This window comes from Oryctolagus cuniculus, chromosome 10, assembly GCF_051225735.1.
Source record: "Oryctolagus cuniculus isolate XC-2025 breed Fujian yellow rabbit chromosome 10, ASM5122573v1, whole genome shotgun sequence".
NCBI lineage: Eukaryota > Metazoa > Chordata > Mammalia > Lagomorpha > Leporidae > Oryctolagus > Oryctolagus cuniculus.
The window spans coordinates 16,098,125-16,219,220 of record NC_142876.1 but is presented as its reverse complement, the minus strand read 5'-3'; the positions used below and the strand labels follow the sequence as shown (position 1 = coordinate 16,219,220).

Below are 121,096 nucleotides of genomic sequence, written 5' to 3'. Positions count from 1 at the left end.
CACCAGATTTCACAGCACATACAAAAATTAACTGAAAATGGATCAAAGATCTAAATCTAGAAGCAATAACTATAAAATTCTCAGAAGGAAATATAGAGTAACTCTTCATGACCTCAGATTTGGCAATGAATTCTTAAAAAGGATAAGTGCAAGCAACAAAAGAAAAAATAAATTGAACACAAAAAGCTAAAACTTTTTTTTTTAAAGATTGATTTATTTATTTGAAAGGTGGCGTTACAGAGAAGCAAAGGCAAAGGCAAAGAGAGAGAGAAGTCTTCTATCCACAGGTTCACTCCCCAAATGGCCACAATGGCCTGTGCTGGGCCAGGCTGAAGCCAGGAGCCAGGAACTTCATTTAGGTCTCCCACATGGGTTCAGGGGCCCAAGGTCTTGGGCCATCTTCTGCTGCTTTCCCAGGCACATTAGCAGGGAGTTGGATTGGAAGCAGAGCAGGTGGGACTTGAACTGGTGCCCATATGGGATGCCAGTGTCACAGGCAGCGGCTTTACCTGCTACGCCACAATGCTGGCCCCAAGTTTAAAACTTTTGTACACGAAAGGACATTGTCAGGAAGGTGAAAAGACACCTAACACAATGGGAGGAAATACTGTAAATCATATATCTGATAAGGTAGTTGTAACTGGAATATACAAAGAACTCAATGACAAAAAGGCAATTAAGTTCAAAATATAGGCAAAGGACTTGAATGGACATTTTCCCAAAGATCCCTAAATGACCAACAAGAATATGAAAAAAAAAAAAAAACCTCAGTACTGTTAGCCATTAGGGAAATGCAAATCAAAACCACAATAAAATATACTTCACATCCATTAAGATGACAACAATTTGGGGGAGGGGTGGAAAATGACAAATGATGTTAGGGATATGTAGAAAACTGGAACTCTTAGACATTGGGGGGTCGGGGGTGGGGTGTAAAATGATGCAGCCACTATGCAAAACCATGTGGTGCTTCCTTAAGAAGGTAAATATAGAACGAGCACATGATCCAGCATGCAAGGATGCAGAAAGGAACTGAAAACAAGTCCCTGAGCTGTACTGAATGGTTAGGAACAACCCACGCGTCCATCAGCGTCACTGGGTAGACACGAGGCGGTGCGGGCACGCAATGGAACACAAGCCGGCCACGCTCCAGGGCCTGTGGCTTTGTTTTGCAAGGAGTAGGGAGCTCAAAGGCAGCAGGCTAAGTGCAAGAGCCGGGGCGGGCGGAAGACGTCACTTCCTGTAGGAGTCCCTTTATAGGCTACATCCAGAATAGGTAAAACCCAAGAGACCCGGGATGGGGTGGGGGCGGGGAGCATGGGGGTGGCTGCTGAATGGGCCCAGGGTTTTCTTTCTAACAAGGTCACATCATTGATGAAAAGTTTTGAGTAGGAATATCACTTAGGAAAACTTGCAACATGCATTTGCTTCACTTTCGGTAAAAACTGGCTCCTAGACCTGCCGGGTCTCCGTTAAGATCAGGACTTTTAAAACATCTGCCTAACTTTCAGTTTCATTTCATTTTCTCTCACTTTAGTTTCAGTTCTGTTTCTCACGGCATTCTCTTTCCCTTTTTAGTGATATTATCTGCCCCTGTTTGTTATCATTGTTCTTTTCTTTAACCTGATTAAAAATAAACCAGTTATTCTAAGGCAGATGTTCCCAAACAGGAATTTTAAAGAGCTTTAAAGCTTTAGACCTTGCTGATTTATTCCAGCACTGAGCAAAATGCAGCTACTTTATTAGATCATAAATTTTCCTAACAGCTGCCTTGGTACCTATGTGTCCACAGCTGGATTTACCTCCTCAATTATTCCTTGACACGAGAAGGCTGGCTCTCTGATCAGCCTACCTTGAGGACCCCAACTCATGTCTTTGCCTGAAGAAAGGTTACATTCAAACAGCCCTGTGCTAACCCCTCCTGTGCTCTGGCCATGTGGTGGGGGAAGGCAGCCAGTCCACCTCTTCTTCCTCTTTATTCACAGCTGCTTTTCAGCACTGTGGAGGCACCACTACCCCAGAGCTTCACAGGACAGCACAAACCAGGAAGTCCCTGGACAGGACTCCAGCAGGGCCTGAGTGGTTAGACCACACCTCAGCCTTGACAACCCTTGGAGGACAGTGACTGCACTAGTTAGACAATGATACACACTCCCCTCAGCAAGTCACTGAGACATTTAAATGCCAGACGTTTCTGCCTGAAACTTAAATCTTTGGTGCCCCCATATTCAAAATGACATTGGTTTCCATTCCAAAATCAACAATACTCAATTTTTATGATTTGGGAAACAGAAAAAGGTAGAAAGAAAAAGAAAAAAACTTTAAATGGCAACCTTGCCATTAAAAGATAATTTATCAGGGCTGGTACTGTGGCGTGGTGGGTAAAGCTGCCACTTGCTAGTGCTGGCATCCCACATGGGCGCTGGTTTGAGTCCCAGTTGCTCCACTTCCAATACAGGTCTCTGCTGTGGCCTGGGAAAGTAGGAGAGGATGACCCAAGTTCTTGGGCCCCTGCACCCATGTGGGAGACCCAGAGGAAGCTCCTGGCTCCTGGCTTTGGTTTGGCCCAGCTCCAATCATTGCGACTGTTTGGGGAGTGAACCAGAGAATGGAAGGAAGACTTCTCTCTCTGCCTCTGCCTCTCTGTAACTCTGCCTTTCAAATTAATAAAAAATATTTTTTTCTTTTTTAAAAAAGGTATCTTAGCCTTTTGATATAGGGACTTTCTTTTACCTTTTCTATTCATATGTGTATATGAATATATATAAATATTTTTGGCCCCAGATTCTGCCTTTCTCACAAGCTCCATGGATGTGCAGCTGGTTTATAGAATGCACTTTGAGTAGCAAGGATTTTCACTGTTTGTTTTTTTTTTTTTTAAAGATTTATTAAAGGTAGAGCAATAGACAGACAGGGAGAGACACAAAGAGAGAGATTCTATCTGCTGGTTCACTCCCCAAATGGCTGCAATAGCCAGAGCTGGGTCAGGTCAAAGCCAGGTGCCTAGAACTCCATTGCAGTCTCCCATGTAGGTGACAGAAGACCAAGCACTTGGGCCATTTTCTGTTGCTTTCCCAGGCTCAGCTGGATTGGCAGCAGAACAACTGGGATTTGAGCCAGTTTTCTGATACGGGATGCCAGCATTGCTAACCCAGTACACTGTCCATAAACTTTTCAAAATACCTTTGTATAATTTATTTGCCCATTCACTTATTTTTGAACACTAATGCTATAAATTCTCCTGTTATGAATACATTTGCATATAAAGTTTTCTTTTTTCTTTTTCTGATTTAGGATTGTTTCCTTAGGACACATTCTCAGGAGAAGATGTACTAAAATGTACAAAAACTTGCAATATTCTTGGTACTGATTGTCTTTTCTTAACTAAATGGCTTCAGTAGTTCACACTCTAAAGCAGCCTGTTTACCATGACTGTTCCTGATAAAAATCGGCTGCTTACAGTTGTCTGAAGCAAAGCTTGTGTTAGAGGCAGTTGTACTTGTCTCATTTGTACAAAAAGGCCCTGTATTTTGCTGATGCCTCTGGGAATTTTTTAACAATGTACTAATGTGACCATGTTTCAATTTAAAAATTGAGCTTTGATCAGTGTATTTATTTGACACAGAGCCATAAAGAGATGTATACATTAGTGATCTGTGTCCCATAGTATTGACAAGATTCAGACACAGAAATAATTGGGGCAAAATTAGGGTCATGGGCCTGGGCTGTAAATGCTACAGCAGTTCAGAGTGGAGTGAGACCCACATGGACTAGGATGGTTGGGGGAGACTGGTTGTTTCCTCTGGAAGTGGTGGGACCTGGCATTGAAGAACGGCAGGACTCAGATAAATATAGAAGAATCCCAGCCCTTCTAGCATGCACAGAGATTGTTCATACTGATATTGGAAGAGAAGGAGACCCAGGCTAAAACTTGCATGTGATTTAGACTGTACTTATGCACTAAATTCCACTGTGCCATTTCCTGATTTGTATTCAAAGGAATCAGTTTACATAAACTCATATAATCTTAGAGCTATGAGAGACCTCAGCCACCACTCAGCACAATACCTCCCATATCCTACGTTTTGCATACTTGGCATTTTGTAAAGGAGGAAGTGGGCATTAATGAAAGATTAGAAGTTTTGTGACCTTATTTCTAGGACAATGTTCTTCCTCTTGGTCCCTTAATATTAATACTATACACTCTGATACCTCCTATGGGAAGATTATCTAATACTTTCTCTGGTGGTATTTTTATATGTTTCCCCCTCACTTTCTCCCCCCACAACAAACATATGCATACACAATACACGGAATTGTTACAAAGCCAGGGAAAATAATGGGGGTGGGTGATGCCAAGTAGGAATGATCATGTCGATTTGAAGAAGTATCTGAGTTTTGAATAGCTTGAAAGTTTAGTTCCATGCCTCTATTAGGTTACTTTATGACAATGATTAAATAATCTAACAAACTATTGGAAGTATTTATGGTCTTTATACTTCAGTATATTTAAAGAAAATTGACAAATGTAATCATCATAAAATTAAACTTTTCCTGGAGCCTTTACTCCATGGAAACCATCCTGCTAAACATTATAAAGTGTGCAACAAAAAGTGAGCTGGAGGACATGCCACCACGTAACTGACAATGGAAAAGATGAAGTAAGATACAGAAGCACATATCTACAAGTGCAAAATATTTGCAGGTATGCAGACACCTTCTGCATACCTTCTATTACCTGATCAGTGTCTTACAAAGAATGGGCACTCGGTACACATTCGCTAAATGAGGAAAGGAAAGAAAGATGAAAAGACCACTTCCAGGTAAAATAGCCCAGCAGAGTCCCTAAAAGAAGGGCTTCTTGATACAGGCCCCGAGGATGGGTAAGATTTAGGAGACTTGGGAGGAGATGAGAAACATCCCAGACAGGAAGTAAAACCAGAGCCTGGAGAGCCCACAGTGCACAAGTGTGTAGCTTTCCACAACAGATGAGTGTGGCATAACCAGGCACACAGCATATTAACATACACACACAACATAAAATTAACAATAGGTTTCCCTTACCAAAAGATAATTTTAGAGCAAGAGAAAAAAAATCCCAAGAAATAGCATTGAAAAGTTATTTATCCACCAAAAAGCTAGACAAAACTAAACAAGAACCACAACCTGAAAACTTCCCCCAACTATATTACTGAAGACAAAAACAGCCAGAGATGGAAAATAGAGCATTTCCTGACATTTCCAGGAGGTGTTCATGACTACTGATCACACAGTTGCAAAATATTGCTGGGGCCGCGTCTGTCCCTGTGTGAAAGGAATGTAAGTTCTGTCCTGTGTGACCGCACAGTGGCCAAGGTGTTGCAAGCACTCACTGATCACTCAATCTGCACACAACACCTTTGTCCCAAACCCTTTAGACAGTGAAAGAATGAGAGCCATTAGTCCAGGTACTAGTCCCTAAAATACAAAAGCTTTCTTTTCTGTTTTAAGGATTTTAAACTATAAGAAAAGTCATGTACTAGTCACATATGCAAAACACATGTGAATATTTTTTGTTATAATTTTCTTACCCTTTAAAAGCATTTCTGTTTTTTAAAATAAAAAGTCTTGCTGTTTAATCCAAACCCTGATATTTGTAAATGTATATAGATATATGATAACTATAGCATAAAGAGCAAGAGGTGGGGGAGTGTTTATCATGAACAAGTTTTCTACTTTTTTATGAAGACACGACCTTAACTAAGTAGACTATGAAACGAGGATGCATACTAGTTCCCTACAGAAAATATTTTTTAAAAGATGACAACAGAAGTAAAATAGCAGAAAATTATCCAAAACTACCATTTCAATACTCTGTAAACTGTGGCAAACCGAGAAGAAACCGAATGAACTTCAATAAGCTCCGTGGGAGTCTCTGGTGTTTTTGCCCCGAGCTGCTCTCTTGTCCCTCTTCCCCCAGGTCTCTGGTGAGGCAGTTCCACCAGGGCAGAGCAGGTCAGGAGAGGTAGCTGAGCTGCCAGAGGGGACAGATTTCATTTGGAGCAGAACTTGAAAAAAAAAAAAAAAAAACACTATGCCCAGAGGCATTGTCAAAAATTGGGGATCTCAGTGGCCCACAATCAAGGAAATCCAGCATTGCAGCCAGGCTGAGGTTTGCAACACTGGTTGGAGCAAGCAACACCAGCAGACCGGCCAAAAATTTAAGTGTGACCTGGAAATGGAGTCGGCCCCAGCACGCCCTTACACTCCCACAGATCCCTAGGGGACTGGAAGGCTGCCGGAATCTGATGGTTGCACCCAGATTCAGAGGACAGCAGAGAGAACTTAGCTGTGTGGCTTGCTGGCTGAATGTGAAGCTTTGTGACACAGTTAGGGCAAAGGTTGACGAGCAAACTCCTCGCATGCTGCATGTGATCTTCAACTGAGACACAATTCCAGCAATCGAGAGTGGAAGCTTTGTTAGACCAAGGTAGTTAAGCATAACTTCAGATCTGACACTGAACTACGCCTACCCAGAGACAACCCCTAGGAAATGAGGCTTAAAGTTACAACAAGAAAAACAGCGACAACAATAATAAGAAATATGAGCAGAAACATCAGCAGCTGCATGTTGCAAGGAAGTCACTCTCCAGTTGGTCCAGGGAAGTCATTCATCCAGTGAGCAACATGGTAACAGTAACCGCCTTCATTGAGGGGTTTTAGAATCCGCAGTTGCTATAATATACTATCTAAAATGTTCAGTTTCAACAAAAAGTTATGAGCAGCACAAACAACACTAAGTGTGTCCTGTGTAGAGGGAGTGAAAGCAAAAGAAACTACCTTGGAGAGGACTCAGATTTTGAATGTAGCAAAAACTAAATATGTTCAAAGAATAAAAGGAAACAATGCCCAAAGAATTAAAAGGATGACAACATATCTCACTGAATACAGAATATTCATAAAGGCAGAAGTTATTGAAAAGAGCCAAATTAAATTTTAAAATTGAAAAGTACAATGATTGAAATGAAAAATTCATTGGCCAGGTGGGGTGGGGGGCTTAATAGCTGATTTGAGATGGCTGAGAAAGAATCAGTGGATTTGAGGATACTGCAAAAGAGATTATTCAATCTGAAGAACAGAAGAAAGAATAACAAAAAAATGAACAGAGTTTCAGTCAAATTGTTGAAAGCCAAAAAGCAGGGCTGGCTTTGTTGTTACCATGTTGAAATTCTTGAAAATATTAACAAACAACTCATCAGGATGGAGGCCAGACATATTCAAAGAAATGCAGGAAAAACCAACCTGTTGATCCATAATTCCATATTCAGTAAGCTATCTGGAAATAGAAGCAAAATAAAAACATTCCCTAAAAAATAAAGTCTTAGGGAATTTGTTGCTACCTGACCTGGCTTACAAGAAACAGAGGAATGTGTGGGGACAAAAGGAAAGTATAGCTGGGACTGGAGTCCTGGCATGGGGTGGGTGAAGCCACTGCCTGCAATGCTGGCATTTCAAAGGGCCACTGGTTCAAGTCCCAGCTGCTCCACTGACAATTCATCTCCCTGCTAATGCATCTGGAAGAGCAGCAGAAGATGATCCAAGTGCTTGGGCCCCTGTACTCACTTGAGAGACCCGGACAAAACTCCTGGCCCAGCCCTGGCCATTGCAGCCATTTGAGGAGTGAATCAGCACATGGAAGAGCTCTTTCTCTCTCTCTGTCTCTCCCCCTCTTCTCTCTAACTCTGCCTTTCAAATAAGTAAATATTTAAAAAAGAAGAGGAAATGGCAGCAAATGGTCATGCTAACCCACACAAAGAAACAGAATACCTCCAAAGGTAGTCTATGTTAATATAAAAGAAATGTAAATCTAAAAGACAACATAACTACATTTTTAAATTTTCTTAATAAGAAATACAATTGTATAAAGCAATAATTAGGAAACTGAGTTGTTGGGCTTATGAATGATAAAGACGTCAAGATAGAGAACATCGTAAAAGATGTAGAGACAGTGTAAAAGAGCAGGGAGGAGATGAAAGCTACTGGAGCAAGGAAATGTTCCAAGCAATAACTAACCCACAGGAAGAAATGAAGAGCACCAAAGATGGTAAGTAGTAAGGATTTAAATCCCTCACTCTCAACACAGCAAGGACAACGAAGAGTTGAGCAATACTATCAGCCAGCTTGGTCTCAGTGATAAGTATAGAACACTCTGTCCAACAGCAGCAGAATTCTTTTCAAGCACATGTAGACCGTTTTACAGGATAGGCCATATGGTAGACGACAAAGTAAATCTCAATGAATTTTTAAAAGTAAAGGATTGAGGCCATGAACCTATTATTGCTAAAATACACTGGGTAAGCTGAAAGATCAAATAGCCTTCTTCCATTGCAACTCACACCTTACCTCCCTTCATGCTCAGAATCTTAAAACACTACTCATCAAAATTTCCTCAAGGCCGTCGCCGTGGCTCAATAGGCTAATCCTCTGCCTGCGGCACAGGCACCCAGGGTTCTAGTCCTGGTCGGGGCACCGGATCCTGTCCCGGTTGCCCCTCTTCCAGGCCAGCTCTCTGCTGTGGCCTGGGAGTACAGTGGAGGATGGCCCAAGTCCTTGGGCCCTGCACCCCATGGGAGACCAGGAGAAGTACCTGGCTCCTGGCTTCGGATCTCCGCGGTGGCCATTGGAGGGTGAACCAACGGTAAAGGAAGACCTTTCTGTCTCTCTCTCTCTCTCTCTCTCTCTCTCTCACTGTCCACTCTGCCTGTCCAAAAAAAAAAAAAAAAATAGGATTGAAATATTATAAAAATGTTTTGTGACCACATGCAATTAAATTAGAAATTAAAAAACCAAAGGAAATTTGGGAACTGTATAAGTACTTGGAAATTAAATACCACAGTTTAAAATAACCCAGTTGGTCAAAGAAGAAAGCACAAGGAAAAATGTTTAATATTTTGAACGGAATGAAGAAAAAAGGATCATTATCTAGGATGCAGCTAATGCTATACATATAGGAAAACTTATACCTTTAAACATATCTACAATACAAAAGAATAATAATCTCAAATCAATAACTTAAACTTCTACTTTAATGAACTAGAAAACTAAATAAACTAGAAAAAAGTAAATTAAACTCATGGCAACTAGAAAAAAGAAAATAAAATCAATACCATAAGAAAAAAGAAGGGGCCGGCGCTGTGGCACAGTAGGTTAACGCCATTGGCCTGTAGCGCTGGCATCCCATATGGGCGCCTGTACAAGACCTGGCTGCTCCACTTCTGATCCAGCTCCCTGCTGTGGCCTGGGAAAGCGGTGGAGGATGGTCCAAGACCTTGGGCCCCCACACCCGCGTGGGAGACCTGGAGGAAGCTCCTGGCACCTGGCTTTGGATCAGTACAACTCTGGCCATTGCGGCCAATTGGGGAGTGAACCACTGGATGGAAAAATCTCTCTCTCTCTCTCTCTCCCCCTCTCTCCCTCTCCCTCTCCTTCTCCTTTCTCTGTGTAACTCTTTTAAATAAATAAAGGGAAAAAAGCAAAAAAAAAAAAAAAGGGCAGGAGAGAACCAGTTAAACAGATGATTCTTTGAAAAGATCAAAATATTAGCACAGCTTTAGCTATACTGATGAAGAAAAAAATTGAGACGACATAAATTACCACAAGCAAGAAAAATAAAAGGGACATCACTATGAACTTACAGTAATTAAAAGGATCGTAAGGGAATACTATGGAGAACATTATACTAACATAGATAAAATGGATAAATCAGTAGAAAAATTAAAATCAGCAATACTATTTATAGTTAAATAGGAAATCTGAATAGATGTATAACAAATAAAGAACTTAAATTTATCATTTTAAATCTTCCCACAATTAAAATGCCAGGACCAGTTATTTTTCACTGGCAGATTGTATGAGTCACATAGAGACTTTTCTTCCAGAAAAGAGGCAGAAGGGCATTGTTTGGACTCATTCTATGAGACCAGCATTAACCTGATACTAAAACTAAAGACACCAAAAGAAAACTGTAGACTAACATCTCGCATGAAAATAGATACAAAAATACGAAGCAAAATATTCGTAAACTGAATCCAGCAACATGTAAAAAGGATTCTACATTATAACATGGGATTATTCCAAGAATGCAAGTTTGGTTTGACATCTGAATATTGTTTTAATATAATATACCTTATAATACAATAAGGCACAAAAAGCCCATGGTGATTTCAACACACCCAGAAAAGGCATTGGACAAAATCTAGCACTCATTTATGATTTAAAAACGCCTTTCAGCAAACTATGTACAGAATAAAACTTCCACAATCTAATAATGAACACCTATGAAATATGTACTGCTAACATCATTCTTAGTGTTGAAATACTGAATTGTTTTTCCTACCAATACTGGGAATAAAGAAAAGATGTCAGCTCTTACCACTCATGTTTGATATTGTTCTAAAACTTCTTGTCAGCACAATCAGGGAGGAAGAAGAAAAGACATGCTAATCAGAAAGCAAAAAAACCTGTCTTTATATAAAACTTCATGATCCTGTATGTAGAACACCTTAAAGAATAAATGTGTATTCACATACACACACACACACACCAGTATTAGAACCAATAACTGAGCTATTAATGTTGCAGGATAAAAGCTCAACATGTAAGAACCAGTTATTTAAAAATCAATCGTATGTGTATACATATATACACAAATTATATATATATAAATAATGAAATAATCCAAAAATAAAATTAAGAAATATATTAATTGAAAAATGTAGCACTTTCCAAAAAGATAGTGTAATATACATTCTACAAAATACACACACTTCAAATCACAGGGAAATATTAGAAATGAATTGTACAGTAGTTACCCATATAGGCAGCAGAATTAGGGTTAACTTAAAACTTTTCTTTATTAGCCAAATTTCTAAGAGTGAACATGTGTGATTTTTATTGTTAGGAAACAAATTGCCAATTCTTTGGGTCCTTTAATTGAAGGTATTTCACAATATCTAGCTGGCGTATTGGTTGCAACACGGCTTTGTGGTGGCCAAGAAGAGTTTGAATCATATCCCAGTTATATTCTGGTAACAGAACTTGGGGAAATGCCTCAATCTCTCAATCTGAGTTTCCTCATCTATACAATGTTATATATATATATATATATATATATGAAAAAATGTTATGAACATTAAAGGAAATGGTGCATGAGATGCTTAGTACAATGGCAGCACACAACTGAGTATTCAACAAATGGTGATTGATACCGTTGCTGTTGCAGTTTAGGGAGACTCATGCTTTGCTATGGGGAAATGATTCTTTTCTCTGGGCCATCACTTCCTTCCTGTGACTTCTTCAAGTCTTCAGTGTAGGAAGGCCTGGCCATTGAGGATTAGGTGGACATGGAGATAGCATCATGACAGCCACTCTGCGTTGGAGCCACAGATCACTGCCTGGGATCACCTCTGAGAATCACTGCTCCAGCTCACAGGCAGGGCATGCTGGAGGTGAGCTCTGATGCAGCCATCACAGAGCTGTCTCAACTAGGGATCAGAGGCCAGGAGGGTCCCACAGAATGATTTCCCTTCTTGCCGTTTGACAAAATATGCAAACTTACAGCCAGAGGTGTAGGTGTGTAAGAAAGGGTGCTGGGGGAGGGGAAACTGATGATTCACCTGAGTGTTAATTTGGCATTGTACATTCAACCTCTCCTGCCTGCCCAAGTCACCGAATGAAGCCCAGATTCTTCAGAGGCAGGTAGCAACAGTCTAGTCAAATTTCTCTGGTCACTTCTAAACCTTGTAGCATAATCACTCAAAACCTTCTGAGAAAACTAAATGGTTCGTCAGGGCATCCAAATCTGAGTAGCAACACTGACATATACCACAAGCTCCCTAATCTTACCCCAGCACTGTGATATCTGTATATCTTTGTAAAGAAAAAAAATTTTTTTGCTTTACCTACTTGAAAGCCAGAGCGCACACGTGTACACACACAGATTGATCTTCCATCTGCTGGTATATTCCCACATGCCCTCAATAGCCAGGGCTAGGCCATGTCAAAGCCAGGAGCCTGGACCTCAATCCAGGTCTCCCATGTGGGTAACAGGGACCCAAGTACTTGAGCCATCACCTGCTGCTTCCCAGTGCGGGCATTAGCAGGAAGCTGGATAGGAATGGCAGCTGGAACTTGGAATACAGGCACTCCTATTTGGGGAGCAGGTGTCCTAAGTGGCAATGAAAATCCTTTAAAAATTGTGCATGCTGATGGACATTTTAAATACAAAGATTGCATGCATGACAAATAAATTTTGACTTGAGGTTTAGTAGCAGAATACTTTTTTAATATTCCAAGAATCATTAGGCTATAAGAACCAATGTTCTGATGTGTGGGTGAGCTCTGAGAGAAACCTGTCCATGGTTTAATTTAGATTATATTTGCTTTATTGGTATCAGAATAGCTCCATCATAATCAGCTGTAAAAGTGAAGAAGTAAAATATATTTCTATATAATAAACAAATTGAATAGTTCTTAAACTGAGTAAAGAAATTCACCATTTATGTTAGCATAATTTAACCATCATTTTTGTTTTAAATGTACATGTTGAGAAAGCAATCTGTTGCCTATGGGGCCTAAGTAAGAGTCTTAGCTGGTATTCCCCTCCTCACATAAAGGTTTTTAACCAGCCTCCTAAAGGTAATAAATGACCTCTAAAACTGTAGAGTTTATTTTTCTTTAATTCTTCCAAGTGGATTTTTTTTACAAGAAAGAATTTTTTTAATAGATTTATTTATTTGAGAGGCAGAGTTACAGACAGAGAAAGGGAGAGACACAAAGAGAGGTCTTCCATCTGCTGATTCACTCCCCAAATGGCTGCAATGGCCAGAGCTGAGCTGATCCAAGGCCAGGAGCCAGAAGCTTCTTCCGGGTCTTCCACGTGGGTGCAGGAGCACAAGCACTTGGACCATCTTCTATTGCTTTCCCAGGCTGTATCAGAGAACTGGATTGGAAGAGGAGCAGCCGGGACACGAACCAGTGCCCATATGGGATGCTGGCACCCTGGTTAGAGGCTTAACCTACTACGCCACAGTGCTGGCCCCAAGAATATTATTCTTAAAATGGTATTGCTTGGGATCTAAATAGTGTTTTATCCAATGTGTCAATTAAAATCATGGCCAGGAGCAAGAACAATAGGCTGTTCAAGTCACCATCCATAGGGGATCTGGTTTATCCCAAAGTGACGACCAGGGGGGAGGAGTGTGGCCCCCTTACTAAAATGAAGATGGGACTAGTAATCCAGCCACTTATTTACTCTGTGGGGGTGTCCTTTTCTTGGGAGTGGGTTGCATAGCCCCATTCCCCAGCATTCCTCAGTCTTAGGGAAACTGAGTTGATAATCAAAGGGTTGTGAGGTTTTCAATAAGAACCACAGTGTGGAAATTTGGTGGTTCCGGACATTTTTCATGAGGATGAGAGGAAAGCCCAGGAAACTAGTTCCTCTGCAGGACAGAGGAGGTCATTTTTCTGATGGAAAAGTCATGTCCACCAGACACCATAGCTGGGCCGTGCTGAAAAACACTGCGTCAGCCTTGACGGAGGCAGACGGTATCTCTACCACCTCAGATAAGCAGCCTCCTTAAATCTCTTTTGAAAGAAGGCAGGTAATAAATACAATTATTTAATTAAGAGAACTTAATTAGAATGTACTCCGACAAGATTTGATGTCATTCCCTTCCGGTATGATTATTCTGCAGCCTTCTTTAGCAAAGCTTCTGAGGATGAACTGGTTTGGACTTGGCCATGTCTTCTGTCCTTCTTAACACATTGATGAACTGACTCTTGGAACACCTTTCGACTCTGCAAGCCGTTACAAGTCGATTCTAACCAGGGTCATGCTCTTGTTTTTAAAAAATTCTGATATACTGAGGTAACAGTCAAAAGCCACTTCTCCATCACTCTTTTGCGTTCCCTTTATAAACCTTACTATTCTATTGGAGATAAAGTTTTAAGGGGGATTCAGTGCATATTTTGTCCTATTTACAAAATCAACTAAGCACCTTTAAATGTGTTAAGCTGCACTCACATATTTAATGCAGTCATGCACTGCTTAACCCCAGGGACATGTTCTGCGGACCGTGTCGCTGGGTGTTTTTGTTGTGTGAGTATCGCAGAGTGCACTCACACAACCGTGAGTGTGGCAGCCACTCAATGCAGCCTCTCGTTACAGGCAAGGGACGTGATCAACATAAGATGTAGGAGATGGCTGCTGGTGTCATAGCGCACACTGCTTCACAGTAAGCTTGTTTAAATGAAGGACATTCAAAAAATAACAATATACAGTACAGTAAATGCAAAACCTAGTATCAGTCATTTGTTATCACTGTCAAGCATTCTTATGCACACAATTGTATGGTGATACTTTCACATGACTGGCAGCACAGCAGGCATCAGCCCAGACATGTGAGGAATATGTTGGGCTACAATGTTATGATGTCACTGGACAACAGGGATTTTCCAGTCCCATTACAGTCTAATGGGGCCACTGTGGTAAATGTTTTGTGCATGACTGCCTATTGTTGTTTTTAATCATCCCCTGGTTATGTATCTGGCATCTTCATTTTTTACATTTTATTTGGGAAAAAAAAATCAAGGGCCAGCGTTACAGCATAGCAGGTTAAGTTGGCACCTACAGCACTGGCATCCCATATGCGTACTGGTTCGAGTCTTGGCTGAACCACGTCCCATCTCCTGCTAATGTGCCTGGGGAGGCAGTAGGGGATGGCTCGAGTCTGGGCCCCTGATACACATGTGGCAGACCCGGATGAAGTTCCTGGCTCTGGCCTGGCCCAGTCCTGGCCTTATGACCATTTGGGGAGTGAAACCAGCAGATGGAAAATATCTTTCTTTCTAGGTATATCCTTCTCTCTGTAACTCTGCCTTTAAGATAAATAAACCTCAAAACAAACAAAAAATCACACCTACAAAAAGGCAAAATAATGCAATGTCTGTCTAGATTCATTTATTAATATTTTGCAACATTTGCCTTTTTTTTTTTGAGCTATGTGTCAATGAGTTGTAGATCCCAGGACATTTCCACTGTCAATGCTTCAGCATGTACCTCTTGGAAAGTCCGTCTTCGTGTACAACCATAACATCATTACCTCACTCAAAAAAGTTAGCAGATATAGTGAGTATGCACTAAGAAGTAAATATTCAAATTCACTACTTATTTCCAAAGTGTCTTCTAGAAAATGTTTTAAATCCAAGATCCAATCAGGTCATAAATTGCATTTGGTTGTGATGTTTCTAGTTTTTTCTTTTTTTTAAAAATATTTATTTATTTTACTTGAAAGTCAGGTTTACACAGAGAGAAGGAGAGGCAGAGAGAGAGAGAGAGAGAGAGAGAGAGAGATCTTCCATCCGCTGATTCACTCCCCAGTTGGCTGCAGTAGCTGGAGCTGTGCCTATCTGAAGCCAGGAGCCTCTTCCAGGTCTCCCATGTGGGTGCAGGGGCCTAAGGGCTTAGGCCATCTTCCACTGCTTTCCCACGCCACAGCAGAGAGCTAGATAGGAAGTGGAGCAGCCAGGACTCGAACCGGTGCCAATATGGGATACCGGCACTGCAGGCGGCAGCTTTACCCACTACGCCATAGCGCCGTCCCCTCTAGTTTTCTTTAACCTAGAACAGTCTGTACTTGCTTTCATGACAATGTCTCATATAATGTCCCACAATCCAGACTGGTCTTCTTTCCTCAGGATTCAATTTAAATATTTTGGAAACAATACTACAAATAGCGTGTACTTCCAAAGGCATCCATGACATGGGGCAGAATGCAATATTAAACTGTCCCATTATTGGTGACATGGTTAGCACATGTATTCATCTATTTCCCACGGCTGGGTACTTTCTAAAGAAAATTGGTTTGTTTAGTTCACAGTTTTAGAGGACAAGTCCATGGGGCTCTTGGAAAGCCTCAAGGTGAATGCCATGGTAGGACCATGGGTGACAAGAAGCACAGGAGGCTAGAGAGCAACTCCAGGGTCAAGGTCACTTTTTTAGAACAACACTGTTGAGAACTAAACACGGTCCCATGAAAATCAGACCAATTCCTTCCTAGGGCAGAGCCCTCCATGCCCGAATCACTTCCCACTAGGCATTACCACTTAGTAGTTCCACACTGAGGATCAAGCTCCTGCCACATAAACCTCTGGAGGGCACACTTCAGCTGTATCCAAACCACAGGAATTATTCTCACATTCATCCATGTACAAGTGTCTTTTCTCCTTTTGAATTAGAGAGGTGATACTTTGAGAACATGTCACTGTTTGTTTTCCCAACTATTTTTGTGCCCAATGGTAAAAATGCCTGAATCAATTATTACTATTTGGACATTTCAAAATGAAACTTCCCTTCTGCATTTTCTAGCTGGAGTCCCGTTAAAGAAGGGCTGTCCCAGTACCCGCCTCCACGCCTTTTTCTCCTAGAATCCTTATGTACTTGCAGTAGTACTATCTAATCAAACTGTGCCAGATCTGGCCAGTGGGAGGCCCCCCAGGCTGGCTCACGTGACCCACCTGGAAACAACTGGCAAAGAGTATGGGGCTTCCTGACTGGTTTACTGATCAAGATCTACCTGGGGCATTGGCAGAGGTATCCCCCGAGCCACATAGGGTCTGGGTAGGGGGGGAGGCTGGACACTTGAGCAAAATCACCCTTTCTTCATGAAAGCCAAAGGGGAAGAGAAGGTGGGTTGAGGCTGAGTTGACGATCAACAGCTCATCAATAATTTGACTTAACAGTGTCTTTCAAGAAGTACATGAATCCAGTAGATTCCATTCCTGAGAGTGATATGCTGGAAATATCAATGGTTATTTTCCTATCTAGCAAGCTAGCCTTCAGGAAATTCAACTCTACCTCTGCCCAGGGCCCTCCAAGTGAGTGCTGACCTCTAGGGGTGATGGCCCTTGCCTTTTTAAACAGTTGGGTAAGAGACCTGTTTGCAGAAGTCCCGCCCAGAAAGGGTATGAGTTAGGGACCTCTGTCCAGGCAAGTGGCTAACCTTATCCAGTTCAGGAATCTAACACAGCCACCCATGACAGCTTAAATGATCAAAATCACAAGATAAACGTGGTTCAGAGGAAGCTGACTCCGAGTCTCTGACCTCAGAGGCTCATCAGGAAGGGGCATGTAACCCTCACCCATTCAGCTGGAGTGAATCTCAGGGCTGGCAATGCTGGGACACACGTCTTCTCTCTTCTAGCACGAACAAGGACTCCTAACTTCTGGCCTTTGCTTCTGGCTTCTGGGGCATTATTCATTCATTTATTATTAAACAAACATTTATGAACATCTACTGTGTGCCAGATGGGAGAATATGAAATTAACTAAGACACGGTGGCTGACATTGAGATTTTTATATTCTAAAGGGGGAAGCAGACAGGGAGGTATAATGGTAGAGAGAGAAACTTGCCAACGTTCACAAAGACTAACCGAACGAATTCTTGGGATAGCATGGGTTGCGGCCTCAGGATATCACCTGAGGTAGAATCCAATGATCTGAGTATCCCTTTTATGGAGCTGGTATTATCAGTCTGTCCTGAACCATCGAATTATCTGTGGTTTGAGTGAAATTTCTTGCCATAACTCAGTTGCCAAAGAGCAGGCTGCACTAGTCACTGGCTAATGTGGTAATCCAAAGGAAAACTTTAACTTGAAACCAGTGTTCTGGTTATATTTTACATATGTAGACAGTTGTATCAATACCATCTTTCATTAAATAAAATTTCATTTTTAATTAAAACAGTATATTGAATGTGCATTAAATACCATCCAGGGACAAAGATGTTTTTCACACTATCCACACACTCACAATTACCACAGTTTAACCCTTTGAGGCTCGTCTGATTTGATCACACAGGGAATACCTCAATACAGGGGATCTGAAGAAGGCATTCTCAACAGATAGGCTGGAGGAGAATACCTGTCTAGGCAGTCTTAATTGGAATTATGAGGGGCAGCTATTTGGGATCATGGTTAAGATATTGTAAGGACACCTACATCCCAGCTGCTCTCTCAATCTCAGCTTCCTGTGAATGCATGCCTTGGGAAGCACCACATGGGGTCCCTGCCACCCATGTGGAAGACCTGGACTGAGTTCCTGGCTCCTGCATTTGGTCTGACCCGACCCAGCCCAGCTGTTGTGGGCGTTTGGGGGAGTGAACCAGTGGATGGCAGCTCTCTCTCTCTCTCTTGACTCTCAAGAAAAAGTTAATAAAATATAAAAAGGTAAATGACTAAGAAGAAGTATCAGGGCAGTTTTTCTAACACATACACCTCACCCTGGAATTTCCAATGGCCCTTGTCTTAGGCAGAAATGCATCACTCTCACTTTTGATAGGGCGGAAGAAACACTGAAGCCTGGTTAAAGAGCTGCCTCGAAGACAGAAAGTCCTGAAACAACCCACGGAGGGGATAGAGAGCAAACTGCCCAACTGATGAGAACCCGAATCATTAAACCACTGTACATATTATTTATGTGTACAAGTTTTTATTATTGCATTTAAAATTTATTTTTGTTTGAAAGATGGAGAGAGAGAGAGAGATCCTCCCTCTACTGGTTGCTTCCCCAAAAGCCAAAGCCAAGAGCCGAAACCCAGTCTCAAGTGGGTGGCAGGGACCCAACTACTTGAGCAGCCATCTGCTGCCTCCCAGGGTGCACACCGGCAGGAAGCTGGAACCAGGAGCGCAGCTAGGACTTGAGCTCAGGCATTCCAGCATGGCCCGCAGGCCTTTGAACTGGTGTGCCAAGTGCCTGCTGCAATCACTGCATTTTGAATGTTGGCCAAAGTTAAAAGGACAAAAGTCATCATTATTGATTGCAAATCTGCTTTTGATATAAAATTCATGGGTTGAGTATTGTGGAATGTTCATACCAAATGGCTTCTTGTTGCCAAGGAAAATGGGGAAAAAGAAAGAGAGGTAAAGCATTGGCTCCACAAAACAAAGCACCCCTGTGTAGACAGGCGGCTACCTGGACCTGTGCACACCGAGCATGGTAGGTGTGCTTACTGGTTGCCCAAAGTAGTCCACCTAAAGCTTTAGAAATGTAGAAATGGGAAGACCACAGCAAAAGAGTTTAGGGCCGTGGAGGTTGACAGCAGGAAGGGGCAGCATCATGAGTAAGTCTTCCAATGCCTTCTCAATGGTAAATTACACCCAAAGAATACAGGGGAGTGACCAGTCACATGCAACATGGCATTCGTGTATTTTACCAAACCAAAATGTGAACAGAATTCTCCATCTGCCCTTTTTATTGCTGATACGGATTTAGGATTCACTTCAGGTTTTTTTTTTTTTTCCGAATTATAATTCTCTGCGGGCATCAAATTGTGAGATACATAGAAGGTTCAGCACGTGCTGAACACATGTCTGAACACCCTGGGAAAGAGTCCTGTTTTCCTATGCACTCCCACTCTATTACTGTAGGACTTAACTTACATTAATTTTTAAAAACCCACCTTTTCTGTTAACCTTCAAAAAACCCCGCTTTGTTTTAAAAAAAAAAAAATATATATATAAAAAGCAACAGTGCAAGAGCCAGACATTTTTTGGGGGGTCTTTAAACAACTTAAAAAAAAAAAGTTTGAAGCCTGTCAAGGTGGTAGCTTATTAAACCTGAAGTAACAGGCAATTTGCAACCGGAACAAGGATTCCAAACGTTCGTTATTTCGCAGAGATGATCCCCCAAAGATGAAGGCGTTAGGGGGGCTTTTCCCGAAACACTCGCGGGTAGTTTTCAAAGAGCGAACCGTTAGGCCGGGACCCGCCGTCCGCGCGTTCTCGCCGCACCTGCGGGCCGCGTGCCCACCTGCGCCCCCACAGCCGCGACCGCTGCCCCGGGCGCGCGCTCCTCCGGGCGACCTTCCGAAGTTTTACCGGGTAGGAGCCGCCTGGCGGACCTCCGGAAGGCCCACCCGCGGCGCGGGACCTGAAGGAGCGCAGCCCGAGGTCAGGGCCCGCACTTCGGCGACGTCGCCGCTCCCCGACACCGTCGCGCAGGCGGCCAGGACGGCGCGGGCCCAGGTGCGGCGGCCCACGCCACGACCGGCAGAGCAGAGGAGGCCAGCAGTCAGAGCCCAGCCGGCGCCCGGCGAAAGGCCACCTCGCCGGCTTCCCGCCTCTCCCCGGGGGCCCGCTCACCTCGCCGCCGCCACCCCACGAGCCCAGCCCGCGCGTCCTCCCAGCTCGTGAGGGAGCCCAGACCTCTAGGACCGCGAGGAAGCCCCACAGAGGGAGGCGGCCGGGCAGCAGTTGGGCGTGGCCTCCCTGCGAGAGGCGGTCCCTGGGGGCGGGGAGGGCTACGTAACCGTCAGCTCCGGGCGCTGATAGGCTGAGGCGCGGTGCGCGGAACCGCCAGCCTCTCCGCCCCGCCGGGCCGCTCCTCCTCCTCCTCTCGCAGCCGCTCGGTCCTCACCGGCTCGTGAGGAAACCGCTCAGGAGCCGCCGCCCCAGCCCGGTGCGGACGACTGAGAGAGGGAGGCGGAAGGAGGACTCGCTCGCTCACTCGCTCTCACCCGCACCCGAGCTCCCGGAGCCGGCGCGGAGCCCAGGGGGAGGAGCCGCCGCGGGCACGCCCCGCCTCCGGCCCGGGAAGACGACGCCAGCGACCCCGCCGGCCGGCCGCCGCCCCCCTCGCCGGCCGAGACCCACCCCCGGCCCCGGCCCCGGCCCTCCCCCGGCGGCATGGAGGGGCCCCGCTCCTGACGGCCGCGCCGCCGCCTCGGCCCCTCCCGCCCGCCCCCGCTCGCATGTCCGCGCCGCCCTAGCCGAGGATGCTGAGGATGAAGCTGCCGCTGAAGCCGACGCACCCAACGGAGCCGCCGCCCGGGGCGGAGGAGCCTGAGGCGGACGCGCGGCCGGGCGCGAAGGCACCGCCGCGCCGCCGCCGCGACTGCCGCCCGCCGCCGCCGCCGCCTGCCGCGGGCCCACCGCGGGGCCCCCCGCCGCCGCCACCGCCGCCGCCGCCACCGCCACCGCCGCCGCCGCCGCCGCCCCGGGGGCTCGGGCCGCCTGTTGCTGGCGGCTCGGCGGTGGCGGGGACGGGCATGCCGGGCGGCGGCGGGGGGCCGGCGGCGGCGCTGCGCGAGCAGGAGCGGGTGTACGAGTGGTTCGGGCTGGTGCTGGGCTCGGCGCAGCGCCTGGAGTTCATGTGCGGGCTGCTGGACCTGTGCAACCCGCTGGAGCTGCGCTTCCTCGGCTCGTGCCTGGAGGACCTGGCGCGCAAGGACTACCACTACCTGCGCGACTCGGAGGCCAAGGCCAACGGCCTCTCGGACCCGGGGCCGCTGGCCGACTTCCGAGAGCCCGCCGTGCGCTCGCGCCTCATCGTCTACCTGGCGCTGCTGGGCTCGGAGAACCGGGAGGCCGCCGGCCGTCTGCACCGCCTGCTGCCCCAAGTGGACTCGGTGCTCAAGAGCCTGCGCACCGCCCGGGGCGAGGGCTCGCGGGGCGGCGCGGAGGACGAGCCCCGCGGGGCGGACGGCGACGGGGAGCAGGACGCCGACAAGGACGGCTCTGGCCCGGAAGGCGGCGGCGGCGCCGAGTCCCGGTCCGGTGGCGGGCTCGGCCTCAGGGCCCAGGAGGAACTGCTGCTGCTCTTTACCATGGCTTCGCTGCACCCGGCTTTCTCCTTCCACCAGCGGGTCACCCTGCGGGAGCACCTGGAGAGACTCCGCACCGCGCTCCGCGGCGGCCCGGACGAGGCGGAGGTGGAGCCGTGCAACTTTGCCGGCTCCAGGACCCAGGTAAGCGCGCTCCGGGCCGGGCGGCGGGCTCGGCCCGGCTTCGGGGCCCTGGACGACCCGTGCTGCTCTTCACCATGGCTTCGCCTCCGCCGCCTTGCTGGTTTCCCCAGCGACTCGTGGTGCGGGCCGTGCCTCGGCGGCCTCGCTCTCGGACGCCCCCGGGCCGAGCTGCAGCCCCGCACAGGTGGCTCGGAATCCCTGGCCCCGGAGTACTCCTCTCGGGTTTGCTGGGCCACCCAGTTCTCCCCCCCCCCCCCCCCCGCCCCGGCGGTGCACACACCGCCACCCGCCATCACAGAAGGCTCTAGAAGTCTTCCGGGCCGGAGTTGCCATGGAGGACTGGGGGCTCCCAGCTCGGGGCCCCCTCTCGGAGGAAGGGTCTCGGGACGTGCTGGGCTCTGAGCATCTCTTGGCACCAGGTGCGGACGCCCAGGAGGCTCTGGGCAAGGCGCAGCCTCGCCCCGGCAGAGCCTTGGCCTTGCGGCGCACCGGCTCTGCCTCGCCCTGGTCCCCCACGTGTGCCGAGCCGAGGGGGTCGTGTTCGGAGAACTTGTGCTCCCTGGAGAAATCTGCCGTGCAGACCCGGGAATCGAGTTGAGGGGAGTGGTGAAGCGGGCAGTCTGGGTGAGGAAAGCCCTTCAGGGCGGCCTGGTCGCGCCCTCCTGCGCTGGCTGTGGGGTTTGGTGTATGCCTGCAGATGGGGGTGGGGGTGTCTGTTGGGCCCTGCTGCTGTAGGCAGTGATGCTCTCTCCAAGGGCTTCGGACACCCCGGAACGCGGTAGAATCCAGACGAGCCACTTGTCGCAGACATTAAATAGAGGCGATGAATTTTTATAGTCACGAAAGCAAACGAGTAATAAATGGCCGAGGCCCTGAAGGCCCTTGGGAGGCGACAGCTGAGCGGAGAAGCGGGCAGCCTGTTTGAGCGGGTTCCTTGTCGTGGCCCGGTGGTGTTGAAAGGTGCCGATTCGGATGCCTCGCTTTCCACCTAGGTGATGCCGGGATGCTGCAGTGGGAGAGGGATTCTCCCCTTCCTCGTGCGGCGCCTCTTCGTCTGCAGTACGCGAGAACGGACGTTGAGCCGTGCGTGTCACTAACGGCTGTGTGGGCTCAAAACCCATGGGGTCGGTGTGTTCGGGGGCTGGGATAATACAGACGGAGCCCCTGGGTGCGGGATGACGCGTCAGCGGAGTGAGTGAGGTGTTTGAGGACGTATTTTATCAGACTCAGGTGCAGTCACTGAGGGTTTTCTTGGAGAGATTGAAAGATTTGTCTCAGGGCCCGTTTACTACTGGCATACACACGTGTGTCATGCAGCTAAAAGCCTAGCCTACTCACTAAAACACATCCAAAAAGATACGTGCCGCACACCATTACATTCAGAGGAGAAGCATGGCTGGGGGACAGTGCTTCAGTAGTTTAAGTTTTTCCTTGCAGTGGCGTGTGCCTGGCAAAGCTAGCCTTCGGTTGTAGGGCTGAGGAGTGCCCCACCGTGGCACAGCTTGTGTGGCCCACGCGCACCACTCCTGCAAGCATACCCCACTATTTCCGATTTCTTTCCCTGTAGATTTCGATGTTAATGCCGGCGCTGTGAGGCGGCTAGATGAAGGGGAGACGTGCGTGCGAGCCAGAGTAATGAGGTTTTTATCTGGACTGCAGTGCGTGGCCTTTACTGGCGGCCACTGAGTGCCAGGAGGAGTGGACGAGGCGAGGCCAGGCCTCCTGCCATTCATTCCAGCACATCTTAACTTCCCAGGACGTGGCCTGTGCTGCGGCCCTGGCCCTGGCCCTGCGCTGAGGTGGGGGTGCAGCCGTGGGGGCACGCCTACTGCAGGTGCGGCCGAGGCTGCTTCTGGACTCTAGGGCAGCTCGGGGTTCCGCAGCGGACCGTCTGTGTCTCCTTAGATCGTTCCGGCCCATTGTTTTTTTCTCTTATTAGAGTGGCCTCCGAGTTCCCCGGCTGTGGCTCGCGCTGGCCTGAAAGGCATTTTAGCGGACCTTGTTGCTCCCGGCCTGTCACTCCAGATGCGGGTGGGCTGATTGAAATCCCGACTGGCCGCAGCCCAGCCCAGCCATTGCCGGGCTTCCGCCGCCGAGGCGCACCCGGGGCGGGGGGCCCACCTCTGCGCCTGCAGGGAGGAGTCCCGGGCTCTCGCGTCCCCCGCGTGACCGCCGTCGCGAGAGGCAGACGGCGACCTGAGCCAGTCCGCGGGCATCTTCCTCCCCCGCCCTGCAAAATGGCGGCCGCAGCGCGGCCCACGTGACTGGCGCCCGGCCCCGCCCCCGGGTGGGCGGGCTGAGCGGCCGGGCCCCCGGGAGCCCTCGAGAGTCCCCGGGCAGTGCGGCCGGAGGCCGGGTTGCGGGCCGTCGCGGACGGTAACCGGACCAGAGCCGAGAGTGCCGTGCTCTGGGGCCGCTGGCAGTGATAGCGACCCCGGGAGTGGGAAACGCGTGTGGCGGCGATTTATTGCCCCGGAAGTAACCTTTCAGGCGCAAGTATGCGCCTTTATTTATTGCCTGCAAGTCATTCATTTTCGTCATGCTGAGTGAAGGTCTTTGGTGCTCCAAACAGCGTGCCTTTTTCTCTACCAATTGGATAATGCAAAACTAATTTTCTCTTTAAATTTTAAGTAAAACAGCCTGGAATAGTGTTCCTTGCTCCCCCGGGGTTTGTATCAGTAAGTAATATGAGTCAGCCTTTCTTAAAAAAAGAAAAAAGGAATATGAATAGGTAGAATGTATGCTTTGGAGTTGCTCAGGGCCAGCACCTGGTTAGTGACTTGTCATAATTTCAGTGTTGATAGTTGAGTGACAAGTCCACAGATCACCACTGTAATACTGGTATGGAATGTGAAAACGGAGGCAGATTGAACAAATATGTTTTGGCTTTGAAAAATTAGGTTTCAAGAGTTTTCCTGTGTGATGTGGGTTATTTTGTGTCGTTACCTTAGACTACAGCTTAAATGTTGGCATTCCTCTTAGGAGAACTGTAAGTGAGCTTCATGTTCTTCAGAGCTGCCACGCACTGCTAGTAACTTGCTTGAGATTCAACAAATAGGTCCCGAGCACTGGGGAGAACATTCATCAGCAGTGTGTTTGGAAACATGGATGGTTGATGTGGGTCTGTGTTATACAGTTACGGGCTGCATGTAGTGCATAGCTGAAAACATTGGTTTTATAAATTGCTATTTACTTTATTAGAGAAGCACGGGTCAGAGGGATCCCATCTGTGGTTAAATGCTAGTAGCTGAGGCAGGGCCATGCTGACACTATGAAGCTGGAACTCAGTCCATATAGCCCACTTGGTTGGCAGGAGCCCAGTTAGCCATCACACTGCTTCCCAGGGTCTGTGTCAGCAGGAAGCTGGAATTTGTAGTGCAGCTGGGACTTGAATCCTGGCACTCTAATATGGGTGGTGAGCATCCCAACCAGCAGCAGCTTAACCACCAGACCAAACACTCACCCTTACCCCTCACCCCTGCAATCTTTTTAAAAAATTTATTTATTTGCTAGAGCAACAGAGAGGGGAACACTCACACACAGAGACACACAGATCAATCAATTGATCCATCTTCCATTTGTTGGTTCACTTCTCAAATGCTGCAACAGCTATTCTGGGCCAGGCTGAAGCCAGAAGCCAGGAACTCCATTGTGGTCTCCCACATGGATGACAGAGGTCCTAGTATTTGGGCTATCTTCCATCGCCTTCCCAGGTGCATTAGCAGGAAACTGGATGGAAGCAGAGCAGCAGGGACTCAAACCTTTGCTGTGATGTGGAACTGGCATTGTGGATGGTGGCTAACCCCTGTACCACAACACCAGCCCAACACTGGTTGTCAGGAAGCCAAACTAATGTGTGTTAGGAACACACACACACACACAAAAGGAGAAATATTTTAAAAGATGCTAGTTTTGTTGAAAAGACATGAAACAAGACATGATAGCTTTCTGTTTTGCTTCTTAAAGGTACTTTTTTTCATCATGAAGATTAATGTTCCAATTTTGTGCATCTGTCCCCCAACTAGCAACACAAAAATGTAAGAAAGATGAAATGTGTACACTGTTATAGTCATGATTAGTGGTTAATACAATTGGAATGGCTGTTCTCGAGATTGTGTTTCAGGATCTTCACAGCTCAATTGCTTGGCTTAGCAAGTCTCTCCATTTTTTTTAAACTTTTATTTAATGAATATAAATTTCCAAAGTACGACTTATGGATTACAATGGCTTCCCCCCCATAACGTCCCTCCCACCCACAACCCTCCCCTTTCCCACTCCCTCTCCCCTTCCATTCACATCAAGATTCATTTTTGATTCTCTTTATATACAGAAGATCAGGTTAGCATACATTAAGTAAAGATTTCAACAGTTTGCACCCACATAGAAACACAAAGTGAAAAATACTGTTTGAGTACTAGTTATAGCATTAAATCTCAATGTACAGCACACTAAGGACAGAGATCCTACATGAGGAGTAAGTGCACAGTGACTCCTGTTGTTGACTTTACAAATTGACACTCTTGTTTATGGCATCAGTAATCACCCTAGGCTCTTGTTATGAGCTGCCAAGGCTATGGAAGCCCCCTGAGTTCACCGACTCTGATCATATTTAGACAAGGCCATGGTCAAAGTGGAAGTTTTCTCCTCCCTTCAGAGAAAGGTACCTCCTTTGATGACCCGTTCTTTCCACTGGGATCTCACTCGCGGAGATCTTTCATTTAGTTTTTTTTTTTTTTCCCCCAGAGTGTCTTGGCTTTGCATGCCTGAAATACTCTCATGGGCTTTTCAGCCAGATCCGCATGCCTTAAGGGCTGATTATGAGGCCAGAGTGCTGTTTAGGACATCTGCCATTCTATGGGTCTGCTGTGTATCTCACTTCCCATGTTGGATCGTTCTCTCCCTTTTTGATTCTATCAGCTAGTATTTGCAGACACTATTCTTGTTTCTGTGATCCCTTTGGTTCTTAGTCCTATCATTATGATCAATTGTGAACAGAAATTGATCACTGGGACTAGTGAGATGGCATTGGTACATGCCACCTTGATGGGATTGAATTGGAATCCCCTGGTATGTTTCTAACTCTACCATTTGAGGTAAGTCAGCTTGAGCATGTCCCGAATTGCACATCTCTTCCCTCTCTTATTCCCACTCTTATATTTAACAGTGATCACTTTTCAGTTAAGTTTCAGCACTTAAGAAGAATTGTGTATTGATTACAGTATTCAACCAAAAGTATTAAGTAGAACAAACAAAAAAAAAATACTAAGAGGGATAACATATTAAGTTGCTCATCAACAGTCAGGGTGAGGGCTGATCAAGTCACCATTTCTCATAGTGCTCATTTCACTTTAACAGGTTTCCTTTTTGGTCCTCAATTAGTTGTCACCTATCAGGGAGAACAAGTGGTATTTGTCCCTTTGGGATTGGCTTATTTCACTCAGCATAATGTTTTCCAAATTCCTAACAGGGATCACTTTTCATTTAAAATTTAAACACCTAAGAATAATTGTGTGTTAATTATAGAGTTCAACCAATGGTACTAGAACAAAAAAAAAATACTAAAAAGGATAAAGTATTACATTGTACATCAACTGTCAGGACAAGAGCTGATCAAGTCACTGTTTCTCATAGTGTCCATTCACTTCAGCGACAACTAACTGAGCACCAAAGGGGAATCTTGTTGAAGTGAAAAGTCTCTCCATTTTTTAAAAACTCCCATTTTGGGCCGGCGCCGCGGCTCACTAGGCTAATCCTCCGCCTAGCGGCGCTGGCACACCGGGTTCTAGTCCTGGTCGGGGCGCCGGATTCTGTCCCGGTTGCCCCTCTTCCAGGCCAGCTCTCTGCTGTGGCCAGGGAGTGCAGTGGAGGATGGCCCAGGTGCTTGGGCCCTGCACCCCATGGGAGACCAGGAAAAGCACCTGGCTCCTGGCTCCTGCCATCGGATCAGCGTGGTGTGCCGGCTGCAGCGCGCCGGCCGCGGTGGCCATTGGAGGGTGAACCAACGGCAAAAGGAAGACCTTTCTCTCTGTCTCTCTCTCTCACTGTCCACTCTGCCTGTCAAAAAAAAAAAAAAACAAACAAACAAACAAAAAACTCCCATTTCGTATTTTCTCCGTGGGGAGGGGACAGGAAGTGTGTTGCAGAGGCTATCCAAAAGCCTTGAGAGGAACATCCATGTTTAGTAGAGAACTAGAATCAAGGTTTAAATTCCAGCTCTGCCACTAATTTTGTGACATTAACCAGGCTGCTGATCTCTAAAATGGAAGATAAGCTTCTTTTGAGGTCCTAGTGATTTAGTGAGATAGGCTGCAAAATAATTCATAGACTGTCTTGAATAGGAATTGACTACTGAAATGAGTGCTCAGTGGTATTTCTTATCCACTAAGACACAATCTCCAGATTGTTTTCAGGAATGTGTGTGTTTTTTCTTTTTAAGATTTATTTGTTTATTTGGAAAGCAGAGATACAGAGAGAGAAGGAGAAAGATCCTACATCTGCTGGTTTACTCCCCAAATGACCACAGCCAAGAGCCAGGAGCTTCTTCCATGTCTCTCATGTGGTTTCCGGGGCCCAGGTACTTGGGCCATCTGCTGCAGCTGCTTTCCCAGGCGCATTTAGCAGGGAGATGGATTGGACTCGGAGCAGCCAGGACTAGAACCAGTCCCCATATGGGATGCTGGCATTGCAAGGGGAGGCTTAGTATTTTACACCACAGCACCGGCCACAGTGTTTCTCTTTTTCCACTTAACAATAGTCTGTACGCTGGAGTACTTTGTATATTATTTATTATTACTTTCCCTCTGAATAGACTGATGTTCAGGAAGACAGGTAATTGAAAAGATGGTGTTTGAGACACATTTAGTTGGGGCAGTTATTTTTGTTAGTCTTTTTGTTGTAAGGTGCTGGGATGCCACAGATGAGCTGAGAGTAAGCAGTTCTCTAAGTCACAAATCAAGATATGCTCTCCCCATATTGGATTTGGGGATGGGAATGGAGAAAATAGGTGATTTAGATTGGGTTATCAGTTTCCGTCCAACTGTCATCATCTTAAATCTATCCAGTTTTTAAAAATAACCAGGAAACTGTTTTATAATTTAAACCTGTTTTAGCTAAGTTACATATTTCTTTGTTCTGAGTACACAGTGGAATTCATGGATAATTAAGGAAGATTTTAATGCCATTTTTACAGAAGTTATTAAATTGGTTATTTTTAAGCTTATTTAATATCTTTGTCTTTCCTTGAGAAATGTTTATTTAAATAGTTATTTAAACGAGAAGCAAATCTTTCGCTGTTGTCAAAATAGACAAATTCAATTTTACTGACTTCATTTTTCACTGTGGAGTACTGTGTGTACCAGAGCTTTTTGGTCCTGTCTGTATACACAGCCGACCTGGAAGGGAAGGGCTTTGTGGTGTTTTAAGTTACAGGTGGTGGAGGCAGACCCAGTCCATTTCCTTGTGTTTTTCCTGTACTTCAGAGTGCATTTGGCCTTTACCTCCCTTCTAAATGTCTGAGCCCTTTAGAATTGACGCTCATTCGAGGTTTAGTTTATTTGAGGTCAGATTTCAGTTTTGAAAAGGCCGCTTTGACAAGTTATTGAGTCTTTCCAACCGTCAGGGAGATCATCTCTTACGAAGGTGTATGTGATGATACATGTGAAAATGCTGGGTAGACAGAGTGAGATAACCTCATCAGCAGGGGTTGGTGGCAGGGGATGCACAGAAATGTAGAGCTGAGGAGACAGTAGGGCTTGGGTTACAGGGGGCTTGGAGGTGGGATGAAAAAAAATGGGTGGCAGACAGGTCGTGTGACAGCTGCGAGCATTTGTGTGTGCCAGTGCCTGTGCTGTGTCAGCTGTCAGTTTAAACTTCTAATATATAAAAAATACATCATTGACTTAAAAGATCTTCCAGACACATGCAGTTATTTAGGGTGCCTTCTCACTTCCAGTCACCCTGACTTGCTCAGTAACCTCGCAGCTTAATCTCCCCGGGGATCCGAATGTGCCCTTTCCTCGTTTTTGCCGACAGTCTTGTGGTAGACTTTGCCTGGACTTTGACAGCCTCCTTACTGGGTTCCCCTGCTTTCTGTGTTTCTGCCTGTTTATCTTTTGGGTTCTGTCACCAGCTGTATCTTTCTGAAGCAGTACATTAAATCCTGTTACATTTTTCTTTCAGTGCCTGATGGACCCTGCCTCTAATAAGTCCTGGGACTCAAAAATCCCTCTGTCCCGTAGGTCTGACGTGTGCTTTTCACTAGCTGTCACCTCTTGCATGATGTTCTCTGGAATAATCACGGGGACAATCCAGTAAAATTCCTGCTGCCTTTTAACTTTGGTAGCACATATATTCTGGTAGAATTTGGGTATTTCTATGATTCTTTGTATTATTTTCAATGAATAAAATTGACCCTTGGGCATCATATCTTATTTCTCATCAGCATCGCATATGTCATAAGTGCTCAGCCATAATTTGTTATGCTTAGGCTTCTCACAGGTAGCTCCAAAAAATACCCATGTGGTAAATTGCTTTAAGACGAAGTGTATCAGGGAGGAATCCTTTCTTTTTGTTTTTTTCTTATTTTGAATTATACTTAGCAAATTGTTTTGAAATAATAAAGGAATTATTTCTTAGAAAGCATAAAACTATAAATTTAAACTGAATCTGCAGTGGGGTGAGTACTGAGTAGTTGTGCTTATTAACTGCTCTTTCAAAGTGAAACCATTTGCAGTGCCTGAATTCACTAAATTTTTGTATATGAGGCACATAAATTGGTGCAAACCTGGTGGTGGTACATTTTGATAGGGTGGACAAGTCATAAATCATTGCCTTCTCATTGTTTGGACAGTGACTGTCGGGAGCCTCTAGTGTTTGCTGTGCAGTTTATGATCTGTTTGAGGGGTGATGGGAGTTAGATTCAGACAGTAAGTACCTCACCCATGATTAGAAAGTCAGAAGCTAAGCCGGCGCCGCGGCTCACTAGGCTAATCCTCCGCCTTGCGGCGCTGGCACACCGGGTTCTAGTCCCTGTCGGGGCGCCGGATTCTGTCCCGGTTGCCCCTCATCCAGGCTAGCTCTCTGCTGTGGCCAGGGAGTGCAGTGGAGGATGGCCCAAGTGCTTGGGCCCTGCACCCCATGGGAGACCAGGAGAAGTACCAGGCTTCTGCTATTGGATCAGCGCGGTGCGCCGGCCACAGCGCACCGGCCGTGGCGGCCATTGGAGGGTGAATCAACGGCAAAGGAAGACCTTTCTCTTTGTCTCTCTCTCTCACTGTCCACTCTGCCTGTCAGAAAAAAAAAAAAAAAAAAAAAAAAAAAAGTCAGAAACTAACTTTGGCTACTGAAGTGAGCACTTTATAATGAAAATGTTGTGGAATTTTTATGTTTCTTGTTAGGAATGTTTAAGTTGGAATATTTTTCTGCAGTATAATTGGTTTTTGTTTGGGTATCAAATAATTGAAATTCACTAGCCATCCTAGGGGGAGGGACAGCTTGGTCGCGTGTGACATAAATACTACAGTGTTTGAGAGTACTTGCTTCTTTAGAAAGAGGTTTTCATGAAGAGGTTGCCTAATGGCATTGAGTTTTGAGGTTTTTTTTTTTTTTAATTTGGGGAAAATGCCTATTCGAACAGGTGGCATTAAACACAAATTCTATGCTGTGTTTCCCAGCACTGTATTTACCAACTTTCAAGTCATTTGTTGCCAAAGATCCTTCTTCAACTCTGTAAGCTTACCTTCACGCGTGGTTCCAAGAGTGTTCTTGCTCCAAGGCCAAGCGCTGTGGCTCTCCTGCTCTGGCCGGGGCTCACTTCCTGCCTGAGGATCCCTTGCTCTGCCTTGCTGTCTTCTCCAGTGGGTAAGGTTGTAAAGGTGAAGGTAGCAACAGTCAGAGATAGGCTGGAGAGGAGAAAAGCCCGTTGACCTCTCTAGCTTCTGACACACTGGAAGTATCCTGGGGCAGCAGTTCCTGGTTCAGCCTCCAGGTTCCCAGGGTGAAAGAAGAGATGCTTTCCCTTTTGTACTGAGAGCAGAAAGAGACACAGATGCTGGAGCTGAAGAGGCCTCCCCACCCCCATCCCCAACACTGGTCACACTGGAAAGCCATTCCTCTATCCTTGTCTGGATCCCATACCTTTGTTGTTTTGTGATCCAAAGCAGGGTTGGTAATATTCCCCAGTCCACCTATCAGCTAACAGGTGGCATTGTCTGAAATAGCAGAAGGACGAAGGAAGCTTTACCAGGTAAACAACAAGGCCAATTCTTGGGCAAAAACTGCTGCCTTTACTTTTATTTTCTGCTTTGCTCCTCTCCAGTAGGCTTTTGTGTTGGCATTCTTTTGCCACATCTTCCCAAACGATGCAACCTACAAGTTAAGGTGTCTGAAAAAAAAGGACAATGGCATCAACAATTTAAATTTCCAGTTTGTAATAAATGCGTGGTGTTCCCCAGAAATATATAGAGAAGGATGGGGAGGAGTTTCCCTGCCTAGCTTGTTCAGCTCACCCCGCATTCTTGTTGTGCTCCACTCACTTTGCACAGGCAGCCACGATTAGTTCACAAATGTATTAAGAGAAGAACTTGCACAGCCGCTGCTGGAGCAGCCAGGTCTGTTTTGTGGGCTGTGACTGCAAAAAGTGTACATGGGTTCAGTAAGTCGTGACTCCTACCTGGTACCCCGCTGCGGCTCAGTAGCTGGTATACATTGCTCAGGGTTAAGATAGCTAATTCGGTTGCATTTTTCCTGCTGAATCACCTTATGCCCAGATTCCTAATTCAGCCAAACAATAGGTGAGTTACATGGAGCATGAGCCTGTGATTGTGTAGAAACCCCTGTGATGCTGTTTCTGAGCCGTTGGTGGATTGGTCTTGTGGTGGATTGGTCTTGCACCTCTCAGCACAGCTGTATCACTTCACCCCAGAGCTTGCTTTCCATCGGGTGCTATAGGTGATTCAGGGCATTTCTGTGAGTTGGGTTTGCCATTTCATTGAGTAACGAAACTTTTACCTCTTTTATAGCTTTGCAGTTAGAGGCAGGTGATAAGTTAATTCTTAAATTCTTGTTTTCCTTGGTCGTCTTCCACAAAAACAGATTAAATTTGACATATCAACAATGTTTCTAATAATCATTTTGTAACATTCAAAGTAAGATTTTCTATGAATCTTGGTTATATAATGGCATATGCTTTGGTTGTAACTTTGGTTATTTAAAGAGAATTTAAGATGCATAATGTAACAAATAACCCCAAAACTTAATGACTTAAAGCACAGTATTTGGAGCAAACATCGTGATGCAGTGTCAAGCCATTGCTTGGGATGCTTGCATCTCGCATTGGTGTGCCTGGGATCAAGTCCCAGTTCTACTCCCCATTCCAGCTTCCTGCTGAGGCGCAGCCTGGGAGGCCGTAGGTGTTAGTTCAAGTACGTGGGTCCCTGCCACCCACGTGAGAGACCCAGATGGAGTTCTGGGGTCCTGGCTTTAGCCTGGCCCAGCCCCAGTGTTTGTGGGCATTTGGGGAGTGAACTAGCACACAGATGGAGGATTTCTCTCTCCGTTTTCCCTCTATTACTCTACTTTTCAGTTAAACAAAAATAGTGAAAATTTTAGAAGACAAGTATATTATTACCATCTCTTAACAGTTTTATGGGTCGTGAATTTAGATCAGTAACTAACATCAGGGGCATGTCTGTGCTCTGCGTGTCTGGAGATGGAGTTGGCGCCTGGATGGTGTCTCTTGTCCTCTCTCTTCATTCACCCAAAGGTTCAAGAATCCAAGAGGCTGTGAGTACCTCAGCTTATCCAAATGTTGCTGCCATTGCAGTCTGTTTGCCACACAAGTCTAACCCAACCCAGAGCCACTGGATGGGGAACTAGTTCCCACCTTTCACTGGGAGGATGTTCAAACAATTTTTGGCTATCTTTTATCTGCCACAGAAGATTAATAGAACATTGTTATATGCCAGTGTTAACTTTTTTTTTTGAAGATTTATTTATTTGAGAGGCAGAGTTAGAGAGGGGGACAGAGAGAGCGTGCTTCCAACCACTGGTTTACTCCCCAAACAGCTGCAACAGCAAGGGCTAGGCCAGGTCCTAGCCAGGATCCAGGAGCTTCATCCAGGTCTCCTACATGGGTGGCAGGGGCCCAGGCACTTGGGCCATCCTCCACTGCTTTCCCAGGTAGATTAGGGATGTGGATTAGAGTGGAGCAGCAGGGGCAGGTGGCTGCTTCACTCCCTGCACCACAACATCAGCCCCACATATGATAATGTTAACTTTCTAAGTTTGTTTGCTGAGTGCGAAAAGTTCAGATGATAGCAAATTTAGTTTAGTTTTTTTTTTTCAAAGATTTATTTATTTATTTATTTGACAGGTAGAGTTACAGACAGTGAGAGAAAGAGACAGAGAGAAAGGTCTTCCTTCCATTGGTTCACCCCCCAAATGGCCGCTGCGGCCTGCACTGCACCGATCCAAAGCCAGGAGCCAGGCGCTCCCTCCTGTTCTTCCATGTGGGTGCAGGGCCCAAGCACTTGGGCCATCCTCCACTGCCCTCCCGGGCCATAGCAGAGAGCTGGACTGGAAGAGAAACAACCGGGACTGGAACCTGGTACCCATATGGGATGCCAGCACCGCAGGCGGAGGATTAGCCAAGTAAGCCAAAGCTTTTTTTTTGTTTGTTTTTAACAACTAAAAAAAATATTTCTGCTTTAGTTTTAGTTTAGTTTTTTTTTTTAATATTTTATTTATTTGAAAAGCAGAGATATTGAGAGAGAAGGAAAGAGATCTTCCATCCGCTGGTTCACTCCCAGCTCCAACTCCAGCTCTGCAACAGCTGGAGCTGAGTTGATCCAAAGCCAGGAGCCAGGAGCTTCCTCCAGGTCTCCCACTTGGGTGCAGGGCCCTGGCCTTTGGGCCCTCCTCTGCTTTTCCAGGCTCACTAGCAGGGAGCTGGATTGGAAGTGGAGCAACCAGGACTTAACTGGCCCCCATATGGGGCCACTGCTGGCGGAGGCTTAGCACATGCCACAGCGCTGGCCCTTCTGCTTGTTGTTTTTTGGTGTTGGACACGTGTTGGTACTTTAAATATTTATATTCCACATGAAAGTACTACATGTAGAATATCGATAGATGAGCTAATATAAATTCTGGATACAGTTTGGCCTTTGCTAACAAAATGAGGCAAGTGTAACTTTCATTCTAATTGTGTGTTTTCAGAGAAGAGCTTTTGTTTTTGTTTTTAGGGTCATTTAGCCGCATTTAAGAAATTTCAAGTGTGCAATTGTGATGACTGTAGCTGTGTAAAAGTTAGATCTGAGTGATGTGACACTTCCCCCGAGTCACATGACGTGTGGCTCATTGGTACTACCCCGTGCTGTGCTGCTGGAGGAGGCCTGCTGTGGTGCAGGAACTGCCACCCTTGGGCGAAGAAGGGAGAACACCACACGTGCTAGGGGCTTTGTGTGACACTGCATGCTTTGGCAGGCTTAGAATTTTAAAACTCTGACTTCTTAATCCAAGCAGAGAAAAATACCATGGTCCTGACACTTCGACCTAGTCTTTGTAAAATGCTGTTCCTGGTGTATCATCCATATTGAGTGTTCAGGCGACTGAATTTACTAGGCAAAGTGGGTGTGATTCCTTTCTGTACAGTTAATGCCCCACCCCCCACTGAAAGGGGAGGCCTGTGTGACAAGTGACAGGTAGACAGCCAGTAGCTGCTGGGGCCAGTGAACGCCGCAGCTGTGATCTCTGTGTCTCGGGAGACCAGGTCTGTGTGGATTTGATAAAGCTTCTGAACCATCCTAGGTGGTTTTGTAGTATTGATTCATGCTGAGAGTGGAAGGAAAAACAATTAGTAGATTTTTCCTGGGATGGTGAACTTAAGTCTTCGAATAGAAACTCAAACTCTCTTTTTCTTACCAGGTTATTAAACAGGAGGCCTTTCCTTGTTTAGTAAATTGTGGGGTTTTTTAAAACATTTTTTAGATTCATTTGTTTATTTGAAAGAATTACAGAAAGGAAGAGACACAAAGAGTTGATCTTCCATCCACTGGTTCACTCCCCAGAGGGCCACAACAGCAAAGGCTGGGTTGGGCTGGGGCCAGGAGTTTCATCCCTGGTCTCCTACACGGGTGGCGGGAGCCCAAACACTCAGGCCATATTCCGCCATTTTCCCCAGCACATTAGCAGGGAGCTGGATCAGAATTGGAGCAGCCAGGACATGAACCAGCACCCATATGGGATGCAAGTGGTGGCTTCACCTGCTATGCCACAATGCTGGTACCAATTTGTTTTTTTTTTTTTTTTTAGATTTTATTTAATTACTTTAGAGTCAGAGTTATATATAGAGAGGTCTTTTTGTTTTTGTTTTGTTTTGACAGGCAGAGTGGACAGTGAGAGAGAGACAGAGAGAAAGGTCTTCCTTTTGCCGTTGGTTCACCCTCCAATGGCTGCTGCGGCCGGCACACTGCGGCCGGCGCACTGCACTGATCCGAAGCCAGGAGCCAGGTGCTTCTCCTGGTCTCCCATGGGGTGCAGGGCCCAAGGACTTGGGCCATCCTCCACTGCACTCCTGGGTCACAGCAGACAGCTGGATTGGAAGAGGAGCAACTGGGACAGAAGCCAGTGCCCTGACTGGGACTAGAACCTGGGGTGCTGGCGCCACAGGTGGAGGATTAGCCTATTGAATCGTGGCGTGGCGCTGGCCAGAGAGAGAGGTCTTACATTCACTGGGTCACTCCTCAAGTGCCTGCAACGGCCAGAACTGGGCCAGTTTGAATCCAGGAGCCAGGAGCTTCTTCCGAGTCTCCCACACAGGTGCAGAGACCCAAGCACTTGGGCCATCTTCTACTGCTTTCTCAGGCCATAAGCAAAGAGTTGGATCAGAAGAGGAGCAGCTGGTACATGAACTGGTACCACAGGCAGAGGCGTAGACTACTGTGCCATAGCACTGGCCTCCGCAAGTTGTATTCTCAAAGTTAACTTCAAACTCTGAAAATATGATTTTGATTGTGAAGCAAAGTACTTTTTCATGGTTGCTTCAATATAATGTTTGTGGAGGCAGCATAAATACTTTGATTTTTTTTAATGTATAATATCCAAAGAAACTTAAGTTTTTGATAGTAGAATGAAAATATGTCTATTTTGGTACAAAATTTTTTTCAAAATGCATGAGTAATTTTTTCATAATACTCATTTTTATTTTTTATTTATTTTAAAAGATTTTATTTATTTATTTGAAAGTTGGAGTTACACAGAGAAAGAAGGAAAGGCAGACAGAGAGAGGTCTTCCATCCGCTGGTTCACTCCTCAGTTGGCCGTAACAGCTGGAGCCACGCCGATCACAGCAAGGAGCCAGGAACTTCTTCTGGGTCTCTCACGTGGGTGCAGGGACCCAAGGACTTGGGCCATCTTTTTTTTTTTTTTTTTTAACAGGCAGAGTGGACAGTGAGAGAGACAGAGAGAAAGGTCTTCCTTTTGCCGTTGGTTTACCCTCCAATGGCCGCCGCGGCCAGCACGCTGCAGCCGGCGCACCGCGCCTATCCGAAGGCAGGAGCCAGGCGCCAGGTGCTTCTCCTGGTCTCCCATGGGGTGCAGGGCCCATGCACTTGGGCCATCCTCCACTGCACTCCCAGGCCACAGCAGAGAGCTGGCCTGAAAGAGGGGCAACCGGGACAGAATCCAGTGCCCCGACCGGGACTAGAACCCAGTGTGCCGGCGCCACTAGGTGGAGGATTAGCCTATTGAGCCGCGGTGCCGGCCATTGGGCCATCTTGTACTGCTTTCCCAGGCCGTAGCAGAGAGCTGGATCAGAAGTGGAGCAGCTGGGACTCAAACCGGCGACCACATGGGATGCTGGCACTGTAGGCCATGGCTTTACTGCAATGCAACAGTGCTGCCCTCAATAATACTCATTTTCCATGATCTTTTTGAAGACTTATACTCGTGGAGTTTAAAAATTTTTTGTAAAGATTTGTTTACTTGAAAGGCAGAGTTACAGAGATAGATCTTCTGTTCTCACATGGCTGCAATGGCCAGTGCTGGGCAAGGCTGAAGCCAGGAGCCAGGAGCTTCGTCTGGGTCTCCCACATGGGTGGTAAGGGTCCAGGTATTTGGGCCATCTTCTGCTGCTTTCCCAGGCGTGTTAGCAGGGAGCTGGATCACAAGTGGAGCAGCGAGGACTTAACTGGCATCCGTATGTGATCCTGGCTCTGTAGGTGGTGGTTTAACCTGCTGTGCCACACCTCTGGCCCTCAAAATATTTTTTGCGCCAATATAAACTTATCTTTTCATTGAATTTTCCATAAACTTTTTGAAGTCCTCTTGTACACAACAAAGGTTGCTATTTTATCCCTCTTGCATGTATAATTTGGTGGTGTCAGACACACTCATGCTATTGTGTAGCTATCACCATGTCCATCTCTGGAACTTGTCATTCCAAACAGAAACTCCGCAATCACTAAATACTTCCCTTTCCCCCTCTCCCTGCAGCCCTCGATGGGCACTGTTTTACTTTCTTTATGAATTTGATTCAGTAGCTCACCAAAGTTGAGTTGTATAATATTTCTTTTGTTGTGTCTGGCTTTCTGCACTTAGCATACTGTCTTCAAAATTCATTCATGTCAGAGCAAGTATCAGAATTTGATTCCTTTGTATTGCCTAATACAGTCATATATATATATATTCGTATGTATATCACATGTATTGATTTGTTGATGGACGTTTGAGGTGTTTCCACCATGTGACTGTTTTAAATAATCCTATGAGTGAACTTGGCTGCACAAAGTATGTGTCAGTCTCTGCTTTCAGTTCTTTGGGATATATGCCTAGAAGTAGAATTGCTGGATCATGTGGTAATTCTATGTTTAAAATTTTAGGGGAAAAATTAAAAACTTTTAGGGAACCATCAGACTTTCTCATAGTAGTTGCTCCATTATGCATTCTCTTTGTTAGCACACAAAGGCTGTAGTGTCTCCACATCCTCACAGGTACTTTCTGTTTTTTTTTTTTTTTATTAATAGACATATTAATGGATATAAAGTGGTATCTACATGTAGTTCTGATTTGCATTTCCCTGTCAAAACTATTGTAATGAAAGATTATATGGTCTGAATATATATAATTTATTATTTTGTTAAAGAATTCACATCCATGTTTTTAAAAAACAGTGCTGTGAAGGTTGGGAAATGGCCAGCCTAAGTGATTGAGAAGGTGGCTATGGGTTGCAGAGGCTGTTCCCTCCTGCTCAGGCAGTGCTACGCTGTGCTTCCCAGGCAGCTAGAGGACATGGCCCCTGAGCCTGGAGCCTAGTGCCCGAGAGGATCTGATCTGGGGCTTTATTCCCAGACACAGAGCTGGTGGCTGGCAACCCCCACCCATTGGAGGCCAGGATGCATGACAGACAGCAGGACAAGACATTTCAAGTTGAGATTCTTGGGGAAGCTTTGGGACTTTTATTTTGCTTCATTTCCTTTACACAATAAAGAAAAAAATCAGTGTATGTTTTACACTGCTGATTTTTTTTTAACTTTTATTTAATAAATATAAATTTCCAAAGTACAGCTTATGGATTACATGGTTCCCCCTCCCCCATAACTTCCCTCCCACCCACAACCCTCCCATCTCCCGATCCCTCCCATTCCATTTGCATCAAGATTCATTTTCAATTATCTTTATATACAGAAGATCAACTTAGTATATATTAAGATTTCAACAGTTTGCACCCACCCAGAAACATAGTGTAAAATACTGTTTGAGTACTAGTTATAGCATTAATTCACATTGAGCAACACATTAAGGACAGAGATCCTACATGAAGAGTAAGTGCACAGTGACTCCTGTTGTTGACTTAACAAATTGACACTCTTGTTTATGGCGTCATTAATCTCCCTAGGCTCTTGTCATGAGTTGCCAAGGCTATGGGAGCCTTTTGAGTTTGCCGACTCCGATCTTATTTAGATAAGGTCATAGTCAAAGTGGAAGTTCTCGCCTCCCTTCAGAGAAAGATACCTCCTTCTTTGGTGGCCCGTTCTTTCCACTGGAATCTCACTCACAGAGATCTTTCATTTAGTTTTTATTGATTGATTGATTGATTGATTGATTGCCAGAGTGTCTTGGCTTTCCATGCCTGTAATACTCTCATGGGCTCTTCAGCCAGATCCGAATGCCTTAAGGGCTGATTCTGAGGCCAGAGTGCTGTTTAGGACATCTGCCATTCTATGTACACTGCAGATTTATAAAGGTGTAATTGGTTCTTGAAACTTGAGGAGTTTTTTTTTGTTTTTTTTTGTTTTGTTTTGTTTTGTTTTTTTTTTTTGACAGGCAGAATGGACAGTGAGAGAGAGAGACAGAGAGAAAGGTCTTCCTTTGCCGTTGGTTCACCCTCCAATGGCCACCGCCGCCAGTGCGCTGCAGCCGGCGCACTGCACTTATCCGAAGCCAGGAGCCAGGTGCTTCTCCTGGTCTCCCATGGGGTGCAGGGCCCAAGGACTTGGGCCATCCTCCACTGCCTTCCTGGGCAATAGCAGAGAGTTGGCCTGGAAGAGGGGCAACCGGGACAGAATCTGGCACCCCGACTGGGACTAGAACCCCGTGTGCTGGCACCGCAGGCAGAGGATTAGCCTATTGAGCCACGGCGCTGGCCTTGAGGAGATTTTGATGAGTAGTGTTTTAAGATTCTGAGCATGAAAGGAGGTAAGGTGTGAGTTGTGATGGAAGACGGCTATTTGATCTTTTGGCTTACCCAGTGTATTTTAGCAATAATAGGTTCATGGCAGTGCTTGAGCTCTGGAGAGCTGTGTGTAAGGTTGCCATGCTTTTTATTTCTCCCAGCCCAGATCTCCTGGGAGGAAAATTTAGTTCAGTTACTAATGTTTGAGCAAACTCAGGGATAGAACAGCTAGCTGCTGTTAGTTGACGTCCCTTTAATGGTAAACTCACTGTCCATACATATTCTTGTTGAGAAAGATTTAGCCTATATTGTTGATACCTTTTATACAATTTTTTCCTAACAGAGCATCTTGTTAGACAGGCACTAAAACCAAGCAATGCACTAAAATTGTATAATGATGATACAAGAAGAACAGCGCCCTTATGTAAGGGAGGCTTGTGTCAAGGGTAACTTCTGCTATGAGTACTCCTTTGAATCTGATTCACTGTAGAAGAGAGTTGACATCACTGGCAGCTCTGGATAGTCATATGCAATTTTGCTTGTTTTCTCTTAGCAATATGCAATTTTTTATGTCCCAAGATAGTGGGGGTAGTAAAAAATTCATAAACTATTGCAGCTAAATGAAGGTTAACACTGTGATACTCCTTTTACTTGTTGCTCCGACACTTTGCCTTTCTGCTAGTAGCTTGTAATCACCCACTTGATCTCTAAAAACTACTATTAACATGGTTATTAAAGTCCTGAACTCGACTCTGGTTTACTTTTAGGGCACTTGCTATTACTCTTAGGTCTGTGATATGGATTAAAATGTCCCCCTCTTTCTCATTTAGAACGACTCTGCTCGTGGTGATTACATGCAAAGTAATGAGACCAATTTAATAGAACAAGCCCCAGTACCTCAGGATGGACTTCCCATGGCGCCTCACAGAGCTCAGCGAGAAGGTATGCTGTAGCTTTTGCAAACTTCAAGCCCCCACTGTGGGAAGATTGCAGGGTGCTGTTGATGCTGATCAGCTCTTAACTCCTCAGTCTCCTTTGGAGCAGAGAGGTCCTGCCACTGCTAAGTGTCGCTCTAAAGCCAGTCCTCCCACTTCTGTCTGCATCCTGGGCTCCTCGTGCTCCATAGCCCTTGGCTTGTCCTAGCACACGGTGACTTCTTCTGCTCAGTTGTCTTTTTGGCTGTATCTTAAAACCTGTGTACTTCTAGAGGACAAGGACTTTATCATTTTCCCAAAGTATTCAGTGTGGTAGTTTATCTGTAGAATGTGCTCAGTGTCTGCTGAGAAAAAAAAATAAGTTTTACAGAAGTGAAGAAATGTCCTATGAATCTATTCTTCCTGCAATAATGCATCTGGGATGGAGGAGTGAGAGGACATTGCCTTCTAAAAAGACACAAATTCAGATATTCTCTGTGCATTTGGAGAGTCCATTAACATGTACTTGGAGAAAAATGGAAATGGAAGATGTTGCTTGTTATCTGAGCTTTGGAAGAGCCAAGGAGATGCAGTGAACATTACACCCAGTTACAACAATTTTGGATTTACATCAGTATGTCTCCTTTTTGTCCCAGTAATAATCTTTTCTGTAGAATTCGTTTTTTCTCACATAGGCAAAATAGGGCTGGAAGTTTAATGTTAAAAGCCATGGACTTAATTACCACTTCCACTCAAGACGATCATAGTACCCCCATCTCTCCAGGTAAACTGTTTGAATCATAGACTACTCCATCTAAGCCCGTTGAATGCACGAGTAACCTAAAGCAGAATCTGGTTTTACAGTGAAGGTTGTCCTTATTTTTAAATACATAGATTTTAGAAAAACATAAAGATTATATAAAAATGCTAGCAATACTGTAAGGTGGTATTTTCTTATATTGTAAATTAAAAAAAAAATGTGTGGAGGCTCTCATTATCAACCATTCCTCACCATTCCTCTCCTGTCTTGGCTTACCTTCATTCTGATAGATAACAGCAAGTGTAGCTTGAAATTGAGGCTGGAGCTATTGCCTGATTTCCATATCATGTAATGTCATAGTGACTTCTTTGCTAAGTCTGAGATCTGACCAAAAAAACCTCAAGGTCCCCCATCCTAAGCCTAGTGGTTTACACACAGGTCAGAGCCAGGAGCCTGGAATGCAATCCAGGCCTCCCTCACGTGGTGTCAGGGATTCAAGCCACCATGTGCTCCCTCCTAGGGTGTTCATTACAGGAAAGTGGATCAGAAACGTAGGAGCTGGGACAAACCAGGCACTCCAGTATAGGCTGCAGGCATCCCAAGCCGTAACTCCAATCATTATGCCAAAAGTGGGCCCCAGAAGCCCCACTTTTCAGTACTTAATTTACCTGCAGTAGCTTTTGGAACCAGCAGAGCCTCCCACCTGCGCTGTGGCCTTTGTAACATTGCACAGGTCTGAGGAGAGACGGGCTTTTCACCTGACTTTTTAAGATTTTCTTTTGTCTGCACCCTCAACATTTCTGGCCCACAAAGGGAACTTGTCCCAGAAAGCCACACCACACACTCTGTTTGGAGAGCTGCCCCACAGAATACTAGTAGTGATGCCTCCTTTGTTTATATGAGCAGCTGCTTCTCTGCATCTTCCTGTGTCTTGTGCGTACTGCCTTCTCATTGCCCACCTCCCATGGCCTATGACGATCTTATTTCCTCCTCTGTACTTCTGTCACTCTATATAATGTACTTCATCCATTGGAGTTTCTTCTCAACTCAGGCAGAACTACAGCTTCTCCTCTTTCTCATCTCCTGCTCGCCTGAGCCCCACTGCAGTAATTTTCCTTCCTTCTTCCCTGCGGCCTTTATCATTTTCATTATCATCAGCCTCTGATCTGACTCCGCCTGGTATCCAGCAAGGACTGTTTCCTCTGTTACACCCTGAGCAGCGATCTTTTTTCTTAGGTCCTTGTAGTGTATTCAGTAGGTTGGCTTTTTTAACGTGATTTATTTCCTAATATGTAGCACTTTTACTAAAATACTTTTACTAAAGAAGATATAACAGAAGTGGTTGGAGCGTTTGTCCCTTTGCTTACTTTACGGTTATCTAGTTCAAGTTACACTAACTGCTTTTAAGTTTAATGTCATTCATGTCCACTATTTGATCTCTAAAATTGCAAAAAATTTTGCTACGATAATCCTGCACAGTTCATTATATTGTTCAGGTTTTATTATAACTTATCATTATATGATTTTAAGGGCCATGTTTGAGAAAAGCATTTTAATTAGGCAGAAATTGTCAGCTTGTTATATTACTTCTAATACTTTAATTAAAAATAAAACTAGGTATTTTCTACTTTATACTTATTAAGTATAAGTAATTGAACCATGAATAAAGTACTTTATTCGTGGTAATATGAATAAGTGTTTAAGATTATCATTTAGAAAACTATCTCCAGGCATCTTTATTCTTTGTGTCTTTTTATCATTGGTGTCAGCAGACTTAGGGGTGAGTGGAATTAGAACACATTACTTCGTGGAGGGACGGGACCACTGCTATGCTTCTGTTGTTCATTTTAAGACTTAAGGCCAGTAGTAAAGAAGAAAGTGACTTGTTAAGCACCTGTCAAATTATAGGGTTATTTAGGTAACTGAAATGTTTATCAGGTCTCTGTAGAACCAGTCAGCGTATTTTTTTTTTTTCTTTCAGCTGTACACATTGAGAAGATAATGTTGAAAGGAGTCCAGAGAAAAAGGGCTGACAAATATTGGGAGTACACTTTCAAAGTAAGCTAAATCACTTGGAAAAGATACTCCATTACCATGTTAAATAACCTTTGGAAAAACTTATGGCAGGTTTGCTAATTCAAGGAGAAAAATTGTGTATTTATTTGTTTTTAATTAGGGAAATGTATTGTTTAGTAGATACTGCATGATTTGCCAAGTCTTTCTTTTTAAAATTGTATCACATTAAAATTACTCTGGCAATTTATTTAAAAAGAAATAAACCTTAGATTTAGGGAGACAGTTAAGTGGTAAGATGTGTCTTTAAAAAGTAAACATTTTCACCATTATTTTAAAAATACAGGTCGTGGGTGTTGTCTTCCCTTTTTCTCCTTCTCTCCTTTCTCCTGGACATTTTCACTCTTGGTTTGTTGCCTTAACTGTCATTGCTGTCTGTCGTCCGTCCCTCAGTCAGTCAGGGTCTGACTCACCGCCCAGCTCCGCTCAGCCCTCGTGCTGTTACTCCCAGGATAAGACTCTGCAGGTCTCCTCTTAGCCTGCCAGCTGGATTCTTTGTTCACATCTTCCTTGTTGCTCTGTGCTGGGGCTTCACTGACGAGCCTTTCTCCTGAGTTTGGAGGGCATGCACCCTGGAGCCACGTGGATGCCACCGTGTCCCTGCTTCCTCAGTGCTGTTCCTCCCCAGAGGCATTGCTACCACGGGGTAGCTGCATCTCTCTCTCCTGGAGTCCCTCCCTTCCTCCTTCATCTCAGGATAGCACCCTCATGGCTCTCACAGGTCTTCCGGCGGCGATCACCTGGCGAAGAGCAGGAGTCTTCATCCTCTGCCATCTCGTGTCCGACCTGCTCAGTACAGTTGTTGGGTGCACTTCAGAACTCTGCCTTCTGCTCCGAGGGGAACATGTCCTCAGAGTGTAGACTTGGAGACCTCATCTGCACGTGCCTCCCTTGCTGCGCGTGTTCGCTGTGCTCTCTGTACTCAGCCTTGCCCGCTCTCCCTGTGTCGCTGGAGCTCACAGCGGGTTCCCTCCCTGGCTTCGCAGTCCCTCACAAGAGATGCTCTTCCCCTAGAGGGAGGCGCAGCTGGCATCCTGCTCAGACGCTGCCTCCTCTGAGGGCCTTCTTGGCACCTCCGTTACTCCGCCTCTGCCCTCCTCTTGTACCGTGCCCTGTTCATTTTCTCAGGAGCAGTGATCGCTGATGGAAACTCTTAAATGTCTGTTGCTTTATCTGTCTCCTGAACTAGGCTGAACTCAACCAGTGGAGGTTTCAGCTGTCTTGTCCGTTCCTGTGTCCCCTGACATGAGAGTCAGAAGAGGGCCTGGCACAGGTAGCTGTGCAGGGAGTGAGGGCTTTGAAGATCATTTTAAGCAGTGAGTCAGTTAGTGAGAGCTTTGCCTGAGGGTTGCTAGATCAAACTTGCTGTGCATTTTCAGGTGTCTGATTCTTTATATGATTAGTTGGCAAGGCCTCAGTATTAGCATAACCCAAATACTCACCTAGCTCAAATAATTATAGGATAGAAATTGCTAGAGGGCCGCACTTGAGTGCCTTGCACTGCATGATAAACGTCAGTTCCAGCTCCTGTGCTTGCTTAGGGCCACACCTCAGGAAGCTGAACCCTTTTGAGCTTTAGTTTCTGTTCCTGGAAAATGAAGGGAACAATAACTGCCTTGTAGACTCTTAATTAGATTGTAAAGATCTGGGGTAAAGATGGAACGTCTATCCCATACAGATGTGAAGCCATGTGACCAAAGAGGGGTGGTAAACTCTGTTACTTTTGTTACATTTAACCTGTGTCAGAAGACAGAGCTGTTATCTTTTGGGGGACATAGACCTGTGCAGGTAGAATTCTACATTCTATAATGTCACAAAAAGACGTGTTAGACATTTTCCTTTCTGAAAAATTACTGAAATATAATCACATTGTAAGAGAGCTTAAGAAACATGCAATTTGAAAGGCGTTATTAGAAAATTTCTTTAGTAAAATATGGCAATGTACAGTTATTTTTAAAAATTTTGGAGAAATTATGACAATGTCAGATTAACTATATTTTTGATTATTAATCTTAATAAAATTTAGGTAAGGCCATTTGTTTGACACCAGACTTTTTTCTAGCTAGATCCTGCCTAAGGAATAACCATATAATATGTGTGTTTTTTCTTAAATCAGGTAAATTGGTCTGATCTTTCAGTCACAACAGTAACAAAAACCCATCAAGAACTGCAGGAATTTCTACTGAAGGTAAAAGTATAGATTTTATTGTTAAAATGATTTTTACATAATATACAGAATCCAACACCTTAGTGTCCAAATGAACATGAGTTATGAAGCTTAGGTCCCAGCTGGTTCAGAACTCAGCAAACCTGAGTCTGAAGAAAACATCATATCGTCTAAACCAAGTCTTCTTATCTTGTGATAGCAGTGGAGGAAATGGTGAAGGGGTTTCCACGTACTCAGACCCTGCAGCTCTTCAGCTCCCCTTAAATATTTCTCCATTCCTTCCTCTTGAGTTCCAGCTTCCTCCACCCCCACCCCATCCCTGCCATGAATTAGGCTGTCTAAAATATTGGGACTAAGAAGAGAATGGGAACATCTTACACGCACTTGCAGAGGTGAGAGGTATCTTAGATCATTTTGTTTTGATCCTCGCCTGCTTTTTTGTTTTGTTTTTAAAGATTTATTTTTTTATTTGAAAGGCAGAGTTGGAGAGAGGGAGAACCCTCATTTGCTAGTTCATTTCCAGAATGGCCTCAACGGTGTCAAAACCAGGAGGCAGGTCTCCCACATGGGTGGCAGAGGCCCTGTCACTTGGGCCATCACCTGCTGCTTTCCCAGGCACATGAGCAGGGAGCTGGATCAGAAGTGGAGCATCTGGGACTCAAAGCAGCACATCTGTTGAGAGGCTGGTGTTGCAAGCTTAACCTGCTGTGCTGCAACGCTGGCCTCTCTCTTGCTGCTTATATCCCAGTTTGATTTTATTGAAAAAGTATGTGGGTGAAATGTGAAAAGGAAAGAATAGTTTTAAATGATCAATGACTGTTTCTCAGCAGATATTTTAAAATTTATCATTAATTGAGAGACAAACAAAAATCCCCAGAAATAGGAAACATCCCCAACTCAGTTACTGAGTTGGGACAAATTAATTATTGAACCTGTAGCATCTGAAATTTTCAGGTCAGGTCTGGTTTTTGAGTTGTCTTTTCATCATGTGTGGTTCTGTCTTTTCTTGGAGCTCAGAGCTGGTTTCTGCTCGGCTAGCAGAGTTTTGAGTGGTGTGAATGATGCTGCTTCTCAATGACCAAGTGTTGGTTCCGCTGGATTTCCCTCTGGATGAGGTGACTCCCAGGGATGAGTTGGGTGGTCCCATTTTCCTGGGCCCTATTTTCAACCAGGTTCTCTCTGTAAAGGGCTGGTATTCCTTCACTTAATCAAGTTGGTAACATGCATGCTTTTGAATATGGGAGTAGGTTGGCTGTTGGTGGTGTTCATTTTCGGTCACTGCAGGCCACGTCCCTTTGCCCTGTCAGCTCTGGACGGTGGGTGAGGAGGAAATGGTGGACAGTGAGTTTGTGCACACCAGCTCCCCTCTGCTCTGCTCAGTCATGGCCCCAGTCAGAAATGCCAGAGTGGCAGCATCCCTGCTGATGAAAGTGAACTCCTGGCTGGCATGTTGGGGGGATTAGGCAAGACTGCCCCCCCTTCTCACACACACACACACACACACTCAATACTCACACGCTCACACTCACTCGCCCCTCCACAAACACTGTTCCTGTCTCTTGAAAGAATACTTTATCAAAAGGTGCGGCAAGTCAGCATGACTGGGCTTAACTTGGGTTTGGGAGCAGCCTGCATTCATGTCGCTTCCTCCCTCTGCTGTCCTTTCTGTGACAAGACTCCTGGAGACATTGCAGGGGTGCAGATCTGAAGCTGAGGAGTCTCGCAGGGGGATCTAGTGCAGCTGCCTTCCCAGGCCAAGTTGCTGGATGCTGATTTGTGGGGCAGGGTGTGTGCCAGTTGCCTGTCCCTCACCCTAGGAGCACTGATAACAGCATCTCCTTCTTACCCTGGATTTCTTGCATTAAGCTGAAGCCGTTGTGTGTCTTGACAGAGTTCATTTTTTCAGTCACAATTTTCCAAAAGCTTAAGTGCCCCCCCAAAAAAATTCCCCAAATAAGTTCACACTTCAGAATCGTGGTATTTATTGACCTCCCTGTTTGGCCAGTGATAGATTATAGTATTTTTCTAAAATGTTAGTTACATGAACCAGTGGGCGACATTGTGTTCTTGGAGCAGTGAACTACCTGTGGTAAGACACCCTTTGAAGTGTACTGTCCTCCTAAAGCCATTTACACACTCAAGAGCTGCCTGTACCTACCCTTGACAGCACTGGTGCTGCGTGTGGAGCTGTGTTCTTGCGGGCTGTGCTGTGCAAAACGAGTTCCAGGCAGGGTCCCTTTTCTGTTTAAGAACCTGGCCCCCCTACCTGCTTTGTCGTCTTAAAGTGTCAGCTCCTCGCAGTGGGTTGGAGCTGCTTCCCTTGCTGCCGTGTCCTAGAGCCTAAACTGGTGCCCAGGACAAGGTAGATGTTGGAATGCTTACGTACTGAGAGATTGAGTAAGTGAGCAGTGCTTGGAAAATTCAGCAGTAGTGAGTTTTATGGGTTGCTGTCCACTGGGCCTAGTTCCTACAGACAGGTTTGTGGTAGCCAGGTGCAGAAGCATTTCCTTACTCTGAGCTTGTGCTAAGGCTGAGCCAGACTCTGTCAATGTTGACAGGAACCGTTGGTGATTGAGTAGTTGAAAGTAACTTCTCCACTGAAGCTGGTTTTCTTTGGCTGTGTACAGATATTTAGTAGAAGTCATGTTTTAATAAATTGGTAATATCACACATGTCTACTGTCAGGAATCTATTGAAATGTTAATATCAAAGCATAAATATTGGAAAGAATGGGATTTCTTTGTTTGGAGAATGTTCTTCCTGTTAGTGGTCAGAGGACATGATCCCTGTGTGGAATGCCAGCAGAGCTGTCCGTCCTAACCAGGCTGAGCAGAGTCCCAGCAGGAGCCCTGTTCCGACACATGGCACAGTCTGCTGTGCCTGACATCAGGGAGTCCACTATGCCTTTGTTAACTTTTCCATTTCTGAAGCACAGACTCAGAATGCTTATTTTTTCAAAAGAAAAAATTACTTTGGATTTCTCAAATTGGAGCTCAATATGTAAAACAACAATCTATATTTGTTTTTACATTTCTGTGGCTCCTTAGACACTGCGTTGCTTCCTTAATTTTAGTGAAAGTGCCAATAATTCAGGAGTTAGTAGGAAAGATTAGTTATCAAAAGTCAGATTTAAGATTGAATTCTTGAAAGAAAGACATGGAACATTTATTTTACAAAGAATAAGTTTACTGCGGATCTTTTAAAGTTAAGGTAGCTAACTAAAATGAAATGATTTCTCATGGTCTCCAGCCCGTTGTGCTGCAAACACTTCTGTTGCACTGAGGAAAAGGTTACAAACCTCTAACTTGTGTTTCTAGTGCGGGAAAATTGAGAGCTTTCTCCTTGCGTTTGTGCTCAGTTCTTTATTTAGTACATAGCATTCGTTGGTAGTCTGACACTACCTGAGATTAAAATGTAAAGCAGAAGGCGTAAAAAGTGGTAACTCTAACGACAAAGGTAACGCTTTCAGAATACTGTTCCAGGATAAAAATAACATTAATTGTGCTGTGCAAAGTGTCGATTTTCACTAGAGAAGCCCAGTGTGGGTGTCACTCCAGGGTGGCCTGAGTGTGTCTGGATGCACATTGATGCCGTGGCTCATGGTGTGCCGTGGCGAGCCCCAAGGTGTGCACAGGAGAGTTGAGTGGGAAGCTCTGTGGTGCTTCAGGGTGGGCTCCTGTGTCCTGAAGATTTGGAAAAGGTTCCTGGTTTTGTGTATCTGATCTGTAATATATTTGCCAGAAATGAGAAACTTAACACTGGACATGATTTTCTTTTCTAGCTTCCAAAGGAATTATCTTCAGAGACTTTTGATAAGACCATCTTAAGAGCCCTGAATCAGGGTTCCTTGAAAAGGGAAGAGCGGCGACACCCTGACCTGGAGCCCATCCTAAGGTGAGCGTTACTGATGAGGTAACCAGCTGCTTGGAGTGACTTGTTAGAGACACCACAGAGATGCTTCCTAAAATGCACATTTTATCATAAGCTATTCAGGCCTACGCTCATGATGAACGATACTCAACTAATTTTATTATTGTACTCTTACAGTTCTTTCGTTTCATAAAATTCAGTTGTTTCTAAAGTTGGTAATTACTGGTAAAACTGCTTGTTTTCTCCTTAAAATGTTAATTGAAAGAGGCCTTTGTCCAAGAGTGTGACTTTGAGATAGGTTCTCTTTTAAGACCCCGGTTCTTCTGGAGCCCAGTGCTATCATCAAGGCCTTTGTCACTGTCAGGTTGTTGGGCCTTTGGAAAAACAGGTATAGATGAGAAGAGCATTAAGTATACTGTCAGAGACACAGATACTAACTATATCTCAGGTTAACTCCCAGAGCCTCCTTTGTGTCTGCAGAGAGAGGAAGAAATTGAAGATACAGGGGAGAGGGTAGCTGGTGGCATGAGGTCCCTGCAAAGGCAGGATTTATGTGAATTATAGGTAAATTTACATGTTTTGTGATGAGAAGTTGAAGGATCTTTTGCATGTAATGGCTTAGGTTCTCTCTAAAGAAGAGTTTTACTTAGGAAGGAGGTGGGAGCAGGCTTTAGCCTGGTGCTTGTAAGATACCAGCACCCAACATGGGAGTACCTGGGTTCAATTCTCAGCTCCAGCTGCCCACCAGTTGCCCTGGGAGGGAGCAGGTGATGACTCAAGTAGTTGGGTCACTGCTACCATGTGGGAGACCTGGATTGAGTTGCCTGCTCCCTGGTGCAGCTGTGCCTGCTGAGCACACCATGGGGATGAAGCAGCAGGTGGCAACTCACTGTCTGCCTCTTAGTGAGTTAAGTAGAAGCAGTGCTGGGCCCTGTGTGGTTTAGCGAGGCTTCAGTGAGACTTTAAATGAGACTTGCTCTTGCCCTGTGACCGAAGGGGCCCCAGTTTTGGAAGCAGACGCCCCGAATGAGAGAGTGCAGAGGTGTGTGTCTTTCGCTGTACTAGTGCCCTCTACCCCGGAAGGGAACTGGGCCCAGTGAGTATTCTCAGGATGGCTGGAGCCACGAAGGAGGGTGAAAATCTGCCTCTTAGTGCAGATGAGTAGAAATCTGAGGGGAGGGTATTCTTGTTGTATGGCGAGATCCAGGGCACGACTGTGGGAGTAAATGACTAGGATAAGACAGCCAGAGAAGGTCATTGGGGAAGCAAAGAGCCTGCAGTGTCGGATGGATCACCCACATGGTCATGAAGGCCAGCAGTGGGATAGAGGATTTGGAGTGGAGGAGACAGACCGATGCCAACGTTGAATAGGAATGTGGGAGATTGACCTAGGTTGGCACATGTCATGTACTCGGTGAAACTGGAAGAGAGTGGCTGGATTCGGGTTCAGGCAGTGCGCGCAGATGCATGCTGGGAGGGTGTGGGGACTTGCGCCTTCCACCTGCACGGCTGCTGGGAGAGCTAGAGCTTGTTTTCTGGTTGGTATAAGGAAGTACAAGCTACGTTTTCTGAAGGTCTAAATATGTGGGGAATCTCAGGGGACATAGTGCGAGGGTTCAGAGAAGGAGGAAGAGAAATGGCGGTAGCAGAGCACATGCTGGGAGGCCACAGAGGCCATGTTGCGTAGTAAGGCCAGCAGCTGGCAAGCACTCAGGTCGTCATACAGAGAAGCAGCTCAGGAGGAAGTGCTGCTGCTGCAGTGCCGGCTGGGAGTCCAGCAGCGGGACGCCGTGCACCACACTGGGCGGGAAGTAATGAGGGCTCCAAGTGGCAGCCTCTGGTGTGTGTCCAGCAGCAGAATGTGACTCTTGGGGCCAGCCTGTTGATGCTCATTGTCACCCTGTCCATGCTGGCTTCAGTGTGTGCTTTGATCCCAGCTGGGTCCTGTGTACTACTAGGCTTCAGGGTCAGATGAACATCATGAACTTGACTGAGGTCACATGGCTCTACTGATTGTTCCAATTGAGAGTGATAAGATATAACACACTTTATTTACTATGTGTTTGTACACAGGGCTTGGTACAGAACCATTCAGTTTATTTTGAATAGCTTGGGGGCTTTCTTGGTAAATCTAACAGAAGCTCAATAAAGAATATTGGGGGAAAACAGAAAAGTACTTTTGACAATTATCCAAATAACTATTATTGACACTTTTATTTTTTTTCCTTTTATTATTTTTTTTGCCTCTAGCACTTGATTTTGTAGTTTTATATTCTGCTTTTCCCCTCAAATGATAAGCATTTTCTATTTAATTCTTCAGAAGCATTTTGAATAGCCACAAACTATATCCCACCTGGCTCTGTAGTCCTTTGACTATCTCCCTGTTGTTGGGAATATTCATAATTTTCTGTTTGTTTTGCTTTGATTAAAAATAAATCTGATCAATTTTGTGCCCCAAAACATTTTCTAGATTTATGATTACCTACTGAGGAGAGGTTCTTTGAAATCAGTCTGTTGGAAAAAAAAGATCCTGTGAGGATCCTGACAGGTTGTTCTCATGAGAAGTCACGGAAGGAGCGGCACACACTCGGGTTTGAATTTAGCTGCTCACCACAGCTTGGCTAGCTCCGAGTATCATCATTAAGAACATTTGTTAGTTTGATGGGTGAATGGTTATCCCATTGGCTTAATCAGTGAAACTCAAGATCTTTTTGTAAGTTTAGCCGGTAGTGTATTTTGTGGGATCAACTGTCCTTTATCAGTTTATCTTTTTGGATCTTTATGGTTTTGGTAGAGTTCTTTTGCAATGTGTATTAATAGGTCTTTCATGTTACAGTATTCTTCAGTCAGCTATGATTGTTAAAATTTGAAATGCATGATTTCTCAGGCTTTGTTTTGGTGTTCACGTTAATCTTTCTCAAGATTAGAAAGTCATTCCCAGGTTGTTGTGAAATATTAGGTACATCTGAGTAGCCAGGTAGAAAAAATTTAAGTTACAGCCATGTGTCATTCTTCACATAAAAATTATGACGACTCAGGTAAACCAAGAAAGAAAACATGAAACTTAGATATGTGTGTGGTAGATTTTTCTAAGTGTCACACACAACACTAGAAACTGTTAAAGAGAATCAGATTCAAATTCTGAAAAATCAGATTTCTGCACTCTAAAACAAAGTGAAGACATCTAAAATTTAGTGCAATGTTTCTTTTGCAGCAATTCCTCTCATATAAAAATGAACTCGTAAGAATCGGTAAGATATTAGAAACTAATAGTCTGAATGAAGCAGTGGGCGGGGGAATGGGAGAGTTATGAACAGACAGCATAGAGCAGCTGAAATTGTAAGTGGCATTTAAACATGAAAAGATGCTCATAATCTGAAACTAAAAGAGAACCCTGAGTTTTTGTTTAACCTATGGAATATGCAAAGATCAGGAAGTTTGCAAGTGCTTTTTGGTGATGAGGAACATAAATTGCTGTTATTTGACAATAGAAAATTTAAATATGAATAACCAGGGCAGCAGGTGAAGTGGCTGCCTGCACCTATACCAGACACCAGCATCTCATATTGGCATCCTTTCCTGTCCTGGCTGCTCCATTTCTGATCCAGCTCCCTGGGACTGCACCTGGGAAAGCAGCAAAAGATGGCCCAAATGATAGGGCCCCTGCCACCCACATGGGAGACCTGGAAGAAGCTCTTGGCTCCTGGCTTCAGCCTGGCCCAGCCATGGCCCTTGTAGCCCTCTGGGGAGTGAGCCAGCGGATGGAAGATTGATTCTCTCTCTCTCTCTCTTTCCCTAACTCTGACTTTGAAATGAATAAATAAATCCTTTTTAAGAAAAGAATGACCTTTGAATACTAAACATTTCTAGTTATTAATCTCACGGATTCATTCCCTCTTACATGCAAAGATGAATGTGCAGGGATGTTTATTGTAGTGTTTTTGACTAAAAAAGACAAAATAAATTACGATGTTGACTTGGTTACCATAAAGTAGGGAGAGCTTGTTTCAGGAAAATAAAAGCGTTTATTTTATACGGTAATATACTAAAAGGGGTTGTATGTAGGGGAAAAGAATGGCCTGAGAATAGGAGTAAGACTGACTTTTGGCCATATATATTTGCACACCATGTAGTTGAAAAGTTGTTTCTTATTTATTTGAGAATGCGGAGACACAGAGAGTTCTCATCTTTTGGTTGGCTCCCAAGATGCCTGTAACAGCGAAGGCTGGGCGCTGAGTCCAGGGCTGCCATGTGCGTGTCAGGGACTTGACTCTTGGGCCATCACTGCTGCTTCCCAGAGTGCACTTTAGCAGGAAGCTAGAATGGGGAGCGGGGCTGGGATTCGACCCCAGCCTTCCTGTATGGACTCTAGGCTTTTTTAATTTTTATTTTTTAAGATTGATTAGGTGAAAGAGTTACACAGAATGAGAGAGAAAGAGAGAGAGATCCTCCATCCACTGGTTCACTTCCCAAATGGCTGCAATGGCCAAGGGTGCACCAGGCCAAAGCTAGGAGCTTCTTCCGGGTCTCCTATGTGGGTACAGGGGACCAAGGTCTTGGGCCAATCTCTGCTGCTTTCTCAGGTGCATTAGCAGGGAGCTGGATCAGAAGTGGAGCAGCCAGGATTCCAACCTGCATACCTATAGGATGCCCGTGCTAAAGCTGCTTAAGCTACTGCACCACAGGACCGGCCCCAGGAATCCAGGCGTCTTAACTGCTGAGCTTAACGCCCTCCCCTGTATTATTAAGAAAGCTTTTAAAGCTGTCTCTCTTTAGAAACTCAGTTTACTTTCTGTGTGATAATTTACTGTTTTCTTTAATAATTTTGGAATTCATTGTGTTAACACCAAATAAAGCCATATGTAAACTGACTTCTCTTTCCAAACACTGAATGAATTCTTTATTAGTGCTACCTTACACGAGAGGGCTTCAGAAAGTCCATGGAAAACATGTTATAAAAAACCAAATGTATGGATTTCAGTGTTTCACACTAAAATTTACCTTTTCATTCCATTTTTTCACGAATGCTTTAAAGCCCCTTCACAGGGCTCCTGGTTATAGGTTCCTAGATACGTTAACATCACCTCTTATTTTTGTTCTTGGATCACATTTCCATGATTTGTACTTTATTAACAGCTGGTAGATCTGGTTTTTCCTGCCCCTTAAAATACTCATTCTTAGATGTTTAATCTGTAGCTTAGCTATTTTAAAACTTGATGTATGCATGTTCTAGGAGATGAGTTGAACCATGAGGTTCAAGTCTTAGTAATACTTATCATTTGTATTTATTATGTTAAAATTGATTTATTCACTTGAAGGCAGAATGAGAGAGACAGAGAGAGACTGACACCTATCCATGGGGTCACTCTCCAGTGGCCAAGGCTGGGTCAGGCCAAAGCCAAGAGCCAAAAACTCCATCCAGGTCTCCTATGTGGGCAGTAGGGTCTCCACCAAGTACCTAGGCTGTCATCTGGTGCTTCCCAGGCACATTAGCAGGGAGCTGGATCGGAAGCAAAGCAGCCAAGATTCAAACCGGTGCTCTGATATGGGATGCGAGGCATCACAAATGTTGGCTTAATCCTCTGTACCACAACACTGGCCCCATACTTGCAATTTGTAAAAAGTCGTTGTTGATTCCTATCTTCTTTAACCCCTCTCCCTGCTGATAATTATGTCCTAAAGTCAGTCCATGGGACAGAGTAAGGTAGACACCAGCATCAGCTTGGGGCGGGGGAGCTCACAGGCTGGAGAAAGCACCTAGGTGGAGTGAGGAAGCCCTTCTCTCCTTTGGGGAAGGCTTGACGCATGTCAGAGCCCAGCTTGGGGCAGGAGGGCAGACTCGTGCAGATCCCGTGCAGCCCAGCACTGGAGCCAGACCTCTGCACACTGCATAGTTTTTTCTTTTTCTTTTAAAGATTTATTTATTTGAAAGAGTTATACAGAGAGAGAAGGAGAGGCAGAGAGAAAGAAAGAGAGAGAGAGGTCTTCCATCTGCTGGTTCACTCCCCAATTGGCCGCAATGGCTGGAGCTGTGCTGATCCAAAGAGCCAGGAGTCAGGAGCTTCTGCTGGGTCTCCCACGTGGGTGCAGAGGCCCAAGGACTTGGGCCATCTTCTGCTGCTTTCCCAGGCCACAGCAGAGAGCCGAATTGGAAGTGGAGCAGCCAGGACTTGACTGGCACCCATATGGAATGCCAGCACTGCAGGTGGCGGCTTTACCTGCTACACCACCGCCCCGGCTCCAAGGAAAGTTTTTTTTATAACACATGTGGTCCACAAGCTTTTATACGACCCCTTGTATATATTTTTCCCAAATGAAAATATCGTATATATACCTCCTGGTCATTTGCTCTTTCATTATGTGTCTGAGAACTTGGGAACTCATCAGTACCTGTGAAGAGATTGTTGCTATGTTTTTGGTTTGCTATGTAGTGTTCCATTTTTAGCTGAACCATAATTCAATTAATTGACATTATTGCCACTGTAGTTGTTTGTAAATATTTTCAAACCACAATACTATAGTGTCTAGGTATATGGTAATATATTTGAGTACATTAGATAAATTTATACAGTTTTATGCTTATTTTTATTTGACTGTGGTCTGTACAGACTCAGTTCCATGCCTTGATCTCTTGGATGCTCTAAATGTGTATCTCAGTGCTCCTGTAAGTGGGTATTCTCTTGGTGTTTGAGTCATGTCTGGGCTGTAGGTAGGCTAGGGCCCCAAGTTGAAGGTATGCCTGTGCTTTTGACCAGCTGTTTTGTGTATGTAACTGGGGAGGGATTCCACCACTGCCTTTGGATTTTATTTATTATCAAGATGTGTTGATTTGAAAAGGCAGAGTGACAGAGGGAAAGAGAGCTTCCATCCTCTAGTTCACTTCCCAAATGCCTGCAATAACCATGTCTGGGCCAGCCCAAAGCTGGAAATCCAACTGGGTCTCCCACATGGGTGGCAGGACTTCAGGCACTTGGGCCATCTTCCTGGCTTTTCCCAGGTGCATTAGCAAGGAGCTGGATTGGAGGTGGAGCAGCCTTGTGATGAGATGCCAGCATCACAGTGGCAGCTTAACCCGCTGCGTCTCAGCAATCATCTCTGCCTTGGATTTTTTTTTTAAATTTAGACCAGTGTAGTTTTAAAAAAGACTTATTTAAAGGCAGAGTTAGAGAGAGAAAGAGAGGTCTTCCAGCTGCTGGTTCACTCCACAAATGGCTGCAATGGCCAGAGCTGGGCCAATCCAAAGCCAGGGGCTTCTTCTGGGTCTTCCACGCAGGTGCAGGAGCCCAAGGACTTGGGCCAACTTCTGCTTTCCCAGGCCATGGCAGAGAGTGGAGCAGCCAGGAATTGAACTGGCTCCCATATGGGATGCTGGCACCGCAGGCAATGGCTTTACCTGCTAAGCCTTTACCTGCTGGCCCCTGCCTTTGGATTTTAATCCCAGCCGTAATATGTTCAACCTGGAAACTTAGATTCACCCATATTTCAAGATCGTGGTTTTTCTACTCTCAACTTCAGTTCCCCCTTGTTGCCCACTTACTTCACGTTAGTGTATCATGAAGCAGCTGCACCTGTAGACAAGGCAGCTTTGGTCCATCAGAGGCATCTCTTGTTGGTGTGGTACTTAATTATCATGTGATTAATCTGATAGGTGAGAACCTTTTGGGGAAATTAGGAACAAACACTTAAAATGGGTATTAAAATGTTCAGGAGAGAGAGAAGGGATGTGTGCCATGAGCTCCTATGTGGTAAGTAGGGCGACAGTTTCTTTGTGCTGACGAGGTCTCATGGCCATAGGGACCTGGTAGAATTCCCTGGGAGGAAGTGCAAGCTGAAAGGCTCAGTAACTTGCTTGGGGTGACAGAGCTTGTGAGTGGTGGAACTGGTGTTTAGCTCCAGAGTTAACACTGAGCAAATGCGCAGCACTCTTTTCACAGGTGCCACTTACCAAAGACTACCGGTTGGGATCTTTTATCACATTAGTAAGGGAAGAGGAAAGCTGGCTTTCAGGTAGCTTAGAATCCTGGTGTGGCACGCACGTGCGTCAGCACTTAGCCAAGCCTCAGAATGTGGCAGCAGCGTGTGCGGTTTGCCGCGGGGCTCGCTGTGATGCTCTCCAGCAGTCTTGGCATCCCACCCTTCCTGCCTCGTGTGTCCTGAGTGGGGGAAGCCCCTGCAGTTGTGTATCAGACGATTAAAAGCTACACACCTTTGAGGAGGAATAAAGCAGAAAGGCAGTGGTGCCACTTAGGCAAAAGGCCGAAATAATACGTTTGTTTGCCAAAATTTAAACCTAACCACTAGAGAGTGTAAAATTTTACGTCTAAAAATTAAAATTCTGCTTTGTAGATTCTTAAATCTTGTTGAATTTTACTTCACTTTCTCCTACAGGAAACACATTACAAATACTCCTAAAAAAGAAAAAAAATACCTTTCTATGCCTGAACTAAACAGCCACGGAAGTGCGTGTCATGATCTAAGCAGATTCTTGTGGGCGTGTACCCCTGAAGCTAACGATCTCTTCTTTGCACGTGCAGGCAGCTGTTGTCGACTTCGTCACAAGCTTTTCTGCAGAGTCAGAAAGTGCGCAGCTTTTTCCAGTCCCTGTCGCCAGACTCCCGGCCCAGCCTCAGTAAGCAGCTTGTCTCCTCCAAACCGACTGTGTTTGCTGCTTGGTTTCTGGTTTTGCTATGTCACCTTGTATGAGTTTGTCACTGTAGTCAAAGTTAAGGAATAGTGATGTAAAATTAAGAAATAATTCTCTTTTTAAACTCATTTGAAAGAGTTACGGAGAGAGAGGTCTTCCATCCGCTGGCTCACTCCTCAGATGGCTGCAATGGCCAGAGCTGCGCTTGTCTGAAGCCAGGAGCGAGGAGCTTCTTCCGGGTCTCCCACGTGGGTGCAGGGGCCCGAGGACTTAGGCCATCTTCTGCTGCTTTTCCCAGGCCATAGCAGAGAGCTGGATCAGAAGAGGAGCAGCCAGGACTAGAACCAGCACCCGTATGGGATGCCAGCGCTTCAGGCCAGGGCGTTAACCCACTGCGCCACAGCGCAGGCCCCAGTTGTCTCTTATTAAAAGGCGTTTGGGCGTATTTATTTGAAAGGCAGAGAGACAGGACAGAGAGAGATCTCCCATCCACTGGTTCATTCACCAAGTATCTACATAGCCAGTGTTGGGCCAAAGCCAGGAGCCTAGAACTCAGTCTGGGTCTCCTGCGTGGGTGGCAGAGGTTCAAGTACTTGAGCTGTCACTTGCTGCCTCCCAGTGTATTCATGAGCAGGAATCTGGAATCGGAAGCACAGCTGGAACCCAAACCCAGGCACTCCAGTATGGGATGCAGGTGTCCCAAACACTGTCTCACTGCTACCAAACAACCATTTGGTATTTTTAAATAAATTTTGCACTGCAATTTAAAAGAACGTAATGTATTGAAAAGCTGCTGTGGGGTGGGCACTTGGCCTGGTGGTTAAGATGGCAATTAGAGTGTCTGGGTTCTGTTCCAGCTCCACTCATCCTTCCAGCTTTCTGCTACTGGGGGCCTTCGGAGGCAGCAATGATCACGCAAGTAGTTGGGTCTCTGACAACCACAGGGGAGATCCAGTTTGTGGTTCTAGCTCCTGGCTCTGACCTGGCCCAGCCCTGGCTGTAGTGGACTTTTGGGGAATGAACCAGTGCATTAAGGGTATGTTTGTGCACGTGCACTCTTACTTGCTCTCCCTCTGCCTCAAATAAGTGAAATAAAATTTTTTTAAAGTTTGTAGGGGCAGGTGTTTGGCATAGCAATTAACGCACTGCGTGGAGGCACCTACATCTGTATCAGAGTGCCTGGATTCAAGTCCCAACTCTGCTTCAAATCCTGCTTCCTACTAATGTACACCGGGGGAGGCAGCAGGTGATGGCGCAAGTACTTGTGCCACCCACAAGGAAGGCCCAAATGATTTCCAGCTCCTGATTGTGGCCTGGCCTAGCCCAGGCTGTTCTGGGCATTTGGGGAGTGAATTAGCCAAAGGAAGTTCTTTGCCTCTCTTTGCCTTTCAAATAAAATGAAAATTAAAAAGGGAAAAAAAGATGTGTAGAATATGGAATGGAAAGATATATTTAAATATTTGTTGCTACTGTAACAAAACAGACTGAGTCCAAGTGAAGGTGGAAGATCTTTAAGGCTCTGGGACATGGTCAGTCCCCCAGGCCCTTGGCAGAGCTGGCCTGCAGTCTTCAGAGCTGTGATGATGCTGGTGCGTGACGTTCAGCGTGTAGTTGTCCTTCCTCCTTGTCCCCTGTTTCCATAGTGACCTTCCCAGCTTGCTCATAGAAAGCACGAGCTTGGGTCTTCTCACTTTCCCTCCTGTGCTTCAGTCACTTAAAGGCCAGCCCATGTAGACAGGGATGTCTTCCTGTTTGGCCCTGGTAACTATCCCATTGTTTTCTTCAATCAGGTCTGTCTTTCACACATAGGGAATTTACCAGGAAAGCCTTGCTCCTCTCTCACTATCTGGTTCTTACAGTAATATATTCCAGGATTTTCACAAGGACACTTTTTTTTTTTTTTTCCCACTTTGCTTGAAAGGCAGGGGTTGAGAGATTGATTCCAGCCATCGGTTCATTCTCCAAATGCCTGCAGCAGCTGAGACTGGATCAGGTCAAAGCCGGGAGCTCACAACTTAGTGCAGCTCTCCCACGCCATGCAGTCGCAGGGCTCTCAGGATGGACATTAGCGAGACGCTGGGTTACACATGGAGCACGGACTAAAATCCGGCTCTCTGATATAGGACCTGGGTATCCAAAGTGGTGTCTTTTTTAAGATTTATTTTATTTATTTGAAAGGCAGAGTTACAGAGAGAGAGGGAAGGAGAAACAGAGACAGAGGTCTTCCATCCACTGGTTTACTTTCCCAGGCAGCCACAACAACTGGGGCTGGGCCAGGCTGAAGCCAGGAGCCATCTTGGGCTGTCTTCCCCTGCTTTCCTGCTGCAATAGCAGGGAGCTGGATCAGAAGCAGAGCAGCCAGGACTCAAACCAGCAGCCGTATGGGATGCCTGGGATGCCGTCACTGCATGCAGAGGTTTAACCCACTACGCCACAGTTCCGGTCCCAGCCGAAGCAGTGTCTTAACCGCTGAGCCAAATGCTTGCTCACCTCCGAAGGATAAATTTGAGTATTAATCCCCTACTAAAGTTTCACAACTTTGATGTGAGGTTCAGGCCCCTCCGTGCGTGTGCTCTCCGGTCTCTTGAGCTCCAGCTGCTCCCAGGCTCCGTGTTTCTCAGTCCCTCCTGCCATTTCCTGCCCCACTGTCTTCATGAAATCACTGCTTAATTTACACTCTGACCTCAGCCTGCCTTTTCAGCGTATTTGCCAGTAGCATTTATGTGTGCTTTGAAAAACTTCTGCTAACTTCAAGCAAAGCCACTATAACAAGGAACAGGGTTTTTTGTTTGTTTGTTTTCTTAAAATGTTTCCTGTACCTAAAGGAGAAGGGAAATATATAATTCCTCAATTTGAGGTGAGAGGAAAGGAGGAGAAAAAAGTAATGTGATTGGGTGTTATAACACTCAGGCTAACTTATGAAGTATCTCTAAATGTTCATTCATTTATGCCTCAAATATTTTAAAATTAATTATAACTAAAAATTAAGGTTTTTAAAATTTTGTGAGAGGGGCCAGCATTGTGTGCTGCTGCCTGAGACGCCCGCATCCCATATGGACACCAGTTCTAGTCCCGGCTGTTCCACTTCCCATCCAGCTCCCTGCTAGCATGCCTGGGAAAGCAGGAGAGGATAGCCCAAGTGCTTGGGTCCCTGCACCTGGTGAAGCTCCTGGATCCTGGCTTTGACCTGGCCCAGCCCTGGCTCTTGTGGTCATTTGTGGGAGTGAACCAGCAGCTCCCCCCACCCCTTCCTCTCCTTCTCTCTGTAACTCTGCCTTTCATTTCTTTTTTTAAAGGTTATTTATTTAATTTGAAAGTCTGAAAGAGAAGGAAAGGCAGAGAGAGAGAGGGAGGGAGAGAGAGAGAGAGGGAGGGAGGTCTTCTATCCACTCGTCCACTCCCCAGTTGGCCACAACAGCCAGAGCTGGGCCGATCCGAAGCCAGGAGCCAGGAGATTCTTTGGCAATTTCATGTGGGTGCAGGGGCCCAAGGACTTGGGCCATCTTCCACTGCCTTCCCAGGCCATAGCAGAGAGCTGGATTGGAAGTGGGGCAACTGGGATTCGAACTGGTGCCCATATGGGCTGCCGGCACTGCAAATGTCAGCTTCACCCACCATGCCACAGCGCCGGCCCCTCAGATAAATAAATGTGCACCCTGGGAGGCAGTATGCAAGTATTTGCGTTCCTGCCACCCACCTGGGAGGCTTGGAATAAGTTTCTGCCTCCTGGCTTCAGCCTGTCCCAGTCTGGCTGTTGCAGACATCTGGAGAGTAAACCAGTTGATAGGAGCTAGCTTGCTTGCTCTCACTACCTTTCAAATAAGGAAGTAACTTAAAAAGTTTTTAAAATTCCTTACCACACCGTGGATGTTTCAGGAGCGCCCCTGGTGTATTTCCCGTGTTGCTCATCAGCACACTGAGGCTGACGAGGTGGAGCAGCTTGCCCAGGGGAACCTGACTCCATGATTCAGGGCCCCTCACAGTGCAGTGCCTTGTTCTCTGCACCGCTAGCCCGCCACTCTCCTCTTCCTGGGAGTAAAGTAATCACTGTTTTCTTTCTTTCTTTAATTTTGCTGGAGAGCTAACAGTATTGAATACTTCCTGCAGATAATTTACAGTCCTCTCTGAAGACTTCTAAGATACTAGAACACTTGAAGGAAGACAGCTCAGAAGCTTCAAGTCAAGAAGAAGGTAAATGTTGATTCTGTAGAGTAAGTCATTCCGCCCGATGCTGCCCGGGGGTAGAACAGACTGGGGAGTTGGGAAGCAGACGTATAGGAACTGGAATGTGACAGAGTTAAGTGGCTTTCCATATAAAAATGTCTAATTAGACCTGCACTTAGGAGTTGCAAGTGAATAACAACTTCATGCAACATTGAAACTTCTAAATGTCCATCTGGGAAAATACCAAGAATGTTAGCTCAACAGAAATATGGGCAAAATCCATGAATAGGAGATCCATGAGGGAAGAGACTTGAGCAGCCATCCAGCAGTGTGTGGCCTCACTGGTAGTCTGGGAAACAGTGAGATAATCATCTCACATTAATCAGATTGGCAGAATATTTTCAAGTCAGACATTATTAAGGATATGAAGCAGTAGGAACTGACACAGCCGTGTTGGGCAAAAATTTGGCACTGTGTTGTAGAGTTAGAGATGATTTTATGCTGCTGTTCAGTGATTCTGTACCTGTGAAAGTTACACATGTGCCCAAGGGCATGTAGACAGGTACTCACAGCATCATTGTATAACAAATACCAGTAAATTGTCTGAGTGTTTCAGAGGTAACCAAAGTTATAAATTGTGGTATAATTGAACCAGGTAGCAGTTAAAATAAGGGATATTTGTAATATGTTCAAACATGCAACACCACTTTGTTTATGAGCCCATATAGTTGGAGTTAAAATAAAAACTTGCACTTGAGTGTTTCAGCAAGTTAGAAGTAGTTAGCTTCTCTAAGGATGGCAGGTGAATGGAATGGAGAGAGACTTTCAGGTCCTGTCATATATGGTTTCTCAACAAAAATGAGGCAAATATAGAGAAGTCTGGGAGGTGGATGTACATGGCTGTTTATTATACTGATGGATGCTTTATTTTTTAATGGTTAAAAAGGAGTTCTACCTGAAATTCAACATTGTAATTTTGCAGTGGCTTGCTCATATTAGACACTCATGGTTTTGGCCAAGACTGACTTGCTTTCAGGTGGAACACGTTGGAGAGGAGATTTAAGGTAATTTGGTAGCTTGTTATGTGTTTAAGATATTTTCTGTGCTGAGAAATGCTTAGAGCTTGCTCCAGCAGTCTGTCAACATGGATAGGATCTCATAAATTGGTAACATTATCCTTTTGATTTTTTGCTGCAGCATTTAGTAAAATATGTTTTCCTCTACTCTAGATGTGTTACAGCACACCCTAATCCACAAGAAACATACCGGGAAAAGTCCCATTGTGAAGTAGGTATCTCACTTCTAAAACATAGATGGTTTTGTACCTCTCTAAGTGGGTATAGCAGGGGCTGGCACTGTGGCACAGCGGGTTAAAGCCCCATTCTACAGCACTGGCATCCCATATGAATGCTGGTTCTAGTCTCAGAGGCTCCACTCCTGATCTAGCTGCCTGTGAGAGCGGTGGAGGATGGCCCAAGTGCTTGAGCTCCTGCACCTGCCTGGGAGACTCAGAGGAGGCTCCTGGTTCCTGGCTTTGGATCGGCCCAGCTCTGGCCATTGCGACCATTTGGGGAGTGAACCAGTGGATGGAAGTCTCTCTTCTCTCTAACACACATTTTCTAACTCTTTCAAATAAATAAAATAAATGGGAATAACATTTAATTACTGATGCACTTGACTATAATTTTGCCATTATGCAATTTGCTTTTTATTTGTCCCAACTTTTCTGTGTTTCCTTTTCTCCTTTCTTGCCTTCTTTTGTGTGTTTTTGTTCTGTTTTTCTCTTCTGTGGCCTTGATAGTTATGCAGTATTTGGTGGTGGTGGTGGTGTTTTTAAATTCTTCCTGTGGATGATACTGTACATCTTTGACTTACTGAAGTTTGGTGTCAATTGTGCTTGTCCTTGTTCCCTAATAATCTGAGGGCTTCAGATCACTGTACCTCCTTTATCTTTTCCTTAGAACATATATTTTAATTCTCTCAGGTTTTAAACACCTGAAAGTTCTTTTCAGTATTCATTTAGATTTCACCCTTCTGTTGCTCTTTGTGTCCTGTGTCTAATCATCCACCTATGATCATTTTCCTTCTAACTGAAGAACTCTGTGAATGTTTCCTATGGTCACATATGTCAATGGTGAATGCATGTGGCTTTTAATCTGAAAAAGTTTTATTTTGCCTTCATTTTTGAAAGATCTGTTGCTGGACCTGGAACTGTGGGCCGGCAGGTCTTCTCTGCTGGCTCTTGGAAAGCATAGCCTCACTGTCTTCTCGCCTCGGGCCCTTGCTCCCTTGTGTCACATCTTGTCTGCCCACTTCAGATTTCTCCTGAACTCATGGAATCACGTGTCGGGTTTCAGACTGGGCACTTTGTGTCCAGAGCCTTTGCCGAGTCTGTGGCTGCCTGCTTCTGTTTGGAGGCAGGCAGTTTGGGGAGGTCCCAGCAGCTTTGAATCCCTGATTGTGTCTCATGGCACACTCAGTAATGGATCCTTCATTGGGTCTTTGGCTGTTTCTCTCTCTCTTCCCTTACTTCTGCTCTCTGGGATCACCTCTGTAATAAACTGCATCACTCCAAATTCTGCTTTTGAGAGAGCTCGCAGTTTAGATATCTGGCATCCATCATTTCTGTCAACGTTGGTGTTGCTCTCTGGAAGGTAATGTGCTGTTTTCTTCTGATTGCTTTGAAGTTCTCACAATCTGGCTTCAGTTTTCCTACCATGGCATTTTGTAGCATTCTTTGCATGGTTTCTGCTTCTTTAATCTATAGTTCAAACCCTTGAGTTTAGAAAACTTCTAGCTCTTATTCTCCAAATGCTGCTTCTGCCCTGTTCTCTTGCTCCACCTTGTAAAACTCTTTGAGTTCTTGTATTGGACTTTTTACCCTTTTAAACATTTTTGTTGGTTTTCATAATTTTTTCCTTTCAGCATTTCAGTGTATTTTTCTCACACCAAGTTTCCTCTTTACTGTTTTTTTTCATCTATTTCCCAACTTTGAGTTCTTAATATAACTGTGTTTTATAGTTCTAAATCTTAAATTTCTTTTTTTTTTTTTTTATATTTCCCAGTAATCTTCCAAAATTCTTAAAGCCCACAGGCAACAACTTCTTTACCTGGATTCTCTTTGCACCTGTTTCTGTTGCCTGCCCTTTCATAATTCCAGCTATACGTGGTACTTATGTTGAGATATGTGGTTACATGAGCCTCTCTCTTCCCAGCTGTGAGTGCTGCAAGATAGCCACCATTGCTTGGAGTCTCAATGGCAGGCTATGCATGTGTTACTGCTATATTTAGTGGCCAGTATTAATGATAAAATAGATGTGTACTATAATATTTCTCATTGTATAATTTTTCCCTTAGAGTTCTCACTAGGCACTGTTTAAAATATTAATATACTGAGGAAGGGGTCACTGTAGCATCTTCACTGAAATGTTATAGAGCAGGGTAGTTTACTGAGGACATTTTCACACTTTCATAAACTTTTCTCTTGACAGCAACATTGGTACGAATTGTTCTCCATTGGATGGGCTTACCATGCAATATTCTGAACAGAATGGAATCGTGGACTGGAGGAAGCAAAGCTGCACCACCATTCAGCACCCAGAGCACTGTGGGACCTTAGCTGACCAAGTATGTGAGGCTCTGGTGTTGGTGCCATGTAGTTAAAGCATTGCTACCCTGTAGGGTTCTGTAAACATGGAGTCAGATAGTCAGTCTGGCAAAAAGAGAGAGAATGTTGACGTGTTACACTTCATGCTTAACTGTACTTCATGTAATCTAAGCTCTTGTGAGACCCGAAAAAACACTTGAATAATTTCTGTTGCTCATGTAAAATTGCTACACTTTAAATATGATGCCTAAAATGCTTATTCCAACTAGGAGTATATTGTTCTGCTAAGACTTTCTGGCCTTAAAAGAAGTCTTCACATCTCAATCACTGTCTTGCTATTGGTAATACACAGTTTCAGACTGACTGTTGTGCGTAGTGGGGCCAGTTTCTGATGGCCCCGAGGAATGTGGTTAAGGAGCACATGCTTTCTTAGGGACTGGGAGTGATGAGAGCGTGGAGCACTCTCAGCATGTGATACAGGCCTGCAGGGTGGGGAAGGACACGTGGCACAAGTGTGGCATAACCTTCTCTCCAGAAATGTGATTCCTTCACCTGGTTTTAGTCCCAGCCAACACTTAGATCCAAATATTAACTCTTTTGGATAGTGTTTTCATCAGCTGAAGCACTAACACCTGTTTTGAGAAACTGTCAGTTGATTATAATCCCTCCACTGCAATACCTACACCTTCTCAGAGTTGACAAAATTGTGTTGTTCAATTTTATCAAACTGAACTTAAGAGAATACTAAAATAATTATAATAAAAATTCTAATAAGAATATTAATAAACACCAGTTACAGTGTTTTATCTTACAGTTTGATAAGAGGTACTATTTTTAACTTAATCTTTCTCATGATTAAATTTGTCACAGAATATATAAATCTTAGTGGTTCAGGTAAGTGACTTTAAAAATAGGAATGAAAATGTGTTAGAATATGCAGTTGGGCAGGAGTAATTTGATCTAGCAGTGAAGACGCTGGTTGGGACACGCGCATTCCATATCACGGTGTCTGAGTCCTTCCACTTGCAGACCCGGGGAGGCAGCGGTGACAGCTCAAACAGCTGGGTCTCACCCACTCATGTGAGGGACCCGGATGGAGTTTCTGGCCCCCCCCCAGCTTTGGCTTAGCCCAGTCCCAACCATTGCAGACGTCTGGGGAGTGGACCAGCAGATGGGAGCTCTGTCCTGCGTGTCTCTGTCTTGCTCCCAAATAATTGTTTTTTAAAAAGGACGTACAACTGGAAATAGTCATTTTAACGTTTGATAGCAGAATAAACGGTACCTGCATCAGTATGATTTACCTTTTATCTTTTGTGTTTTTAATTCTTTCTACTAGCATTCTGCTGAAAAACGGAGCTTATCTTCAATAAATAAGAAGAAAGGAAAGCCACAAGCAGACAAGTAGGTTCCAGTTAATGCTTCCAGTCATAGAGTTGGTTAGGAAGGACAGCATGCAGCATGTGATTGTGAGCATGTTGATAGAACACAGAGGGTTTTCCTTTTCTTAAAAATTTTAGTTTTGGGCTTAATTTTTTTAGTTCAAAATATCAACATAGGTAGGTGATAAAAATAAAGCTGTAGCCAAATACTTTATTTGGTGTGGAGAGGCAAAACTCTCAAAGCTGTGCACCAAAGGGGAAATCTTAGTTGTATTTAGTTTTTTCCTTTCTACAAGTTATAGTTTAAAAAAAGCTTGAGGGAGATTTTCAGTAATACTGTACTGAAGATGTTTGGTAGAAAGCTTTATAGAGAATGGTAATGCCTGTGTTTGGTTTAGGGAGAAAATGAAGAAAAGTGACAGCAGATTGAATAGCAGGATAAATGGGATTAGACTCTCCACTCCTCAGAATGCCCATGGTGGGACTGTGAAAGGTAAGTTTCTCTTTGGAATACTCATCACCTGCATATACTCAGCATGATGCTTACTATCTAAGTGTTACGTTATCACGTCAGATCCGGATATTGACGCATATGGCAGTTTGCAAAGTAAGCAATTGTTAAGTCAGCTGAGGGAGTGTGCGTCTGCCACAGGGGGTCAGCGTTGCATTGCCTCAGCTCTACCCACCCTCCCTCCTGCAGCTCCCAGCTTTCCTTCTCAAGTGAGTCCCTGCTCCAGGGCAGAGGGATGGCTCACGTCAGGTCATGGCTTCGCAGTCACTGTCATCGAAGTCTGGACATGTTCTTATGTAAAGTTAGTTTCTAGAATGTTGTTGACCTTTTCATGATTTAATAAATGCCTTTATGGGGCTTTAGGAGGATTCCAAGCCTGAAATTTTTGTTATACTAGATTAGTGTGGCTTTCATCTAACCACCATTATTTTAAAGTCCTTTTACTTTAAAAAAAAAAAAAAAAAGATTTATTTGAAATACAGAATTAGAGAGATAGAGGTCTTCCATCTGCTGGTTCACTCCCCAGATGGCCACAATGGCTGGAGCTGAGCTGATCTGAAGTCAAGAGCCAGGAGCTTCTTCTGGGTCTCCCATGTGGGTGTAGGGGCCCAAGGATTTGGGCCATTTTCTACTGCTTTCCCAGGCCATAGCAGAGAGCTGGATCGGAAGAAGAGCAATTGGGACTAGAACCGGCGCCCATATGGAATACTGGCACTCAGACTGGGGCTTTAACCTGCTGTGCCACAGTGCCGGCCCCAGTCCTTTTACTTTTAACTGCCAGGTTCCTTTCATTGAGAAGGGCCTCTTAAGCTCCGACTTTTTGGTTTTTACATTTAGCATCAGTAGTAAAGGTTGTTTTAATAAATACAGAATTGCTCACAGGTCTCTAGGAGAGTGTTTTGTCCTCATGTGAACCTGTCATTACTGACATCCCACAAATAAGGTTTTTTATTTAAATTGTATTACCATTAGTGCATTGTAATGTAATGTAAATAACCATGTATCCTTCTTAAATGGAGTATATTTTTAACTAGTGTGTGTGGAGAAGCAGAATAGCAATGGGAGAGAAATTGTGTTTTGTTTTTTTTTTTTTTAAGATTTGAGAGACAGAGACAAAGGTCCCGCATCTGCTGGTTCACTCCCCAAAAGGCCACAATGGCCAGAGCTGAGCAGATCCAAAGCCAGGAGTTTCCTCTGGGTCTCCTACGGCATCCTCCACTGCCTACTCAGGCCATCCGCAGAGAGCTGGATTGGAAGAGCAGCAGCCAGGACACAAACCAGCATCCACATGGGATGCGGGCGCCCCAGGCAGAGGCTTAGACCACTGTGCCTCAGCGCTAGTCCAGTAGTCTCCTTAAATTTAAGGTGGTCTGGCCAGCTGATTGAGTCACCTGAAGAGGGGTTTGAGGAGCAGGAGGATGACCTGGGAAAACCCCGTCTTGTTTGTATGGAGACTTCGTTCTAGGTGAGCACTGTGACACCACTGAGATTTCCCATGGTGATGGCAGCTGAAAAGATAAGGGAAAGGCCAGCGAGGAAAACCAAAGGTCTATGTTGGTGGAAGGTCACAGGTGGCCTGTGCCGGGTCCTCCTGGTTCATTTTCCCCGAGGGCTGCCTACTGCTGCTCCTAAGGTACATTCTTAGTTGGGGTGTTCTCCTGATGAACCCCCCGCAGGTGTGTACCACCCTCCGCAAGGTCACTGTCTGGTTTCACAGCATTTGAGAACCACTGTGTGCCAGAGAAGGCGGAGTTCCCTTCCCTTCCGTTCCACGCTCCACAGCAGAAGCACAGGGACTGTGGTCAGACACACTGTGGGCCTGCATCTTTCTTCACGGTGTGTATCTACCCATCTGCCCCACCAGAGAATTAAATGTAATAACATGTGAAAAGCATTTAGCTAGTACCATGCACCTGCTGTTCAATTATTTAGTTCCTTTTCCCTGTTCTAAAAAGTTAGACAGAAAGCAAACTTCACAACAATATCCCAAGCTCTAATTCTTTTTTCCCCCTTGATGTCTTAAATTTTCAAGTATTATACAAAAAGGAATCTCAGGAATTTTTGATTAAAATAGAGTAAGATTTAGCTTATTCTTTGTTTACATTTACATTTATGGATTATAACAATGAATAAGGCATACTCTAGATAGCTTGTATCATTGATGCCAAGTGAGGGTCAGCTGTATGCTAACTCCAACTTTAAAAATGCCTCTGTTAGTTTCCCTTTGAAATATTAAGGCACTAAGGAGGCACTGCCTTTAAGCATTCAGTAAACTCAAGATACATTTTAAGGTAGAACAGTAGCGTGTAAAATGTAGATACTGTACTGAAGCTGAAAATATTAGGTCCCTCTGATTAGTAGCTTGTTAAGATATTCAAACACTGTAATCTAGCTTAAGATCTGAACATTTTAAAATTTCTGTTTCAAGAAATAGTACGTTCATTTGGCTCAGAAGTACAAAAGGGAGTAAAATAAAGACCCCTCACTTTCCTCGTCCAAGAATGCAGTCCACACTCTTGGCACTGTTCCGCGAAGTCCAGACCTCGTGTCTCTCCCCAGCCTCATGGAGACCACCAGAAACCCCCCTGCTCTGGCCCTCTCCACGGTCTTTCTCCCACCCCTCTCTTCTGTTGCTGGTTGAGACCTCAGAAAGACTGGGGAAGGTGAGGTGGTTGACTTCTCCATTATGTTTAAAGAGTGGCAAATCATCCAGAAGTCTAACCCAGATATGAAGTGTAGTTCTGTCACTTGTGATTTGTCTGCTAGTTCTTCACTCTAACCAACTTCTGCTGTTCATAATTACCAGTAACCAAAATGCTTACTGTTAGAATAGTGACTTATGCTGTAAGGTTTTCACTTTTTGTCAGCTTAATCATGTGTAAGATGTTATTTGGGACATGACAAAAATTTATAGAAAGCTGGGGCCGGTGCTGTGGCGTAGTAGGCTAAGCTTCCACCTATGTTGCTGGCATCCCATATGGTTGCCAGTTCCAGTGCCGGCTGCCCCACTTCCGATCCAGCTCTCTGCTATGGCCTGGGAAAGCAGTACAAGATGGCGCAAGTCCTTGGGCCCCTGTACCCAGGTGGGAGACCTGGAGGAAGCTCCTGGCTTCGGATCAGCCCAGGTCCAGCTGTGGTGGACTTTTGGGGAGTGAACCAGCAGATGGAAGACTCCCCTCCTCAACCCCCCGCCATAGCTCTACCTCTCAAATAAATAAAATCTTAAAAAAAAATTTAAAAAGCTTATATCTGTTTAAAATAAGGGGAATTTATGGTGTCTTTTTTGCCATAATTGTTTCTTTCACACCTTTTAAAATGTCTAGATGATCACATAATTTGTTACAAGGCTCTACATAATTCTGAAACACTTTTGAATTATTAAAGAGAAAATTACATTTAGTGTAGACTTATATATAGTTCTTTAAAATGCAATTTAGTATGTTAATTTGATTAGAATACCCAATAGCACAATGTAAAAATTGTCCTGTAGTTCATAACATTTGGAAAAAGAGCTTTTGTTTTTTGTTTTTAAGATTTATTTATTTGAAAGGCAGAGTGACAGAGAGGGAGAGCCGGAGACCAAAAGAGGTCTTCCATCCACTGGTTCATTCCCCAGTGGCAACAATGGCAAAGGGCTAGGCCAGCCCAGGCCAAAGCCAGGATCCCAGAACTCCATCCAGTTCTCCCATGTGAGTAGCAGGGGCCCAGGCACTGGGACCCTCTTCTGATTTTCCAGGCGCATTAGCAGGGAGCTGGATCAGAAATGAAACATCCAGGACTCAGACCAGCATTCTAACATGGATGTGGCCCAACCTGCTGTGCCCCAGAGCTGCTTTTAAGGGAAAAACAAACAAACAAACAAACCTGACACTTGTTCTTTAATGTTTCAAAGACTCCGCTATAGTTTTACTATCTTGATTTTATGTAAATGCTACTCTGATACAGTCCCCTTTTAGTCCATCATTTCTAGTTTGGAAATATCTGATTATCTTAATCCCTGGCTTTTCATTTTGTCATATGTTGGTTGAAATATCAGTATTATTAGTGTGTATAATTTGTTTCATTTTTATTATTCCAATTCAGTGCCAGGTTATTTAGCTACCAGGGCACATTAGATTGTCTTCAAAAAGCCCTTGGTGTTGACTTGAATCCTTTTCCTTCGTCCCACGATGCTGGCAATCACAAGCCTATTACTGTGTATAAGTACACACCAGGTTACTTCTCTGTGAAAATACTTGCCCACATACTCTGCTACTGCTTTCCTTCTAACCACATTAGATTGTGTGTTTTCCCTGGGCAGCTGGGCATCTGATTGATTGCCAAAAGGAATCATTCTTAATGAACTTTTTCTTCAACTTGATCCAGTGTTTGGTTGGACTAGGGTAGGTTTTTAACAATCTTAATACCTACAAATTTATCCACTTCATAAAATAAAGTGTAGTCAACTAAATTGCTCATTATACAAATCATGTCTTTTCTCTGGCATAATATTTTACCCAGGTAAACCTTTTGTTGGTTCTGCCAGGTTGCCATGGAAACAATCCACTTAACTATCGTTCTTAAGAACCCTCTAGAATGCCTTAGATGGGGCTGTCTACACTAAACATGTGTTAGATGTTCGCTGCATGGTAGAAGTTAGGCTGGCTGCTGGGGCTTACAGAAAGGGCAGGACAGCTCCCCAAGTCTGGGCCGCTGTAGGGACGTCCAGTACTAGGTACGCCAGGAATTTCCTCCTGGCTGGTCACAGCAGGTATTGCACTCCACCCCCTTCCCACCTCAGTGTGGGCTTGGCTTTGGGCAGAACTCAGAGGGCTTCTTAGTCTACAAGACAGAAAGCTAGATTTCACTTTTAGTTTAAGTACTCTGACCTAGTAGTTTTAACTGAGTAGGCATTTGGACAGTTCTTCTGTTGAGTTTTTCTTGAAGAATGGATTTTCCAACAATCTCTGAAGTTAAAATATCTAAACTTAGAAAGCGGCTCAAGTGATATTATCAGACAGACCCTGCAAAGAGTCTTAACTCTAGTTGTATTTTTTGAAGTCAGAAAGACTGGCCTGTTCTGTGCCTTTAAGAATTATTTAGGAGCTAGTGCTGTGGTGTGTAGATGCCACCGCAGCCTGCGGTGCTGGCATCCCATGTGAGCGCTGGTTTGAGTCCTGGCTGCCCCACTTCCAATCCAGCTCTCTGCTATGGCCTGGGAAAGCAGTGGAAGGTGGCCCAAGTCCTTGGGTCCCTGCACCCAAGATCTAGAAGATGATCTAGAAGATCTGGGAGATCTAGAAGGAGCTCCTGGCTCTGGATGGGTGCAGCTCCGGCCATTTGGGGAGTGAACGAATGGATGGAAGGCTTCTCTCTGCCTCTGCCTCTCTGTAACTGCCTTTCAATAAATAATTTTTTTAAAAAGGAATATCAGTTATTTTCAATTAAAATTATTAACTTAATGAATTTTCACCTGTATGAAGACAAACTTTTTAGGTGGATTGTAGGAAAACAGAAAAAATTTCTACAGTTAATTTCCTAATGGTTAAATTTGCAAATTAATTCGACTACTTAGCATGGGTCTTTAAACTAGAGTTGTTATTTTTAGATGTGAATTTGGATATTGGATCTGGACACGACACATGTGGAGAGACATCTTCAGAGAGTTACAGTTCTCCGTCTAGTCCACGACGTGATGGAAGAGAAAGTTTTGAAAGTGAAGAAGAAAAAGACAGAGGTTTGCTTTGGCCAAGGAAGGGGGCAGGGTAGGGAGAGGTAGGGCTGGGGTGAAGGGAAAGATGGGTTCTCTCTCAAAGTCAAAGAATTTTCTGTTTCTTTAAGTGCTGTTGCTGGGTTTAAATCTAACTGTTACAGAGGGTATCTCAGAGACTGTTGGATTACCTAGGTTGGTCCTCTAAGCGCATTTCACTGTATGTGAAGTTAAATAGGAAAGAATCATAACAAAGCAAAAGATCAAAACCAGGTGTGCTGAAAGGTGCACATGTTTGTACTTTGTTTTCCTGGCTGGCTCTTTGTCATCGGAAGACGTCCTTCTTTGTCTCTGCTAACAGTTCTTGTCTTAAAGTCTACCTTACCCGATAGTAAAGCCACTCCAGCTCTCTTCTGGGTCCTTCCTGTGCGTACTTGCATTCTTTCCTTTTACTTTAAACCCTATTTGTGTCTTTAAAGTGTATGTCTTATAGACAGCATATTGCTAGATCATGCTTTTTTAAAAACCTATTTTGCCAGTCTGCCATTTTTTTCCTGAGTGTTTGGTTCATTTACACTTAAATGTAATTATTGGTAAGGTAGGATTTACATCTGCCCTCATGAATTTGTTTTTTGTATGTATTAATCCTTCAGTTCCTCCTTGGTGTCAGCCAGCAGTGCGAGGCTAGGTGTAGGCAGGAGCGTAGCCTTCTAGATTGCCAGAAATATTTCAAAACCTTCTGCGGGCTTCTTATCTCCCAGTTTTTTTTTTTTTTTTTTTTTTTTTTTTAGTTTTCTGATGAGCTCCTTGAGCCCCAGTGGCAGTGCTGCGTCAGGCGTCTGTGTTGTTTCGACAGATGTCCTGTGAGTAACAGCTGTGAAGGAAGAGTGAGCTCAGGCTTCCAGACAGGTCACACAGTGCCAGGCCACTGGTGATGGGCTTTGGGGGACCTTCTGGCTGTTTGTTGTCATAGCTGCTGCAGGTGAGAGACTGTTAGTTTACAGGCTGCTGCAGAGCTGGAGAAAGGGAGGATGGCATCAGGCAAATTCCTCGAGGCTCTGTTTGCCTGAACACACACTTTTCAGACTGCCGCAAGCCTTTAGCTAATTTCCCCAGTGTTCCCATTGTGCTTCTGGGAGAAGTCGCTCTTTGGCGGTCCTTACTGTGCCATTCTGGGCTGGAAGTGCAATCGCTCTGAAGATCCTCCTTTAGATGTCATGGCACCACCTGGTGGTCATAAGGTGTTCCCCACCGTAGCAGACAATACCAAGTGATCTGTCTCAGGTCACCCAGGGATCTGCCTGCCACACTGTTTGAGCCAAGCATGGGCAGCCTGCAGCTGTCCAGGAGCTCAGGGGCACCAGGTTGTGTTTCAGGGAGCTGTGTGTGTGTTGTTCCATCACCACGATTGAAGTCCACCTTTTCTTTGTGGTTATTTCTCGTCACATCAGACGTAGCCTGTAGCATGTGGTGGCTCTACCCCTAGTTCTACCGATCTGATGTTATACTACCCTTCTGGCCTGCAGCTGGCTCATGAAAGAAAGTGACAACCACCTCTCACAGAGCTAGTAAGAAGCTTAAATGAGAGAGTCGTTATGCCTTAGGCAGTCAGGCTAGCTTTCTGTAGGATATACAAGATTCTGTAAGAAACACAAATCATTCAGTGGCTCCTCATCTTACACTGTAGTTTGACATCCTTGTCAGTTGGGTAACTCTGCAGCACCCCATACCTGTCATCAGGTGGGCTTAGGCGGGGAATTTGCCCATTTTCAAGTTGGCTATGGTTAAATGTGAGAAAATGACTTCCCTACATGAAAGACTCACGTAGGGCTCCCGAAATCCGCAGAGGACATACATCATGGGAGAGAGCTTTGGTTGTTTAGAATTTAAAAAGGTCGCTTTGAGAGGCGCGCGGCTTGTTGTGAGTCATAGTGGTGTGTTGAGACTCTGCTTTCTGAAATCAGTATTAAAAAGGGACAGGACCTCCCTCGAAATACCCAGAGGCGGCATGGTGCTCAGAAAGCCTTGTGGGAGCATTCAAAATCATGGGGCCATTGCTACAACTTAAGGCTTTAGGTCTGGTTCCTGGAGGAATTTAACTGACCATAGGAAAATGTTCCAGCTTCTTTTGGCCGTACATCCTTTAACTCAGCATGGCGTGTTGGTGTGATGCGGTGCCTTAAATAAGCCGTTGATTTTGTTTTGCAAAGTTTTGTAAGAAACAGCCGAGTTATTATGCTGGAGCCACTCATAGAACCTCCGCTACACAGCCCTTCAGTTGATAACACCTGAAACGTTTGGTGACAGTAAATACTTTCCATTTATCCTTTCTCCAGGAAGCCTAGTCTTTGTTATTATTGTTTCAAAACTGGCCTAAACATCTTAAGTTGAGTATAGCCAGTTCTTACCTTACTAAATGTAAACCTTAAAATTTTTAATTACTTTTAATGGATTGAATATAGTTCATATATATAAAATACCTAGTGTGATCAACTTACATGTATGAGGAGAACGATTTTAGAAGAGTCACTACATTGTGTTTGTTTTTTTTGACTACATTGAATTATCGTCTGCGTCCACATACGTGCAGCATCAGTTTGTGGTTAAACACTGTGAATCCAGGTTTCTCCATCGCCCCCTTTACACCACGGCCTAAAAACCTAGGAAGTCTTGGCTGAGTCACTGCTGTAGAAGTGTTAAGTGAGAGACAGTAGTAAAAATAAATACAATGCGATTTTATATCTGCCATTGTACTGTTTGGATTTATACTCGATGGCTTTAAATTTTCTTTCCTCTATTGAAATACTAAAGTAGTAAGAATATTCGATTCTTAAGAAAGACACTTCTAGTCACTATCTTTATAGTTTGAGTTAAGTATTATCTTGATTGAGCTGCTTTTAAAAATAGAATACCTGGCTTTGGCAGTGCAGAATTTGAATCTAAGGTGGATTGGCTAAAATTGATTGTTAGAAGAATCTAACACTTTCCTCACTAATAAGGTTGTTAAACACATTTATCCTGCACTTTGTTCGATCTCCAGCTAACTCGGTTTGTTGTTGTTACTGTTTAAATGTGAAAGGATAGAATCCGAGAGGAAGAGAGGGAAAGCACCCACGCATTGCTTCACTGTCCATGTGCCTGCAAGCACCTCAGGCGAAGCCAGGCTAAAGCTGGGAGCCAGGAGCTCAGCCCAGGTCTCCTGCCTGGATGGCAGGGACCCAAGTCCTCGAGGCATCGCCTCTGCCTCCCAGGATCTGCGTTTGCAGGAAGCTGGGGCCAGTGTCTTAATTGCCAGGCTACACACTAAACACTGCACGCCCTCACCTATATTACCTAAATCGTGTATGTAATGGTGACCCGTAGGAAGCCACAAATTAAAAGAAATTCATTTGAACATCAGGAAATGCGATAGAGGAGCACACTGCAAGCACTAGTGAATTTTGGACTAACTTGAAATTCTTACCTGGCAGGGAAGATGGGAGTTATGCTGGTGCTAATAATACTTGTTTGTATTTGTTGCCTTCAGACACGGACAGCAATTCTGAGGATTCTGGGAATCCATCAACAACCAGGTTTACAGGTTACGGTTCTGTCAACCAGACTGTCACAGTCAAGCCACCTGTTACGATTGCTTCACTAGGAAACGAGAATGGAAGTCTTCTAGAGGATCCCTTAAACTCACCCAAGTATCCACCAATTCCTTTTATGCCAACTCTACACTGTGTCCTGCACAATGGTGCCCAGAAGGCCGATGTTGTCATTCCTCCCTCCAAATCTGCTGATGGCAAGACAATTGGGATGCTCGTTCCTAGTCCTGTTGCTATTTCTGCAATCAGGGAGCCCACAAGCTCAGCCCCTGTGGGAATCCTAGGGCCCACAGCCCCCACTGGAGAAGCAGAGAAGCACCGCGAATTACTGGCTCCCCCTCTACCCACCCCGTCCGCCTTCCTTCCACACGGGAGCACTCCCACGTTGCATGCAACATTTCAGGGGCTGAAATCGCCACCGCCACCGGGCTCTGCCGAGAGTTGCACAGTGAATCTCCCGCAGCAGCCCACTGCAAGCCTGAGCATCGGATCACCAAACACTGCCTTTATTCCTGTCCACAGCCCGGGTGGTTTCCCAGGATCTCCTGTTGCTACCGCAGACCCCATCACAAAGTCTGCATCCCAAGTGGGAGGACTAACTCAAATGGTGCCTCAAATTGAGGGAAACACAGGGACAGTCCCTCAGCCTACCAATGTGAAGGTAGTTCTTCCAGCAGCTGGCCTCTCAGCTGCTCAGCCACCAGCTCCCTACACCTTACCAGGCTCTCCCCTCGCTGCCAGCGTGTTACCCACCCCAAGTTCCAGTGTGCTCAACACGGCAGCCACCGCTGCCCAGCCAGTGAGTGCCGGCATCAGTCAGGCCCCGTCGACGGGGCCTCCCGCTGTTCCCACCCACACCCCGGGCCCTGCCCCGAGCCCCAGTCCAGCTCTGACACACAGCACCGCGCAGAGTGACAGCACATCTTACATCAGTGCCGTGGGCAGCACGAGCGCTAACGGGACAGTGGTGCCACCACAGCAGATGGGCTCGGGTCCTTGTGGTTCTTGCGGGCGAAGGTGCAGCTGTGGGACCAATGGAAACCTTCAGCTAAACAGTTACTACTACCCTAACCCAGTGCCCGGCCCCATGTACCGAGTCCCGTCGTTCTTCACCCTGCCATCCCTCTGCAATGGCAGCTACCTCAACCAAGCACATCAGAGCAATGGAAACCAACTTCCTTTTTTTCTGCCTCAGACTCCATATGCAAATGGACTGGTGCATGACCCAGTCATGGGGAGCCAAGCCAACTATGGCATGCAGCAGATGGCAGGATTCGGGAGGTTCTATCCCGTGTACGCAGCACCTAATGTCGTTGCCAACGCCAGTGGTTCGGGGCCCAAGAAGAACGGCAGCGTGTCATGTTACAATTGCGGCGTAAGCGGCCACTATGCGCAGGACTGTAAGCAGTCGTCCATGGAGGCCAGCCAGCAAGGTAATCCCAGTAACTCGCAGAGGACTTGTTTTTGAGTTCACCCGGTTCTTCTCCTTTCCTTATTGATCATGTGATTCCGTTGTCACTGAGAGATTGTGCGTGCGTGTGTGTGTGTGTGTGTGCACGCGCATGTGTGTGTTTATGGATGTTGTATCTTCAATGACAAATCATAAAATGCAATGAGAAAAACCTAACGTAGACCCAGGTCACACAGAGCACAAGGAAGTTTAGAGGAATTGTTTCTAGTTAAGGAGCAGATGGCACTTTTCAAGGAGTGTAATGGAAATTTGCATGTAGAGTGTTAAATCTCTTGCTTGCAGCACTTTTTAAAGTTACACTCCTATTTGTTTCACAGAATAAGCAAAATTTTAAAATACTGAACAACTAGGAAGTCACCCGGCCATCCGACTCCGAAGGGTTTAGTCCCTGTGCGTCCGCAGCTGGCGTTCTCTCCTCCTTGCAAATGTTAAAGAAATCCAGATGCTATTGCATTTTACCTGCGTAAAGTAGCTAGGCGCTGGTTGGGAGTCAGGGAATCTCCAGTCTAATATTCCCACCAGAAAAAAGTGCTCTGAAAAAAGTATGAGTAAAAGGCTCAGTTCAGCACTGACCTCAAACTGTCAGCTTTCACTCGCATTGGCCTTGGAAATTTTGTCAGACCTTGCTTAGGAAGAAAAGTCTCGAGTTGGGAGTGCATACACTCGGCATTTTTGAAGGAAGAGCTGGTTTGATAGCTTTAGGTTGAAGTCCAAGCACAAACTTGACGACTCTGTGCAAGGAATTGAACTTGCCCTTCCGGAGCGGCACGAGTGCGGCGGGTGCCTTCCGAGGAGCATGCCTGTTTGCTGTCTTGTGGTTTGCGACGCGAGTCTTGTGAGCGGTCACTTAGCAGTTCTGTCTTTCCCGTTTTAGGCACTTACAGACTGAGATACGCACCTCCCCTCCCCCCTCCTAATGATACGTTGGATTCTGCAGACTGAACCGAGTAAAGCTTCCTACTTAATACCCTCGAGTGTGGGAAGTCAGGGGTGTGGAGGGGAGGAAAGGAAAGGTATTTGTTTCTTTGTCTATACATTTCCTAGATTTCTATGCAGTTGGGGATTTTCCTTTCTCTTGTACCAATGTCCAAAACGAGCGGACGCCGTGCCCTGAGCCTGTGGTTTCGTGGCTCACGGCGGGCAGCCTCCAGACATGCAGCCACGCGGTCAGAGGGAGGACGTGGACGCGGGCTCTTTTATTACACTGAATACTTGCTGTGTGCAATGTTTACTGAATCTTTAAAACTGTGTATTTGACTTTTTTTTTACAACACTGGTGACAGTCATATGGTTTCGAAAAAAAAGAAACTTTGCTTCTTCCCCAGCTTTTTCACTTTGACCCTGAACTACACGTTTCTCCCCTCCCCTCCCCTCACGCTGCCTGCTGCCCAGGAGTCCCCGGCAGTGTCCCCGGCTCCCACTTTATAAACGCTCTGCTACAAACAAGGGCAAAGGTTCCACCTTCATCGATGGGACAAATCAAATTCCCCAAACCGTGTGTATATATGCAACGAACAGCATCCCGTAAATGCATACATGCAGCAACACAAATGAAAATAAGTGGAAGAGGAAGAAAAACCATATGAAGCGAAAAGATAGGACATATGAAATAGACAAAAAGCTTTTTCTTAAAAAAAAAAAAAGGAATAAAAAAAGCAACCCTTTTTACTTCCATCGTCCCTCCCTAGCCTGTTGCTTCAGAGAGAGCCAAGTGAACACTGGCGCGAGTCTGGTCTCCGTGTGCTTGTGTGTGTAGTGAAGTCGGCAGCCAATCGTACTTGTCGCCTACCACCAAGTCATGCTCGCAGACACTACTCAAGTAAAGATTTCTTCTTTTCCTACACCAACTGTTACAGTGTTAACGTTGTGTTCCAAATGTGTGTGGTTTATCGCAATCCGAACAGCGCTGTGGGTCTCTACAAAAAGTCAGGGATTTGTTCCCTAACCTGTCTCTTGTAGCAAAGTCACTTTTATAACAGTTTACCACTCTGCTTGATCATAATGTGAAAGACTGAATTCTGAGTGTGTGAAGATGGTATTAATCATGTCAGTGTCATGTCACTAAGTTTAATGCTGCTGTTTAAAAACAAACTTTTTTTAAAAGCCAATCTATGTACTAAATTGCTTCCAGGTAATTTTTGATTTCCTGAAGTGCACTGAGGTTATCTGGAAGATGGGGTGTATTTTTGGTGACTGCTGCATTCCACAGCGATGAACAAGCACGCGGTAGAGTCCTAGCTTAGGGGTTAGGGGTTTTGTTTTCCCGTTCAGTAGAGAGCAGAAATGCTAGACCCTTGTTGTGTGGAGTAACCTTGGTATGCAGCAGAGGAACTCAAGTATCTGGTCTGGGTTCAGAAGCCTAACAGATCGCTAGACAAAAGCAAAAACTTGAAAAAGAAGCTTAATTGAATGCTTCCTAAGTAGCATTTATATTTATAGCACCAATGTACAGTTTGAAACTTTCAGGGGTGGGGATCATGGGGAAGGGGGGGGTGTGACGGGGTAGATGAAAGCTTTAATTTAGAAAGAAAAAGTTTGAGTAAAGGAAATTATTTTGAGTAAATATATTTTATTTGATCTGGGTATTTTTGGACCACATTAAATTAATTGTTAAGCTGCAGTTGAGTTGTTAGTGAGAGTGCTGATAAGCCACGTACGGGGCGCGTTGTGAATCACCTGCCGGTTGTACTTTATGGAGCTTATTTTATGATTTAAAATACTGTACTGTACACAGGAGGTGTGTCACCTCCTCCTTATTTGTATGTTTACCATATACTTTGATATTTGAAATGTTATGTACTGGAAAGGCCACTTATATTTCTAGAACAGATTGGATTTTATGCAACCTTTTTTCCTTGAATTAACAGCAATAAAAAAAATGAAAAACAGCTTAAGAATCGTGCCTTATTGCAAATCTTGTGAAAGATAGGGTGTGCTATATGGTGGTTAAGGTCAGCGGTGAATCCCAGTTACCCACTCGGGGTTCCTCAGTGTTCCCCAAAATGACCTCGCTGGGTAGGTTGTCTGGGGGACTGCCGGGAGGAGGGGCCTGCACTTCTGCGTGTACCGAGCACGTACCAGGCCCCAAGACTTAGGGCGGTGAGCAGTAGAGGCCTCGGCAGCCGCTGCTGCAGGTGCGGAGGGCCGGACGGATGGCCTTAACCTTGATACTAGGCCGTCAGCGTCAGCCAGCCGGCGATCCTGGTGTTCCGATTCCATTGCTTCTCTCTTCTGTTGTGTCCTGAGCGGTAACTGACAAGACACGCCCCCACAGTGCGTGTTGGTCGGGAGCCCGCCTCCGGGGTAACCTTGCGTCTTGCCTGCCCCTTCTCGGTCTCCCAGCGCATCAAGGTCGCCGCTGTTCTGTCTTCACACATCTCACAGCCGCCACAGCGCACAGCCTGTGTCTGCGTCTCCTGGGCCAGGCGGCCTGCAGCCGACCGTGCAGGGCTGGCCCTGCCCTCTGGCGTTGCGGTCCCGAGGTTCCCCGCCTGCGGCTCCTGCATCTTCACTCCTAACGCCATTCTCATGAAGAAGTTGTCGATCTACGCAGTTTTCCAATGCGCGTTTTCCATGAACTTCTTGCGGCCCCCTTGTATGGACAGTAGTTTTTCTGTTACTCTGTCAACGAGCAGTTGACTGCTCCTCATCTTGTCAGGGCTACTAAGAACAGTTTTGTGCTGGTCTTCTGGTTGTGGATCCGAGTTCTCCAGGGTATCAATCCACCGGATTGGGGGATGTGCAAATCATTTTGCAAGATTTGCCATGTCGTTTATCCAAGTGATTGACACACTGGTGGTTGATCAGAAAGCCCTGGGTATCTACCCCGACACCTGGCCTCGGCTGCAGGGGGCAGGCGAGAAGAACCCTCTGGTACGGGCAGGGTTGATGGTCTCCTGGTATGTGGGGCAGGGGAGCGACAGCAGAGGTGTGGGGTTGCTGGCGGGAGGGGGACACGCACGCCCCCACTCGGGGTGAAGGTGGCGGGCACATTCACTCGGTGTAGGTAAGGCAGGTAAAGTGTCAGGCCGGAGGACTGCGTGTGGATTGGACCGAGACGCAGGAGTGACCGAGCTGTAGAGAGGAGGACAGATTGGATGACACGTGGGGACATGGGAGAGTTGAGGAGAGCGCCTGGGGTTTCAGAGGCGGGTTAGGAGGCAGCCGGGCCTGGACCAAGGTGCTGGCAGCACTGGCTTGGCCAGGCCTGTTAAGAGGCTGGAGACGAGCAGACGCAGCGGACCTCCGAGCTCCCTTTCCCGCGGGCGGCTCTGGGGTGCGGCGGGAGGAGTGTGGGGAAGGGCTGAGGCAGAGACGCCCTGGTGCCCGCCGAGTTCGGCTTTGGTGACCAGGAAGCCCTGTGAGCAGCTCGCGCTGCAGGCGGCACTGCACTGCCCAGGAACGCGCGCCCGGCGAGGGCGGACAGGGGCCGCCGGGGAGCACACGCCTCGCAGGGCAGAGCCCGCTCTTGGTCACGCAGGTCCTCGCAGTGCCGCAGAGCTGGCTGCACCATGCGAGTTGCCTTTGCCTCCTTGGACGGGCAGCACCTCGTACTCAGGGAAGCATCCGTTTGTACTCGGAAGACGCCTTTTTCCAGTGGCACACTGGTCCCAGAGCTTGCTGCGGCTGAGGCAGCGGAGCCGCGTGGAGGGAGCCACGCTGTGGCACAGTTCCCCGAGAACCCTTCCGCCGCTCCATCTCGAGGTAGAGGGCAGTGCTGCCCCTGCCCGCCCAGCCTCCCTCCCTGGAGGGCTTGGCTGTTTTCAGACAGGAGTTTGGAGGTATGGGGGCACGGAGTGAGGCACACGGGTCACTGCCGACTGGGTCGTCCTCTGCGGGTGTCGCCGGGGCCCTTGCAGAAAGGGCGTGTCGTTTGCCGGGAGCATGCGCGTGCTCACTTTGGATTCCTGAGGTCATCCTAATGTTAAAGTCTGACGTCCTCGTCACTGCCTAGGGCGCAGTGCCGCACCTGTGCACGCACAAATAGCTTCCCTTGGCCGCAGCTCAGAACTTCCGGATTCTTTTTTTTTTTTTTTTTGACAGGCAGAGTGGACAGTGAGAGAGAGAGACAGAAAGGTCTTCCTTTGCCGTTGGTTCACCCTCCAATGGCCGCCGCTGCAGCCGGCGCACCTCCTCCGATGTGGAGGAGCCAGGATCCAGGTGCTTTTCCTGGTCTCCCATGTGGGTGCAGGGCCCAAGCACCTGGGCCATCCTCCACTGCACTCCCTGGCCATAGCAGAGAGCTGGCCTGGAAGAGGGGCAACCGGGACAGAATCCGGCGCCCCGACCGGGACTAGAACCCGGTGTGCCGGCGCCGCTAGGCAGAGGATTAGCCTATTGAGCCACGGCGCCGGCAAATGAACTTCCGGATTCTTAAGCGCTGTGCTCGTTGGACAGACAGATGCCCTCTGTCGGAACGTGGTGCACGCAGACCTGTGTCACGCCTGGGAGCCTTTTAGGCCTGCTCTTTCCCATCCTAGAGCTGAGCATGTGACACGCGTGGGGGCCTCAGACCCGTCCCACAATCACCAGGGACCCTGAATCCCAAGATCCTGTTTAGCTCCTGGAACCTGGGGCGTGGCGGGGTTGGTGGGGGCGGGCGTTGAGCGGGGTGGGGGTTCTTCACTCTTTTTCCTCTTGCCGCTCTCACCTGCTCTCTGTAGAGGGCAGAGCCAGCCTTGCCCCAGAAGAAATCGCTCCTTGGGAAGCAGTGCCACCTGGTGGGGGACGAGGGCAGTGCAAGCAAGCAGATGTAACTTCCGGCTGGCCTAGTGTAGGGACACTGACCGGAAGCCTGTGCCCGGTGCTTTCAAAGGCTGCAGGCCGCCGCCGCCTCCAGCACCGGGATCTGTGCGCGCCCCGACGGCCCTCACGGGCTCCTGTCCACGAACGGGCTGGGATCTTCCTCCCCGCTCCCCAGGTCAGGAACCGGGGGTTTGGAGCCGTGACGTGCTGCGGACACCCCCTTCCTGTCCCCAGTCAGCATCTCCACGCTGAGCTAAACGCAGCGGCTTTGGAAAACTGTCCAAATAAAGCGAAGGGAACCCACGGATGTCCCGACCACGCGGCCTCTGGATTTCCACGGGAGGCCGGGCCCGGCCACGCGCCGGCGGGCGGGCGGCCTCTGTCGTGTGCCTCCTTGCGGTTGGTGGCCACGGGATGGCAAAGCCGCCGCAGTAGGAAAGCGCCGTCTAGCCCGGTTGTAGACACGGGCCTCGGTGCCGGCCTGGCCGGAGGCTGAAACACAGATGGCTGGGCTTGCTCCCTGTGTGAGAAGCACGAGGAGAGGACGGGAGCTGCGACGTGGACCCAGACGCTGCCGCAGGCCGCCCCGTCGCCCAGACACAGCCGCAGAGCACGCGAGTAAAGACGAGGGCAGCCAAGCAGCCCCCGCAGGGAAACCGCGGCCGCCCACCCCCAGGGCCCTGCTGAGCGCCAAGGACGCCAGCAGGTTGCCCGGCGGTCGCTGGAGTGCAGCCCCAGGCACAGGCCCCAGCACCTGCCCACGTACGCGCCGGCGCCTCGGGCTGACGGGCGGTGTAGACTGGCTGCAGGGCTTCCATGTGGCCTCGTGCACACAGCGCTGTAACGTGGCGCGCAGTGGACTCTGACTGGGGGGGTTGTGTGCCCACTGGAGACCAGACGCAGCTCAAGCGTCGGCCTCACCACAGCCCGGTGAGGCAGGGGAGGGGCTGGGCGCCATTTTGCAGGCAGGGAAATCGAGGCACAGGGACTGAATTCGTGTCCACGAGCCAAGAGCGACCGAGCGGCGGCGAGCCTGGCGGGGTGGCCGCAGGGGCGCTGCTGCACGGCTCCTTCGCGTCCGGCACCAGCCGCCAGCGCTGTGTGCCTTCAACCCCACCGTCTCACTGCCCTCTTCAGACCCTTTCTCTCACCCGAGGGCTGGCGAATGCCGTCTCCCAAGTTCCGCCCAGTTCCACAATCCTGCGGCTCGAAGCTTGCTTTGTCGCTTTGTGCAGTTTCTCAAGGTGGCTACTCCTTACCCTTACGCTTCATTTTGGTTTGATCTCAAGTCCTTCTTTGGTGCGGTCGGGAACCTACACCCCACCTGTCACACACCCTGGCTGTGGGATGGGGGCGTCTCCAGGTGCTGGAGGAAGAGCAGAGAAAAGGCTCGGCTCTCAGGCCATCCGGCCACTAGGTGGCAGCATAAACATGGCCAGCGCTGAGCGGGGCCACGCCCCTCCCGCAAAGTTCCTAGGCTTTTCCCCAGTGGGATCCATGAAGTTTTCGTTTTCTGGGACTGAGACAAATAAAAAAAAAAAAAAAACCCTAATGCCCTAATGACACAGGCAGGGAAAGCGCAAGATTCAAATTTCGGTGTCTACAAGTAAAGTTTGGGGAACCTACTTATCATTTACATATCATCTGTAGCACAGTGGAATGGTCAATGGTCACAACAGACGTGGCCCTCAACTCCTACTGTACAGACTCCAAGGAGCGCGTGGCCTCCCTGTGTATACCGCACCTGCTCTTGCAGTTACCGTCAAGGCCCTAAGCTCTGTCCTGCTGCCCCACGAGTAGGAATTTGCCACCTCCTGGCCATGCCCTTTTCTTCGCACCTGGCAGTGGTACTTGCCTACATTCAGTCACTCGGCTCAGTCTGGGGCACACGCAACTCCCACAAAGCAGCAGGTCTTGGGATCGCAGAGCGGGGAGCCGAATTCCGCCTGTGCAGAAGTGGGGAAAGACGGTCCGAGGACAGACACATCTTGGTCAGGCCACGAAGGGAGATGGCAAAGGAAACATCACCAAAGCTGCATTTCAGAAAGGCCACCAGCGGGTTTGGGAGGAGGGCGATGAAGGGGTCCTTAGTTGAGGCAGGGAGCCAGGAGGAGCAGCAGGTGGGAAGGGAACACAAGCTGCTGCAGGGGCGGACTTGGCAGTTAGAGTGACATCTGGCAAAGCCAGTCTTTCTCAGTCTGGCCGCTGGGCCACCTGAAGGGTGTAAGTAGAACAGACTCCTCAACCATTCCTCCTGCCAGACACATTCACCTAGGATGGAGTTTGCAGAGAGAGCCGAGCGGTCCATCAGATTGGGAATGAAAATTCAGAGATGTCGGAAAAGATCACGGGAATGCGCCCCGGGGCGGCGCTGCGGTGCAGCTAAGCCTCCGCCTGCCCTGCGGCGCTGGCATCCCACGTGGACACCCGTTCTTGTCCCGGCTGCTCCTTTTCCAAATCAGCTCTGCTATGGCCCAGGAAAGCGGCAGAAGATGGCCCAAGTGCTAGAGCCCCTGCACCCACGTGGGAGGCCCGGAAGAAGCTCCTGACTCTTGGCTTTGGATCGGCTCAACTCCAGCCTTTATGGCCATTTGGGGAGGGAACCAGCAGATGGAAGACCTTTGTCTCTGCCTCTCAAATCTATTAAAAAAGAGAGAACCTGCCCTGAAGAGCAGAGACCTCGCCAGTGAAGTGCTGCTGCCAACACGTGCAGTGGAGAGAAAGAATCGTCACATGAGGTCATGACCGGCGACCAGGAAGACAGTCACAGGGGAGAAAGGGCGGGCAGGAGATGCCAGACAGACGGGCCTAAGGCTGGCGAGAGAGAGTGGCATCGCAGCGGTCAGTGGGAAGGCGGAGGAGGGGACCGATGGCTTCCTCTTTCTCTCAGTGGGATGCAGGGCCGGAGGACTGGGGGCCAAGGTGTGGAACTGCTGCGTGGATCAGAAAGGGCCGCGAGCACAACTCCCAGCACCCGAGGTCAACAGAGGGTGGAACCACGTGTGAGGTGTGGCCAGCCGCACAGCCTGGTTTAGGGGTTGCTTCATTTCCATTCGATGGAGGAGGCAGAGCAGAGAAAGAGGGCCCCATGCATTGCTTGCCGAGACGCTGTGCCGACTTTGCCGCCCTCACTGGTTCAGCTTCCTCTTGGGGACTTTCTTTTCTGCCCCTCTCCCAACAAGCCCACTTCTGGTCCTCCTGCCAGGCCGTGTGTCTCGGCAAAGGGTCCCCACCATGCTGCCCACAGTCAGAAGCTGCATCCTGTACGCCCGCTCCCGGCCACGACACCGGGCCTCAGCTTGTGGCACAGCGAGTTGAGCCTCTGCCTGCAACACTGGCATCCCCTACCAGATTGCTGGTTCAAGTCCTGGCTGCTCCCTGTCTGGTCCAGATCCACTCTAATGAGCCTGCAAATGCAGTGGCAGATGACGCAAGCGCCTGGGCCCCACGTGGGAGGCCTGGATGAAGGTCCAGGCTCCTGGCTTTGGCCTGGCCCAGCCCTAGCTGTGGCGGTCATTTGGGTGACTGGACCAGTGAATGGAAGATCTAACTCTGCCTCCCGAGTCAGCTGTTAGAAAGTCATCCATTAACAGGAGATATTACAGTTCTACAGTAGCCTCAGTCCAGTAGTTGGATGTTGGGATAGCAATGCAGTATGCAGGTGGGTGCTGTGGGAGACTGAACCGTGCACCCCAGCATATCCGTCTGTGGGAGACTGAACCGTGCACCCCAGCATATCCGTCTGTGGGAGACTGAACCGTGCACCCCAGCATATCCGTCTGTGGGAGACTCAACCGTGCACGCCAGCATATCCGTCTGTGGGAGACTGAACCGTGCACCCCAGCATATCCGTCTGTGGGAGACTGAACCGTGCACCCCAGCATATCCGTCCAGTGGCAATTTGGAGAGGAGTATTCAGGGAACCTTGTGGACACGGGAATAGCTCAGGAAACTGTTCTTCTGTAAGTTAATTTTACATCTAAAGGAAATTACAATAGTGAAGTAAATGGGAAGCCAACACGGCTTCTCAGAGGGCCTGAGCTGGGGTGAGGGAAGACCTGGCGCCCCCTGCTTCCAGAGACCACCTGTGTAGGACGTCACGCTCCGTCTTCCTGTGTGAGCCCTTCCCCCAGGAGACGCACCTGTGTAATAACGGCCTTGGTGCACAGTGCACGGCCGTCCCGTCTCTTCCCACGAGTGTCGCCAACACCCTCCAGCAGCCCAAGCACCCATTTCTGAATAATAAAGCCTTCAGATTGCGTGGCTCCCGCGTGCTTGCGTACAATAAACGTGTCTGCCTTTTCTCCGGTTAACCTGTCCATTTTCAGTTGATTTCATTGACTCAAATACCAAACCACTGGCAGCTTGGGGTGAGGCAAGTTCGGTGTGGGCTGGGTTTGAATGCCAAGGTTGCCTCGGAAGAGCTGCCCAGAGTCTGCACTCCCTCTCCCATGCAGGTGAAGGCAGTGGCGGCACCCACAGATGGGTGAAGGTTAACATGACATTTACATGTTGCACCCGCATGCAGGGAGCACCGACGTGTTGTACTTCCATTAAGAACGTCATCTACTGCCCTACTTTAGAACCGGTCAGCATTAGCAAGGCCTCCCAACTGATGTGCCAACCTTGATACTTCAGTAGGAAAATCCATGGTTACATTAGGGTTCACCCTGCTGTACAGCTGAAATGTGTAATGACACGGCCCAGATCAGTGTCCTACAGAAGAGTTTCATTGCCTAAAAACCCACCTGTTCCTCCCTCCCACCTCCATGGCAAACACTTTTTTTTGTCTCCATGGTGTTACCTTTTCCAGCATGTCATGTACAGATTCCCCTCAACTTAGGATGGTTCCATCTATGGTAAACCCACTGCAAGCCAAGAACATCTTAAAATGCACTCCATACACACAGCCCACTGAACGTCACAGCGATCCCTGGCCAACCCAGCACTGGGCGGAGAGGACCGAACTGCACATTGCTAGCCCATCAAGAGCCACGTTCTAAATTCCAAGTATGGGTTCTGCTTAAGGTACATCCCTTTCCTGCCGCCATGAGGCAGGAAAACCAGTAACTCAAGCAACCCCAAGCTGGGGACCAGGTGTAGTTGGAATCATACAATGTGTAGCCTCCTCCAGTTTCTCTCAACAGTATGCTTTTAAGACTCCCCCATGTCTTTTCATAGCTTGATCGTTTATTTCTTCTGGCCGAATACTATTCCATTACATGGGTGTACCCATTGCTGTATCCATTCACCTACTGAAGAGCATCTTGACAAAACTTCAAAGCAACGAACTATGAATGAAGCAGTTATGAATATTCATAGGTAGGTTTTGGAGTAGACAGAAGTTTAACTCCTTTGGGTAAATAGCAAGCAGTGCAATTGCTGGACTGACCAGCAAGAGTCTGTGTCGTTTTGTAAGAAACTAGCTAAGGGGGGCCACTGGGTTAAGCGCTCACCTGTGATGCCAGCATCCCATTTTGGACCCTTGTTTGAGTCCCAGCTGCTCCACTTCTGATCCAACTCTGCTCCCGCACCGAGAGAGCAGCAATGATGGCCCAAGTGCCTGGGTCTCTGACTCCCACGTGGGAGACCCGGATGGAGTTCCAGGCTCATGGTTCCAGGCATTGGAGCCATTTGGGGAGTGAACCAGTGGATGGGAAGATCTGTCACTCTTACTCTGCCTTTCAAATAAATAAAAATGTGAAAAAAAAATCTGTCCTCTGAAGTGGCCGAGTGCTGCACACATTCCCACCAGCAGTGGCTGAGTTCCTGCTGCCGCCCGTCCTCGGCAGCCTTTGGGGGTTTCGGCACCTGTTAGGTGCGTGGTGCCATTGCGCTGTGTCTTCATTTGGGACTCCCTGATGAGCTGTGACGTTGAACTCACCTCTTCTCATGTGTGTCAGCCATCTTCTCCGATGAGGGCTCCAGTTCTCGGGCTGTTTTCTTACTGTTGAGTTTTAAGAATTCTTAGCCCATTTTGGATACCAGTCCTTTGTCGGATGTGTATTTCACAAATTTTCTCCCAGTCTGTGGTTTGCCTCCTCATTCTCTCAAGCTTTGTTCTCATATGGCATTGAGACAGAAACATGGGGCTACCAAGGGACAGAAGCCAGCCAAGAGGGTGTCCTTTTTTCTTAACCCGTCTCCAGGGGTACTCATGCATTCAGCAATGCACAGGAAGTGGGGTACCCCCTGGAGGCCGAGTCTGCAGCCAGAGCTGCGTGGCTGGGTCATCAGAGGCTGCCGCATCCCGGGAGGGCCAGGTGCTCTCTGGGGGCTGGGCCAGGGCTCACCGAAGGGACTTCCCTCGTGTGACTCTCGTGTGACTGCCTACCAGTTTAACAAGTGACACAACATGGAGGCCTCCTGGCTGTGTTCAGAGAGGAGCACGTGACGTGGCAGCACAGACCCGGCGCCCAGGGCAGAGTAGCGGACAACAGTCGTGGACTGTCAACGCTGCCCGCTTCCCAGAGGATGGGGGCATTGGAAGGAAGTGCACTCCTCCCACCCCAGCACTCAAGGTCAGGAGTTCAGGACCAGGCTGCGGAGGGGGAGGGGGGCATGACCCCAGGGAGAATGCTTCACTGTGCCGAGCCGGTTCCGAATCCTGTTTCCTCTGGTCAGACCTTGATGCGGAGGGAAGGTGGGGGTGGTCAACTCTGGCAATGTGGCAGTGGCGATTTGCTTGGTTAAAAAAAAAAAAAAAGCCTCTTCCAAGTCTTTAAGATTTATTTATTTGAAAGGCAGAGTTATAGAGAAGCAGAGGCAGAGAGAGGTCTTCTATCTGCTGGCTCACTCCCCACATGGCTGCAAGGGCTTCTTCTAGGTCTCCCATGTGGGTGCAGGAGCCCAAGGACCTAGGTCATCTTCTACCGCTTTCCCAGGCCATAGCAGAGAGCTGGATCGGAAGTGGAGCAGCCGAGACATGAACCTGCGCCCATATGGGATGCCTGCACTGCAGGCGGAGGCTTTACCCACTAAGCCACAGTGCCAGCCCCGGAAGAGCCCTTTAGAGTCCAGAGAGAAGTGGTGGGGCACAGCCTCCGAAAACTTCCCCGAGCTTCCCTGGACCCCCTCCCCAACCCAGGAAGTTAGATACAGCCCCGCAGAGCCATCTCCATCACCCAGATTGCCCAGGCCACTCGGAGATCACGGGGTCACAATCATAGACGACTGCCGCCCAGAAACCCGGGTTGAGATTTTGATTTTGCCACCTTTGGGAAAGTACGAAAATACTTTCACTCTGCAGAGTGGAAGCTATAGCAGGGCTGTGCAGGAACGCAAACAGCAGTCCATACCTTGCACCGGACACAAGGGTACTTCAAAATGTTCGTGGAAAAATGGAACTGGAAGTTTATTTTGGTGCAATAAAATTGAATTCCGTGCATCGTTTTTTCTTCATAACATGCATTTTTCTGCGACGCCTTTGAAGACCTTTCATGCACATGGAATTCAGAAGTTTTTGCACCAAAATAAACTTACCTTGTAATTCCATTTCTCCACAAACTTTCCCAAGTTCCTGCCTGCAAAGTTAAAGCAAAATGACTGATGGATCTAAATATGAAAAATTATAAACTTTATAGAAGAAAATTTAGGAAAACCTTCTGTGACCTTGAGCTGGGCAGACTACTTAGATGCTGCACTGAAAGAGTGATCTGTAAGAGGCCATCAGAATTAAAGCTTACTCTTTAAAAAATAGTGTTAAGGAAATAAGAGGAGCTGGCCTTATGACATGGCGGGCTAGTTTGCTGGTCCGGGACACCGGTATCCTGTAACCAAGCACTGATTTCAGCCCCAGATACTCTGCTTCTGATCCAGCTCCCTACTGATGCACCTGCGAAGGCAGCAGATCATAGCGCAGGTGTTTGGTCCCTGCCACCCATGTGGGAGATGTAGGTGGAGTTCCTGGCTCCAGCCTGGTCTAGCCCCAGCAGTTGTGGTCATCTGGGAGTGAAACAGTGGATGAAAGATCTGTCTCTCCCTCTGTCACACTTTCAAGAAAATGGATTAAAAAAAGCACAAGTCACAGACTTGGAGAAAATGTTTACAAACATATTTGATAAGGGATCTCTATCTAGAATGTGGGAAGAACCCTCAAAAACCAGGAAGAAAACTACAATAAAAAAAAAAAGTCAAAAGATCTAAACACTTCACCAAAGAAATTATACAAATGTCTAAGTAAATCCATGGGGAGATGCTCAATATAATTAGTAATGCAACTTAAAACCACAGAGTGACACTACTGCACACCTGTGAAAGAATGGCTAAAGTAAGGGGCTGGCATTATAGCGTAATGGGTAAAGGCACCACCTGTGATATCAGCATGTCACGTGGACGGCAGTTCGAATCCTGACTGCTCTACTTCTGATCCAGCACCCTTGCTAATGGCCTGGGAAAAGCAGCAGAAGATGGCCCAAGTGTTTGTGTCTCTGCCACCCATGTGGGAGAGCCAGATGAAGCTCCAGGCTCCTGGCTTTGGCCCGCCCCAGCCCTGGCCATTGCAGCCATCCAGGGAGTGAGCCGGTAGATGGTTGATTCTCTTTATTTTGAAAAAGTTAGAAGAAGAGACAATCTTTGGGTATTTGAAGACGGCTGAATAAGGAAAAGAGGTGCTGCTCCTGACCAGGGGGAAACAGCAGAAAAGCAGAGTGTGCATTCCCAGGGGAGCGTTGGAGCGAAGCCTGCAGTGGAAATCCTACAGGAGGAGGAGGGATGTCGTGGGGCAATGTGGGAGGTGCAGGGTGCTGAGCAGCAGGTGGGCACAGCACACACAGCTCCCGCAGCTGGGGACTGAGCTGCCCGCATCCGACACACGCAAGAGCGGACTGCAGCAGCCATGCCGCTGAGGGAGCGCCGTGTGGACCATACGGACTTTGAGTCCAGCCTGGAGCCCTAGTCAGGGGCAGGGGACCCATCTAATCGAGCGGGAGAAAAGCACCCTTTTCCTTCTCTTTGTTAACTCTGACTTTCAAATAAATAAATCTTTTTTAAAAATTAGTGAAATGAAGAGCTTATTTTGAGAAAATAAAATTAATACACTATTGGCCCAACTAACAAAAAAAGTGAGAAAACCCTAATCAATAAAATCAGAGATGAAAAAGGAAATATAACAGATACCTCAGAAGTAAGAATTATCATGAATTTTTTTTTTTTTGACAGGCAGAGTGGACAGTGAGAGAGAGAGACAGAGAAAAAGGTCTTCTTTTGCTGTTGGTTCACCCTCCAATGGCTGCTGCGGCTGGCGCGCTGCAGCTGGCATGCCGCACTGATCCGATGGCAGGAGCCAGGTGCTTTTCCTGGTCTCCCATGGGGGTGCAGGGCCCAAGCACTTGGGCCATCCTCCACTGTACTCCCTGGCCACAGCAGAGAGCTGGCCTGGAAGAGGGGCAACCGGGACAGAATCCGGCGCCCCGACCGGGACTAGAACCCGGTGTGCTGGCGCCGCAAGGCGGAGGATTAGCCTATTGAGCCACAGTGCCAGCCATGAATTTCTACAAACAGCTAAATGCCAACAAATGGAAAATCTGGAAGAAGTGGATAGACTCCTGTACACACAATCTACCAAAATTGAGTCATAAAGACACAGAAAACCTAGATAGATCAATAACCAAGATAGAGATCGAATCAGTAACACAAACCCTCCCAACAAAGAAAAGCCTGGGACCTGATGGCTTCACAGCCGAATTCTACCAGACTCTTAAAGAACTGATTCCAAAAAATGGTGGATTAGCAACATGCTACACAGGGCTAGGAAGGAACAGTGCAGAGAATGGAGTAGGAGATATGGATAAGAGGAAGAAACTGCCTGGGAAGCCCCATGGGAGCAGGGGACATGGCTTGAATTTGTGTGGTGAGTGCCAACACACAGAGCCACAGTCGCGGACAGCCTGAGCCAGTGGCATGATCCATGGGGACAGAGCCAAAGAGAGCATGGATCTGGATTGGAGCCCAGGGAGCTGACAGTTGCTGGTGATCGTCTGGGGTCCTAGTTAAAGTGTAGGGGGGCAGCCTCTTCAAACCAATCTTTCCAAAACAAAACCCGTGACCCAGCTGAGAGAGGGGCAGGCACCATTTTAAATCAGTGCTACAACTCAGAAGCCTACAGGTATCTACATAACAGATCTCTGAGCCGAGAACACCTGAACACAGCGCTGCCAGCAGCAATAGGCAGGCATTAGACCAGGGACTCTGGAATGCACACGTGATCCAGAGCTACCAATGGAGGAAACCGCCCCCACACCGCATCAGAGCTGAGCGGGAAGGTGGCCAGGCGACAATGACAGAGGAGCACCCGCCCCAACAGTGCCCTCTGGTGTCGGGGTCTATGGGAACCCTAGATGCCAAGAGCCTGGGGCCTCTGCAGCTACATGAAAAGGCGTAGGGCACTGAGGGCTTTGGAGTTTACCACGCCCAACACGGGTGTCAGGCTGGAAACTAGCCCCTGCCTGCAGCATTAACCAGAGCCCAGCCATACCCACCACCACCTCCTGGCATTCACGGAAAGGATTCCATGAAGCCACAAAGGCATAATCCCAAAGATAAAACCAACAGAAAAAAAAAATTAAAGAGTGGAAATTCAAGAAACAAGAATAAGGAAGATAACATGACATCCCCAGAGGAAGACAGCAACATTTCAACATTAGAATGCGAAGATGAAGAGATCGGGGAAATGCAGAAATGGAATTTAGAAGATTAATCATTGGATTAGCCAAGAAAAATCAGAAGCAAATCCACAATCTAAAGAAAACCATACATGACATGAATGCAAATTTTTCATTCATAAAGAGAAATCAAGACAGAATTTTAGAAATGAAGAATTCAATGAATCAAAAAATGTAGTGTAAAGCCTTAACAGACTTGATGAGGCACAAGAAAGAATATCCAAACTGGAAGACAAATCTTTGGAAATCTTAGTCAAAAAAAAAAAGGGGGGGGGAAGTCTAGTGAAATAATTACAGAAAATTTCTCCATTTTGGAGAAAGAGATGTTCAAGTAGAGGAAGCACACAGAACTCTTAACAGAAATGACCAAAAAAGACCCTCACCATGACACATTGTAGTTAAACTTTCCACAATAAAAGAATGAAAAGATGGCAGAGTAGGGAGGGAGCTTACTGCTCTAGTCTAGGAGAAGATTTTTTATTTGACAGGTAGAGTTATAGACAGAGAGACAGAGAGAAAGGTCTTCCGTCTGTTGATTCACTCCCTAAATGGCCACTACGGCTGGCATCTGTGCCCATCCAAAGCCAGGAGCCAGGTGCCCCTTCCTGGTCTCCCACGTGGGTGCAGGGGCCCAAGCACCTGGACAATCCTCCACTGCCCCCACCCCCGGCCACAGCAGAGAGCTGGACTGGAAGAGGAGCAACCAGGACTAGAACCCAGCACCCATATGGGACGCCGGCACCGCAGAGGATTAACCTAGTGAGCCACGGCGCCAGCCCCAAGAAGATGGTTTAAAAAAAGTGGAGAAAGTGCAGTCTCAGAGAAGAGTTAGAAGGAAACAGCAGAAGAAACTCCATGCACATTAGAGGGACACAACATACCTACACGGAGGGCTCCAGTAGCTGAGAGCCTCCACACCAGCGTTGCCGAGTGAGCTGAGACCAGTCTGCAGCAGCCCAAGCCACTGGCGATAAAGCTGCAGGAAAAGCCTACAGGGACTCTGTCTTGGGGTCCTGTGGGAGATAGTGTACCTGACAAACTAGAAGAGAAAAAGAGCGGGCTCGGTTTTCTCTACCTGGTTACCCTGCAAAGGGATCTTGTAACAAGCTAATGGAAAGCAGACACATTTTGGACATATGTAACAGATGCACTAACTCGTGTCTGTGCCCTGCAACCAACTGAAAAGACATCTCAGTCTGGTGGGAAGAACTGAGAGGCGGCTGGGTGTTCGGGACTGTGGGAGGCTTGTGTGCCAGGACTGTGAAAACACTGAGGCTGCTTGGGAAGGCTCAGGGTGTGGCTGGGACTTTGGGCAGTCACTGTGGGAGACTCCACATGATCAGGGCTCCTTGGTTCCCTGGTGAGGGACATTGCTAGGGAATCTTACACCGAGGACTGCAAAGATCCTTTGTGTGGTCCTTGTGGCAGAGCGGATGAATATTATACCACTGGGACTAGCACCGAGGCACTGGTCTCCTTTGAGGAGAGGATTTCACCTGAGTCTATACAAGCAGAGCAGAACAAACCTCCCCTCTGATTGGGGAAAAAAAGAAGCTGGGGGGGGGGGAAGATTTATCACACCCAACCTGGGTGTCACCTTAACACTCCCTTCACCCTGGAGCACTGAACAGAGCTCCCTGGCCATACCCACCATATGCCTCTAGGTATATGAAGAAATCAGACACTCCACTAACTCACACAAAAGCCAAAGATAAAAACTACCACAGCAAAAACCAACCACACACACACACACACACACACACACAAAGAGTATCCCCACAAATGCCGAATAATAAAGGCAACAATCAAGAAACAAGAATAAGGAACACAACATGATGCCCTCAAAAGTATACAACCCTTCAATACTAGATTGTGGAGGTGAAGAGTTTGAAGAAATGCCAGAAATGGAATAAAAAAATTGATCAAAGGACCACTTACCAGTAACCAGAAGCAAATGCATGAACTAATGAAATTCATACATGATGTGAAAGAAAATTTTTCCCACAAAATTGAGATCTTAAAGAGAAAGCAAAATGAAATCTTAGAAATGAACAATTCAATAGAATAAAAAATGCAGTGGAAAGCCTTAACAACAGAATCAGTGAAGAAGAATTTCTGACTTAGAAGACAAATTGCAAGAAATTACACAGCCAGACCAAAAACAAGAAGAAATTAGAAAACTGAACCACACTGTTGGAAATCTACAGGACACCATCAAACAACCCAACATACAGGTTTTTGGAGTTCCTGGAGGCATGGAAAGAGAGGAAGGATTAGAATGCCTTTTTAGTGAAATAACAAAAACTTCCCTAATTTGGAGAAAGGGCCATCCAAGCACAGGAAGCATATAGAAATCCTAGTAGACATGGCCAGAAAAGATCTTCACCACACGCATTGTAATCAAACTCTCTATCAGAGGATCTCCAAATAAAGTCACAGTGGACTTCTCATCAAAACCCTACAGGCTAGGAGAGAAGCCTTAACAGAAAAAAAAAAAAAAAAAAAAAAAGACGGTCAACTAGAATACTATACCCTGCAAAGCTCTCATTTATGAATGCAGGTGAAATAAAGACCTTCCATAACAAACAAGCTAAAGGAATTTGTCACCATTTGTCCAGCTTCACAAAAGATGCTCAAGGGTGTGCTGCACACAGAAACAGTCATCACTATGAAAGACGGTAAAGGAAGAAAATCTCCCAGTAAAAGAACAAAGGAAATCCAAAGTAAAAAAATAGGAATATTTAGGGAAAAATAGAAGGGCCAAGTCATTACTTATCAATAGTCACCTTGAATATAAATGATCTCAAATCTCCAGTTAAGACACTGACTGGCTGAATAGCTTAAACAAAACCCATCTATTTACTGCCTACAAGAACATATCTCACCAATGAAGATGCATGCAGACTGAAATTAAAGGATGGAAAAAGATATTGCATGCTAACAGAAACCAAAAAATAGCTGGTGTAGCCATACTAATATCAGACAAATTAGATTTTAACACAACAACTGTTAAGAGAGACAAAGAAGGGGGCATTGTATAATAATTAAGCAATCAATTCAACAGGGAGATATAACTATTATAAACATATATGTACCTAATCACAGGGTACATGGCTATTTAAAATAAATGTTAAAAGGATACAAAAAGAGACATAGACTCCAATACAGTAGTAGTGGAGGACTACAATTTGCCACTTTCAGCAATGGACAGATTAACCAGACAGAAAAATCAGCAAGCAAACAGAGTTAATCGACACTATGGACCAAATGGACCTAACTGATATCTACAGAAATTTCCATCCTACAGTTGCAGAATACATATTCTTCTCACCAGTGCATGAACTTTCTCTAGCATTGACCACATGCTAGCCATAAACCAAGTCTCAGAAAATTAAAAAAATCAAAATCATACCATGCATCTTCTTGGACCACGAAACAATGAAGCTAGAAATCAGCAACTCAGGAATCTCTAGACCATATGCAAACTTATGGAGACTGAACAACATGCTCCTGCATTAACAGTGTCATGGAAGAAGTCAAAAGTGAAATAAAAAGATTTCAAAAACAAATGAAGACAACAATACAACATATCAAAAGTTATGGGATACAGCAAAAGCAGTGTTAAGAGGAAAGTTTATAGCAATTGGTGACTACATTAAGAAATTGGAAAGGCATCAAATAAATAATGTATCAATGCATCTCAAGGATCTAGAAAAACAGAAACCCAAACAAAAAATTAGTAGAAAAGAAATAATTAAAATTAGAAAATAAAATTGAGGCCGGCGCCACGGCTCAATAGGCTAATCCTCTGCCTTGCGGCGCCGGCACACCGGGTTCTAGTCCCAGTCGGGGCGCAGGATTCTGTCCCAGTTGTCCCTCTTCCAGGCCAGCTCTCTGCTGTGGCCAGGGAGTACAGTGGAGGATGGCCCAAGTACTTGGGCCCTGCACCCCATGGGAGACCAGGATAAGTACCTGGCTCCTGCCATCGGATCAGCACGATGCACTGGCCGCGGTGGCCATTGGAGGGTGAACCAATGGCAAAGGAAGACCTTTCTCTCTGTCTCTCTCACTGTCCACTCTGCCTGTCAAAAATAATAATAATAATAATAAAAAGAAAAGAAAATTGAAACAAAAATATAACATATCAGCAAAAGAGGTGTTTTTTTTTTCTTTTTTGACAGGCATAGTTAGACAGTGAGAGAGAGAGAGACTGAGTGAAAAGTCTTCCTTTTCCATTGGTTCACCCCTCAAATGGCCGTGACGGCCGGCGTGCTGTGCCGATCCGAAGGCAGAAGCCGGGTGCTTCCTCCTGGTCTCCCATGTGGGTGCAGGGCCCAAGCACTGCCTTCCCGGGCCACAGCAGAGAGCTGTACTGGAAGAGGAGCAACCGGGACAGAATCTGGCGCCCTAACTGGGACTAGAACCCGGGGTGCTGGCGCCACAGGTGGAGGATTAGCCTAGTGAACTGTGGCACCAGCCTAAGAGCAGGTTTTTTGAAAAAAAAAAAAAAAAAAGAAATTGACACAACATTGGCCCAGCCAAAACAAACAAAAAAAGACCCAAATCAATAAAATTAGAGATGAAAAGGAAATGTAACAATAGATACCACAGAAATAAAACAAATCATCAGAAATTACTACGAAGAGCTGTATGCCATCAAACCAGGAAACTAGAAGAAATGTATAGATTCCTGGACACATACAACCTACCTAAATTGAGCCATGAAGACATAGAAAGACCTAAACAAGCCCATAACCAAGATGGAAGTTGAATCAATAATAAAAACCCTCACAAAAAGAAGAGTCAAGAATTGGGTGTCTTCACTACTGTTTTCTACACGACATTTAAAGAACTGACTCCAATTCTTCTCAAGCTATTCAAACCAAATTAAAGGAAAGGAATACTACCAAATTCTTTCTATGAAGCCAGCATCACCTTAATTCCTAAACCTGAAAAAGATGTAACTGACAAAGAGAACTACAGATCAATCTCCGTGATGAATGTAGATGTAAAACTCTCAATAAAATTCTAGCCAATCAAATCCAACAACACATCAGAAAGATCATTCTCCTGAACCAAGTGGGATTTATCCCTGGTGTGCAGGCATGGTTCAACATTCCCAAATCATTCAATGTGATACATCAAATTAAGAAATTGAAGAAAAAAACATATGATTATCACTAGATGCAAAGACAGCATTTGATAAAACACAACACCTTTCATGATAAAAACTCTAAGAAAATTGGGCATAGAAGGAATATTCCTCAATACAAACAACACAATCTATGACAAACCAATAGCCAGTGTCCTATCAAATGGGAAAAAGTTGGAGGCATTCACACTGAGATCCAGAACAAGAACAGGATGCCCACTCACCATTGCTATTCAATATAGTCCTGGAAGTTTTAACCAAAGCCATTAGGCAAGAAAAAGAAATTGAAGGGATACAAATTGGGAAGGAAGAAGTTAAACTATCTCTTTTTGCAGATGACTCGATTCTGTATATTGGGGATCCAAAAAGACTGCACTAAGAGACTATTGGAACTTAAAGGAGTTTGGTAAAGTAAGCAGGATATGAAAATCAATACACAAAAATCAAAAGCCTTTGTTTACACAGACAACGCCATGGCCAAGAATGAACTTGTAAGATAAATTTCATTCACGAGAGCTACGAAAAAATCAGAAACCTTGGAATAAATTTAACCAAAGATGCCAAAGATCTTTATGATGAGAATTAAAAAACATTAAGGAAAGAAATAGTAGACACCAAAAAAAAAAAAAAAAAAAGATATACCATGTTCATGGATTGGAATAATCAGTATCATCAGAATGTCCATACTTCTGAAAGAAGTTTACAGATTAAACACAATACCAATCAAAATACCAAGGACATTCTTCTCAGATACAATGATGCTAAAATTCATATGGAAACACAGGAGACCTCAAATAGATAAAGCAATCTTATATAGCAAAAACAAAGCCAGAGGCCTCACAATACCAGATCAAGACATGCTACAGGGTAGTGATAATCAAAACAGCTTGGTACCGGTACAAACACAGATGGATAGGCCAATGGAACAAAATAGAAATGCCAGAAATCAATCCAAGTATCTATAGCCAACTTATTGGTTGGTTTATTTATTCCAAGGTTTTTGATTTTTTGTAAGACATGGAATAAACTTTTTTTTTTTTTTTTTTTTTTTGACAGGCAGAGTGGACAGTGAGAGAGAGAGACAGAGAGAGAAAGGTCTTCCTTTGCCGTTGGTTCACCCTCCAATGGCCGCCGCTGCAGCCGGCGCACCGCGCTGATCCTGGCAGGAGCCAGGAGCCAGGTGCTTTTCCTGGTCTCCCATGGGGTGCAGGGCCCAAGCACCTGGGCCATCCTCCACTGCACTCCCTGGCCATAGCAGAGAGCTGGCCTGGAAGAGGGGCAACCGGGACAGAATCCGGCGCCCCAACCGGGACTAGAACCCGGTGTGCCGGCGCCGCAAGGTGGAGGATTAGCCTATTGAGCCACGGCGCCGGCGACATGGAATAAACTTAAATGCCTGTCAACTGAAGATTGAATAAAGAAATTATGGGGTACATACTCTATGGGATACTACACAGCAGTAAAAAAAAAAAAATGAAATCTGGTCATTTGCAACAGAATGGAGGAATCTGGAAAACATCATGCTGAATGATCATATGTTCTTCCTGACTGGTGACAACTAACTGAGCACCTAAAAGGAAACCTGTATAAGTGAAATTGACACTATGAGAAGCAATGACTGGATCAGCCCTTGTACTGACTGTCGAGAAACAGCTTACAATTTTATTCCTCTTACTATTTTCTTGTTCTACTTACTATTGGTTGAACTCTTAACACAGAATTATTCTTAGGTGTTTATATCCAATTGAAAATTGATCCTTATAAAAAAAATAAGAGTTGGAATAAGAGAGGGAGGTGATGTACAATTTGGCAGATGTTCTCTCGGACTTACCCTTAAAGGTAAAGCTAAAAACTTGCCATCGGACTCCAAATCCCATTAGGTTGGTAGGTACCAATGCCATCTTACTAGTTAAGGTAATCATTTTAAGTGCATAACTGATCATATATATGGGAATAAGTGTCAAAGAGATCATATAAATAAGATGAAGTGTCTGCTAATAACAATAGATAGAATTAAAAAGGAGAGAATGATCCAACATGAGAAGCAGGCCACACAGCAGACTCATAGAATGGCAAATGCCCTAAATAGCTCTCTGACCTCAGAATCAGCCCTTAGGGCTTTCGGATCTGGCTAAAAAGCCCATGGGAGCATTTCAGGCATGGAAAGCCAAGGCACTGTGACTAAAAATGACCTACATGAAAGATCTATGTTGGTGAGATCCCAGTGGAAAGAAGGGAACATCAAAGAAGGAAGTACATTGCTCTGAAGGGAGGAGAGAACTTCAACTTGGCTTACAGCTCTGTCTGAACAATGTTGGAGTTTGTGGACTCAAGAGGCTTCCATATAGCCTTGGCAGCTCATGACAAGAACCTCAGGTGATCACTGACAGCATAAATAAGAGTGTCAATTGTGAAATCAACAGGAGTCACTGAGCACTTACTCCCCATGTAGGACCTCTGTCCTTAATGAGTTTTACTATGAGAACTAATGGTAAAACTAGTCTTCAAACAGTACTTTATACTTTGTGTGTCTATGTGGGTACAAACTGTTGAAATCTTTACTTAGTATAGAGTTGATCTCTGTATATAAAGATAATTAAAGATGAATCTTAATGAAGAATTGGATGGGAAAGGGAGTAGGAGGTAAGATGGAAATGGGAGTGGGAGGGTGGGTATAGGGGGAAGAACCGCTATAATCCAAAAGCTGTACCTATGAAATTTATATTTATTAAATAAAAGCTTTCTTAAAAAAAGAAATGGTCAAAGGAATTAAACAAATCTTTTTCAAAAGAGGAAATCCAAATGGCCAACAGATGCAAGAAAAAATTCTTAAGATTACTACCCGTCAGGGAAATGCTAAATCAAAACCACAATGTGATTTTACCTCACCTCAGTTAGAATGGCTTTCATACAGAAATCAACTAACAACAGATGCTGGCAAGGATGTGGGGAAAAACGTACCCTTATCCACTGTTGGTGGGAATGTAAACTGGTAAAGCCACTATGAACGACAGTATGGAGATCCCTCAGAAATCTGAATATAAACCTGCCATATGACACAGCCATCCCACTCCTGGGAATTTACCCAAGGGAAATGAAATCAGCATATGAAAGTTATCTACACTCCCATGTTTATTGTAGCTCAATTCACAATAGCTAAGACATGGAATCAATGCAATGCTTGTCAACTGAAGACTGGATAAAGACATTAGGGTATATGTACACTGTGGAATACTACACAGCAGTAAAAAACCGAAATCCTGTCATTTGCATCAAAATGGATGAGTGTGGAAAACATCATACTTAGTGAAATAAGCCAGTCTCAAAGGGACAAATACCATATGTTCTGCTTGACTTGTGATAACTAAATAGAGCACCTGAAAGGCAATCTATAGAAGTGAAAATGACACTTTGAGAAGCAATGATTTGAATAGCCCTTGTCTTGACTGTTGAGGAACAGTTTTATCTTTCTCTATTTGTTGAACTCTTTACTTAACCTAGAGTTAATCATAGGTGTACACAGTTAACTGAAATAGATCCTAGTTAAAAAAAAAAATAAGAGTGGGAATAGGAAAAGGAGGATGAAGAGGGGTAGGAGTATAAGTAAGAAGGCAAGCATGCTGGGAAGAATCACCATTTTCTGAAGCTGTAATTAGGACATATATGAAGTTTGTAACTACAAAGCTGTATAATTCTATATACATTCCTATGGACTTATTTTTAAGGGTACAGTTTAAAAACTTGCCATGGGGGGCCAGCGCCATGGCTCACTTGGTTAATCCTCTGCCTGCGGCACCAGCATCCCAAAATGGCACAGGTTCTAGTCCTGGTTGCTCCTCTTCCAGTCCAGCTCTCTGCTGTGGCCGGGGGTGGGGGCAGTGGAGGATGGCCCAAGTGCTTGGGCCCCTGCACCCACGTGGGAGACCAGGAAGAAGCACCTGGCTCCTGGCTTTGGATCAGCACAGTGCTGGCTGTGGTGGCCATTTGGGGAGTGAAACAATGGAAAAAGGAAGACCTTTCTCTCTCTCTCTCTCTCACTGTCTATAACTCTGTCAAATAAACAAAAACTTGCCATGGACCCCAAATCCTCTTAATCAGAAGTCAAACAGCATTTTAAGTGTTAAAGTGAACATATGGATAGGATTAAGGGTTAAAATGATCATATGGATAGGATTAAGTATTAACGTGATCATATAATAGGATTAAATGTTTGGTAATAATCATAGAATTAAAAAGGAGCTAATGCTCCAATATGGGAAGCAGTCCACACAGCAGACTCCTAGAATGACATTCACTTTAAATAGCTCTCTGACCTTAGAAATGGCCCCTAAGGCATTCTGGTTTGGCTGAAAAGCCCACAAGAGTTTTTCAGGCATGGAAAGCCAAGACATAGTGGCAAAAATGTCCTACATGAAGGACCTCAATGGGCGAGACCCCAGTGGAAAGAAGGGGTCAAAGAAGGAGGTAATTTTCTCTGAAGGGAGGAGAGAACCTCAACTTTGCTCATGACCTTGTCCAAATATTGACAGAGTTTGTGGATTCAAAAGTCTTCTATAGCCTAGGCAGTTCATGTTAAGAGCCTCAGATGATCACTGGCATCATACATAAGAGTGTTAATTGTTAAATTAACAACAGGAGTCATGTACAACTAACTTCCCATGCAGGACCTCTGCCCTCAAAGAGTTGTATTAAGAAAGTTAGCAATAAAACCTGTTCTCAAAGACTTACTTTCATTTAATGTATTAAGTGGAGGATATTCTTATGTCTCATAAGCTACAGTTATGTCTAAGTGCTTGAAAAGATGTTAAAGAGTTAAAATTGTATATGTGCGGGTGTAAAAAGTTAAGCTTAAGCTTACAGGTTTAAACCTTCCTGGTGCAGCTGTGAAAATAAAACAGAGTGAAGTAGCACCTTGACAGTAGGGACTCCATTTTGGAGCACTTGAGACTGCATTCTGGGAAAGCAACCCCCCCACCGTGAGACTCTGGTCCGAAACTATGATCTCAAATAGTCAGACAATAGCAGTGCACTACATCACCCTTGGCAATGCACAAAAACCCCCTAGCATGATTGCTCAAGCTTAAAAGTAGAAAGGTTGCACCTGGGTTACCTGGGCTAATAATGAAGATGTGATTTGTCTATGTCTTAAGATCATAATTGCTGATTGTAAGACTTTAGCAACTGCTTAACAACCGTGTATTCTCTTCCCCTTCCCGGTTTTGCGGTTTTTGCCTTTATAAACCCTAACCTTTGGTTATTCGGGGCTGCTCTGCTCATGATGATCAGACAGCCCCAGCATGCTGGATAATCAATAAAACTTCCCCGTGCTGTTTGCATAAGAGACCTGTCTCTTGGTGACGTTTTTCGGGTGGTCGACTCTAACAATGTATCATCCTTGGGTTATTCTTTAAAGCTAATTAAGTTTCTAAAAACAAAAAGTGAAGTGAAATTAGGTTTGGGATGCAATGACTTTGAACAGCCCTTGTCTCAACTGTTGAGAAAACAGCTTTTTTTCTTTCTTCTTTTCATACATATGTTGATGAACTCTTTACTTACCATAGCCTTAATCTTCTGTGTATAAAGTTAATTGAAACTAGATCTTAGTATAAAATAGGACTGGAAATAAGAGAGGGAGGAAGAAGAAGGGTGGGAGTGTGGGTTAGAGGGTGGGCACAGTGGGAAAAATCACTATATTCCTAAAGTTGTACTTACGAACTACATGAAGTTTGTATTCCTTAAATAAAATGTTTCTCTGGGGGAAAAAAGGACTAATTTCAATTCTTCTCAACCTATTAAAAACAATTGAAAGGGAGGGGATCCTCCTAAACTCCTTCTATGAGGCATTTATCACCTTAATTCCAAAACCAGAAAAAGATACAAAAGAGAAAGAAAACTAAAGACCAATCCTGATCAATATAGATGTAAAAATCCCCAACACATACTAGCCAATTGAATCCAACACCACATCAGAAAGGTCATTCACTGGGACAAAGTGGGATTTATCCCTGGTTTGTAGGAATGGTTCAACACATGAAAATCAATAAATGTGATATATCACATTAAGAAATTGAAGAATAAAAACCATGATTATTTCAATAGATGCAGAGAAAGTGTTTGATAAAATGAAATATCCATTCATGATTAAATCTTAAGCAAACTGGGTATAGAAGAAACATTTCTCAACATAATCAAACAATATACGACAAATCCAAAGTCAGCATCACATTGAATGGAGAAAAGTTGGAAGAATCCCCTCTAAGATCCAGAACCAGGCAAGGATGCCCACCTTTCACCATTGCTATTCAATACAGTCCTGGAAGTTTTAGCCAGAGCCATTAAGTAAGAAAAAGAAATCAGAGGGATACAAATTGGAAAGGAGGAAGTCAAATTATCCCTGCTTGCAAATGACATGATTCTGTTTTGGGGAACCGAAAGACTCCACTAAGAGACTACTGGAGCTCACAATAGAGCTTGGCAGAATTGCAGGATCTAAAATTTAACAATCAATAGCCTTTGTATACACAGATAATGATATGACTGAAAAAGAACCTGTAAGATCAGTCCATTTACAATAGCTACCAAAAAATTAAATATCTTGGAATAAATTTAACTAAGGACATGAAAGATCTCTACAATGAAAATTATAAAACATTAAAAGAAAGTAATAGTCACCAAAAATTGAAAACCTTACATGTTCATGGATTGGAAGAATTAATATCATCAAAATGGCCACACTAGCAAAAGCAGTTTATAGATTCAACATTACCAATCAAAATACCAAGGACATTCTTCTCAGATCCAGAGAAAACAATGCTAAAATTCATACGGAAACACAAGAGACTCCTAAAGCTAAAACAATCAAACAAAAACAAAGCTGGAGGCATCACAACATCAGATTTCAAGACATATTTAGGGCAGTTATAATCAAAAAGCCTGGTACTGGCACAAAAATAGACATGTAGACCAATGGAACAGAATAGAAACTCCAGAAATCAATCCACGTATCTACAACCAAGTGATCTTTGACAGAGGAACCAAGATCAATCCCTGGAGAAAGGACAGTCTCTTCAAATAGTGCTAGGGAAACTGCATCTCCATGTACAGAAGTATGAAAGACCCCTACCTGGTGCTGGCACTGTAGTGTAGTGGATAAAGCCACTGCCTGCAGTGCTGCCTTCCCAGATGGAACTGGTTCACATCCTGGCTGCTCCACTTCTGACCCAGCTCTCTGCTTATGGTCTGGGAAAGCAGTGGAAGATAGCTCACATCCTTGGGCTCCTGCATCCACTTGGAGACCCGGAAGATGCTCCAGGCTCCTGGTTTCAGATCAGCCAAGCTCCAGCCATTGCAGCCATTTGGGGAGTGAGTCAGTGGATGGAAGGCCTTTCTGTCTCTCCCTCTCTGTAACTCTACCTCTCGAATAAATAAAAATTAAAGGGAGAAAATGAAGACAATAACAGCAAGAAGAAAGGACCCCTACCTGATACCTTATGAAAACACTGAGGAAACTAAGACATTGCCTTAGGCAAACACTTCTTGGGAAAGACCTCAGAAACACAGGCAATCAAAGCAAAAATAGACAAATGGGATTACATCAAGCTAAGAAACTTCTGCACTGCAAAAAAAAAAAAAAACACTCAGTAAAGTGAAGAGAAACTGACAGTGGGAGAAAATATTGGCAAACCATGCAACCGATAAAGGATTAATATCTAGAGTTTATGATGAGCTCAAGCAACTCAACAATCCAATCATAAAATGGGCAAACAGGGGCCAGTGATGCGCTAGAGCAGGTATAGCCACTGCCTGCTGTGTCAGTTATCCCATGTGGGTACCAACTCAAGTCCAAGCTGTTCCACTTCTGATCCAGCTCCTTGATAATGTGCCTGGGAAAGCAGCAGAAGATGGTTCGACTCCTTGGGCCCCTGCACCCTTGTAGGAAACCGGGAAGAAGCTCCTGATTTCAGACAGGCCCAGCTCCCGACATTGTGGCCACTTAGGGAGTGAACCAGTAGAGGGAAGGTCTCTCTCCCTCTGCCTCTGCCACTGTCTTTCAAATAAATAAATTTTAAAAAATTTAGAAAAGAAATGGACAAAGGACTTGTACAGGCATTTTTCAAAAGAGGAAATTCAAATGGCCGGAAGACACATGAAAAAATGGTCAGGATCACTAGCCATCAGGGAAATGCAAATCAAAACCACAATGAGAGGGGCCAGTACTGTGGCACAGCAGGTTAAAGCCACTGCCTGCAGTGCTGGCATCCTATATGGGTGCCAATTCGAGTCCTGGCTGCTCCTCTTCCAATCCAGCTCTCTGCTATGGCCTGGGAAAGCAGTGGAAGATGACCCAAGTGCTTGGGCCTCTGCACCTGTGTGGGAGACCCAGAAGAAGCTCCTGGTTTCTGGCTTCAGATCAGTTCAGCTCTGGCCATCACAGCCATTTGGGGAATGAACCAGTGGATGGAAGATCTCTCGATCTCTCCAACTCTCTCTGTTGGAATAAATCTCTTTGAAATAAACAAATCTTTAAAAAATGAGGTTTCACCTCATCCCAGCTAGAAATCAACAATAAATGGTGGCGAGAATGTGGGGGAAAAGGTACTCTAATCCACTCCTGTTGGGAATATAAACTGGTATAGCCATTGTGGAAGACAGTATGGAAATACCTCAGAAATCTGAGTATAGAACTACCATAAGATCCAGCAATTCCCCTCCTGGGAATTTACCCAAATGAAATGAAATCAACATGGGAACAAGTTATCTGTACCCCACGCTCATTGCAGCTCAATTCACAATTACTAAGATATGGAATCAACCCAGCTGTCCATTAACCAATGACTAAAGAAAATGTGGTACATATACACTATAGATCACTACTCAGCCATAAAGAATGAAATCATGTCTTTTGCAACAAAGTAAATGCAACTAGAAACTGTTACACTTAGTAAAATAAGGCAGTCCCAAAAGAAATACCATATTGGTTTCCCTGATACATGGTAACTAATACAGTACAAAAATGTATTTTATATGAGCAAAATTGACAGTTTTAATTTGATTGTGTGTCGCTCCCCCATTCGCGGAGGAATGACACTGGACCCTGCGCTGTTCTTTTGTCTGCTCGGCCCTTCCCGGGTTAGCTGCCATTCCCTCATTTGTGGAGGAATGATGCCGTCCCGGGTTAGCTGCCGGCCCCTCCACCTCCGTGGAGGGGCGGCATCCCCCGCCGCTTTCCCCGCTTCCGCAGAGGAGCGGCACACCGCCGGCCGGCTCTCTCGGGGGCTGCTCAGATGTTCCTCAGGTGTTCCTTCAGATGTTCCTGGTGCATGTTGTCTCTCTCTTCCTTTATAGTCCTCTTCCACCAATCCCAACTCTGCTACCCACATGCCGAGCACGCTGCTCTCCTCCAATCAGGAGCAGGATCAGCTCCTGCAGCTTATCAAACTGATGAGGCAGCTGCGTAGAGGTTGTTTGCTTCCTCTCAGCGCCATATTGTGGGAGAGCAGATGCATAGAATAAGTCTTAATTCCAGTAACTTAGTCTAGTCTCAGTTGCTCCCCACAACTGTGCAGAGCACTTGTCTCTATGTTGAGAAACAGTATTTTTTCCTTCTATTTGAATTCTTTACTTAGTTTATTTTATACTCATAAGATTAACCCTACACTAAAAGTAGATCATTGTAAAATTTTTTTAAAGATTCATTTGAAAGAGTTACACAGAGAGGAGAGGCAGAGAGAGAGGTTTTCCATCTGCTGGTTCACTCCCGGATTGGCCACAATGGCCGGAGCTGTGCCATTCCAAAGCCAGGAGTCAGGAGTCTCCTCCAAGTCTCCCATGTGATACAGGGGCCCAAGGACTTGGACCATCTTCTACTACTTTCCAAAGTCATAGCAGAGTGCTGGATCAAAGTGGAGCAGCTAGGACTTGAACCAGCACTCATATGGGATGCTGGCACTGCAGGTGGCGGCTTTTCTTGCTACACCACAGTGCTGGCCCCAGTAAAAGTTAAAAGGAGGAGGGCAGGAGCATGGGCAGGAGGAAGGTTAGGGTGGGAAGTGGCACTATGCTCCTCAATTTGTATATATGAAATACATGAAGTTTGTTCATACTAAAATTTAAAAATCATAGAAAAAGGAAAAGAGAATAGCCAAAATGACAAAAACTGACCATACCAGCACTGGCTCGGATGTGGGGCAATGGGAATAGAGAAAACATCTCTGCCCAAGTTCCCAGAATGTCCCTAACCCCTGCCCCCAGAAGCCACATTCCTCCATGATGGCACAGGTGCTGGATTGGGGCCTGTCTGACTTGCCCCTGAGTGTACTTGGAAATGTACGGTAGGGCAGAGGAAGGCAACATTAAGACACCACCCTTTACTGGGTCAGACACACTGGGGTCTGGAAGATGGCAACAAATGGTTCATTCCCAAGAGTCAAGACAGAGCTTCCAGGGCCGGCGCCGTGGTGTAGTAGATTAAGCCTCCGCCTGCAGTGCTAGCATCCCATATGGTTGCTGGTTCACATCCTGGGTGCTCCACTTCTGATTCTGCTCCCAGCTAACATGCCTGGCAAAGCAGAAGATGGCCCAAGTCCTTGGGCCCCTGCACCCAGGTGGGAGACCTGGAAGATGCTCCTGGCTTCTAATTGGTCCAGCTCCAGCCATTGTGGTCATCTGGGCAGTGAACCAGCAGATGGAAGACCTCTCTCTTTCCCTCTCTCTCTAACTCTGCTCTCAAATCTTAGAAAAGAAATCTTCCCATCCATCCTAAACCCTTCAGAGGGTGCAGCCCCGGGGAGCCAGGAAAACCCTCTTCCCATGCCCTCCCAGGATCCTGATTGCATTTGCCTCAACGTTGGATTCTCAGGAATTTGTCTCATTATGAGAAAGGAGAGATCTGAACCTGAGAACTGCCTGTGGAGCAAGCGTACCTGTTGCCAAGGAGCACTCATGGGTAAGTGAATGAACGGAGGAACCACGCTGCCCCCAGGTTCCCTTTGTTCTTCCACTCATTAAGAAGGGAGCCATGCTCCTAGTGGACATTCCAGGACCACAGCCCTGACGAGAGGAGACAGGGGCTCCGCAGTCCCTGGAAGTTTCCCCCTTCGGCCGAGACCTTCCAAATCACTAACTTCCTTATGAGGAGCAGACAGGGAGGCAGTTAGCTCCATTCTGAACACAAGAGCAAACGAGTGCATTTGTTTATTTTTAAATGATCCATAGAAGACATGAGGTCCTGCTCACAAGCAATATTTTTAGAAATAGAGTCAAAAGTTAAAAATCTCTTGTCGCCATCCCCTACTCTTAATTCTCTCCACAGGGGGAACCATTAACTGCCAAATAGCCCATCCCGTCTCACCCCTCTTATGCCCTCTGCACAGCAATGCAGTTTCCTGCTATTCCAGACCGTCCCACCTGCAGGTCATGGTGCTGTTATCCCTTCCACCTAGAAGGCCAACCTCCTTGACTTAGGGAAGGACTTTGTTTTGTTTCTGCTGAGGTACAACATTTATGTGGTAAGGTTCACATGCCTTATAAGCATTTGCATACATGTTCACCCAGTGAAGTTATGGAACGTCCCCCACACACCAGAAGCTTCCTCAAGCCCCCTCCCAGAGGTAAGCACCCTTCTTGATCTGTTAGCACAGGTTCGTTCTGCTGCACACACGAACGATCTTGTGTGCTTGTCTCCTGTGCTTTCTGTGGGAGCACACCCTGCCTTCCGGGCTCCGCTCAGGTGCTCCAACAGCTCTGGGCTATTCCTTCAGTGCACCTCAGTTTTCCATGTCTATGTTGACTCCTTCCCTTGTGAACGATTGGTTTCCCCATCTGGGAGGCAAGCATCCTCTCCTACTTAGTGCTATCTCCAGAAGCCCTTGTACAGTGTTTGGCACATGGAGATGTCCAACAAATACCTATTCACTGAAGGAATCTCCGTGTGAGTGAAAGGAAGAAACACTCTAGTCCTGAATCTAAAGCTAATTATAGTTGTCCAAGCACTAGGCTATGCCAGAGGTCTCTGTGCTTGTTACAAAGACAATATTCACCAAGTTCAAACGGAAGACTTAGATCAGTATGTACTGCAGTTACTCCAGCGTTCCTGGAGCCATGATGTGGGCCAGTTCTCACTCACCCTGTTTAACAGGATTACCTTTTCCACCCAGACTGGCCTTTGTGGCTTTGACAGTGGAATCAATGTTTTCTAGAAGGATTCTACTTTGGCTACTTAAGACTCTCAGCCATGGTAAGCTGCTGGGGAAATGAAGGAAGATCCCTCCCCCGCTTTGTACTTTGTCGTGTTTTAACAATGGGCATACATTACTTTAAAATATTCTGTAAGTTTCAGAATATTGGTAAGAGACATGTAAACTTTACCATCTTAACCAAGGTAAATTTTTACATGTACAGTTCAGTTGTGTTAAATCCATTCTCATGTGGGTCAATCTATCCCCCAGTCTCTTCTCTTCTGGCCAATCTGAAACCCTACACCTGCTAAACAATGTCCCATTATGTCGCTCCCCCTCTTCACGGAGGAACGACACAGGACCCTGCGCTGTTCTTTTGTCTGCTTGGCCCTTCCCGGGTTTGCTGCTGGTTCTTCCCGGGTTGGCTGCCGTCCCTCCACCTCCGTGGAGGGGCAGGCCCCCCTGCCACTTTCCCCACTTCCGCGGGGGAGCAGCACATCGCCGGCCAGCTCTCTCGGGGGCTGCTCAGGTGTTCTTTCAGATAGATGTTCCTGGTGCATGTTGTCTCTCTCCTCCTTTATAGTCCTCTTCCACCAATCCCAACTCTGCTACCCACACGCCGAGTACGCTGCTCTCCTCCAATCAGGAGCAGCTCCTGCAGCTTGTCAAGTTGGTGAGAGGCAGCTGTGTAGAAGCTGTTTCCTCCTCTCCCAGCGCCATATTGTGGGAGAGCAGATGCATAGAATAAGTCTTAATTTCAGTAACTTAGTCTAGTCCGAGTTGCTCCCCACACTATTACCTCTCCCTCCAGCCCCTGGCCACCACCATTTGATTTTCTGCCTCTGTTAGACTGTGAAAGGGACATCATGTAAGTGGAATCAGGCAGTATTTTTTTGTGATTGGCTTATTTCACGTACCGTAATATCCTTAAGTTTCATCCGTGTTGCAGCATATGTCCAAATCTACTCCCTTGTTAAGCCTGGATCGTATTCCATTCTATGCATATCCCACACCTTGTCCATCTGTTCATGTGTCTGTGGACACTTGAGTCACTTCCAGCTTTTAGCTGTGAGGAAAAACGTTGCGAAGCCGCAAATGCCTTGTTAAGACCCTGCTTTCATTTCTCGTGGGTACAAGCTCGTTTTCAGAAGTGGGATTGCTGGGTCATATGGTATTTCTGTTTTTGAGGAACTGCCACTCTGTTTTCCATAGCAACTGCATCATCTTATATCGCCACCAATAGTACACAGGGTTCCAATCTCTTCACACCCTTGCCAGAACTTGGCTCTCGTGGCATCCTGATGGCTGTGATGCAGTACCTTATGGTGGCTTCACTTGACATTGCCCCAGTGACTAATGATGTTGAGCTTCTTTTCTTGTGTTTATTGGCCATTTGCAGATCTTTAGAGAAACATCTATTCAAGTCTTTGCCAGCCACTTGCTGGGCTGTTGGGTTCAGACTACATGTTACTCTTAAAATCAGAGAAGAGGTCTACTTTATGGAGAGTGGGTAAAAGGCATACAGAAAGCCAAGAGGGTCATTAAGGCTTGGTTGTTGAAATTAGAACAATCAGTCACCATAATTATTGGGCGCCTACTGTATAAGTTAGGGCAGGCTAACCACTACTCTAATACCCACCCACCCCAAAGCTCACTGACTTGACGATACATACGTGGCTCCCTCACTTCAGGTCCAGTGTATCCGAAGGTAGAAGTAGGGGTGGGCAGGAGTTAGGGAGGGACAACAGCCCTGCGTCATGGCTGGGACCTCCCTCACTGTGGCCTCCAAGGTCACCATGGGGGCATAAACAGGAAAGATTCCACTGGAGTAACTTCAACAGACCAGTCTCTGCCTGCATTGCATCAGCCTAGACTGGTAACGCAGCCCCACACAGCTACAACACAGACTGGAAGCATCCTCTTCCCGTGTACCAGAGGAAGCCACAGCGTGTCTTTGGGCACCAAACCTTTTCATATACACACACACACACACACACTTCCCGACCTGGAGACACAAGTCCTGCTCAGTGAAATACGCAGCATCTCAGCCTCCCTCAGGACCATCACCATGCCACTGTCCTGTGACCCAGGCCACAGAAGGATGTGCCTCCCTCAGGACCATTACCATGCCACTGTCCTGTGACCCAGGCCACAGAAGATGTGCCTCCCTCAGGACCATTACCATGCCACTGTCCCGTGACCCAGGCCACAGAAGGATGTGCCTCCCTCAGGACCATCACCATGCCACTGTCCCGTGACCCAGGCCACAGAAGGATGTGCGTCCTGCCCCCACCTGCACCCCCAGCATTCGGAGGCGAGGTTCCACTGAGAACAGGGAGGAAGCCACACAAGCCCCATCCCTGGCCGTCACAAGCTCCTCCCAGTGAGGGAGGCCCGGGAGAGGGTGCAAGCCCAGTGCTCTAAGGGACAATCTGTCTACTTCTCATCACACCCATCACTCCAGGGGTTTTCCTTTTTCCTTCCCTGCCCTGACTGTACCAGAAGCGTCCCAGGCAGTGTAAACCCTTCTCCTTGGCACCACCCAGTTTGCGGAGCTTTGCTCCTGCTCTGGGGACCCAAAGCATGGTTTGAAGGCTGCCACCCCCCAAGACGTTTCTGGGCAACTTCATGATGTCTCTGCCTATTGTCTTCTCAACAGTTCAGTAGGCCTCCATCTCTTTGCTCTGGTTGTTAGCAGATCAGTAGTGTGGGGTTCTTGTCTTCACGCAAGAAAGAATTCAGGCATGAGACAGAGCAAAGTAGCAAGGTTTACTGGGGACAAGGCATCCATCGGAACGGAAGGGACAGTGCGCAGTCACTCAGACTGGGGGAAGCAGAGTTACGTGGTTAAATGGAGAGAATCCACCTGGCAGGTGGCTCAGCGGAGAGCCGAGTGCCGAGCCCGCAGCCTGCATTCGGATTGTGGCTCGTAAGAGAAAGCATACAATTTCTCCCGCTGTTTCTCTAGTTTTCCGCCATTTTTCCTTTCCCTCCTTTTCAAGGACAAGGAGAATTCCTCCCGGGGGTCTACTTCTCAGAGCCATCAGACGGGGGAGCCCACCCGGCGCAGGGCAGAGCAGCCTCTCCTGGGTGCCCGCCTTGGCGGAAGGCTGTGACGGTTTCATTGCTCCATGCTGGCAGGCCAGGGAACCCACGTGGTGCCGAGGAGAGAATGGTCCCCGGGAGCTTCTCTTGGGGGCAGGGCCGAGACCACCTGGAAAGTTGCCACGCCCTGGGCAGGACTTCAGTTGCTTCTAGGTGGGCCTCTGCAGATGCTGTTGTCTTTAGGCCCCTTTCAGACGCACAGGCTACGTGCTAACTTCCTACCTGACACGGTCAATCCCTCAGGCTAGTAACCGCAGTCACTTCCCTCCCTGGATACGGTGGCTTTACTCCCTCCTCACACAGCCTCATGCCTCTACCAAGATGGCCACCACCTGTGGCCATGGGGGCTCCCACAGGCCTTCAACTAAAATGCTTTCCCGGGTCTGGGTTGTTCCAAGTTCTTCTCTACCTTTGTTCTCCCACCCTGCTGCTCCCCTACACGGCTTCTCATTTCCACTTGTGAACAGCCAGCCCTGCCACCCACTGCCCTTTCTTGTGGCCCCTGGCCAGTGAGGACAACCAGCCCACACCGGTCACCTCCTGCCTGGTGGCTCCCTAGGCACCTGCTCTGCCCACAGGTTACCACGGGCAGGTATTTCATCAAGGGATCACCATCACTCTGGCCCCTGATCCACTGCTGCCGGACCACTAGGCTGAGCGCACAGAGCTTGGCAGGCCACAGGGGCAGGTGGCGAGTACCGCTGCATACTGCCCAGAGCTGGGGAGACACCGCCAGGCAAAACAGACGCCCACAGCTCTGCCGGGGGAGATGGACCACGAGATACACATATAAACCACCTCGATGTCCAATGACCACGCGTGGCTAGCGGGGACCCACAGGGAGTGCCTCCTTAAGAAGGTGGCATCCAAGCCAAGGCCTGGCCAGAGAAAACAGAACTGGAAGGTGCCTGAGGTGGGAGGGGTCAGGTGTGGCTACAATATAGTGGTGGGGGCGAGGGAACAGCAGATGAGGTGGGGCATGAGTGCCAGGCCCTGGTTCCCACCCCGAGTGAGGCCACTGGAGGCCCCTGGCCAGGACAGAGTTGCGACCTAACTTCAGCTTGAGACACACACCTATGGGTGCCATGCAGAGCTCAGAGTGGAAGGTCACAGCCAGAGGGGTCATGGCAAGACTCAGCCACCTCCATTCACCACACTCAGAGCTCAACTGAGAATGTCAAGTGTAGCCTCAGATAAAGTCGCCAGGACTGGCTAATGGGCTGGCTGCGGTGTGAGAGGAGGGAGAAGACCCGAGAGAACAGAGCTGCTCTGCAGAGAGAGAGAGGCTGTAGGCGGGGCCCGCCTGGGAAAGGGAGCCAGAGACCCAAGCAGAGACGCACACTAGGGGGTTTACACGTGGGGAGCCGCCAGGCTGGAGAGCTGCGCTTGGGAACGCCAGTGTGAAGACAGCACTGGCCACTCGCAGTCAGAGAAGAGGTCCAGAGACGGAGCCAGGGGGCCCTCCAGTTACCAGAGAGGCTCCTGCCAGGAGAGGGGGAGGCTGGGAGGCAGTGAAAATCCAGGAGAGTGTAGCATCTTGAAGACAAAGAATGTGTCCAGGGGAGTAAGGCACAACTGGCTTAAATGTGCTGGCAGGGCCGTCCGGTGAGGCCCGAGCATGGCAGTGGAGGGGATCAGGGTCAAGGGCAGCTTCACTGGAGCAGCGGAGGGAAGGTCTGGCTGGGGGGTTCAGTGCACAAAGGGGAGGAAGAGCAGTGGCTTCCAGTGTGAGCGGAGGGGGCAGAGCAGGGATGGGTCAGCCACAGGGCACGAGAGCAGGCAAGGCACAGTCACAGGTGCCGTGGCATGGGACGGCAAGAGCTAGCAGAAGTCAAATTTGCCGAGGGAAATTCAACCCAAGGCTGCAGCTGAAGTTTGAGCAGGGAGGGAAGTGTATGCAGGTGTGGTCGGGGCGAGGGAAGGCGGGATCACTGGGCAGCAGGAGCAACCCCGGGCGGCCAATCGTTTGGTGCGAGACCACCCACCACGGCTGTGAGAGTCTCTTCAGCAGAGTGCAGCTCTGTGGGCACGGGCCCAGGGCAGGAGCCAGTCACACTGAACCAAGCCTGGGGTCTTGCCACGAAGGCATGATAGAGAGGGGAAATGAGGGCCTAGGGAAGGAGTTCACGGCATGCTGGACCAGGAGACAGACAGGCCTGGAGGGGCAAGGGACAAGGACAGGGTGGTCGGATCCATGGCTGAGCGGTCCCCAGGCTCTTAGGAGACTGCCAAGGTCAGAGCGAGCGAGAACATGAGCAGGAGACGTGAGCAGCGCGGTCAGGGTGGGATGGACAGGTGGGCAAGCGGGTATGGGTGACGTCTGGGTCCAGGTCAGCCCTGACGGCGTGGGCCCATTGGTGGGTCATAAGGTCACTGGGGGAAGGGTCCGAGCAGCTGGTCACTGGAAGAATGGTGCTTGTGGATACTGAAGTCGTACAGCGGATGGCAGCGGGGGCTGGGCAGGGGGCGAGGGGACCACGGCCATCCCGTGCACGTAGCTGTCCTCCCTCAGAGCATATCGGAAGCTCAGTCAGCGCCACAGACTGGCTCGGGTGACAGAGGTGCAATCCCAACACCAACGTCACCTCTGCCCTCTGCAGCCCAGCTGCTCAGGCTTGCTCGTCTCTCCGTCCCAGAGTCCCTGCCAAGGTGCCGGCAGGTCTGTGGACCTTCCCAGGCAGATACCCCTGGCCACGAGGTGCCACGCGCATCCCCAGGGTCACAGACCACAAGGCCCACCCAAAGCCCGCAGGTGTCCCTCCATGCTCTAGGGCCCACACCTCACTGAATCACTTTCGCTAGAGGTGGTGCTGAGTCAAACTGGAAGCAGGGGCCCAAAGAAGGAGCAGCGTGGGTGGCCCAATCACACCAGTTCCCAAGGACTAACCCCTGCCAGAGCATCTCCCTGCTCAGCCAGCAGTCGCCAGGCACTGGAGAACATGGAGACAGCCCCCCGCCCTCAGTCCCCAGGCACTGGAGAACATGGAGACAGCCCCCCGCCCTCAGTCCCCACTTAGCAGTCCAGTCTGCTACTGCACGCCTGGCCTGCTACAGAGCCCTGCAGAAGTGTGTCCTCAGTACAGCTATGTAGCCCCAACTGGGAAGCTCCTCCCTTGCAGACTCCTAACACAACTGCAAAACCCCAGCCCAGCCTCAGGGCAAAGTCCTGGGAAGAGGTGCTCACGGCCTGTGCTCAGTCTGAGTGGGAGCCCTTGCCTGTGCCTGTGAACAGAGCGAAGGAGCGACCTGTGCAAGAACACCCGAGTTCAGAAGCCACGCCTCCCTCCTCCCACGAGTGCTCCTGCACACTGCAGGCTTCGGCCACAGGGAACGCGCAGTATTCCAGGGGCTCAGTGGTTGGTGTATGACATCCCAGTGGAGGAGGACCTGGAAAGAGCTTGCCACGGACACCCGTGGGGAACGAGCGCATCCTGGAACTGGCCCGCCTGCAAAGAGGCTGGTTCTCCTGCCCCAGTGTCTTTTTCCGGTTCTTCTTTAGATGCCAGGGAGACCCAGCCACCATTTCAAGCTCAAGAAAATAATCCATTTATCTTCTCCCTCCCCCTCTTCACCCCATAAGACACGAAATTCCCCCAAACAGTGAGAGCACTCATGACAAGGAGGCTAGGGAGCAGCAGAGTAGAGCAGGCATCTTGGCCCCGGGGGTGTTGCTGCAGAACCAGGCCGAGAGCCCGGTGGGTCAGGACCCTGCCAGGAAGCTCAGCGTCCAGTGTTGGCTCCATCAGCAGGCTCCTGTCACTCACAGCACATGTCCATTTCCTGGACCACCAGGGCCCATGTCACATGCTGTCATTACGCTCTGACAGTCTTAGGTTAGGACAAAGGACCCCAGGACAAAGGATGACTGGAGCAGGACCCAGCCAGGGTGGCCACAGCCCATGCCTCTGCAGGTCTCTGCCCCTCCTGGCACATCCTCCATCGGTGCACACTTGCTCTCAGACCTCTGCACAGTGCGATTTCTCAGGTTCCCCCTCCACCACCAACTGCTTCATTCTTTTCAGATTTCTCAGATTAGATCCCAAGATAGCCAAAGGCACTGGCCCAGGATTCCATTTTCCATGGCTGCCGTGACACAGCTCCACCAACGGGATGGCTACAATACCGCAGACATGATCTTGCCGTCGGGGCAGGGTGTTGGCCTGGCTGGTTGTCCCTGAGGGCTGTGAGGGAGATAAGGGTGCCCAGCCTCTCCCTTGCCTCATCCTGACCCTCCTATGAATGCACAGCATGGTCTCAGATTTCTCCACACGCACCCTCCCTGAGTGTCTGGCCCTGGCCAGATTTCCCCTGCTGAAAGGGCTCGAGTCCATCCTCTACTTCATCACAGGTCCAGTGATCTTTGCAAATACGGTTGTATTTGAAGGACTGGAGGAGGGGACAGTGACCTGTGAGTGTGGATATAATTTAACCCACAACAGGTCTGATGTAGCTTTTGGAACCAGAGGTGTGTGGCTGTCTCCATTTCCTAGGAGACAAATTACCATAGGCTGGGTGGCTTGGGCAACACAGTCATACATCCACACAGTGCTGGTGGCTGAAGCCCAAAAGCAAGGTTCCCACTGAAAGCTATCAGGAAAGCTCTCCTATATCCCTGGATAAGGACAGTTTGCATGTTTTAGGAGCTAGGACGTCAACAGATCCTCTTGGGGGACACAACAACCCACCACAGTGACCATCGTGCAACAGCCGCTCCTTGGGCCAAGTCACGGCTGTGGCCATGAGCATGAGCATGAGGAAGCCGAGTCATGTGTGACTCGATGCAGCCAGAAGTGGGGACAGCTCGCACCACGTGGCAAAGGCATGGGTCCAACAGGCCCACAAGCACATTTTCCGGCACATGACTTCAACTGTGCTCCTGCAGAGCAAGACCTGGCCAGCCAGACACAGGGCCAGAAGCACTCAGTTCACCCAGCCAGCAACGGCCGAGCAAGGCCACTCTGGAAACCACTG

At 46.6% G+C, this 121,096-nt stretch overlaps 1 protein-coding gene across 8 annotated transcripts; it reads left to right on the top strand.

Moving 5' to 3' along the window:
* The first annotated feature begins 20,673 nt into the window (after positions 1-20,673).
* On the top strand, positions 20,674-82,180 carry ZCCHC2 (zinc finger CCHC-type containing 2). 8 transcript variants are annotated; one of them, XM_070050074.2, is made up of 14 exons: positions 20,685-21,783; positions 41,281-41,392; positions 44,106-44,182; positions 46,314-46,385; positions 50,146-50,258; positions 58,769-58,863; positions 62,986-63,069; positions 64,272-64,329; positions 66,534-66,669; positions 67,986-68,050; positions 68,427-68,521; positions 74,127-74,255; positions 77,755-79,248; positions 80,161-82,180. In XM_070050074.2, exons 1-14 carry the CDS (start codon positions 20,812-20,814, stop codon positions 80,226-80,228), a joined length of 3,570 nt encoding a protein of 1,189 aa, XP_069906175.1. In that variant the 5' UTR covers positions 20,685-20,811; the 3' UTR covers positions 80,229-82,180. The 8 variants fall into 8 exon arrangements, with proteins under 8 accessions (XP_089161134.1, XP_069906176.1, XP_069906175.1 ...); XM_089305004.1 differs by lacking the exon at positions 20,685-21,783 and adding an exon at positions 22,045-22,202; XM_089305003.1 differs by lacking the exon at positions 20,685-21,783 and adding an exon at positions 22,284-22,407.
* The last annotated feature ends 38,916 nt before the right edge of the window (positions 82,181-121,096 follow it).

Bases quoted from the DNA above. Each gene is read 5' to 3' on its own strand.
- ZCCHC2 (XM_070050074.2), top strand. From the start codon at position 20,812: ATGCTGAGGATGAAGCTGCCGCTGAAGCCGACGCACCCAACGGAGCCG. The intron at 46,386-50,145 runs GTAAAAGTATAG...TTTCTTTTCTAG, and splicing joins TGCAGGAATTTCTACTGAAG to CTTCCAAAGGAATTATCTTC. The intron at 63,070-64,271 runs GTAAATGTTGAT...CCTCTACTCTAG, and splicing joins AGCTTCAAGTCAAGAAGAAG to ATGTGTTACAGCACACCCTA.